The sequence below is a fragment of the Adiantum capillus-veneris genome, chromosome 27 (assembly GCF_014529385.1).
Source record: "Adiantum capillus-veneris isolate H3 chromosome 27, ASM1452938v2, whole genome shotgun sequence".
In the NCBI taxonomy this organism is placed as follows: Eukaryota; Viridiplantae; Streptophyta; class Polypodiopsida; order Polypodiales; family Pteridaceae; genus Adiantum; species Adiantum capillus-veneris.
The window spans coordinates 16562139-16706317 of NC_140957.1; the positions used below are offsets into that span (position 1 = coordinate 16562139).

At 43.9% G+C, this 144179-nt stretch overlaps 2 protein-coding genes across 4 annotated transcripts; both read left to right on the top strand.

The window, feature by feature from the left end:
- Positions 1 to 28127: 28127 nt before the first annotated feature.
- On the top strand, positions 28128 to 115812 carry LOC147421563 (putative phospholipid-transporting ATPase 4). 3 transcript variants are annotated; one of them, XM_086503792.1, is made up of 12 exons: positions 28128 to 29051; positions 47253 to 48604; positions 48777 to 48887; positions 68285 to 68561; positions 68641 to 68729; positions 68810 to 68918; positions 68995 to 69204; positions 114020 to 114145; positions 114366 to 114464; positions 114546 to 114737; positions 114891 to 115177; positions 115300 to 115547. In XM_086503792.1, the coding sequence occupies exons 1-12, from the start codon at positions 28665 to 28667 to the stop codon at positions 115400 to 115402; spliced, it is 3342 nt and encodes a 1113-aa protein (XP_086359918.1). In that variant the 5' UTR covers positions 28128 to 28664; the 3' UTR covers positions 115403 to 115547. The 3 variants fall into 3 exon arrangements, with proteins under 3 accessions (XP_086359918.1, XP_086359917.1, XP_086359916.1); XM_086503790.1 differs by having other exon boundaries at positions 28129 to 29051; positions 114891 to 115812; XM_086503791.1 differs by lacking the exon at positions 114366 to 114464 and having other exon boundaries at positions 114891 to 115812.
- On the top strand, positions 100238 to 100885 carry LOC147421564 (uncharacterized). Its single transcript, XM_086503826.1, has one exon. It carries the CDS (start codon positions 100239 to 100241, stop codon positions 100854 to 100856), a length of 618 nt encoding a protein of 205 aa, XP_086359952.1. The 5' UTR covers position 100238; the 3' UTR covers positions 100857 to 100885.
- Positions 115813 to 144179: the final 28367 nt, after the last annotated feature.

The window sequence follows — 144179 nt, forward strand, 5'->3', positions numbered from 1 at the left end:
TCTCTCTCTCTCTCTCTCTCTCTCTCTCTCTCTCTCTCTCTCTCTCTCTCTCTCTCTCTCTCTCTCTCTCTGTGCGCTACTTTGTCTGAGCCATAAGAGTTTGAATTTTTGAAACTCCCCAAAATATCTCCCACAAGAAGAGAGAGAAGAAGAAACAAGTAACTGGGCACGTCTCTCTTTCTCTCTCTCTCTCTCTCTCTCTCTCTCTCTCTCTCTCTCTCTCTCTCTCTCTCTCTCTCTCTCTCTCTCTCTCTCTCTCTATGCGCTACTCTGTCTGAGCCGTAAGAGTTGATATCTCCCACAAGAAGAGAGAGAAAATTTCTTAAAGATCAAGCCGATGAGGAGGGTTGAACTCAGTTCCTATTATTCAGGAGAGAGAGAGAGAGAGAGAGAGAGATTAATTACTTTACATTAAAAAAATCCCAAGATGTTAAATTTCTAGTCGACGAGGAGAGTTGCACTCAATACCTGTTATTTAGGTAGGAAGGAGAGAGAGAGAGAGAGAGAGAGAGAGAGAGAGAGAGAGAGAGAGAGAGAGAGAAAGAGAGAGATTAATTGCTCTACATTAAAAAAAACCCAAGATGTTAAAGATCTAGTCGACGAGGAGAGTTGCACTCAATACTTGTTATTTAGGTAGGAGGGGGAGAGAGAGAGAGAGAGAGAGAGAGAGAGAGAGAGAGAGAGAGAGAGAGAGAGAGAGAGAGAGAGAGAAAGAGAACTTAATTACTTTACTTTGCATTAAAACTATCCCAAGAGATCTTCAAGATCTAGCCGATAGAGAAGACCTTAATTACTTCACATTAAAAAACATCCCCTGTTGATTTGCTCCTGCATGTGCTGTTAGGTTGCCCTTTTCAAGAATAGTCCTTGTTCATTAAAAAGATTTGATCTCATTTTTTGTGTTGTAGCTTTCTTTGCAAGAAATAGGTCTGCGGAAATGAGTCCTCATATCACCATCTTCGGCCCTTCTCGAGGACAGAAGTTAGCTCTTGTCTTCGACAGTCGATATCAAACCATCACAGTACAATCCTTGAAAGATCATTTTGAAATGGGAGACTCTGATTTCTCTCTACGGCCATTGACGTTGCTTGGGGAATAGATTAAGCTTGAACGTGATTGCAATCAAGCAAACGAGTTGATCTACACGCTAGACCACAAGCTGTCACAGTTCTACAAGATTCAAGTAGATAGTCATCAAGCTTCTCCTTCCGCAGGTTCAAAGTTGTCACCAATCATTGTTGATGACAAAAATATACATGCAAGCCATTCAAGTATAAAAAGTGTGCTTGCTGTCAATCATCCACTTCCATTGCAAACTAATCTAAATGTTGCACTGTCATCTACACAAAAGGTTGAGAGTGTTTTGGAAATGCCAACATTATATGATGGCTACATTGCTTATGAACTCCCTCCACAAAAACAATTTTCAGCCATGTATGGAAAGGAGCAGAGATATGATGGGCATGCTTCGACAAAATATGTAACATGTAGTAGTGATTTGTTCAAGGGGATGGTTCGCTTTACTCGTTGTAGTGGCCATTTGCGATGCCCAAATGTGGATTGTCCTTATTTTCAGCATAGAAAGACATACAATGAGTCTCAATGGCGAGGGAGACTATCACGTGCTCCTAGTAAGGGTATTTTGGATGCAAATAATGGAAAATTAGTTTGTGTTCATTGTCGTCAAATGCCTGAGTGCATTGGAACTTGTCCGGCTGTAGTTTATTATTGCATTCCTGTTGAAAAGACAAGCATGTCTAGATGTGCTATATACCTTGGTTTTCATAAACATCCTATCGCTGAAGGGAAGAGTAGAAGTGCAGACCAAGCAATATCATATGCTCTATTGCATAGAGTAGCCTTTGAGCCCATGACAACTGCAAAACAACTAGAAAGAGCTACTGCTGAAGAAATTATTATGGATAATCTTACCTCGCAAACATGTGATGTTGATACTTCGATGGGTGATTAAGAGTTGTCTAGCTTTCTCGATTTTGTCACTCCTTTGTCAGATAAGCTTCGAGTACAAAGGAGCTTGGAGTCTACTAAAAGAGCAAAGGGAATTACATTTGTTGGCCTTGAGTCCATCTTGAGTCTAAAAGCAAAGTCAAGGTATCTTTTTATTCATAGTGTTCTCTTTCCATGACAGCTAGGACTGGGGCAACAACCACATGTATTTAAGATGTCTACTATGGGGCCAAGAAGTGGTGTTGACCTTGTGAACTACATGCGCCCGGGAGGAAACTTACAAGACATGTGGGTGCACTTCGATTATGTGCATCGTGTGGAGGGTTGGCCTACAATGTCAGCACATGTTTATGACCCATACATTAGAGAACTGTTGAATTTGGGAATTTGTGAGTTCACTGTGGAGAACAAACATGCTCAAATAGAGTTTTGGAACATTCTTAATAAAGTTGTGGTTGATAAAGGTTATGATAAGCCTGAATTTAGAGGGTTCATGGCAGATGAGGCCAATGCAAATTGGATTGCAATACGCATTGTTTACTTTGGTGAAGCTACAAAAAGGATGCCGGACAAGGAGAGATCTTGTGTTTTTCATTGGGAACAAAGCATGATTAGGCACACTGTGAAGTGTATACGTCCATCTTTTCAAGAAGATCATAAACTATTGCATCGAAAATGGCTACATGCTACATCTGAACACTCAGCAAAAGTATGTATGGAGGAGGTCAGACAGTTTTGGAGAGCAGGACATGCAATTGTAGGAGAGATTCCTGCTCTGGAAACTTGGCTATCATGGTGGGATGTTAGAGTTTCTCATTGGGGGACAAATTTATTGCACAAGACGAAACGGGAGCTTTCATTCCAAGAACAAATCTATCAAGAGGTGAAACATGCAAGTATCCGAGCTTCGATTGGTTACAAATCGAACATAGGTCTTTATGAAGCCACCTGTGCAGATTTTTCTTTGGTAGTTTTACAAAGTGTGCATTACAATGCTTACTTGAAGGGTGTACATACGTCTACAGACCAATCATGGCAGATCTTGCTGCAAGATTTATGAGCAATCAATCTGGGAGTGGCTCTAGTAGAAAACTAGTAGATGCAACATCATTGGCAGTTCTTGAAATGCAAATTCCAAGCCTGGAGATGAATAGAGATTCAATAAGGGAAAAGAGTGTGTGCAAAACTAGACCTATCTTTATTGACCCTGATGAAACTCTCGAGGAGGATAGCCATAGACCTGAGTTTGTTACAGTTACCACACCAGTCAATTGTAGAGCGCAATGCAAGTCGGTCAATTTTGCGACATCGAAGATGTGGCCAGAGCAAAAGCTATCAAGAACAGTTTGGGAAATTTGGCAAACAGATCTTGGCAGGAAAATGACAAGTTTCGGTGTTTTGCTTGGTGAGACAGCACATTGTGGTAGATTTATAAATGAGACTTCAAGCAACATTAAAACTAAAGTTCCAGCACCATGTTTTTGGGAAGGAGGAAATATCCTGCTCTGCAGGCCCTAAACTAGGAGGGGTTGTTGAGGGATTTGTCTGGTTTTGCAACAGTAGCGACAATCATGCTTGGAATATTGATGACATGATTATTGGACCTCCTAGACGTGCCCCTGGAACATGGACTGTGGATGAGGGAACTTTCCTTTTGCCTTCGGAGGTTGAGATGCTTCAAAGGAATGGATTTGTTTTGCAAGGTGGTAATGCATGCACACCTATGGGAAACCACCCTTCAATGTAGAATAGGCCGCAGCCTAGTTCTTTTCGTGCAAAATTTAGAGATGGAAAACAAGTGAGCTGGAGGTCAAAACTAACCAAGGAGTTCCATGACCGAATTGAATTGGGAAGAATCATGCAAGCAAAGTTGGTGCGGGAGCTCGAGGTAATATTGGTTCCAAATGCATCGCATGTTTTCCACATTAGCACTGATGGTTCAGCTCAAAAGGGTATGACGTATGCAGTGACCATTGGAGACTTTCCTCGATGTACTTGTGAGGAATTTCTAAAAAGATACAGCCAACGCCTCACGTATGTGCCATGCAAACACATGTATTTTGTGTTCTTTCGTGTCCTTGGCTTAGACTCTATAGCTCATGAGTTTATGCATCAAGCCGCACTAACAAAAAGAGAGCTATTTAGGGGCTAGGAGGGGCTAGAGTTTTAGCATAGTATTGTTCCCTTGAGAATCTAGTTGGTTCAATCCATGATGACTTGATATTTATTCCATTTTGCATATAGTGCTTGTTTCACTTAAAGAAATAACAAAATCTTCAGCCTGTGAGAGTTTTTTGCCACCAAGGTTGACTTCACTGCTAGCTTGAAAAAAGATAGCTGCATTTTGTCATCGATATATAGCTTGAGTAAATATGAATTTCTTTTCGAGTTTTTGAAAACTTTCGCTTGGAAAGATGCGTCGCTCGATTTTTCTTGCTCGGAGAACGGTTTGCCCCTATTATATTGACATCCAATGAGGTGTAGTGTAGTGGTAGTGTTGTTGAGTGTAGTTGTTGGATTCAATTTAATCAAATGGATCCACGTATTGTACTAAAAAGTGGACGATAGAATTGCTCTTCTAAGGGGGGAAAGGCCTGCTAATTTTTTTGTGGGTCTAGAGAAGTATAATTTCCTTTTGTGCCAATCAACAGCCTCCATGGTTAAGGCACATTCCTTTTGAATGTCTTTCATTGGCTCTAGTGAACCCAACCATAATCTCAAATGGTTTGTACATCAAAAAAAGATGCACTTAATTAATAAGGTGAAAGATGCACATTACACATTATTATTTGAAAACAAAATAAACTAAAAGTAAAAAAATACAAAAAAACACCTAAAAACGAAAATAAAAGAACATATTAACGTTATCATTAAAAAAGATAGATTTAATAAGCATAGAGAATAGTAAATCAATTTAATAATTTAATAAAATGAATTTTGGTGAAGTCTTTAAATAAAAGGACTCTTTACAAGTGAGAGTATAAATTTTTAAAAATTGAAATAATAATTCACATCATATATAAATCAAACTCCTATGGAGACTCTTTAATCCTTTGTTCTCTAGTCTTTTGCAGCATGCCAAAAAAATGAAAGCAGCTTTGGTAAATAGCATTTGAAGGGAAATGCTTTCTTTCTCTTCAATTTTCAAAGGGACACATGTCAAGCAAACAAATTTGAACAACCTTTACCCATCTGGATACTAAGGCCTTAGTAGGCCAAAAAGGCGAATGCAACTTTGAAAAATAGCATTTAAAAGACCATGATTTCTTTCTACTCACAAGACTTTTAAAACCCCTTGGGGACACTTGTCTAATAATGAAAATTGAACGACCTTTACCATATGGGCATGATTTCTTTCTACTCACAAGACATTCAAAGATGTTCACACCTTTCTACCTTCTCCTCTATGGCATGTTATTTTAGAGGTCATCTTTGTACGTATGCAGCCCCGCCTAAAACCAAGACTATCATGAAGATCTTACCATGAATGAAGTGTGTGTTTATGTTTAATGTAATTACCAAAAGGTTCCATAAGTATAATCCAACCCATGATACCTACCTATTGGCATGTTAAAACATGCCAAAAAGAGTTGAAACTTTTTTTTTCAAAACTCACAATTGTGAGTGATTGTATTATAAAGTCACCAATAGATTACAAATCAGCCTTAAGCTCAGACCGAGCCTTGAGGGACAGAGGGTTACAGTCAAGCTTAGTTACAAGTACCTAGTAGCTAACTATTGTGCAGGGCACGACCAGATGGCGAGGGTTGCCCTAAGCCAATCATCCAAGGTATACATTTTACTTACCACATACATTATCCCCTTTCTTTCTTGTAAAATCTATGAGAAGCTAGCCACAGGGGCCGTTATCAAAGACAAGACAGTTCTTGGCCTTCCAAATATTACTATAGAAGCAATATCTAACAATTTGAGTACAAATTAGAAGTGCAAAAGTTTAAAATTGTTTGCCACCAAGGCACAAATCCTTCTTGCAATACCCAATCTTCCATCCTTTCCATCCATTTTCACATATTACTGCAAGGCCTCTAATAGTTGAGCATTCCATAAAAAAGGTGGCAGAGGTCTTTGCTAGCTAATCTGCACCCTGAACATATGTCGGGTCCAATACCACGTGCTTGAATCTTGACGCATGTCGGCAAGGCCCCCCAAAGTACCTTCCACAAAAATATCTTCCTGAATTGAGGTTACTCAAGATTCCAGTTGTTCTTTGTGACCTCTACCCATTGAGTCTCTGACCATCGCTTCTTCCACTGCTTGTTTAAAGGGGTGAATCAATCAGCCTCATGGATTAACATTTGGTAAATGCCCTTGGTATGGGTTTTAGAGAATCAACTACTCATGGGCCATTCCAAGCTTTTCGCTCAAAAGTAGATTCACAGATCGGCATGAGAACATGGCCCATACCTTCTACAACTCTGTTGACAAGTAGCTGATGAGTGCCATTGAGTTGAAACTAGGAAACCACCTGGTCAGAGGATTTCTAGCACTTGCTATTACTATCCCAGAAGTGCCTCGGCCATTGAAGTCCTTTATTGTTCATCCTTCTTACAATTTCACTCCAATAAGAGTTCAAGATAACCCCAAAAGCTTTGGACAATCAGGGGGACCGATGCAAGATGGATTTTTGGAAGTATTAGGTAACTTCACCCCATTCCAATGTCCTTCTTTCTCTATTGCATGTTTGCACCAGTTGTCCCATGGCACAACTCAATCTTAAGCTAGCCCACCCAGGGGCTAAAAGTTCGTCGTGCAACTCAATCCCTTTTCACTGACCACCTTCAGAGCAAAGTTTTGCCTTGTCAATCATATCCTTGGTCATGGTAGCCCAACATTGGTCTTGATTTGTGATTGAGACCCAAAACTTGGCACGCAAGGCCTCAACACCAAAAACGGGGTTGAGAATTCAAGGCCACCTTGGACCACCAATCGAACGATACCTTCCCACTTCACCCATTGCCATGGCGCCGAGGTTTTATTGTTGTTCCTCCATAAGAATCTTCTAACTGGTTTTAAAAACTCTTTCAACACAGAGGTTTTAATGTTGTTCCTCCATAAGAATCTTCTAATTGGTTTTAAAAACTCTTTCCAAATACAATTGGCTATTTTGAGGAGCGGGCTGGTGAAGGCAATATAAGGAAGCATAAAAGAATTTATCACTTTGACCCGACTCTTGAAAGGGGAGAAATCCTTGCTTGATTGATCTTTTGGCTTCAAAGGAGCCCACATTTCTATCATTGAACAAGAGCTCCAAAAGTCTATTCACACCTAGAGTGTGTATAAGCTAACAGAGGTGCGGCACAAAACCCAATGATTTCATGACATCTTCAGTGAAGGACCACAAAATCCTATCATAAGCCTTGTCCAGATCTAGTTGTAGCGGAATGCACTCCTGCTCGTGAAGGCTGCGTACTTAATGCCAACCGTTGTTGTCAATATTTTGTCATAAATTTACCTTCCTTTGATAAACCCGTGTTGATGAGGGGAGATGACTTTGTCAAGAAAGGGTTCCATTCTAAGAGCGAATGCCTTGGCAATGATTTTATATGCAACCAACATCATAGTTATGGGATGCCAATGCTTAAGCTACAAGCATCAAACCCGTGCTGATGAGGGGAGATGACTTTGTCAAGAAAGGGTTCCATTCTAAGAGCGACTGCCTTGGCAATGATTTTATATGCAACCGACATCATAGTTATGGGATGCCAATGCTTAAGCTACAAGCATCAAACCCCTTTTGGGATAGGCTTGATAAGCCCTCTCTTCACATCAAGATCCAAGGACCCCTTGACCAGAGCCTGGTTAGCCATACACATGACCGATACCTTGAGGTCCTCCCATAACTCCCTGAAGAACTCCATGGTCAGACCATCCCAACCAGGGGATTTCTCCTTGCCAAGAGCTTGTAATGCAAGCGAGCATTCATCTTTAGAGAAGGCCATCTCAAGCCAATTGGATTCAGGTTGGGAAACTTTCCTATTAACACTCTCGAGCAAGGTCGCTCTGGCTTCAACCACCTCTTGAGAGCGGGTCTCTAGTTGGCCAATGATTTGGCTAAGATAATCAAGCATCAACCTAGCCATTTTGTCTTGGTCTTGTGTAGAATTCTCATTCTCATATGTGAGAAACTGAACGAAGCCGCGGCTTTTCTTGATTTTTAGGGCCGTAAAAAATGTGCTTAATTAGCGGCCTCTGGCTGGAGGAAGGTCTCTTGGGACATCAGTCTTGCCCTCTTGAATTCCTTGAGTTGCTGCTCAGCAAGGTTGGCTTTTGCTTCCATCCACCTTTTGTGTTCTTCTTTGGAGGCCAATCCATAAGCTTTTTTGGAAGTCAGATTAGCAACCTCCTATTCAAGATGCTTCCAGTGCTCTTCCTGAGCCTTTTCCATCCTAGGGCATGAGCTTTTGATAACTTTTGGATACTTTGAGCAAAGAGACCCCAAGCTTTAGGTTTTCCAAGATTAACATTTTTATTAAGTTTGCTCAAGTATTTCTTGGTAAGACTTCTAAATAGAGGGTCCTTGAACAGGTGTGCCTCTCTCTCTCTCTCTCTCTCTCTCTCTCTCTCTCTCTCTCTCTCTCTCTCTCTCTCTCTCTCTCTCTCTCTCTCTCTCTCTCTCTCTCTCTCTCTCTCTCTCTCTCTCTCTCTCTCTCTCTCTCTCTCTCTCTCTCTCTCTCTCTCTCTCTCTCTCTCTCTCTCTCTCTCTCTCTCTCTCTCTCTGGCTGTGGCACGCTTTATCCAGCTTGAATGCAGATTCCATTCCTTACACCTTCGAGGATTGCATACACATTGTCCCTACCTTGTAGTGGGCACGGCAAAAACTGGACGAGACACTCTATCACGTAGTAGGATATGGAATGGAGGGGGAGATAGAAGGGGAATGAGGAGTTAAAACTCTCTCTATTCTTTTCTATTGTCCTCCAGAGTACGTCCTACTTGTGGCATGCAATGAACTTTTTATCTTCCTCTGATGGACAAAAGAGCAACGATGGTGTTTGGAGGGGAGGTAAATGTGGTGGTGTGTGACTATGAGACAATAAGTGGTAGCCAAGGGGAGGGTATCGACAAGGAAGGGGGAAACAAGGTGATGGCTCACAATAACAGTAACAAGGGGAGGGCTCATGAGGAGGTGGTTGTCGTCCGAGCGTGACGAGATGCTAAGGGATATTGCCTAAGAGTGTGTGTGTGTACGTGTGTGTGTGTGTGTGTGTGTGTGTGTGTGTGTGTGTGTGTGTGTGTGTGTGTGTGTGTGTGTGTGTGTGTGTGTGTGTGTGTGTGTGTGTGCGTGCGTGTGTGTGTGTGTGTGGGTGGTGATTTTTGCAAGGAGGGAGGGTCCGAGTCAATGAATTGGAAGGTAGAGAGGTGTCAACAGACAAGAATGATAAGATGGAGAGCTCCTATGTTTGGGAATGGCAAAGAACAATGGAAGGCACATGCAGCAAAGGTCACAGCAGGTGGAGGTAGAGATAAACCCGCACAAAGCAAGGCAATGTTGCTAGAATAGGCCAAGGTGATAGCGATCTCTCTTGACTCAAGGAGGTCGCCTCAACGTAGGGCTATTAGAATCACAAGAAGATTGGAAATTTTCTCATGTAGGAAAATGGAGTCTTTTTCATTGTTTTTTGTATGATGCACAACATCATGAGCTTCTGTGAGGGAGGCACTGCATACCTAGCTAGGTATGCAGTGCCTCCCTCACATAAGCTCATGATGTTGAGGTAAGTCGCAATGTCGGAATTATTGTGCGAATTTGTCCAAAACTTATTGTGAATAGGCTGCTACACTGAGAGGGGGAGGGATGTCTGCGAAGGCCTAGGACTGCTTTGCTTAAGAAAGTGCAAAAAAGGGAATCTGAAAAGATTTCCATTAATAAAATTGGATTAGAGTGAGTAGGATTAGTGCAGATAGACTAGAGACTGATTTTCTTGCAAAGAGTAATTGTTTGCTATAATCATAATGCACCTCAATGTGTCTGATGTGAGTATGCAACACATGGTTCCTCACAATTGCCAATTTTCTTTTTCTATCACAATGATGATACAGTGGGAAATAATGATCTAGCACCCGCACCCAAATAAATCATAAAATATCTAATCAAACACACTAAAACCTAGCTTTGAAAGCTACCTTGCTCTCACTCTTACAACTCAAAGTGACCTTAGAAGGGTGGTTCTTTCTCAAGTCCATTATACATGAGTTACAAAGCATGAAGAAAAATGCACTTGTAAAGAGTATCAGAACAACCAACACAATCTAAGTTTGAAAAAGAATGTAAGTTTGGTGGCAATGATCCGTGCCTAGGATAAAACACCCCAAAAATATATAGCGCCACTCAAGTAGTGAAAGATCCACTTAATTGATTGTCAATGTTGAAAACATGGACTATGCATGAATTTTCTCATCTATGGGAATATATATTGAATGCTCGATCTTATAAAGCACACATAAATACGGCAAGCAATATCTTGGTGATAGAAAATGACACAAAATTAGTTTACATCATCAAGAAGGCTAAGTTGTAAACCTATATTTGTAGGAGAAACAATATGTTTGTGCCTTAAGATTTTTCATATATGCCAAGACTACACTTGTCTTTATGAAAACGACATATTTTGTAGTCTATACCATGGCCCTCTTCTAATAGAACATCACCTAAACAATCTTTGCATGCATCACAATGGATCTCAAAAGGTTTGGAGAGATCGAGGAGTATCAATAGAGGTTGAGAGAATAGCTTTTGCTTAAGAGTATAAAAAGATTATTGTTCTCTCTATCTCCATTGGTTTTAACCTTTTTCTTGGTTAAATTATGTATTGGCCCAAATAGTGCAAATAACTTCTATATGAATCTCCTGTAATAGGAGCATATACCAAGGAAACTTCAAAGCTCATGGGGATTTTTTAAATAGCCCAAGAGTATGCAATTCCTCTATGACCTTAAGTTTTTTTGGATCCATACGTATACCATCTTTGGAAATGATATGAACCAAATGTTGTATCTCTTGCAAGAAAAAATCACACTCATTGCAGTTGATGTAGAGCTTATGGTCATGCAATTTCTAAAAAATTGCCCACATCTATATGAAATCATTGAAGAAAACTCCTATGTAGGCTCAATGCTTAAGAAATAATCTATCCATCATCCAGCTAAATGTAGCCACTACATTAGTGAGTCCGAAAGGCATCACTATATTTTTATATAAATTTATATAAACCCAAAGTGGTTCTAAATTAAGTTTATGAATATCTTCTATCACTATTCAAATTTGGTGCGAACCACTTTTAAGGTCAATCTTATTGAAGTAGGAAGAGCTTTCTAGTTTATCAAATGAACCTATAATCCTTGGGACGAAAAAATGATTCTTCAAGGTAGTTTTAATTTAATGCACAATAATCTACACACATTTGGCATGAACCATCCTTATTTTACACCAAAAGTACTGGAGACAAAAAAAGTGATGAACTTGGTTTAATTATACCTTTTTTTTCAATAATTCATCAATGTCTATCACTATCTGTTCTTGTTGTGCATGAGAAATACAAAAGGGGGTTTGTTGGGGGGAGAAATTCTAGGCAAAAGCTCAATCGTATGGTCATCTTCACCTATAGAAGAATATAGTTCCCCAAAAATAGTGTTAATAAACGAGTAATAAAAAAAGAAGCATGCTCATCAAGCAATCCTTTCAAAGACAAATATTATTTAGATGATTTAGAGTTAGGAAAGAGTATCTTTTCATTAGTTATAGACTCTTCAACGTAATTATGTACGCAAAATAGTCTTCTTTATTGATTTATGAAAAACTTCTTGAGATACAACTAGAATTGTGCTACCTTTGGTCTTGGCCTAAATGACTACCTCTCTAACTCCATGCTGCAATTTAATGACTCTCTCAAGCAATTGTAAATTAGTTGACAAATGTATAAACCTCCTAACATAGCATCTCATGATTCAAAGGGAAAGTAGAAGTCCTTCAAACAAACATACCCCTAAATGCGAACTTGGAGTTAAACAATTAAACGAGTAACACGTGCTTCTGTCTTCCAAAGGCACCATCTACTTCTTCAGAGAGACCCAACTTGATAGCCACATTTTGATGGATGAAGTTATGGGTAGAACCAAGATCAAATAGGATGAAGGCATCTTGATCTCAAATCTTTCCCTATGCATAACATAATGGAGCTCCTTGTTGACTTGAGTCGTTCTTATACCATGAACTTGAGTAGCTTGTATATTATTATTTTTGGTTTTTTTTAAGCACGTTTATGGTAACTATGATCGTTTTCTTTGCATTGGAAGCATTTATGCTCTTTCTCATACCTTTCAAGCTCTTTGAGAGAGAATTTGTTATTTTCTTTGTAAACTCCCTTCTCCTTATTCTTATTGTTTTTGTTGTCATGGTTGTTGTGTGGTTTTGTCTTTGGAATTAGTGTTGATTTTTCTCCTCCTTAATGTTCCTCCCTTCTCATAAAACTTGTGAGAATTTTTCCCAAAAAGGGGAAGATTCTTGAGGCAACCATAGTGTCATAAATAACTTATGATATGGTCTTGTTCCTCTATGCAATAACAAATTCTTGCAAATCTTCAAGAAGTCTCGTACAAAACTGTCATGAATGTTTAGAGAAATCTATTCAGTTTTAAAGAGTGTCTTTGAAATGTAAGTCCCAAAACTTGTCTAAAAGATTTTACAAAGACTCGCCTCTTTCCAACTTGAGACTTCACTAAGCAATGAGGAAGTCAAGTCCTTTTGCTTACTTAGTGAAAAATTGTGCCATCGTAGCAACCCTACAGTTCTTCTAAGTCCTTGGTGCTTCCCCTTGAGCTTTGAGATTAGCCACCACTCCTTGCCAATATTTTGGAGATACATAGCTTTGATGGCTCCATGAAATTCTCTCCTCCAAAAGCATCCTCTAATTGTAGAATAAAATTCAATACTTTGTTAGTATTACCATAACTTCCATCCAAAAATTGGAAAGCAATGAAACCTTAATTAGCTCTAGCTTGCTTCATGCATAAACTCACCTTAGCATAGGCTATATTTTTTAATGCATAACCAATCATCATTTACACATTCATATTCAAACTAGCATGCTTATAACCAAAATTAAGGAGAAGATCATTAACATGAGATCAAACAAAATTGAGGGCCCAATGTCATAAGACTGAACCCCCTTCAAAAGGACTTTCCTTACTGATGCTTTTGGAGCTCTCTACAACAAAGAGAAGCTTGAGTATACTTAAGAACACGGATGCTAAGATCTTCATGACATCCAAGCAACTTAGCAGATTCTTTGATCATCATTTGTCATTATCCTCCTCTTCAAAGCATCAATGAATGCTCAATATAAATATATAGCACATAAAAGGTTGCATCATAAATTCATTGCCCAGTTGGTTGCTTCAATTCTCTCTCTCTCTCTCTCTCTCTCTCTCTCTCTCTCTCTCTCTCTCTCTCTCTCTCTCTCTCTCTCTCTCTCTCTCTCTCTCTCTCTCTCTCTACACTTATGCATTGTCAACTTTGACATGGTATCAAAGATTTCATTTGAGAACCAGCACACGTTGAAGAATAGGAGTGTGGATTAGCAATTGGGCAGCTATTGTATCCCTTGTGCTATCAGCATTTTGGGTGGCTCTTGGATCTCAAAGAATTTAAAAAGGCATGTGGAGATCAATGTCGTGCTTTAGTAGCACTCTCGAATAGAACTCCCTTTGGGTGGCTTCCTTTGGCAATGTTTTAAAATGTTGGACTCAGAGTCTCCTCACTGGCAACGCCTTTTCTTCTAGTCGTGTGTTTTGAGATGCGGGTGCTTGTGCTATCGGGTGACGACGACCGTGTCCAATTTTGAAGGAATTTTGAAACATCACTAGATCAAGGCTTTGATTGCTATAGAGGATTTTATTTACCAATGCTGTTTTGAAACATTGTGGCCATTGGTGGCTTGGGAGGTAGGGAGATTGGTGCCGAATTGTTTTTGGAAGCACAAGGAGAAACCTCTTTTGGAGAGGCTTGGTGAGGTGGAATCTTAGAGCCACATGTACTCGATTCATGAATCAGTTAATGCATGCATTGAAATTGAGTCCTCTTGCTTCTCTCTTACTTTGCATTGTAAGAACTAGTCTTTCTCTAATTTCTTGATTGCCTTGACTTTGGTGTTCTGTGCATGATTATAGTGTGTAGATTAGAATTTGTGCATATATCACTCCAATCATAACTGCGTGAGCATGGGTGAGCTTGTGTTTAGGATGTGCCTACAAGGATTAGTAGAGAATACAGTGAAAGTTATTGCATGACTAGCATAAGGGTTAACATGTGTGTGACCATTATCCCTTTCATTAGTTCTCTCTTCTTCCTATTCTAGGTAGCTTCACATGATTGCCACACACTTCCCTACTCATTTCTCTCACACAATCACCCATGTGTGATGCTTCCATGCCCTAGCATAGTTTGGTTGATTCATTAGCATTTGGCACTATTGTGGGAGACACACACACACACACACACACACACACACACACACACACACACACACACACTATTGAACCAACCAATCCGGCAATGAATTGATGATAATATAATGGGGCTAGGTGCACTTATATACTCCCTTGGCAAATTGCCTTGAAAAATAAGTAAAATAAATACCTAAAGCCAGATAAATTTTGGGACACATTGGGCCATTCACTATAGCTTTAACACCCTCTTTGCAACTCATAGTGGACATATTTCGGAAGACCAAATCGATGAAGAGATACCATGGACACCCCACGAGCAATTGTCTACTTGGATACACTTCATATTTGCTACTACCAACCTGTCACTTAAGAAGAATGCCATCTTGAGCACCGATGCCTCATAGACAATTCAATTGTATACCATATTACATCCAAGAATCCCCATTTGTGAACTATGAGCACATCATGTTCAAACATTCCTAGACAATGAATTTTTGGAACACATCCTATCCATAATATGGCCAACAACAATGGATTGGTGTGCACATCCATAATGTTTTGTATATGTTGTGTTGGTTCTTTGCCACATGCATGTGCCTTGAACTCCAATGCATGGGTCAACCATTGATAATCTGAACTCCAACACATGGGTACAAATCATTTGCAGGGAACATTTTTTTCCCCTCTTTATCGCTCACAAGCCTCTCTCTAGTTGAAGCAAGTGGTGGCAACAACCACCTAACTAGAAGGCTAGAGCCCTTGCTAATATATTCTCTACCACAATGACATACCCCCTTATGTCCTTCTTTGAGTCATTGTCACTGCTTTCCTCATCATGCTTGCCTTTGCATTTGTCATTTGTCAAGATTTTGCCTTTGCCTTTGGATATGCAATCTTGAGACAAATGACCACACTTTCCACAGTTGTGACAACGGCTATTGGACTTCTTATTAGAATCTAAAGTGGCAAGTGCTTCACCACCTTTGTTAGAAACTCAAAATTTTCCATGAGCGATTAACATGACTTCCTCCTCAATGAGAAAAGAGTTGAGATCATCAAATTTTAGCTTTTCCTTTGTGATTTGCAGGTGTAGTGTCCTAGACACCGTTTCATATAGCTAACTGAGTACTAGTCAATGCACTTTTCATAGCCAATAGTAGATCATGAATAACTTTTGCCTTCATTGGAAAAGACTGCATGGAACTTTCGGTTTCAAAATTGATGGAAAATAATTATCCAAGGAGGGTGATCACTCGCATCGTAGAATCTTGGCTCTCATGCATTCTCTCTCTTGGCTCTACGCTTCCACATCATTGACTTTGATAGTGAAGGCTCCCAAAATTTTAGACAGATTTTGAAATTCCTATCACATTAACTTTGTAATATCAAAATTAGCTCTCGGTTTCTTCTACAAATTTGTAAATCTTGAAAAGAACTAAGTTTTGATTTTTATTTTATTTTTTGTTTGTGAAATTCTACCTTTTATGAGGGAGTTATGCCCAATTTAGTGGACTACTTTTTCCCCTCCCTTTCCAAAATAATAACTTTGAATTTCTAAGAGGTGGAAGAGTCCAAAGCATGGAAGTATGAATGTGGAGGTTTAGCCTCTTTTGGTATCTTTGAAGGGGCATATTAACTTTCTTGGCCCTCATGCCCATCCACATGCCCTTTTACCCACTTTGCCTCCAATTCCCACCCACCTTAAGCCGTATTTTGTATTTTGAGTCTTGTAAATTCTTATGAGACCTTAGAAGAAATTTCCATGCATTTATTCATTGTTTCGTACTTGTTAAACCCAAAGTGGGTAGTTTTATATTTTGAGTTGAGTGTTTGTAGTTTTTTCAATAGATGGTCAATAATTATAATCTAAAAAGAGACAAACCTCTTCATATCAAAGAACATGGTTAATCCCTGATGGTTGTAACGTTTTGAACATGGTGAATGAAGCAAAAGGAGAGGATTGATGCCCTCTGTACAATGTCTAACGTGTTTGCTGAATAATTAGTTTTTAGTTTAGATTCAAAAATGTAGTCGCCTAACAGATTCCTGATTTTTGTGTATGTACGAAAAGCTCTTTGTTAAGGGATTTTGTGAATGTAATGGAAGTAAATGTTGTTCTTCTTCATTCTTATCTTCATGTTATGGTTCCCCATAACAAATGGCAAACCTGCCTTGGTTCGATCCTTTCAATGGAGTCTCCATGCATGAATTGATACCTTAAGAGGGATTTTGATGAAGTAGAATGTTGCGGACAAGGAGAGAGGAGGTTTTTGAGGCATTAGAGAGTATTGATGTATAGAAGTCGTATGCAATCTATGAAAAAGTGAAGGTTTTTTGGTGGTGATGTGTAACATTTAATGCACTAGTAACTTGTGTGTAGTGGAAATCGATAACATAGTGAGCATCTTATTAAGAACAAGTTCCTAATGAGCATAGAGAGAGTAATTAAATTAAGAAATCACCATAGCAATTTACACCTATCTAGTTTAGCATAGACAATACTTGAAAAGAGAGAGAGAGAAATAGAACAGTTGACAATAGTTGAGGACCCGGATTTACATGGAGCTGGTCCCCCCTCCAAAAAGGCTTTGTATTATATCTTCTCCCATCAAAGGAGACTTTTGTACAATACAATCTTTGTGTTCCTTGACAAAACTCGTTGGTGCAATGAAGATGGAAGCTACATGCACCAAATTATGCTTGAAAAACATACCTAGTGTCCCTAGTCTCAATCCCAAGACCTCACACACCTTCAAAAATGGTGAGAGCTAGCACAGAATGAGGAAAGATTGAGAGGAAGAAGATGTATCTTACGAGAAAGAATTATTCATCTCACATAATCACTCTACTAGCATAGCTTAGATTAGTAAGTAGCATGGTAGAGGAGATGAGCATGCCATTGAAGCTTGGCTCTTGGTTGGATTTTCATTCCATAGCCAAGAGTTGTTGGTGTAGGCCTCTACTTCTCAATGCTTGGAGAAGGAGATGGAGTTCTTGCTAAACTTCTCAATGCTTGGAGAAGGAGATGGAGTTCTTGCTCAACACATCAGTTTTGTGTGTGTGTGTGTGTGTGTGTGTGTGTAGCAAAGTGAGTTAAACTAAAAATGCCAACTCTCTCTCTACTTGGTCGACCCCTCTTGCTTTTTGCTCTTGTTGGCTTCCCATTGGTTCTTGTAGGACTTAGCCAATAACAAATAAGAAGCATATTTGATAGCCTTGTGACATGTGTCCCCTTTCCCCTTTTGTGAGAGCTTTAGATAATTAAATAATTTATTAAACTCTCATTGGACCTTTTAGTCTTCTGGCCAATAGGAATCAAGCAAGCCATTGGGCTGCTGGATGCTCATTGGACCCCTTGTTGGTAGACTGTCCAATAGTCTTCTAGGGAGCTTAATTTCTATTGGTTATTTTATCAAGCATTTTTTAATTGATTAGAATAATTTTACTCTAGCCTAATTCTCATTCGTCCACCTCTATGGCCATCCAATAGGATTTGAGGGGAGATTGGGGAAAACTAGGCTAGGAACCTGCCATGTGTCCATTCTTCCCTTTGGGGAGAGCTTGGGAGTGTGTGTGTGTGTGTGTGTGTGTGTGTGTGTGTGTGTGTGTGTTTCTCTCTCACCCCCTATCATTAGGGCTCGCCCCCTCCTTCCTATGGATGTGGGAAGACTTTTTAGTCTTCCCATAACCATCCAATTTTCCCCCACTTTGGCCATTGGACAATTGAATTAAATTTAGGAACTTTAGCCTATGGAAGTCTAAATGGAGCTGAACCTTAGGTCTTTTAAGCTCCATTTATGCACATTGCTCTTTTGCAGACTGTCCCCCCTTTGGATCCCTGTTGGGACCGGTCTGGCAGCCTTACAAATATTCTAGCTTTTACTCCCCTGGTACCTCCTCATATTAAATCATCAGTTTAACATGAGAAAATCATTTGGGAGAATTAGATATTAGTTTTTATGACATGATGATAAGCAAGGAAAGGTAGACAATTGATCTTGAGAGCCAATTGGGGGGTTTGGTTCAGAGGCTTGAAGAGTATAGATAGTGGCTACCCTGAGTGAAAGAAAAGGGGTGAAAAAAGGAATGGACTACTAAAGAACCAAGAAGGAAAATAGGGCAAACAGAATAAAAGGAATCAGCAAGAAGAGGAGAACAAAATTACTGAGAATAAATGTTTTTGCTATAGCTTGCAAGTGTTGAGAAGGAAGCAAGCAAGAAGAGGCACGAGCATTGGTGTCAATTGAGAAGGGCAAAGGGCTACAACAAGATTGAAGCACTAAAGAAGCACCCATGAGAAAAAAATAATTTGCGGGTTTTTGAAGAGAAGGGAATGCCATCAAGGGCAGCAACCATTTGCTGAAAAACAAGAGTTGGCGGCATGGAGGAGGAGGGGAACAAACTGAAAATAGAATTCACGATCCTAAAAACCAAATTTAGGATTGTACTTGAACTTTTAAACTTAAAATCAAATACGACATGGGAATTGGAGAGATTCTATTGAATTATTGAATCCTAAATCAGATGACCCTAAGGTTTTCAGCTTTAACTTGATTTCAAATCACTAAAGTACTGAAAAGCTAAATTTAAAATATCATACCAAAATTATTGAAGTGAGTAAAGTGGTGGATCCTGATATTTGAAGGTGAAGCTAAAGTTCAAACATGATCAACCTGAATTGCTTTTGTGAATATTCAAGGAGTCAAATTGATCCAAGTAAGCCATACTTTATTTTTTGCAAGCCAACTGTCCCCAAACCTCACATCAAAGACACTCACCTCTTTGCAAGAAGAGAAGGAAAGTTACACAAAAGAATAATTGGTGATCTAGAAGAAGGGAATCCAAGTGGGGGTGAGCCAGAGAAGCCATCAATATCCCATACAAATCCATATACCAGCATTGATCGTCATCTTGAAGAGGTTGAAATTCAGAGAGTTATCAAATTATAGTGTATTGAAGTGGAAGAGATGAAGATAGATGAAGAAATAATGTGTGTTGATGATGAGGAGTGATGAATCAAAATTTGATGTATGTTAATGAGGAGTATCCCACAAGTGACATTCCAAAAGGTGGTTGTGTTAATGGAGAAGTGTGTTTTGGAGCCTTGAAACCAATTTCCAAGAGTCAGTATGAGCTATTCAAGTTGTGAAGACAAGGATCTTGAAGTTTAGGTCCTTGAATTGCAAGTTTCCATACCGAAGGTCCCTAATTTATAGAGTTGGAGGATGAGAGGCATTTAAGTATGGTGCAATAAATGAAGCGGTTTCTAAGATCGATATGCTTCAAGAAGAGAAGACATCATTGATGTTGGAGTTTTCTCAGGTTCAAGCTGAAACTGATTTGCATATTTCTTATTGTTGTGAAGTTAATGATGCTCTTAAGCAAGTTAATTTTTATGCATTTTTAAGATAGGTAAAGCTTTGGGGTGGTCTTCAATTATCTTAAATGGAGACTTGCTTGTAGAAGTATGCTATGTTATTATATGCAAAGTCTACCAAAGATATTTTTCCCATTGATTACCTTGGTCCTTCTCACTAGCATAGTTTATGAGAAGATCAAGAATAATCAAAAATTTTATTTCACTTTGGCCATCCGTTTGAAGATGATATGCTAAAGAGAAATCAAGACGTGTGACCATGTTTTCAAATAGCCCCTCCAAAAGAGACTTGTCATATGTGAATTTCTATCAAAAACTATTGAACTTGGGATACAAAGGCATTTAGATTTTTTATAAATGAACAAAGTAGCTATCACATGTGATTTAATAGTATTTTTAACAAGAATAAAATGAGCCTATTTACTAAATTGATTGACCACTATGCAAATGCCCATATTTTCATGTATGGACTTAGGCAACAAGCCAAAGATAAAGTCAGTAGAATTACTCTCTCATGGAGCTTGTGGGATTGGCAAAGATTGCAACAATCCATGGCCAGAGGCCTTGTTCTTATCATACTTGAACTTTAGACATACTATGCATTGCTCTACATAGTCTTGAATGTCATGGCGCTTAATGGGCCAATAGAAATAAGTTTTCCTTGATTGGGTTATGGCTTAGACTTCCATAGTGCCTTGCATAATGAGGTGCATGTGATTTATACATAACCTTCTTATGTAGATTCTTTCTTATGCATAGTGGTGAATCATGCAATATAAATCCATCCTTTAGTGAAGGTTCATGGGTCTTGTCATTCTCTAGGTCAGCCATGATAGCTACATTGTCTTCATCTTTTTCATATTCACCAATCATGCTTGTAAAGTCATGAGCGTTAGGCCAATGTGAGAGTACATTTGCAACAACATTTTGCTTTCCTAGAATATGAGCTATGTGAAAATGAAGTTGTGAAAGAAAATTAACCCACCTCACTTGTTTATGAGAAAGCTTAGTTTGTGTAACAAAGTACTTGATACTTTGATGCTCTAGTTGTATGATGAAAGGTGTGCCTAAAATGTAGTGCTTTCATGAATTTAAAGCCAAGTACTTTTTTGTATATCCCAAGTACTTGCTCTTGTGGGTATAGTTGAAAACTTTCATAAGCAATGGGATGTCCTTCTTGGGAGAAGATTGTCCCAATGCTATCACCACATGCATCCCAATGGACATCAAAAGGCTTAGTAAAATTTGACAAGACCTAAATTGGATTTTTCAATCATAAGCTTTTGTTTGAGATCATTAAGAGCAAGATTCTCTCTAATAGTCCAATGATATTTAACCATTTTGTTAGTTAAATCATGGATGGCCCGACTACTATAGAGAATTTCTCTATGAATCGTTGTAGGAGCACATGATTATAAAGCTTCTTAGTTCATGTAATTTCTTTGGTTATGGCCAATTATTTAACACTCAAGTTTCCCAAGGCTCGATTGAGGTAAACAACGAGAAAAAATCTTAAGGGCCATCAAAAGTATTGTGCTAAAGTAGCAAAAAGATACTATGGTCCTTTTCAAATCTTAAAGCCAATCAATGAAATGGCTTATCAACTCAAATTTCCCAACCATTGGCTCATACACAATACTTTTCATGTGAGCCTTTTAAGCTCTACAAAGGAGAGCCACCAAGAGAACCAATTATTGAAGACCCACCAGAGATTGAAGACCAAGAAGAGGTGCTACAACCCAAAGCTATCCTTCGGCATGAGGACAAGGTACTATGACATGGTAATATTATATGATGATATCTTATTAAGTTCAGAAATTATCCTTTTGAAGATGTTAGATGGATGCAAGGAATACAACTTAAGGATAGTATGAACCTAATCAATGCTTACAATGCTACATTAGAGTAACAAAATGCAAATGTTTTTTTTTAAATGATCAATGTTTTTGTCTTATAAGACTAATTCTTTTTCTTGTGCACAAATTTAAGTAGTATGCATGCTTAGAATCATGTTTATGATGACTACGTCTCTTAAATACCAAGTAGAATTTGTCACTCTACTTTGGGAGAATGAAATGGACACAAGAGCAGACATGCTTGCGGTAGCTATAAGTCTCCCAAGCTCCAAATGGATTAGTCATCCATCTTGGAATGATGTCGTAGGGTAAAAAGGGATCCTCTACCGCTAGAAACATCGACTAATGACTAAGGCTTTATCTCTTCTAGCTCATAGTCGAGGACGACTATGATTTCAAGAGAGAGGTAATGTCATAAAATCTAACAACTAACCAACCCAAATGATTTTCTCATATTAAACTGATCATTAATGTGGGAGAATAAACAAGAACAAGGGTTAGAATACAAACGTGTGCTTATGGATCTATCTCAACACGAGGCCAAAGTCAAACGGTCCAAATGAGAGATGGTCTGTCAAAGCACAATGCTACCTAATGGAGCCTAAAGACCTTAGGGTTAGCTTCATTAAAGACCTCCAAAGGTTAGTATTAAAGTCCTTAGACCTTAGGCAAGCTAGGGATGTGCTTGAGGTAGGAACCCAGCCCAAGCTTGAGGTGCTTGTCATGCTTGCTGACTAAGGTGCTTGAGGTGCTTGTTGTGCTTGCTAACTAAGGTGGTTGAGGTGCTTAATGAATAAGGTGCTAAGGTGCTCCATGACTAAGGTGCTAGAGGGGATTAAAGTGTTTCAAAAAGTCAAAGAAAGGCCTACAAAGGAGGGGGCGAGCCATGAGAGTAGGGGATGGGCTTGAGTGTCCTCTCCCTCATCCAAAGGGCACCCCTTGCTCAAAGAGGCAAAAGGGACACATGTCAAGCCCCTAGCTAGGTTTCCCTCATGGTGTGCCTAAAGACTATTAGTTGGCCTCTAAAGAAGTCCAATGATAATTTAGCTAATTAAATTAATTGTTTAAGCATTTATCAAGTCCTCTCTCTCAAGGGGAAAGGAGGACACTTGTCCCCAAGGACTACCCCTATTGGTAGTTATGACCCACGCTTGTGATTGGCTAGGCTTGAGAGAGCCAATGAGATTCCAACAAGGCCAAAAAGAGGGGGTCAACCCAAGCAACTTGGGGGCTAGCTTGAGGGGTATACTCTATCTCCTTCTCCAAGATCGTTGAGAAGTTGAGAGCCTACACCAACACTCTTGGCTATGAAATGCAAATCCAACCAAGAGCTATGTTCCAATGCTAGCGGCTTGCCATCTTCTCCATCTTCATTACTATGCTATTATGATATGCTAAGCAAAAAGAGTGATGATAAGTGAGGAACTATTTCTTTCTCATAAGAATGCTTCTTCTTCCTCTTCCCTACCCTCATTCCCCGCTAGCTCTCTCCACCTTCGAAGGTGTTTGAGGCCCTAGGACTAAGGCTGGGGATGGTTAATGCTTTTTACAAAGGTTATGTTATGCTTGTGATGCATGAAGTTTTCCATCTTCATTGCATCACTTAAGGAACACAAAGATTGTATTGTATCAAGTCTCTCTTTATGGGAGAATCTATTATACAAAAGCCTATTGGAGGGGGATCGGCTCCACATAAATCCGGTCCTCAACTATTGTCAAGTTCTCTAATTCTCTCTCTTGCAAAAGTATTGGTCATGCCAAGTTAATTAAGTATAATGGTTATGTTGCTACTTCTAATTAAGTTCACCCTCTATGTTCTCAAAGTAGTCTCATAAAAATGCTCACTCTAATTTTCTTAATTCCACTATTCTCAAAGTTCATAGGCCATTTCCATTACAGTCTTTCTCTCTTCAATCATCATGTGAAATATCTAATTACACAGATTCCCTCTGCATAGAAACATCATCATTAAAATTCATTTGCAAAAACTTTGTATCAATTTATTGAAAATTAGACATTGTGAATTTCCTCATGTGAATAGAAGAAGTCTTGTCGCATCCAAGAGACATGGTTGCCATTGGACCGCCGTCCCTTCTTCAGCAAGAAAGGAAAACCAAACATGATATGATACCAATGTAACTAGATTGAAACTTGCAATTGGTTAATCATTTTTATCAATGGTAATGACATTCAAAACAAGAGAAAAATTAACATCGACACAACATAGAGTTTTGGATCTCATGAGGCCAAACCCCCTCAAAAGGACTTTCCATTATGACTAGAGAAATTACAACTTTATCCAAAGAGAACATTAATCAATCAAGATTTTTGTTAATATCGTGAAGGCTTAGAACTTCACAAAGCAGGGAGTTAGACGCTATATTTGACCAATTCTTCACGTCTAATATTGTCCTCCTTCTCAAAGGCATCTATTTACGTAAATCAATTAGCCTTGCAAAGAGGGAGAGAGACTAGAATCAAAAGTAAGTAACTGTGCTTACACGACTTAAACAAGAAGCTCCCTGAATTAAGAGAATCCCCCTTTTTCATCGTGTCATAACATATTACTTTATAAGTATTGATAAGAACACAATAGAAAAGAAGAAGGGACTCAAGAGGAGATTTCCAATGACCATAAGCACTCTCTATGACTCCAACCTGGCTCCACATATACGCACACACACCCCCCTCCCAAAAGAGAGAGATCGTGCCCTATAAAGGAGTGGCATCTACTATTTTTAGCAAATACCTTGCCCACCAAGTCTTTCTCCTTGCTTTTGGCCTTGTTCCCCTACTATTGGGTCAACCCCTCTTTCCTAGGCTCAGTATGAGTGATCTGCTAATCACAAGCAACTTGTGCACTTATCACAAGCCCCCTTTACATGTGGGCCTTTTGGTGCAATTCTCGTAGTGCTTCTAGAATACTAAAATCTAGATTCGGAGGTCATTTCAAGCCTAATTTGATCCCAAAAAATTATTCTAGGTTCCTTAACAAATTTTCCACATCATAATGGATATTCCTTGATCTTTTGACATATTTATGCCCATTCCCTTATTTTACCCTACAGGGGCTTCTTGGACAATAAAAATGCCGTCTTGGAATCATTCAAGGTTGTGTTCTTGAAAAAATATGTCGGAACCCTTTAACCAAATCTAAACGGTTGTGAATATTATAAGGCTTTAGCCTTGGACTTATCATTCCCACTTCCTCCATAACCCGTTTCAAAAGTGCACTATATGTACGACATGTTACTGTGTTTGAGAAAGCGTGGCTCAAATTTTTGGGGGATGTCAAAGCCTTGACCTTTTCCTATCAATGAGATGACCTACATTGTCCAATGATTGCTAAAAAATGTATGATAATATAATGTTATTGGCTTGCTATGGTGGATGGGAGGACTAGGCTGAAATCTTGTGGGGGCTCTAGTTTGGGTGCCCTCAAAAGGACAAACCTTTGAGCATGTCCACTCTTGCATTCACAAACAAGTACACATATAGATTGTCTTTTAAGGTGCTAGAGTTAGGAGATTGGTGGATTGTTTGGTTAGCTCTCCTACAGCCAAGAATGCAAATATTTTGCATCAAATTTTAATTTGTTTATATGTGCAAGGTGGAGCATTACAATAAGTGCCTATCTGTTGGGCATGGGAGAAGGGCCGTGATGTGTCCATGAAGAAGGGATGCTTGGGCATGAGTAGGCCACCACGTGAGTGGCAATTCTACCATTCCGATAATTTGATCCATTACTACTTTTTCATAGCAAGTATATAGGATCATAGAGAATGTTGAAATTGAAGCATGCTATAGATGTGAATAAATTAATTCCAACAAACATTGATGGTTGTCACCTTTGCTTTATTACCCATTGCACGGATCCTCAATTTTTACCATGTCGCAAAAATGGACATTGCTCAAGTCTGCGTCCGATTTCTAGAATGCAACGGTAACTCAAGAAGTTGTAAACACTCTTTGCTCCATTCTACCCTTGGTGACCCATTGCACGGATCCTCAATTGCACGGATCCTCAATATTACCCATTGCACGGATCCTCAATTTTTACCATGTCGCAAAAATGGACATTGCTCAAGTCTGCGTCCGATTTCTAGAATGCAACGGTAACTCAAGAAGTTGTAAACACTCTTTGCTCCATTCTACCCTTGGTGACCCATGCTGTCACCCTCAAATTGTTGGGACAATATTTGCTCTTGGACTCTACTTTTTAAAACGTTTGTCTCTTGTTGGCTTGCACAATAGCTAAACAAAAAGTGTTCACCATTTCCCCTTTGTAGTCAATAATCCTTTGCATAATTGTAGAGCAATTGGTGTACAACATGTCGCCCTCTTGAGGTCCCTAGCCTCTATGACATTGCACTCTTGCTGCTAGTCCTTTGTGGAGGTTTGGGGCTATGACTATGGTCGCTAAATGCATCACTAGTTATTTGCCAAGGTGCATGCATATTAGCCATTTCTCAACTCCTTTTGGGCCTAACCCCCTAGTTTTTGCCAATTTGATAAGCCAACCTTAGTCCATGGGCCTTAGTTGAGGGGAAAACCATGACACTAGCTAGACCTTTGATCGTTTGGGGGAAAAAGGGGGGTTTGGACGGGGTTTAGAACTTACGACTTTTCAATCTTGACGCGAATGCCTTACCACTATACTAGCACACACGATTTTTTTAGTAGGGGGTAACAGAGCACTATACCAATTAGTTTAGTTTTAGTATGTTTGTAACTCCTAGTTGACATCTAGCTCACACTATTGAAGTGTTTTGCACATAACTTGTGGAGCTCTCAACTAGTTCACATGCATGTTGAGTTGCTTCACATTTGTCGAGTTCACACTTAGGGTGCTTTCACAAGCATCCACACCTAGCTAAGCCACGACCCCCAACATGGGTAGCTTCTAAAGGCAAAAATTGGAAGATGGGCAATAGGCATTTCACAAACGCATGGGAGTTTGCAGACATATTCTCTAGTTATTTTTAAAGCATTCCATTGGTTGCCTTGGTTGTGTTATCTATTTGGCAGCAGAGGAAACATTCGATAATCTATCCTCAAGGGTGCACCTCTTGGGCAACATTCGACGATCTATCCTCAAGGGTGCATCTTTTGGGCACATGCCCATGACTTGAGCATTTCCAATGCGTTGAGATGGGCATGAGTGACCGATTTGGGAACGCAAGCCCATGAGTCAAAAACTTTGAATGTAATGGGCACATGCAACCCCTCATCCGATAGCCAGGTCTTGGGAATGAGAGCAATGATCGGGAGCTCCTACACACATTCACTGTGATCGGGTGGTCGATGAGTTGGCAGAACTTTAGTGCCATTAAGGTTGCAGAAGGTGCTTTGCCAGTGTCGCAGACTGCAAGAAATCCTCTAAAGAGCCAATTGAGCAGCTTGGCGCCACAATGATTGTGGATGAATAGGATTGGGGGGGGGGGGGGGGGGTCCATATCATTGTGGTCGATGCACGTGCATTCATCAAAAGACAAAATGGTAGCGGGACCCCTCTTATTTTTGATCAAATGGGGGGTGCCCACTACAAGGCCCCTATCACACACGTCCAAGACATGTGTGCAAATAAGGTGGCAAAACCTCATAGATTGACAATTTCGTCCATCAAAAGGTGGTGCTACCTGTCCTAACCCCCTCGCCCATCTACAACAAGCTGCAAACACACACAAAATTTGCGTGCAAAACGCACGAGAGTTGAGCTACGGGCATCTCACTCTATAGATGCACCTTTGAGAGCAGGCTACGGATCATTGGTGATTGTTGCAACAATTTTTTTTAAAACATATTTGCTTGTCAACATGTGTGTGACCTTACATGCGCCCAAACACTCTTTTTGAGCATGTACGATGCCTGTGTGTGACTATTAGTGGTATTATATTAAATTCACTATCTACTGGTCACATTGATTCCGTTCTATAGTAACCGTACTCTATAGACAACTTCTTGAAAGTAGATATACGTTAAATACCAAGCTTTTTTGTTCTACTAGAGAGAATTTAGGAGGGCTAACAAATTCACTATCTATTGGTCACATTGATTCTGTTCTATAGTAACCGTACTCAAGAGACAACTTCTTGAAAAGTAGAAAAATTCTAAATACAAAGCTCTTTCGTTGTATTAGATAGAATTTTGGACTGAGACCTCAAGTTAGAAAGATTGAGAGTTTCATTTCACTAATATTGTTGATCATGAGTGAGACCTTGCTCTAAGAGTCTTAGGGGCCAGCCACACGAGAAGGGGTAACTGTTTTGAAGTTACCCCCTCCACCCTTCACCAAGTGCATCCACCCTTCACCAAGTGCACTTTTTTGAGGTGCATTTGCATTTCCAAAAGTTACCTCCCTACCCCCGTTTTCATGTCGCGCGTGTGTGTGAATGAACTTCTACTTAAATGTTTTGTCCATCAAGTCTTACCTCTTCGTGAGGGCAGTACCTTGAGTGTGGCATGATGTTCCTTATGTCCGTCAGAGGTGAAAGTCAAAACAACAGCCTCCAATATTCCGCGGCAACGCTCGTCTCGCAACGTATACGGTGTATCATATGAGAGACCCACAGCTCCTTGAGTCCTTACGTGTTGAATGGACGACCCGGAATTACACACCTCAGTCTATGGCGTCTGCGGGCGGGGTGGAATTTTCCCGTTGTCACGTATCTTCAGCCCTCAGGCTATGGAAGTACAGTGTCTCTAGTGGCTAACTTCGACCCACCCACAAATTCGTTGCACGTGTTTATTGTCTGTAGCACGTTTCATCTCTCAGGCAAAAACTCTCCGCTCTGAACATTTTTCCCCAGCAGCGAGAATTTAGCCCTTCAGATCTACTCAAGAAGCTATTGTGCACTCCAAAGCAAGATTCACTTCCACCACACGGAAGCCTATATTCAAGAGGACGGGGAACATCTGAAAGTCAAAAGTGAAGCTTTACATAACAACAGTCAGTTTCTCATTTTGCAGGTTTGATTCTGCATTGGGTTTTTATCAACATGGCAGAATCAAGGAGAAGAAGAGTGAAATGGAGCCATGTGTATTCATTTTCGTGTCTCAAACATCATGCCCATGATGAACCCTCTTCTCACATGGGTTGCGAGGGATTTTCCAGAGTAGTCCTGATCAACAGACCCAATGAGCATCAAGTGGCATATCCTTCCAACTGGGTGTCTACAACAAAATACAACCTTTTGACCTTCTTCCCGAAGGCACTTTTTGAGCAGTTCCGGCGTGTCGCAAATATCTATTTTTTGTTTGCAGCAGCGCTCTCTTTGACACCTCTGTCCCCATTTTCTGCTTCAAGTTTGATTGCACCACTTGTTTTTGTCATTGGTGTGAGCATTGCAAAGGAGGGAGTTGAAGATTGGCAACGATTTTTGCAGGCAAGTGGAGATTATAGTGCATTCATGTCTTGGAAGTTTAAAGTGTTTTTACTTGTTAGCACACTTATGTTATCTTTGTGCGGCACAACAAGATGAGAAAGTGCGGATTTGTGTTGCTATTTATTGTAGCGGACTGAAAGCATACAGTGCATAACCTGCTTTTGATCTTCCACTCAGCAGTTAGAGCTTGGTGAAGCCTCTAGTTGGCGGCCAATGAGGTGACTGCAAGTTCACTGCCTATTTGCTGGTGCCAGAACATCAGCTGCTTCATGGGTATTTTGGTTCACCTAGCGTGAAAGGGGAGAGACCAGAAAAGGCAAGGAATGGCACAGTGCCTTTGAGCAGTCTGAATAAACCTAACTAAAGAGACGAGGAGGGACGTTGGTGGCATGTTTCTGTTTTGCACATTGACCTTGAGGATTATATCTGTGGATGCGGAGAAGATGAAGGTAGTTTCTAGCCAGGAAAAGAAAGTACAAGAGCACCAAAGAACATCCGTCCTGTCAAAAAAACACATCGACTGTAGCCACTATACACACCTCCAAAGAAAAAGAGTGCGTTAAAAGACAACGAGCGATTGGCAGCTCACAAAATAAGAGACTGACAACTTCTAAAGCAATAACATAACATGAATAAAGGAAGGCAACAAATAGCGTGGCATCAAAAAAGACATTCCACAATGCTGATCATCAAATTCCTGGGGAGCAAGTCATTTCATGCAAGAACTTTCTGAACCATTCCTACTAAATTATAAACCCTTCACCTCTGCTAGTTGCATAATGTCTGCAAAACTGGAGAGGAAAAGATCTCCTTAATGTGGGCCATAATCTCTTTTGCTCAAGGCCTTTACCCTCATTTGGCGCTGAAATGCACATGGAAGCCATGTATTGTGTGTATGAGGGCGAGAGGATGCATCGATGTTTGGTGGGTCTGGAAGTACTTTCCTTCGGTTCGGATGGGTAGTGATATGCCACCACAATGGCATGCCCCTGTGATTCTTTTCCTTGTGGGAGAGGTGTCTATGTGGACATTCTACTACGACTCGGAGCAAAACCCGACTAGAAAACACTAGGGGGAGGTGTATCGGCACCCTTGTGAATGTGTTTGCAAGAACTCATGTTCTGTACCCTTGCATAACCCTCTTTGAATAAATTATTGTAGAGGCCGCGGTGTAGTCGAGCAACCGGTGGTGTAGGCCATCTAAACTACTAGATGTTTATTCGTAGTTACATACCAGCCAGAACTGTAAAACATGATGTGTGCAAGCATGTGCATGATTTACGCAGTCCATCTTTGCAGGCATACTTGGTGCAGGTTTGATTATGATACTTGGAATTGTGAGTATGGCAAAAGGCAGTGGCAAAATTTCAAAATAGAAAGGAAGTGGATAATGTCAGCGATAGAAAGTCAGCCAAGAAGAGAAGTCTATGACTTAATGTCTAGGTATTAAAACCAGCATAAATTTAGCCTCATGGGTCATTTTCCACAAAATTCCATGGGTAGTAGTAGGAGAGGCCAGCAATTGGGGGCGCTTAACCCTCTGCTAGTGGTGTCTTGTAGCCCCATAGCATGTGTTTTTCAGCTGGAGATGCTTGTCGACCCAAATTGTATGAGGTACCTCATCATAGGAGCTGCTTGGAGGTATCGTCAGCATTGCATGAGCATCAATGTACGGTTCTCGTACACATCTTTTGTGCCATTCAAAAGCAAACACCACTCTGGTGACGAGTGAGGGACCGTTGAGCGAGTAGCAGGGAACGGGCGGAACACAGCCCAAACGTTCCAAAACGGCGTTCTGGACGAGCTCCATTCCCAAAACGGAGTCGGGAACGAAATGCCGTTCTAGAATGGGGTGTAACCGGAATGGTGTTTCGGAATGGGGGGAACGCGGGGCGGAACGGACAAAAGTAGGGGGGGCAAAAAAGTAGGCTTTTGGGGATAGATTTGGGACTGTTTGGGGTACATATCTGGTGCAGTTCGAGGGCAGTTTTGGAGTTGATTAGGAGTTTATTTGGAGCTACGATGAATGGAGGTAATTCAAGCCTTGCTTTAGTCGACCGTTCGGGCCCCGTTCCCGTTATGACTCCCTGTTCCCGTCCCGTTCCGGACCCTCTCGTTCCCGTTCCCCATTCCCGTTCCGGCTAACTATGAATATATATATCATTGTGCCGGACATTGGTATCAAAGGTTTCTTTCTCACTAGAGATTTTGCTTGGTTATTGCACCAACCATAATTATTAGTACATTGCTTTCTATGTTGGTTTGCGTGGATCCCCAAGAAAAGCCTCCTCCTAGACTCGGAATTGTAGGATGCGCCATTGTGCGTAGGACTATGCTCCTTGAGTGTAAGAAAAAGCAAATGAGTGTTCACTGGGTGTTGCAGTCATGGTGTGCCTGCGAGGGGTAACATAGCACCTTGGTGTGAAGATTGTTACCACCTCATTTACTCGTGTTTTCCCTCTCACGGTTGTGACCCATAGAGGCGTGGATACTTGTTACAAATTGCTGACGTGTTAAAACCCTTACGAATGGAGCCAACTTGCAGATCCTGGCCGAGGGGTTTAAACCCTAAGAAGAACAAGTAATAGAAGAAGAAGTCCTACCAACTTATGGGGACCCTGTCCGATGGGGCCCCAGTGACATAAAGGAATTAAAATAAAGTAGAACCCCCGGGCACACAACGCAACAAATGACGTGGCATTAGTACGGACGCTCCGAAAATTACGTTGACAATGCTGATGTGGCAGGCCGTACGGATTTTCGCGTTTTGTGCTGACATGCTGACATGGCAGGCTGTAAGGATTTTCGTAAATTACACAGGCAGCTTTTGAGCATTGCTTTTGGACCAGATGGCTTTTGAGTTTGAAGGCTTTTCGTGTAAAACTCCTTTTGGGGCCTAGGGCCTTTAAATATGAGGCCATGGGCTCATTCTTGGGCATGCTTTCTGGAGAAGAAGGTGCAGAGTCTGGAGTACCGGCTTGTACTGTGTTGATGCGATATAAGGAAATACTGAAATGGGCGCCAAGGTTTGGGGCCCATACTCTCTGAAGTGTTAAAAGTCTGTTCAGTTTGTTCTTTTCTATTGGCACGTAGTGCCCGTCTTGTGACAGTGGTATCAGAGCATCAGGCGTGTGCTTTTTTGAAAGCATATCTGTGCTACAAAAGAGCAGACAGAGCAAAGCAGAGACTACTGGAATTTTATTTGAACTATCTTCGGGTCCCGACCCCGGACTTATTAGCCACTCCCACCCTTCATACATCGCGCATCAGGCGTGCTCCCGTCTTCACCGCTCATGTCTTACAGGGCATAAGCCAAAAAGATCACTTGCAAAGAAGGATCCAAGATTTGTTTTGAGTCACTGTTTTTCTCAAAAGCAGTGCCATGCAGATGTTGATGTCTACAGCTACCAAGCCGCACACTCCAACGACTTGACAAGCTTTCAAGAAAACTTTTTGCCCGAAGCTATATGGTTTTTGACCTCTTCCTTCGGAGTGCGACTTCTGGCAGAGTGGGGTATCCTGAAATGCTTGCCATGGAAACTCTAGCAGATTATAAATTGAAATTTCTAGACATCTCTCAGTATATGTCTCTTCACGAGCAGACGACCTTGGAGGTCCAATGCGATTACTATCTTGGGACTACTATCGCCGCCAAAGAAACACTGTCTGTCCAAGAGCTGATGGACCATGCTGTGCTCGGCTACGACCTTATGAAATCAATCTAACCCTAATTTTTGGTGCAGGTTTCAGGATGGAAAGTCAGTCAACTTTTTGAGCTCGACTGATGTCGAGATTGCAACTCTGTTTGAGAACTTGTTTGGTGATCTTGTTTGAAATTTGTTTGAAATGGATGGTATCTGTTTTGAACCTGTTTTGGTGCCGATTTGAAATGTTTGACTTTGGTTTTAATACTGGTTCAATGATTGGTGATTTTACTCTTGGGTGGAGTAGTGAGAAATGTTGTTTTGGTATTGTTTGAATCTTCGAACGACGCAAACGGGATATCTGGGGAGCATTTTGGTTGTATGCTTAAAAAATATTTATTGTTGTTACTTCCGGCCCGGACCTGGATGGTTATGCGGGAGGAGTATTACTCTCAGCACCTCCAAACGACGCAGGCTTCGGTTTGGGGGGCGTTTGGTTGTAAAAGGCCTCTATATCTCCCGGCCCGGACCTCGTCTCTCATTTTCAGTTCAGTTGTTATTGAAGTGTTAAAAGTCTGTTCAGTCTGTTCTTTTCTATTGGCACGTGGTGCCCGTCCTGTGACAATACCTCCTGAGAGAGAGAACCCCTTCAAATCTCATAGACCAAGAAGACTTAGCAAGCAGTCTTACGTGCTCTCCTCCACCTCCACCTCCGCCCATTCCCATGGAAGTAATCATGATGATCATTGTAATCATTCTGGCGAGTGATCGGACGGAAAACACAATGGCGACTAGAATCTGCAAAAGTCTTCAATGCTTTACTACTTCAAAACAACTTGAATAACTGAACTGAAACAGAGAGTGAAGGGAGAGAGCGAGAAGATGTCGGAGCGCGATGCCCATGTATAGAATCAATGGCCCTGGATTGGCACTGTCAGTGCCCTTGTTAGGGTATTCCTTTATTTCTTGAACTCCTCTGGTGCAAAGTTTGGAGGGCTGAAGTTCTGGAGTTTTAATGCTCATGCAATCACGCGTTCACGATCTGCAACTTTTGTTTGGTGCAAGTGAGAAAGGGGGGGTGGCTTTTATAGCTCCGGGTGGCTCACACAAATAGGGAGGACGGGGGGCTGCCCAAAAGGATGCACTCCCCTCTTCTTTATTTTTACAAACCCACTCAAAAGCAAAAACTATTTAAAAAAAAAGGTTTGGGGTGAGCTTTGAATTTGGGTAAGTTTTTGGGGCGTTAGTTTTTAATTTACGAAGAGAGAGAAACTCAATTTTAGAAGGGAGAATCATGTCCTGTTCTAGAGAGAGAAAATTGCAGGTTCTAGAGAGGAAATCTATAGTAGAGAGAAAATCAGATTCAGGTTTAGAGAGAGAAAATCAGCAAATTCTAGAGAGAGAAAATTAGTGTGCAACATGGAGGATTCTAGCTCTAACAAAGAGATTGGCAGGGACCACCTTCCTGAGTTTGTGATTGGCCATCAATTGCGTCTATGACCTCGACGAAGAAACCCTAACCCTAAAACCCGTCACATACTGCTTGCTAAAATCAAAGAAATCGTCCTCGATTGTAGGATATAGTAGAAAAAGAAAGTAATAAAAGAATGTCCACGCTTTTAAACATGTAGACAGTGTTTTTCCAATTGAAATTTCGAGAGTGATCATTCAGTCATGCATACCTGTGCAGTGATGGCAGCGTGCATAAAAGGGATAAGCTAGTTGCAGATACCTCAAGTGCAACTAAAAAACTATCAAGTGTCCGTCATTCTAATGCATATACAAATGACATTGGATTTATTCCCAACCGATGTCTCTTTTTATGCGATCGTCCATCCAAAGTCCGTCGAGACTCGAGAGTCACAAAATTGAACATCTTCCTCATGATATGATGGACGATGCCATTGGCCATACCATGTCAAGTCCATATACACAAAAATCAAGTTAATCCAAAAGATTTTTCATACAAATGTATTAGATTATCATGATCTGTCAACGTCTCAGAGTTTATCAATTGGTCATCCATGGGTGGGTAGTTTTTAAATTTGATTGGAAATCTTCGTGTCGCTTTTCTCAAGTGGTGCGATCTTTGTGCGCATGAATCTTTTCAAGGATCAAAATTTTTTTAGTCTCTTCTACTTCGGTAGAGCGTCGCTCGAAGGTTCAATAGGTAGATCTCCTTTGAATCGTTGAAGAAGGCTGACATGGAAGGCATTGTGAATCTTCCAGCGTGAAAGCAATTCTAATTGACATTAATGCGATGAATGACTTTGAAGGGGCCATAATGGCGTTGACTGAGCTTGGGATATAACGGTTCTTTGTCTTTCTTCTTGCGTAGCTGTGCCTTCTTATAATGAAGTAAAACCCAGTCACCAACTTTGATGTCAAGCCATTTTTGATGCTTGCCATCAAAGTCACGAACTTTGATGTCAAGTTGTTTTCGATGTTTGTTGGCAGCGCGCTTTTGCTTGTCTTGACCTTTGTGTAGGGGATATCCAAATCTTGCACGAATTTGTCAGCTTTGAAAATCTTATCCTATGTGAGTAGAAGAGGGGGAACTTTGTGAGGTCTGTCAATGATCTTGAAAGGTGCTTTGCCAGGTTGAGGAATACGTGGTGTTTTTGTAGGCAAACTCAATGAGTGGTAAGTATTTCTCCCATAGGTTCTTATGATCGGCAACATAGGTCTTGAGTAGATCAAGTAATGTGGAGTTCACATTTTCGGACTGCCGGTCAGTGTGAGGGTGAAAGGAAGATGAGAACTTTAGCGTGGCAACCAAATGATGTATGGGCAAGTCGAAGAACAATCCATAACAATGCTTCTCATCTGATGGTCGTACTTCACTTTTTGACAGGTGATGCATTCAGAAACATACTTCTCGATATCCTTGGGGAGAGTAGGCCAATAGAAGAAAGTGTTAGTGGCAATTGTCACAAATTGATGACATGGCTGCCCGACTGCAAAAACCCAAATTTCTGCCAGAAACCCTAACCCTAACCCTAACCCTAAAGGCAGCAGGGGAAGATCCCGGAAAATGCGAGCAGATTGCTGACGTGGCAGTCCGTGATTCGTGCCGGAAATTGTGGGACTTGGCAGCTTTTGTTTTTTTTTAATGCTATGCAAAAGGTGGCTGTTTTCCCTTCGCAATTGGAGAGAAAGAAGACCCTTTTGCTTTATGTTTACAAGCAAGAGAGAGAGAAAGAGCCTTTGCTTTATTTTTAGGCTTTTGATTTTTCAGCTTTTGGGGCTCTGCTTTTGGCAACCCTTGTAACTCTTTATAAATGAAGTTGGTCTCTCACTTCTCAGAGCATCTGGACGTAGAGTCTGAGAGTGAGACCCAACCACTCTTGTACTTTGAACTCAGATTAATACAAAAAGAAATACTGTAAGGGGCGCCAGTCTTTGGGGCCAATATCTCTAGGCACGGAACTCTGCCAGGCCAATGTCGAATAAAATTGTGAACTGTAAACTGTTTTGAAGTGGTTATTTGGTGCTATCACAATAGATTCTTGACTTGGAGTGTCCAAGTCTGTTACAGCAATAGTTGTAGGGTGAATACCACGATGCCCTGCATATGGGGGAGCATGAGTTTCAAGCAAGATTTCAGGTTGAAGAGCACACGCAATATAAAGCTTTCCATGGTATATGTTGCTAAATTGGCTTTATCTGACAGAAAAATAATTCTAAATGAATTATTGGATTTATAAGTGAGAGGGTTTTCTCGCTTGGAACACCAAGAAACTAATTCTAAATGAATTATTGGAATTCTAAGTGAGAGGGTTTTTCTCACTGGAGACATCCGAGTACAGAGTATTCCTAGTGCGTCATTCAAAGTAATGACGGGAGCACTGTGAACGGGAATATCTGTAAGGCCACCAAGAACGGGTACTTTTGATGCGTCACATCGGATGGGTGACAGGGAGCATCGGGAAGAAGTATCCGACCATCCGGGAACGGACATCTCTGATGCGTCATAGGATGGGTGACATAGAGCATCGTGAAGGAAATTGTACCGTAAGTTCGATAGGAAAGGACTAGGTGATGGGTATTCCTGATGCGTCACAAGGTGGGTGACGGGTGCATCGGAAAGGGGATATCCATAGTCGAGAGGAAATCCGAATTGGAAAAGAGGAATACGCGTAAAGACGCAAGCACAAGAATAAAGATGGGTTCTGAGAAGCTTTTCTTAAAAAGCGGAAAATTTGAACGAGTTTTCCGAGAAGATCAAACTCTTTCCCGCGAGGAATCTATGTTTGCATTGCATTCGTGCATGTGGTTGCATCCAGGGACGCCTGGGAAGTGCTGTGAAAGCATTGTTTTTAACTTATAAGGTTTTATTGAGTTTTTGGGCAGGTTCAAACCAATTTTAAAAAATATGCCGGCCGTCCTCTTAATAAGTGGGCAGCCACTTAGAAAATAAAGCAACAAAACCAGCCAGCGAATTCTCTCTCCCTATTTCGGGTAGAACAGAAGGGGGGGAAAAAAAAAAAAAAACGAAAAAAAAAACCCGGCCACGATCTCTCCGCGAGCAGCTATTCGTGCTGTGGTGAAGGAGCTATAAAAGCACCACATGCCCTCACTGAAGGGAGGTTACCAACGCTAGCAAGAGAAGACTCTGCCGCCAGAAGACGCGAGAGATCGCGAGACTACGAAGCACGGAAGTCGCTTTTCCCGCGCAAGAGCGACGGGTATCTATTGTGGATTCGCCATACGAATTGTTGTCGTGTGTGTTTGCAGGTACTTCATCGCGAAGGAGAAGTGAGAAGGCTTCAGCCTACGCTTGGGAATTCCAGGAACAGAATTCGGAAATTGTCTGTGGAGTCTCGACTCCGAGTACAGACGGAAAAAGGATTGAGAGCTCGTCTCTCGGATTTCCCTTACGGGAAGGAACGACCATCGAGTGAGAAAATTAGAACGGAGGGGTTTTCTCCGGTTCTTGTGCTTGTAAAAAGATTCTCCCTAATAAAGAATTCTCTTTAAGGGGGGGGACCAGCCCATCTTCTGGTCTCCAGTACTGTGTCGATCTTCTCACTCTCTCGCTGTCTCTATTTATTTCTCTCTATATCCTTTGGCTTCAGTATTAAGTGAAAAATTCTATTTATCCGAGTATATTTTATATTGTTATGCGCTCCCGTTTGTGACAGTGGTATCAGAGCATGGTCTCCTCTCTTTCTCTGTAAAGGAGGACGACTCTGGGAAGATATGGGAAGAAGCCATGACAAGCCAAGAGAGAAGTAAGCAGACGGAAAGCTAAGTCCTGCAGGAAAAAAAGCTTGCAGAGTTGGAATTTTTTTTTTCTCTTTGCAAGAAGTCGACACAAGACTTGGGATTCTCTGACAAGGCGACGAGAGCATGATGCTCAAGATCCTAGAGAATCCAAGGAGCGGAATGCTCAAGATCCTTCGGAATCTAGAAAATATCCATGAACGTCAATCCAAAACCATAGCCAAGAAATCCCGCCATTTTGGGAAGGATATGAAGAAGGTCTTTAGACCTTAGAACACTCTGGTCAAGCTTGATACTTTTGACGGTTGGGAAGATGTCCCAAAAGCTACCGCTTTCATTCGACAGTTTGAAGTTGCCTTTGCAGGCGGCAATTTCTGAAAAGCGTTGAAGGTGAGACATGTGACCAAACACCTCAAGGGGATTGCAAGTACTTGGTGGTATACCAAAGCTCTGCAAGGAACTTACAACAAGACTTGGATTCAATTCAAGGCTGAAGTTTTCAACAAATTTTTTTCCTCTACACTTTGAGGAAGGCATCCAAGAAGATTGGGATGGGTTTGCCCAATAGGAACACGAGTGAGTCAAGCAAGTAGTGGTTCACTCTTGCCAAGGTAGCTCCACTCTCGATCCTCTCTGAGGAAGGAAAGATGAAGAAATTCAACAAAGGACTTTTGCCCGAATTTTGTAAACCCATGTGCAAGATACTTTGCAAGATACTTTGCAGCAGATGGTAGAGTCAGCAATAAAAGCTGAAAGTGTATACCTTAGTGTACATAGAATCCAATCCTCGTAGTGGGACGAGAATCATTGAACACAGAAAGTTTGGAGTAAGGGAATTCAATCTAACTCCTAAGTTTTTGAATAGAAGACCCTCAAACTTTAAGTGAGAGGGCAGGTCTTTGATCAAAGTTAAATCTTTGAGGAACTCATAAACTGCGTATTGCTTTTATGCACGAGATATGCATGTGTCTAACCAGGACAATAACTCTCGAGTGTTTATGAGAGTAGAATTGAATTGAAACATTGCTTTATGGAATGAATTGGTTTGCTCAACCATCCGGAAGGTCAACTATTGATTTCGTATCCGGTAGTTCACCAACAAATTACCTGCTATCGTGGGTAGGACGGCAGAAAGGAAGGAACCATTCCAAGACTTCAACCAAGAAAAGCTTTCACTAAGCTTGAGTACCTTATGAATCAACACCCCCTACTCGATAAGGGAAGATATGGTAGTGCTTTTCACACAAGTGAATGAACACTCTCTTTACGACGGAAGGAACAAGCAACGTCTACGGCCTGTGCTCGAGGAATCCAAGGATTGAAATCCTAGATTATTTGATGAGCGGGTTTTGCTCTAAGGTCGAGCCAAGGGACCGTCAAGTTGAGTGTCTTCGCTCTAAGGATCTTACGAAGGGAAGGTAATTTCCCAGGTTCATCGAAACTCTAACACAGCTTAAGAATTATGTACACTTTTGAGTACATGGATAACACACGAAGATGCAGACCTATGCCAGGAACTGGACGAGAGTTTGTTATACTCTCTTGAGCGCCTTTTTGCGCGCAAGGATATTCCGACATGAGAATCTCTATTGAGATGTGTTCGGTAGAAGGAATTTGAGTTTCTCTACGGAGAAGAGGTTTTCTGATGGTTGTTGATCATTGAGTATGCTATGTGCTTTTACCATTACAGTAGCAACTTTTGGTTGCGGTATATGTTTCTCCATGAGCAGGTCAAGTAGCATTTACACGCTGCTGGAATAAATTCGAACTATTATGTTCATAAGAATATAGTTCGCCAACCGTTTCAAAATGGTAAGAATTCCATATGGGAGAACATCCCTGAGAATCAAAGAGGGTTTGCTCTATTGTGAACCGGGTTTGAACGTACGTTTAGAAAATGCTATGGCTAGAATCCTATTTGCTTGAGATTTTGCAAGGCGTCATTGATGCTTGCAAGGAGGAAAAGATTGGAAGGAAGTGCGCCGTGCACAAGGAATCTTCGGATTGGAACCGTCCGCCTACGTTGAGCGATAGCCCGAAACAAGAACCTTCTTTAAGGTGATCACACACTTTGTTTGTGAAGGAAGACATCAAGATTAATACTCTTATGATTTGGGCATTCCCTATGTGGGAGGACACAAGAGGTTTAATATCCTCATGACTAATAGCGCAAGGTTATGCGCAAGGACATAGACTTAAATTAATTTTTAGGAGGATGATTCTTCTCGGGATTGAGAAGGTGGAATTGAGTTAACAGATTCTCGGAAAGACGCGAATGACGAGTTCTTACATGGCTCGTAAGTTTAATGAATGGTGAAGGATATCCTCGAGGTACTAGAGGAAGGACATGAACTGGTAAGGTAAGTATTGAATTATTGAATTTTTGTTTATTTTAATTTCTAAGTTCTCTTTTGAGAAAGGACTGGCTGAACTCACCATTGAGCAAGATTTGAACTTTTCCGGTTTCTCCCCGGCAGTTCAGTTGGACCTCTACAGTTGAGGACAACTGTTTATAAGTGAGAGGGATGTTGCTAAATTGGCTTTATCTAACAGAAAAATAATTCTAAATGAATTATTGGATTTATAAGTGAGAGGTTTTTTGCGCTTGGAACACCAAGAAACTAATTCTAAATGAATTATTGGAATTTTAAGTGAGAGGGTTTTTCTCACTGGAGACATCCGAGTACAGAGCATTCCTAGTGCGTCATTCAAAGTAATGACGGGAGCACTGTGAACGGGAATATTTGTAAGGCGACCAAGAACGGGTACTTCTGATGCGTCACATCGGATGGGTGACATGGAGCATCGGGAAGAAGTATCCGACCATCCGGGAACGGACATCTCTGATGCGTCATAAGATGGGTGACATAGAGCATCGTGAAGGGGATTGTACCGTAAGTTCGGTAGGAAAGGACTAGTAGATGGGTATTCTTGATGCGTCACAAGGTGGGTGACGGGTGCATCGGAAAGGGGATATCCATAGTCGAGAGGAAATCCGAACTGGAAAAGAGGAATACGCGTAAAGACGCAAGCACAAGAATAAAGATGGGTTCTGAGAAGCTTTTCTTAAAAAGCGGAAAATTTGAATGAGTTTTCCGGGAAGAGCAAACGCTTTTCCGCGAGGAATCTATGTTTGCATTGCATTCGTGCATGTGGTTGTATCCAGGGACGCTTGGGAAGTGCTGTGAAAGCATTGTTTTTAACTTATAAGGTTTTATTGAGTTTTTGGGCAGGTTCAGACCAATTTTAAAAAATATGCCGGCCGTCCACTTAATAAGTGGGCAGCCACTTAGAATATAAAGCAACAAAACCAGCCAGTGAATTCTCTCTCCCTATTTCGGGTAGAACAGAAGGAAAAAAAAAAAAAAAAAAACGAAAAAAAAAACTAGCCGCGATCTCTTCGCGAGTTGCTATTCGTGCTGTGGTGAAGGAGCTATAAAAGCACCACATGCCCTCACTGTTACCAACGCCTGCAAGAGAAGCCCGAAGACGCGAGAGATCGCGAGACTACGAAGCACGGAAGTCGCTTTTCCCGCGCAAGAGCGACAGGTATCTATTGTGGATTCGCCATACGAATTGTTGTCGTGTGTTTGCGTGTGTGTTTGCAAGTACTTCATCGCGAAGGAGAAGCGAGAAGGCTTCGGCCTACGCTTGGGAATTCCAGGAACGGAATTCAGAAATTGTCTGTGGAGTCTCGACTCCGAGTTCAGATGGAAAAAGGATTGAGAGCTCGTCTCTCGGATTTCCCTTACGGGAAGGAACGACCATCGAGTCAGAAAATTAGACGGAGGGGTTTTCTCCGGTTCTTGTGCTTGTAAAAAGATTCTCCCTAATAAAGAATTCTCTTTAAGGGGGGGGACCAACCCATCTTCTGGTCTCCAGTACTGTGTCGATCTTCTCACTCTCTCGCTCTCTCTATTTATTTCTCTCTATATCCTTTGGCTTCAGTATTAAGTAAGAATTCTATTTATCCGAGTATATTTTATATTGTTATGCGCTCCCGTTTGTGACAGTATAGAAGGTAATCATCCGTCATAGTGTAGCTCGGGACAGAGAACCCAGACATAAGTCGTTCAAAAACATCTGCAAAGAGGGGATCAATAGGTTATAAATCCTTCAAAGCATCATGTTCGGGGTGAATAGCAATAGTGACAGAAGTGGCATACCGTTGACGTGAAAGTGCATCCGCGACCTTGTTGTTTTTGCCTTTTATTAAATTGATTTGAAAGTGAAAAGAGGGATAAGAAATTGGCCCATTGTATTTGCTTCTCATAAATTTTGGTTTGATCCATAAAATAACGAAGCTCCGATGGTGAGTTTCAACAACAAACTTGGCTTCAATGAGGTAACGTTTCCAAGATACAAGAGCATGCATAGCAACAAGTAATTTCTTTTCACAGATGTTGCTAGACGGCTTCTTAGGTCGTAGGCAACGACTCTCATTAGCTACAACATGTCCATCCTGCTCAAGTATAGCTCCAAGCCACACGCATTGCTCTTGACTACAAAAGATTTCTGAAAATCCGGATGAACCAAGACAAGGTCAATAGAAAATTTCTGCTTCGAAGTGTCAAAAGCATTAATTTCTATAGAAGTCCATTTGAAGGGAGCTCCTTTTTTCGTCAAATCATGGAGTGGAGCAGCAATAGAAGCAAAGTGTGCAATAAATTGCCAGTAATAAGAAGCAAGACCGAGGAAACTACGGTCTTTCATGGACATATGTCAAATGAGGGCCACCCATGTATCGCTTTAACTTTGGCGGGATCTATGCGAACACCATCTGCCGAAATGATATGGCCGAGGTAATGTCGTTGATAACCAATTTGTGATTGCGAATTTTTTTAAAGCCAAAGCTAGCTGTCATCGTTGCTCGTCTTCATTGTCGGAGAATTATAATCAAGTCGTTGAAGAAAGTGCCAACAAAATCCGGATGTCTGTGAAAATTATGCTCCATCATACAATTGAAGCTGGAGGGGACATTGGTCAATCCAAAGAGCATGACCAAAAATTCATATAAGAAAAGTGTGTCTTTGGTACGTATGATTGCTTGAGGTGAATCTGATGGTATCCGCAACTGAAGCAAGAAGATCCTTGAAGTCGATTCAAAATATCATCGATACTCGGGATAGGGAAATAATTCTCAATGGTGATCTTGTAAAAGGCATGGTAAGCAATACACATGTGCCATGACCATCCTTCTTCTGTACGATGAGAATTGGGGAAGAGTAAGGAGATGAGCTCGGTTATATGTAACTCTTGTTCAATAATTTAGTGACTTCGCTGAAAATTTCATCTTGTTATACTTTACTGTGTTGATATTTTTCTCTATTGGGAGGTGAAGATCCGAGATGGGGGGATTTCATGATCTTCAGGGCAAACAGGGGGCAATAGACTAGAGGGGGGTTCTTTAAAACAATCCGAATACTGTTGTAAGAAGTGTAAGCGACTTTGATCAAGAGGGGAAAATGATTAGATTTGTAGAAAGAAGGAAAGTTTTCATAGATCATGTATGCAAAAAGAGGCTTTTTCATTAATTTCTTATTTGAACAAGCGGATACAATGGGAACAAATCCTCCCCAAAACTTCACGTGGTGCAAGTATGGGGGAGGGGGGCTTTTATAGCTTTGAATGGCTCACGCATATGGGGGGGTGTTGCTAGAAAGCATGCGTCCCCCCTCTTCTTTATTTTTACGAACCCACTTAAAAGCAAAAGCTAACGTTAAAAAAAAGTTTGGGGCCAGTTTTTAATTTGCATAAGGTTTTGGGGCGCAATTTTTTAAACTGCGAAGGTAGAGACTCAGTTTTAGAGAGGGAGAATCATGTCTTGTTCTAGAGAGAGAAAGTCTGCATTAGAGAGAAAATCAGAATTCAGGTTTGAGAAAATCAACAAATTCTAGAGAGAGAAAATTAGTGCATGGTGTGGACGATTCTGGCTTTGACAAAGAGATTGGCTTGGATCACCTTCCTAGAGAGAGAAAGTCCGTGACTAGCCAAACGAACGCAATGATTAATTGTGTCTCTGATCTCGACGCAAAATTTTTAACCCTAAACCCACACAATGATGATGGGCTTGATGATGCGGCAAGAGGAGTTGTGTGGCGGTGACAATGAAAGAACATTATTTAGCCTGTGAGGTTGTAAGGAAGCAAGGAGGCTTGCTTTGGAGCAAAGTTATCCGGAACGGGAATGGGAACAAGAGGGTGTGGAACGGGATGGAGGAGGAGGCCCGGGACGATCGACGAAAGAAACTATATATGCTATATGTAGTATAACCTCATTCTTAGTGGAAAACTATAAGCTAAGCTTTTGAATTCGACCACTCTAATTAGAACCATATTCAGGGATGTTTCATGATGACGGAGCTTGAGAGAGAGGGATGGAGTTTGACTCTAGAGAGAAAGAGAGAGAGGGGCATGGAGCTTGAGACACGAGAGGGAGGGATGGAGCTTGAGAAAGAGAGGTAGAACCACATTTGTTCTTTGAGGGTGTTGTGATTTTTGCAAAGAAAGAAGGTGTAGAAGCTAGAGGCTAGAGCTCCATGTCCAAGCTTAAAGCTTTATGTCAGGTGCAACGGAAGTGTTTAAGGTTTTAGCTCGGATCCAGTACTCTGCACAAACACAAGGTTACCTTACTTCACTTGAAAGTTGAAAGAGAGAAACTGGACTGAAGACAATGAAGGAGAGAGAGAGAAAAGAGAGACGACATGGCATGACGGGTCCCAACCACCCTCAAGGACCCCCTTGCTCTGTTGCCAGAGCAAGTACTTGCTTTATTTACTTGCACAATGTTGATATAATGATCCTAGATGCTGATGGGTCCTTGTTGTAGATTCTTGGTTCTGCGAGGCTAAAGACTAGATACTGAAACGCTAGGAAACTCTGCTTGGATGTGCAACTGGGGACCGATCCAAAGAGGGAATCCGGGAATCTGAAAACGCTAATAGATCGGGCTGAATTCTGCACCTTCTGGCAATGAAGCTGAAAACTGATGGCTGGAAAAGGCTGGAGTGATGAGGCTGAAATTACTTGGGATCTTGCTGCTGATGCTTGGATCTGCGAGGGGATCTGCAACAACGGATGGAGAGGCTATGGCTGAAATCTGCAATAGATGGGGATTAGGGCTGAATGTGGAAAATGCGGATGCTGTGAGGCTGAAATCTGCAACTGCTATGCTGTTGATGCAAAAATGCTTATGGGCTGAGTACTTGAGGGCTGAAAAATACTAGTGCTTGATGGTACTGCGATTGAAATGCTGGTTGGCTCGATGTAGAAAACACTAGAGGTTGCAAACGGCAGGCTTGCCGGAGTACTTAGGGCGTTTGACTGCCCATGGGATACTGAACTGACTTGCTGAAGTGGGGACTTAATTAGGGTAGGAGCCATTGGGTCGAGCAGTGCCAAATCCAGCCTCATATCCCCACGACTTCAATTAATGCGGCTAATATGTCACTTATTAGTAAGTTAATAAAGCACTAATAAGAGGTGCTATGTAGTAACTACCTTAGGCTTGGTATTAATGGTTCTGTATGGGAACACTCTCTTATGCCTACACCTAGCAGACATTGGCTGTGCTCATGGGCAATCAGAGGGTATGCAACTACTCTAAAAGTGCCTGGACATGCATGTCTTGCGTATAGGCTCACAAGGGTGCCAGAACACTTCCTAGACTGTCCTAAAACCTAGAAGTAGGAGTTAGCTTATCCACATGCACATGGGTTAGATGTGCACATGACATCCCTCAAGAGGCATTGTATGGAAGTCCTCGTGCCCTATGCAACCCTAACAATGCAAGCAAAGCTTGCCAATGGGAGGCATTACGGTGACTTAATGCCCTAGTGTTGCTAACACTGCATCCATCGATAGTCCCATCATCCATGTCCTCGAAATTCCAAGCCGAGATGCTATCTCTGTAGAAATGAAATTGGCCTTGGCTCCCATGTGAAGAAAGATTAAGGCCTCTTGAGCTTGTACTTTGTGCCACTTTGCAGAGCTGAGTACTCTCATCATTGTGGTCCTTGGGCATCTCCATAAAATTGGTAGTCCTGCTTCAGTGTTTCCCTTTTAGCAGCTTGCTCCCCAGCTGCTTTTGATGTTTCTGGTTGGTCTTCTGGCTTCTCCTCCTAAGAACACTTTGCCAAAATGTGTTTTACTCCGCCACAAAAGTCTTTGGTTAGCAATAGGGTTGACTACCACTGTAAAAAGCATTTCCTTTGAGAAAAAAAGATTCTTTTCTGACCATGGACGCTTCAGCTGATGGCCTCTCTCTAGAATCTGTTGATTTTCTCTTTCTAGAATTTTACAGTTAGGGTCCGAATCTTCTCCCTCCTAGCAGATTTTTTCTCTAGAATCTGCTGGATTTCTGCCGAGACTCCCGAGTCAGGGCCCTATGCTATTGTCTATATTTTTTAAATTGACCGTTTTAAAGTATTAATTTGTCTAATTTTCTTGTGTGTTCATAAATGGGTCTCAGAGGCAGCTCCTTAGGGCACTTAACAAGTATGCAGTCCTCTATGGCCGTCATGAGGTAGCCCTCTAGAGGGGTAATGGGACAGCCGTCTAGGGTGGTCGAGAAGAGCTCTTTAGAGTGTCCTCTTGTTATAAAAGGGGGGCATCCTCCACTTCTTTGAATTCTCTCCCTTGCTCCCGAGTCGTGAACCTACCTCTGTCGTGCAAGATCGTCTCCTCTAGTATTCTCTTTATGTTAAGAACAAAAGTAACTATGCCTGCTAATCCATCCAAGGAATTGTGAGCATTTCTCAAGAGAACCTCTACTCCTGAGCTTGTATTGCTTCATTTCTTCTATGAGTCAGAAATGGTACCAGATTCTGATGCTAGATTTTGGGCTTTAGAACAAAACAGGAGTGTGGATTTTGTGATAATACATTTTAGTTTACTACACATTCAAGTTTTTGCATTCCATCCTTTTCAATTGTGTTGTGCAAGTTTTCGTGAAGCTCCAAAAAGCATAATAACATGGGATGCCTCCCAAACGGCTGGGATGGGGTCCAAAACAAGGGGACGGCGCTGGGATGAGGGGGAGTGGGAGGATAGTGGGGATGGGAAGCCCAAAAATGGGCTTCCCATGCTACTATGCCAATATGATATGGATTAGGTGCATTGCAGTATGGCAGCTGGTTAACCTTGAAATAACAAGCTGTTAATGTCCAGGTTCTCCCATGAATCATCCTATGTTATTAGCATTATTTCATTGCTTATAATAGTGAACAGTTGTTTCGTACAGATTTTGGAATACTTGTCAAATCTATCTCAGTTGAGCTTTCTGCTTCTGAGTATGCTTCTTTGATGACGGGGTTTGCAAAACCTTTCCACAGGACAAGGAGGTCAATAACAGGAAGGTGCTTGTACATGACGGGGAGGGAAGGTTTGTCCTTGTAGAATGGAAAAAGTTGAGGGTGGGAGATGTTGTCAAAATTGAGAAGGACAGCTTCTTTCCATCTGACCTTTTACTACTATCTTCCAGCTTCGAGGATGGCATTTGTTATGTTGAAACGATGAACCTTGATGGTGAAACCAATTTGAAACTGAAGAGATCATTAGAGCGGACCACAGATTTTGAAGAGGATGACAAGATCAAATTGCTAGGGGGGGTCATTAGGTGCGAGGATCCCAATCCTCATCTCTATACCTTCATTGGTAATCTGGAAATGCCCGATGAGGATCCTCAAGCGCTGGGACTCCAGCAAATTCTTTTGAGAGATTCAAAGCTTCGAAACACAGATTACATCTATGGAGCTGTCATTTTCACGGGACATGATACAAAAGTAATGCAAAATGCCACTGCCCTCCCGTCAAAGAGAAGTCGCATTGAGAAAAGGATGGACCTAATCATCTACTTTCTTTTTAGTGTGCTCTTTCTTATCTCAGCAATTGGATCGGTAGTTTTTGGTGTTATCACTTCACAGCGGACACCTCATTGGTGGTATTTGAGGCCAGATGATTCCAATGCATTTTACAATCCAACAGAGCCAGTCATTGCAGCTCTTTTGCATCTTGTCACTGCACTTCTTTTATATGGCTATCTTATACCCATCTCTTTGTATGTGTCGATTGAAATAGTTAAGGTTGCACAAGCGATGTTCATCAATCAAGACCGCCAGATGTATGATGAAGAGACAGACACCCCTGCTCGTGCACGCACGTCTAATTTGAATGAGGAACTAGGTCAAATAGGCACCATTTTATCAGACAAGACCGGTACCTTGACATGCAACCAAATGGAGTTTTTGAAGTGTTCCATAGCTGGTATCTCTTATGGTCAAGGTGTGACAGAAGTTGAAATCGCTGCAGCTCAAAGGCATGGGGAGCATATTAGTCCACAGGAGACGAATACCCACTCAACTAACAATGACATGGACGAAAACCACAGTCCTGCAAAGGTCCATGTAAAAGGTTTCAATTTTCGGGATGAAAGGATAGAAAATAACAGTTGGGTGAATGCAGACTATGCAACAGAAATACAGCTGTTTTTCCGTATTCTAGCGACTTGCCACACAGCAATTCCGGAGGAAGATGAAAATGGAACCATCATCTATGAGGCAGAGTCACCAGACGAAGCAGCTTTTGTGGTGGCGGCCAGAGAGCTTGGCTTTGTGTTTAACAAGCGGTCTCAGTCAAGTGTATGGGTGAAGGACCTTGACCTTGCCTCTGGTCAGATCATGAATATGTAGGTAACTTTTGCCCTCTCAAACATTTACTGCACTGGCTTGTGCACCTTATTGCGAGTTTCCTGCAGTTGATTGGTCATGGCCTTGACAAGTTGACACTAAATCTTGTAATTTTGTGTGCCAGGATTTTTGAATTTATGCCAGCAATTTATTTTTCATCTTGGAATGCAGGGAGTACAAGATTCTGCAGCTTTTGGAGTTTAGTAGTGCAAGAAAAAGAATGTCTGTTGTGATCAAAGACGAAGAGGGGAATATATTTCTTTTCTGTAAGGGTGCTGACAGGTGATGCGTCAAATTCACCTTCAGTTTTGGTTAAAGCATTGCTTATTTTTCTTGAAGTTGTTCCTGATTTGAAATGAGTCTTGCAGTGGAGAGCAAAACTATGAAATCTTTAAGGAAGAGACATCAGTCTGATGGAGAAAGCCAGAATTGAAACCATTATGGAAGCTTTGTGTTGAAATATGGCTGGGAAAGAGAGAGATGTTTAATGTGATTATGTGAAAATCTTTTGAGAGACTTTTCTCTCAGATTTGAGATGTTACAGCCACGTGAGTCTAGTACATAATGGATTTTTGTAACTCCAATTGTTACAAATATCGAAAAACTTCGATTTACAAGTGTTTTCCATGCTCATTGTGCGAGTCTATAGTGCTTGGCACTTCTGCCATCGGCCTTGTAACTTGTCAATCTTTTGGATTTTTTGGTTCTTACAACTTGCAGTCGTTCAAGAAATTATTATTGATGTCAAGGATGTGCTTCCAAATGATTACTTCTTTGACTTGCAGCCTACAAGGGGAGTATGTCATGTTTTTGAAGTAGCAATCAGCTGTTTTAGTGAAATTGAGAAGGTGCGGTCTAGCGACAACTGACAGATCACCTTGATTGGGGTTGGGTGTGGCCTAGTAAGTCTTTATGGGAGCATCGGTGTTACTGTCTTGAAAGAAAGATAACTCAATGTGCTTTTGTGTTGAGTACAAAGGCCTAACCAAACTCACAATGAAGATCAAATACCTGCTTTCCCGTGTGGGCTATCTAATAGGCCAACACCATGGAATGACTCAATTTTTATAGATAGGTTCGAGTGCAGGTCTTTCATCAGATTCGGATAAATCTGGAGACCTTTCTATAATTGGTTTACTTATATGCTTGGGTCATCATGGATTTCCAGTCTCACCTTTTGGTTTGGCCAATGCTTTGCTAAGTTTCATGAACAATCTGCCAAGGCCCTTTTTTGAAGACTTTTTTGTTACATTTGCTAACCTCAGGCCCCCTGCAGATCATTGCCGAGGGGCCTAAGACCTAACAGAAGAAGAAGAAGACCTACCAACTGTCACGGATGTGAGCTCTTAGAAGAGTTCTAGAATCTTGAAGAAGAATCTAGAAGGTCCTAGAAAGTTCTAGAAGATTGAGGAGGAACCTAGAAGGGTCTTAACCTCCTTAAGCTTGACGAAGAAGCTAGAAGATCTTTAACCTCTTTAAACTTGAGGAAGAACCTAGAAGGTTCTTAACCTCCTTAAGCTTGAGAAAGAACCTAGAAGGTTCTTAACCTCCTTAAGCTTGAGAAAGAACCTAGAAGGTTCTTAACCTCCTTAAGTTTTAGTATAAATAGAGGTCTTGGGCTACAAGCCCCTTAGTCTTGCCAACACCAATTGTGAGGCTCCTACTGGTAAGTCCTCTTCTAGTTCTTGTCTTGTAATCAAGTCTCGTCTTGTAGGTCAAGCTTTGTAATCCAAGTTTTGTAATCAAGTTCTCTTAATCAAGTATTAAGTCTTGTAATCAAGATTAAAGTCTTCATTAAGCTTCAAGCTCTTATATACTGTGAGCACCCTCTTTCGCTCTCTTCTAGCTCGAGAAGCGCTCATAACAGTTTGGCAAGACTTCACTTCTTGATTTTTCCTAGCTATGTAGTCTGTTTTGGAAGGTGTTATGTCAAGCTTGCAAACGTTGGAGCAAGAAATTCAGGAGCACTATGGAAAATAGAGCAACCACACTTGCCAAGTCCGGTGGTGCAAGATCTTCAATGCCGAGTCTAAGAACTACACGAAGCCAATATGGGCCAAAAATCCACCCATGATTTCAACTAGTCTAGTGGGGCAAGTAGAGCAACCGCACTTGCTAGGTCCAGTGATGCAAGAGCTTGAACCTCGAGTCCAAGAACTACGTGCAAAAATCCACCCGTGGTTTCAGCTAGTCCACCACAACAAAGAAGGGGGGCCCAAGGTCAACCCACATGAAAAGTATGATGGGACAAGATCAAAGTTTAGAGGCTTCTTTCAAAAAGTGGAGGTGTCCATATGCATGCAACCAAAGCTTTACCCAGATGGTGCTTCTCAAGTTAGTCTCATTGGCGCATTGGAGAAGTAGTTGTCGAAACCAAGCTTCGCAAGCTACGACAAGGCTATCACCCTTCTTCATTCATTGGGGAAGGAATGGAAAAGCTTTTTTTTGAGAATATCTATCACTATTATGGACTTTTAGATGACATTGTCTCAGGTCGAGGGCCACAATTCACATCAAGGTTTTGGAGAGGATTGTTCAAGCTTCTAACCTCTCTTCAGCCAACCATCCATAGCATGATGGACAAACAAAGAGGGTTTCTAGTACAATATCTGGGATGCACAATTTACTACCATCAAGACAATTGGGTAGAATTGCTAGCTCTGGCCGAGTTTGCCTACAACAACACTATTCATGCTTCCACTCGACATGCCCCCCTCTTTGCTAATTATGGTCAACACCCAAGGATGGACGTCCACATGAATCATCGAGTGAAAAATCCGGCTGCCATAGATTTAGCCACACATCTACAAAGCATCCATAAAGAATCGACGATGAATATTAGAAGAGTTCAATAGAGCCAGCACGGACGAACACCGAATCCAACATCCACCATAGGAGATTGAGGATCCAGTGTGGCTGCTCCGCGACGATCTACATTCATCTCGCCCTTAGCAAAATCTGGACTATGAAAGACTTACCATTCAAGATAATTGGCCAAGTGAATCCAGTCACATATGGTCTCCAGTCACCACATTCTATGAAGATTCATCCCAGTCTTTCATGTTTCACTGTTGGAGGCTTTTCATCAATGCCAAATTCTTGGAAGATGCTCACAGCCACCACCGCCCTTAGAGATTGATAGTCATGAAGAATATGAAATCGAGTAAATCCTTCACTCAAGAATCTCTCGTGGAAGACTTTAGTACCTTGTACATTGGAAGGGTTATGATGCAAGCAAACGAATGGGAGCCTTCATCTAATAACCTCCACCGCGCATCGGTCAAAGTTCGTGAGTTTCAACAACAATATCCATTGAAGTCTACCCCTATATCAAGAAGGACAACCGCTCCTCGTTGAACTTGTCGCAAGAGGAGGGGGGTACTGTCACGGATGCGAGCTCGTAGGAGAGTTCTAGGAATCTCGAAGGTTCTAGAAAGTTCTATACTCTTGATGAAGAATCTAGAAGGTCCTAGAAAGTTCTAGAAGATTGAGGAGGAACCTAGAAGGGTCTTAACCTCCTTAAGCTTGAGGAAGAAGCTAGAAGATTCTTAACCTCCTTAAACTTGAGGAAGAACCTAGAAGGTTCTTAACCTCCTTAAGCTTTACTATAAATAGAGGTCTTGGGCTGCAAGCCCTCAGTCTTGCCAACACCAATTGTGAGGCTCCTATTAGGTAAGTACTCTTCTAGTTCTTGTTTTGTTATCAAGTCTTGTCTTGTAAGTCAAGCTTTGTAATCCAACTTTTGTAATCAAGTTCTCTTAATCAAGTATTAAGCCTTGTAGTCAAGATTAAAGTCATGTTCAAGTTCCAAGCTCTTGTATATTGTGAGCGTCTCCTCTCTTCTAGCTCGAGATGTGCTCATAACACCAACTTAATGAAGTCGCCCGAGTGGCCTAAAAGAGAAAAGAGATCCTAACCCAACCAACTTAGAGATCACCGGCCGAGGGGGCACAAATTGCGTGGGGATGATGATGTGGCTGAACTGTATGGATCAAGCCGCCAAATTGTGAAGGCTGAGGTTGACATGTGAGCGCTACCCATAGGGCGCTTTTGGACCCAGAGCTTTTAGAAACTGCTTTTGATGTAATTGTTTATGGGTGAGGCCAAGGGCCTCCAAATAAGTCATGTGGGCTCTCTCTCGAGCATTCTACCGTGTGGAGAAGCAGAGCAGAGCCCTAGAACTGTACCTTGTGGAAGCAACATAAAGAAATACCGAAAGGGGCGCCACAGATTGGGGCCATTGCAGTCTTGAAGTGGGACTCCGCCACTCCTTGTCTTGTGTGGATTCTCTCTCTTTCTATTCAGTAGTGCTAAACGTGTTTTTTTGTTTCCGTTTGTTTTTTCAGTTGACACGTGGTACCTTCCCTTTACGATATGTATGGATTCTCAAGCATCAGCCATTAGAGCAGCGAAATCCACTGCAAGGTCGGACACTCCACAAATAAGTTATGGGAGTATTGTGCTTGCAAACTCAGGCCTCTAGAACTATGGCATGGGGGTATTGTGCTTGCAAACTTAGGACTCATCGTCCGACACTCTATAACTAAGGTATGGGAGTATTGTGCTCGCAAACTTAGGCCCAATCAATGAGGTTGGCCATACCTTCAATGTACCGTGGCACCTGAAATCTTGGTACAAGGAATTGGTCATAACTGTCAATGTAAAGCATCTTCTCTCGTCTTCACATGAGCCTTACGCAAATCTCAACGAAGTTATTGAGAACAACATTGAGGAAGCTCTTTTAGCTCATCGATGCTAGAGTTAATGAAAGATACTCCAAGATCTTCCTCAATAAGTCATTATCTTCCACAAAGGATGACTTTATGTTATCTTTAAAAAACAAATATCCTTTGCCTTAGAATTGAAGCTCTTAGCTTTGTTTCCAGAAAGTGGTACTCTGCTTGGATTTTGTATCCAAAACGAGATGTATTTTTGGTGCATCTATTCTCTCTATTTGTAGAGTGGTCTCCTTTGTTTTCCAATGTCCATGGTGCACTCTAAGAGGGATTTCTATTTTGGGGGGGGGGGGGGGGGGGGGAGGGGGGGGGGGTTTGCATCTGCCTCATGGCCTTTGAGTTGAGTGCAAGAGCCATTCAAGATTTTGGGAGCCTCTGATCATGTGCGCAAGGCCTATGAGCCATGCTGCCTTTTGATCAGCCTTTGAGCCATGCACTTACTCCTCTAAATCATGCCTAGCTACTGGACTCTTAGTTCATCAGTACATGATGCCATGTTCTAACATCGAACACCCTACTCCTTCCCTATGCTCTCCTAATGTTGTATGGGACTAGACATTGCCTGCTTGCTAGGTAAGGCCTTCCCTTCTTGCATTTTTATCTCTTGCATGTTTTGTTCTATAGGTTTAGGCAAGGAGGAGAATCCGTCAAAGGTGTAGTTGAAAAGGGTGAATTGGGCGATGAACTTGTCTGCAACTGAGAGCAAACCTCCTCTCTGTACCGGGCAGCCAATACATCTCGGATCTATCGTGATGGATCTCCTCGTCGTCAAGCTCCCAGCACGTGTACCGCCCATCGAACGGGCACGGGAATTCACCATAGGCAATGCCACACCGAAAAGGGTGTGCCTACGGTTAGAAGAGGGAGCGCTAGCAAAAGAGAGGGTGATCACAAGTGAAAAACGCTAGGGAGAGAGATTGATGGTGGAGAGAGAAAACACTAGAGAGAGAGTGGTGCCTCACACACTGAAACGCGAGAGAAAAATGCTAGAGAGAGGGTGTAGCCCAAAACGTTGGATCTTTGCACTGCACAACATGCCAAAAGTACAAGGGGAGGGGTTGCATATATAGGAAAATCCCAGATTTTCCTACCTGCCGCAAAACTCCACGATCCTGATAAACGGCTAATAAATGCTAATAAATATGTGAACTCATTGAAAGTGACCTAACACACATATTTAGTAGCAGAATTGCAGAAGACTCAAACATCTGACCCCGGGAAACCCTAGGTACATAGGTCTCGCCTGATGCCAGCCTACCGGTGAGAAACACCGTGGAGTGCATCGCCGAGAACAGGTACATCTACATCAGATACGGCTTGGCACAACCACAAAATAGCCCTCACTCCCTAATTTGCTCCTGGGAGATACTGAAGCTACCACCGGACAGGAAACTGAACTCTAACACCCCCTCTCAGCTCCTGGACGGGAAACGAGTCCAAAGGAGTTGGTATGAGAGGATAATGTTGCCTGTGGAAGATGTTTGGTGAAGATGTTAGCGGGGTTATTGGAAGTCGGGATGCACTCTAGTCGGATAGAGCCATCCTTGGTCTTTTCAGAAACAAAATGGTAGTGTTTCTTTATATGCTTGGTCCGGGCATGGAATACCGGGTTCCTCGCGATGGCTATGCAATCTTGGTTGTCAGAGTACATGATTGTTGTTTGCTGTGGAAATCCCATCTTCAAAAGTAACCTCTGTATGCACACTGACTCACGTGTAGCACTGCAAACACCTCGACACTCTGCCTCCATGGAAGATAGCCTCCATGGAAGATAGCCTCCATGGAAGATAAGGCAACTGCAGGCTTTTTCTTGCTACTCCATGAAACTGCTTCTAAGCCAAAAAAAAAGGTATATTCTGTAGTCAATTGTCGTCCATCTGGATCTCTACCCCAATCCGAATCACTTCATCTTCGTAGAATGATCTGGGAGTCTGTACCTCTAGCCGCATAGTGAACGCCGCATGACTTGGTTCGCCTTTAAATACGGTAGAGTCCGAAGAGCCTGCTCCAAATGTGACTTGGCGGGTTTTCGCATGAAAGAATTGAGAAGTCCCACCAAGAAACTGACATCAAATCGGGCGTTGAGAACCCAAATAAGAGAACCATCCAGTTTCCGATACATTGTAGCCTATTCTACATCTGGGGAATCATACTATGACAACTTCTGATTGGGATCCATAGGGGTTGAGATAGGTTTGCACTCGGTCATACCCAATGCTTCCAACAATTCTTGGATATAGGAGAAAGATGTCCCCCTGTGTCTGCCATATCTCCAATCCAAGAAAGTGATGAAGCAAGCCAAGATGTGTCATCTCAAACTCCTTAGCCAAGGTCTCCATAGTATTGCGAATGTGCTCAACGTGGCTACCTATAATCACAAGATCCTCCACATAGAGGACAACAAGTATCACCAATCCTCCCTCACGGTAAATGTATAAATCTGGGTCTGCAGAAGATCGTCGAAAGGAGTGTCGTAGGAAGAAAGAGTCTATCTTCTAGTACCACGCTCAAGGGGATTGCTTTAGGCCATAGAGAGCCTTTAGCAATCTACAAACCATGTCTGCGAAGTCTGGGTCCTCGAATCCTGGAGGTTGCTCCACATACACCTCCTCCTTTAAATCACCATTGAGAAACGTTGAAACAACATCCATCTGAAAAACCAGCCACCCAAAAAAGGCAGCAAGGGCAAAAACTATCTGAATGGTCACCATCCTTGCAGTCGGTGCAAAGGTCTTGTCATAGTCCACACCAGATTTTTGAGAGAAGCCCTTGGCAACTAGTTGTGCCTTGTGCTTGTCCAAAGAACCATCGGATTTGTACTTGGTCGTGCAGACCCATTTGACACCAATCACTTTCCGCTTGGCAGGCCAAGAACCAACTCCCAAGTGTTGTTGTTCTTGATGGAATCAAGTTCTTTCTGCATGGCCAACTTCCACTTCGGTTGTGAAAGTGCCTCTCAACTGTAAGCGGATCTTGTCCTTGCTCACTGTAGACATCAAAGCATTATTCACTTGTAATAAAGTCTCATCTACCTGAGCAACACAAAGTTGTTGAGATTGTCATGTAGTACCGGCTTCACGCCAATCGGGTAGAAAATCTGAAGCTGCTGAATCTCGCAAAGTCTCCAATAGCCACTTTGGCAACTTGTCTGTCTTGCTCCCCCGGGGAGGAGCTACAACTCTGCACTATGATGAGAACCACTGTCATGTGCATCATTGGGAATGAGTGCATTCTCCTTTGAAGCCTGAGGAACAGGGGTAGGAGAAGAGGGCTCATCAAGAAGCAAAACAAAATCTGGGTTTCCAAGTATTGGCAAATCAGGAGTTGTCGTGGAAGACTTGGGAGCGGAACCCCCCTGTGAAGGTAAAGACTCGTCGTAGACAACATCACGACCGAGTACAACATCCTTCTTCTCTTGATCATGAAGTTGATATTCCTCGGAAAGAGAGTTGTAGTCGACAAAAATCATTCTCCTGGACTTGGGGTCAAACTTCCCCCTTTGCTTCTTTGGTACATGGACATAGAAAGTGGGAGACGTCGGGCTTCTTACCAAAATAGGCTTCAAGTGGGGTCTTCTTAGGAACTGAAGAGGTTGGAGATGGGTTTATGGTGCGAACTGCCGTCGCAACTGCCTCTGTCCATAAAAACTTTGGCAAGTCTCGGTGCTCAAGCATGGTCCGTGCCATTTCTACCACTGTCCTATTCTTCCTCTCCACAACACCATTCTTTGAAGATGATTTGGTATTCGCAAGCTCTCGCTTGATGCCATGGTCCGCGCAAAATTGAACGAAAGCATTGGAGGTGAACTCCCCACCTTTGTCCCATCGAATAGTCTTCAGTACTTGATTGCTTTCCTTCTCCATTAGAGAACGCCAATTCTTGTAGAGGCCAAATGCCACATATTTGTACTATAGAAAGTATACCCAAGTAAAGTGACTGAAATCAAGACCAACCAGAATCTCGAAGCATGATGGGTGCAGCTTAAGACGTACTAGTCGCGCGCTGATATCCTGTAGCTTCCATCGCCATCCCCACCTGCTCCCTCGCCTCCCCCCTCCCTTGGCCCTCCCTATCTAATCGCCTACCCTGCCTGCTGCCCTCGCCATACCCCCCCCCCCCCCCCCCCCCCCCCCCCAGCTCGCCTCCCATCCCTGCCTCGTCCATCCCTATCTGCTCGCCTCCTTACCCTTGCCCTCCCCTCCTAGTCGCCTATCCCCTCCCCCCCCCCCCCCCCCCCCCCCCCCCCCCCAGCTACAAAAGGATTGATATGGAGAGCTATGTCGGGAAGGAGATGGATGCTGCAGGGGCGGACGTTCCTCTTCGAGGAACCTTTTCAGGAGACCCTTATGAGGCCCTCCGACCCCCCCCCCCTTCCGCTTCTGCAATAGGTATTCATTTTTCTTCTGACACCTTGCGCGCCATTCACGAATCTACCGTAAGCTTGGAGTCCTGTTCTTTGGCCTGTAAAGTGGTGGGAAGTCTTTGCTCAGCAAGGCTATTGAAGGACTATTTGCAAGCTTCACTTCTTCACGTCAATTTTAAGATTGTGAATGTCTCCCCTCTCGGGAGAGGCTTCTTCAGGGGGCAGTTCGAGTCTGAAAGTCAAGCCATGGAGGTCTTAGCACAGGGCCCTGTGGACTTTCATTTTGCCATAGGCTTTCTTGCCAAATGGACACAGGGAATGGATCTAAATGGACTCGTAGGTGGAACTGCAGTTACAGCTAGATTCCCAGGACTTCTTCCAGAATTTGCTCCGCATGTTAATGAAATTGGGAGATGTATTGGTTTTGTGGTTGGAGATGCTGCGATTCCTGATGATGAGGATCGCACAATCTCCATAAGGATGGTGCTCTTCCCATCCTTGGCAAAGAACCCTCCGCAATTTATTTCGCTCCCGACCATTCATGGGGGAGAAATTTTACAGAGGGTTTTCTTCATTGGTCTTCCTGGTCACTGCTTTGTTTGTGGCAGAAAAGGCCATGTTGCTGCAGATTGTACTCGACGTAGGATTTCTCCTGATCAAAGGCAGCAAGCTTCAAAACAAGAGGCACTTCATGCGAATGGGGGATTGGAAGATCACTTGGTAAGGAGAAGAAGTGAAACAGAGAAAGCTAGGAGGAAGGAAGGGAAGAAAAGAAGACGACGAGCTAGGAGAACAGAGGCTCCAAAGCTTGTGTATAGAAGAAGAGAAAATGTTTCTCCTCTCTCCTCGGATACTACTTCTTCACCAGCTTTTCACGATCCGCCAGTTGATCCTCAGGGCAGTGATTTGGATATCAGCAGTAGTTCCGAAGGCATAAATTCAGCTTATGAGCGGCATTTTCCTTCTTTGGTAGAAAGTGCTAAGAAGTCTACCGAGTCTTTGAAGACGCCTAGGAGGTCTTCAAGACTTAACCCCCATATCTAGCCTTGATTTGAGGCAATCTTGTATCTTAGATTGCCCTAGGTTTTTATTTTTTGGTGATACCATTTATGGTGTTCTTTCTGTATTATTCTGATGTAATTCTACCTTGGGGTCTGTGCCCTTGAGGTGATTTTAATAGAAAGATTTTCTCTTTTGAAAAAAAAAAAGTGACTGAAATCATTCACCAATAACATGAAATAAAGAGTGCCGAGAAAAGGGATGGAGCTGATGGTTATATCGTCTTGTGGGTGACTACCATGGGTCTATACCTTGCACTTTCCTTCAAGGGTGAATCTGGGCTTATCCTGGATTCATCTAGGTATATTTTTTAGTCATATAGCGGACATGCAGACTTCACATTGTGAAGTTTTCGTCCGAGTTATGACCAGTTGATATTGTGCTAATTCTTTCTATCTTTTGTCTAGGTATATTTTTTAGTCATATAGCGGACATGCAGACTTCACATTGTGAAGTTTTCGTCCGAGTTACGACCAGTTGATATTGTGCTAATTCTTTCTATCTTTTGTGGTGCGTATGCCCTATCAACTACCTCATTTGTGCTAATTTTTTCGATTTCATGCTTCTTTTAGTGCTAGGCTTCATTATGGCTGAGTCTGCCCTTGATCTCCGGAGTCATGACAGAAACTCAGTACGCTGAACTTTGTGTTGATGTATGCTCATGTGTGTGTCGTGTTGGGGAGCATATGTTAGTACCTAGTTCTACACCCTCTATTGGGCACTGACGACGTTAGTGGGGATGTTGTGGTATTTAGTCAATACTATGCATGATGGAGCTGATGGTTATATCGTCTTGTGGGTGACTACCATGGGTCTATACCTTGCACTTTCCTTCAAGGGTGAATCTGGGCTTATCCTGGATTCATCTAGGTATATGTTACTTCCCACGAATGCAAGAAATGCATTTTCCATGCTTACTCCCAACATCTGGTAAGCCTGTAAGCATCTACTCAAGCCTCACGAAAAGCAAGCCAAAGAGCATCATTGTTCAAATGACCAAATCTGTAATGCCAAAGATCACCTGTGGGTATCCGAGTTGCTGAAGAAAGAGCATGGAGCATGAGCCCCTTCTGACCTCCTTGCCAGATTGCCTATCCGGAATAGATATCTCATCCTTTGTAAAGATCACCTCCATGCCAAGCTTGCACACCTCGTGCACAGACGTAAGATGAAATCCCAGCTTTGGAGCATAAAGTACCTTGGAGGTATGCATAACTCCTTTGTTGTTGGGAATGAGCTCCATATATCCCTCGCTATGAATAGGAATTTCAGATTTGTTGCCAATCAAGATAGTACCACATGTCGTCGCATGGACAAAAGATCCTTCGAAGGTGTCATGTGCCGTGAGGCACCACTATCTAGAATCCAATCACGAACATCTCGACCTGCAAGAGTCAACTCAACCTCCGATATCCCTGGAGAGTCCTTTGAGAATGAACAAAGGCGGGTGACTGTATCACTGCCGTCAGAGAAGTCAAAGCATCATCTCCAACTCGCTTTGGACACTTCCTCCAATAATGTCCCGCAATTGTTTTGCAATGCCGTTTCGCCTTCAAGGCTTCCCGCTCGACATCGCTCTTCTTGTCTTTGGTGGTGTTGCTTTTCTTCAAACCCTTCTACTTCTTGTTGTTGGAAGAACCGGTTAAGGCTTCAGAGCCTGACTTCTTCCCCCCATTGAACGGCTCCTGGTCCAATACCATTGGAACAATCTTGTCCCGAGAGATAGTATTCAGTCGGCCACTCGTAATCAATGAAGATTAAAAGTTGGTGTACCGAGGAGGAAATTGGGCCAAAATCTGGATGGCCATGTCCTCTGAAAATTGATAAGCTTTCCCATATGAAGGATCTCTTGTTGAAGCTCCTACATCTTGTTGATGTGATCCCGCATGAAAGAGTTCTTCGCATCCAAGGTCCTCAACTGCACCTCGAGGGCTATCCGTTTCATTGGAGAAACTCGATCATAAAATGAAGAAAGCAGATCCCAAATCAACTTTGCATCTTTCATCAATCGTATGTGGCTAATAATTGATGGTGTACTGTTGAGGATAATGAAAAACCGGATTCGAGCATTGACACGCTCCCATAACTTTGCTCTCGTAGGCTCCTTTGGCTTTTGAAAGTTGCTTGAGATAAAACCACTAAGCTCATAAGAGTCGACGCCATCATGGTAGCTGTCCAAATGGCATAGTTGTCTCCATTCAATTGCCGATACGAGGGAAAAGTAGGGAGGATAGGTATCTTGATTGGTTGATCGGATCGCCTCGTCGTCAAGCTCCTAGCGCGTACCGCCCACCGAACGGGCACAATAACTCACCACAGGCGATGCCATACCAAAAAGGGTGTGCACACGCCTTGAAGAGGGAGCGCTAGCAAGAGAGAGGGTGATCGCAAGTGAAAAACGCCAGGGAGATAGAGATCGATTGTGGAGAGAGAATGCTAGAGAGAGAGAGTGTTGTCGCACACATCGGAATGCTAGAGAGAGAAAAATGCTAGAGAGAGAGGGTGTAGCCCAAAACGCTGAGCTCTGCTCAACATGCCAAAAGTACAAGGGGAAGGGTTGCACATATAGGCAAATCCCAGATTTTGCCATACCTATTGCAAAACCCCACGATCCTGATAAATGGCAAATAAATGCTAATAAATATGTAGACTCACTGAAAGTGACGTGACACACATATTTAGTAGCAGAACTGTGGAAGACTTGAGACTCTGACACTGGGAAACCCTAGGAATGGGGGTCCCGCATCATGCCAGCCTACCGGGTGAGCAACACCATGGAGTGTGTCGCGGAGAATAGGTACGTCTACCTCAGATATGGCCGGGCACAGCCACAAAACAACCCTCACTCCCTAATCTGTTCCTGGGAGATATTGGAGCTACTACCGAACAGGAAACTGAACTCTAATAAGTACCACTCGCCGGGATACTGTAGATGAGCTAACGGTGGAGCTTCAAAAGCCCCTAATTGTCAATCCCCACTGAATGTCTTCTGGATCCAACAACCAATGGCCTCCATGTGAGGCAAGTACTCTTATTTTCTGAAAAGTGCACTTCGAGACCACAATTGCCTCACATTGGACGGGAGAAAGCCAACCCTCCTTGTGCACCTTGAAGAAAAAGCACTCTTCCTCCTCAATGAAGGCTCTGAGTACAATCAAAATCTCCAGCTGTGTTAAAGCACCCATCCAAACTGGGTTCTGCAACTCAAAAGCCACATGCCAGTCAGCCTAAAAGCGTTTACGGATAATCTGTTAATGAGACTCAATTGATCTGACTGCACATCCTTAGGCTTTCTATAAAATTGCATCCACCATGGGCCCTCGAGCTACGTGTGATGGAGTACTCAGCATATGCGCATGCTCGAGGCAAAGTAGGGGCTCAAGCTTGAAGGCTGTTGAAGCCGCTTCTCCAAGCAAGCTGGTCTACTTTGACTCAGGCATGTATGCAATATCCCCAAGGCCCCGGGTAGACTCAAGGTGAATCTATCCTCCTAGTGATGACTCGGTCCAAACTCTTGTGCACGTCTGTGAAGATTCGACGAGTCTGTGGGCGCCGGCCACTTGCTAAGGAAACTTGAGCCTGAATCATGGTGAGAAGGAGCTCCTTCCAAGGCTCTAGGCCAGGCAGGAGCCTACAAATAATGAGCTTCTCAGTAGGGCTCTAATCTATGAGGCTGGGTCAATGAGCCCAAGTCCACCCTTAGGGGTAGATAGAGTGATGACCTACATTCGGTCTATGCACGAATTCGAGAAGATCCAGTAGGAGGTAATGTACGACACCAAAAATTAAGGTAGACGATCCGACCACTTCGCACAAGCTTTCACAAAGCTGTCCAAACCTGGCGAGGGCTGAAAACGCAGGTTTAAAACCTGATTTTGGCAGCATAACGGTGCAAAAACCCCTGTAGGTCAAAAGCACCTGTCTAGGACGGATTCCCTCGCTATCTGGAAGCTTTCTGGTGAGCTGTCACAGAATTTCAGCGGGCTGTAATTCCCTGTTTTTCACTGCCGGGTGCCCAAAAGCCTGTACACGCATCCCAAGGCTCTCACGAGGCTCCCCCGGTGTTCCCTTGCAGTTTAGGTGCAAAACCCTAAACCTGCAGAAAAACACAGCAGGCTGTAATTCGCTGTTTCGGATCGTTTTTAGCGGAGCGAACACGCCTACGCGTGTCTCAAGGGCTGCCGCACGCAATGGGACAGTTCCCCTGTGAATTGGACGAGTTTTCACGCGAGAAAACTCTCCGAACTCGCAATCTTTCGCGATGGAACTGTGCGTACCTGTGGGGGATTAGCAATTAGCTAATCCGGTTCCTGTTCAGAAGGCTCTTGCCTTGGCAAACGCGCATAAACCGCCAGAACTGTACATGTTCATCTGAGTAGCCCAACTAGTGGGGCATCACCATATGTGCCAAAGGGGAGAGAGATGCACGAGAGCAAGTCATCGCGCTACATGAGACAGAGGAGAAGGCAAGCTTTCCATTAAAGCTGTAGACCTACACCCACTACTCACACACACACTGTAGCTCACTTATGATAAAAAATCAGCCTCCTCTCTCAAATTGGGCGCCCCCTCTTCAGCTGGAAGTAGCAAACTCCCCAGAAGCTACCTTGTCTCCAGTTTGCCCCTTTTGAGTTAATTCTCTAGTTCCCACTGACTTATAAAGTTGTAAGTGACTTTCCGAGTGGCCCAGATTTCACTTGGCGCGCACAGGCTTCCATACTCATCAGAATTCAATGCTAACTGGCCTGACCAGTCCCAAACTGACCGACCCAGACTCCCGCTGTGAGAAACCTATTCGGCCGCAGCAGTTTCACACTAGCCATGCAATGTCCACTTGCACCTTTTCAAGGGTTCCGGGGAAAACAAGTAAAAATAAAAATAAATAAAAATATCTAGTACTTATTTAGGAAGGCAACAGGAAAAATACACCTCCTGGTGACACACCCCACCCTTGAAATACTGCAAGCGACCTCGCTTGCATGCCAATAATACATGCGGTATCTATTGATATCACACATATTCTATGATGGGAATCCAAGATATACATGCTTCCGGAAATGTAGCGTTGGACGATTAAACAATCCCACCAACCTGGCTACGACACATATATCAAGCATAGAAGCCTTCTAGTGTACTCTGAAGCACAAACTTCTCTAGCTAAATTCTGTATGGAAAGAGTAGATATAATTGCTTAACTACTCTCTTGAGCATCATGAACCATGCTCTTGCCTTGCTCCAAAAAGTCTACATCAAGTCACTGTGGGTTCCATTTGAAAGGCTTCAAGATACAATTGCAATAGCTGAGGTGAATGAAGCAATTCAGACTCTTCCATCCATTTGGCATCCAACGATGGATAGTTCTTGAACTTCACCAAATAGCGTCTTGCAACCTTTCCTCTAACCTTTCTTTCTTTATGTGCCAATATTTGTTCAGGAACAAGGATTTCATCCAATTCTTCCACTTCGGGTTGCTCCTCATCAAGCATATTCTCTGGCACATCACCAACAAAGGGTCTTAGAAGGCTGACATGAAAAGCATTATGTATTTTCCAGCCTTCTGGTAGCTTTAACCTGTAAGCTACATCGCTGATCTTTTCTGAAATCCAAAAAGGACCATAATATCGCATACTGAGCTTAGGAAACAAGCGTTCCTTGCCTTTCCTTTTCCTTAACCTGGCCTTTTCAAAGCGCAAAAGCACCCAATCACCAAGTGAAAATACAAGTTCACAACGGTGACGATCAGCAGCTTTCTTTTGCTTAGCCTGAGTCTTCTCAAGAGCAATCTTTATCTTCCTGTATGTTTCATCCATATCTTGCACATACTTGTCTGCCTCAAAAATCTTGTCCTTAGTCTGCAAAATGGGCGGGACTTTCTTCCCTCCTTCCACTATCTCAAATGGTGCCTTACCTGTTGACGTATGCATAGTGTTATTGTAAGCATATTCAACCAATGGAAGATGGTGTTCCCAAGTTGCCTTGTGCTCTGACACATAACATTTGAGCAGGTCCAGAACAGTAGAATTTGCCTCTTCTGACTGCCCATCAGTTTGCGGATGAAATGAAGAAGAGAACTTTAGCGTAGTGCCAATGTTCTCAGACAATGCCTTCCAGAAAAGACTCGTCATACGTGGATCCCTATCACTGACAATTGACTGAGGCATGCCATGATATTTAAAGATATTGCTCATGAATATCTTGACCATGTGTTCTGGCTTTATCTTCTTCCTAACAGGAATGAAATGGGCCTGCTTACTGAACCTACAAATGATAGTCCAAATCCCATCATTGCTTGTTTGCGTTTTTGGAAGATCAAAGATAAAGTCCATTGCTATGCTTTCCCATGGCCTATCTGGGATCGGCAATGGCTGCAACAATCTTGGTTGCTTTTGTCTGTCAAATTTGACTTTTTGGCATACTAAGCATGATCTTACAAATGTGTCAACATCTTGACGCAAAGCTGGCCAATAGAAGAATGCCTCAACCCCTTTCACTGTCGCATCAATTCCACGATGCCCAGCATAAGGTGGAGCATGACTTTCCATTAAAATCTTTGGCCGTAACTGTTTGGTAACGCATAACTTTCCATGCATCATGAGAAAGTCATTCTTAAGCATATAGTGCTCATGATGTTGCCCATCAACAAGCTGGTCATAGATCCTTGCAAAATCTGAATCTTCAGCATATTGTGTCTTCATTTCGTCTAGTTCACAATGGTACGGAATTGACAGTGCTGAAATTTGGGGCTTTCGTGACAATGCATCAGCCACCACGTTCTTTTTCCCTTGCACATGCACAATCTGAAAATGGAACATTGACAAGATGTTTGCCCGTCGCATGTGCTTCTCAGACAACTTCGTCTGTGTAAGAAAGTATCGCAAGGTTTGATGATCCGTTTGGACAACAAAATCAGCCCCTAGCAGATGGTGTTTCCAACTAGTGAGAGCATGAATTACTGCCAGCAATTCTTTCTCATAGACTTGCAAGTTTCTTTCAGTCTTCAAAAGGATTCTGCTCTCATATGCGACTACTCGGCCATTCTGCATTAGAACTGCACCAAGACTATGGCCACATGCATCACACTGAACCACAAAAGGTTTTGAAAGATCTGGCAAAATGATTACCGGATCTGAAGTCAGGTTCTCTTTCAAGTGTTTGAACGCTAAAATTTCCTAGGCTGTCCACTTGAAAGTAACTCCTTTTCCTTGTAGTGCATGGAGTGGAGAAGCAATCTTAGCAAAATTTCGGATGAACCTCGTGTAGTAGGAACATAAGCCTAGAAAGCTTCGAATGTCATGTACGGACTTCAAGTTTGGCCATGACCTAATTGCTTCCACTTTAGCGGGATCCATGCGTACCCCATCCTTTGAAACAATGTGCCCAAGGAAGTGAATTTCTTGCAAAAAGAATTCACTCTTCTTCGCATTAATGAGTAGCCTGTTCTTACGTAACTCATTGAAAACTGCAGTCAAGTGATCCCTATGCTCCTCTTCAGACTTCGAATAGACAATCATGTCGTCAAAGAAGGTACCCACGAAGTTTCTATGTGGTCTACAAATTATGTCCATCATTCTATTAAACGTGGCAGGAGCATTTGTGAGACCAAATGGCATAACAAGAAACTCATAGAGACCAAATGTAGTCCTGAACGCAGTCTTATGGACCTTGGTTAAACAATGTGGTCCACCATTGAAGCCCATTCCCTTTCAAGAAAGTGGCAGCCTTGCGTATCTTTGAAGATTCCGTGAAGTTTCCTCCAGCATAAGCTGCATCGAACTGCTGTATGAAGGTCAAAGCCTTCAATTGGTCCTTAGTTCCTCTGAAAGTTTCAAACTTCACTCCCTGCCCACCTTCCTTGTAATCCTTAAGCTGACTCAAAGGAGCCACATTATCATAAACAGGTTCCTGTAACAGTGGTGCTCCATGAGTGTTCATTCCAGCACTCGCGCCAGCTGTTTTCCCTGTCATATCTGCATTTTGTACGTATGGCTGCAAAAAACCAGCCATACCAAATTGTGTTCCAGGCACTCGAAACTGGCCATAGGCACCCTGAAAACCTGGTTGGACACCCATGTTCGCGTACATAGGGTTACCCATGCTTGTTTGCATTGTCCCGAACACATTCCCTGGCATGTAACCTGTGGAAGGTCCAGCCATAGCTTGAAACACTGAACCACCTCCAAAATAACCAGGATAAGTATTAGGTAATGGAAGGGTCTGACGCATAGCGTGTTCATTACTCCCTTGACCATTCACAAACGGTTCCTGTCCAGCTAAAGCAAGTTGCTTTGGATCATTGGACACCGCTAGTTGCTCAACCACATGGGCTTTCCCTCGAACATCATGAGTCCTCTGCGCATTGGAAATCTCCTTTTCCTGCAACGGCTCAGTCGTGCCCTGCGTAGGAGGCTGAAAACCCTGTGTCGGAGCCTATAAGAACTCCTGCATCCTTGGGTTGTTAGCCAACTGTTGAAACATGTCCATGTAGCAACGCAGTTGAGTTCTAAACAGCCTGTCCTCTTCTTGAAGAGTTGAAGGAACTTTCTCCGTGCCATGTGAGGAAGATCCCTCTTCAGGTACTTGGTCTCTCTTCTCTGCCATAACGACAAGCTCTGTGTTGCTTTCACCCACAACAATCCACGCTGCACTTTTTGAAGAAAAAGTGACTATCCCGTCGATGGAACCATATAACCTGCCTGTACAACGTAGAGGGCGGTACTATTTCAATTACCTGTTAACTTTACACAGAGCACTGAGAAGGAAAGAGAACACAGTTGCGTCCAGCGACTAGAATGTCACTGCGCACACGAGACCAACACCCTGGAGGCCCCAAAGACTGGCGCCCCTTTCGGTATTTCTTTATTCAAATTAAGGTAGATGATCCGACCACTTCGCACAAGCTTTCACAAAGCTGTCCAAACCTGGCGAGGGCTGAAAACGCAGGTTTTCGACCTGATTTTGGCAGCATAACGGCGCAAAAACCCCTGTAGGTCAAAAGCACAGTAAAAAGCAAGTTCTCTTTTTCTCTTTCTTTCTCCCAAATCAAAGAGAAAAGCTGAGATTAGCGTCGCTCAAAATTTTTTTATTCTTTAAAAAAAAAAGAAAAAAAATTCTGCCTCCGCGATTTCCGGAAATTAGGGTTTTTGGCAGAAATTAGGGTTTGCAGGAATTTTAGGGTTTCTGCTATCTGCCACGTCATCACTTTGTGACAATTTGAGCGATGGTTGTATGAGATCTGCCTGTTTCTCCATGGCACCTGCCTATGGATGCTGGTCACTCACTCAGCTTTGTCCAAAGGCTTATCAGTTAATCGCCTAGGGCATATGGACACTATGCTGAAGGTTACTACCACTATGGTGTGGTTATCAAAGTTTTAGGAGACTTAATATTTAAATCGGGGTTTTCTGTTTTTATTATCAAGTTGTTGTTCACAAGCTGTCTGGGTTCTGCACAAGTCATTTCTGTCCTTCTTGGATCTTAAATGGACGCAAAAATCCATTTTATGTTTTTCATCTGCATGGCAGTATAATATTTGAAAGACTAGGCAAAGAAGGAAGGAAATATGAAGAAGCTACAAGGGAACACCTTTCTTATTATGCTGATGCTGGACTGAGAACCCTGGCTATTGCATACAAAAGACTTGATGAGTCACAGTATGAGGAGTGGAATGCAGAGTTTACAAAAGCAAAGACGTACGTAGGCTCAGACAGAGATACAAAGCTAGATGAAGCATCTGAGCTGATAGAAAAGGACCTAGTACTTCTTGGGGCCACTGCCGTGGAGGATAAACTGCAGAAAGGGGTATGTGATTACGTCAAATTGAGGGCATGGTTACGATGGCTGTGGCATGACTGGAGTTTTTTTTTTTTTTTTGAAACAGGTGCCACAGTGTATAGACAAGCTTGCTCAAGCAGGTATCAAAATTTGGGTCTTGACGGGAGACAAACTGGAAACAGCTATTAATATAGGGTTCGTATTCATTTCTCAAGGTTCAAAAAGGTTGCATCCGTTATCTACTTAATGCTGATTAGCTACATTTGGATTCACAGCTTTGCATGCAGCCTACTGCGGCAAGATATGATCCAGATGATAATTTCTTTGGACAATGATGAGGTGAAAAAAGCCGAGGCTTCTGGAAACAAGGATCTAATTAGCAAGGTAGCATGTTTTCTGAAGCCTCTGTCTGTCTTTGGGGTGGAGATTCTCTTTGACTCTGTTGTTTGTGCTTGTGAAGATATCTCTTGAAAACACAAACCAACAAATCAGTGCATGCAAGCAACAGCTTGAGAATGAAGATGATAGTGAAGCATCATTTGCATTGATTATTGATGGGAAAGCTTTGAATTATGCTTTGGGCAAGGCTATGGAAGGGGATTTAATGGAATTAGCTGTCAAATGTGCCTCAGTCATTTGCTGCCGCGTTTCTCCCAAACAAAAGGCAGTGGTAAGAAGTTGTTATTTCTCATTTCTCTGTTGTCATGTTTAGCGGGCAAGATGGTTTAGCTTGGCGAGCTAAATTTTTTCTAACGGCCAAGCTCTCTTTCATTCCTTGATATATATAGGCTCATTGTGCTCACTCTTCCCTGACATTGACCACTTTGACAGCTGTCTGGACTGAGCTGTTGCATATCCTTCGCCAGTGGGATACTTCAACGGGCTTGTCCGGGGCAGCAGAGAAGCATAGATACTCTTTCCTCAGGACATGGGCGAGATCTTCAGTTCGTTTCTGTCTGGACCATGGACACATCACATGGCACTATGCACCTCCCCAGTGGCTCATTTATTCTTCATACATGCTATCTTGATGTACACACCACACTCACTTTGTACTCTCCGTCTTGTACATCCTCTTGGGTGATAGGCCTCTAAGCATCCCCTTCGGTCTTTTTGCACACAGTTCCAGCCACTTATTGTGCCAAAAAGAAAAACAAAAGAAAAGAAAAGAGAGAACCGTAGTGGATGTGACCTGCATTGTTTGCTGCCTCTGCGCGTGCTACCCCCACCCTGCTGTTTCTTTGCACTCCTCCTGTGCCATCGTGGCATTGATAGCCTGCGGAGCCTGCGGCTGCCATCGTGTCTGCTGTGCCCGTACTGTCTCAGTTTTGTGCTACCATCGGGCCTGCTCTGCTTCACCTGCATGCAATTCAGTACCTGCAGGCTGCGAGTGCATCACCCCTGCAGTATACACATTGAGCACCCCCCATAGTTTACACACTGAACTGCATTGACACTAACACATCAGCTTGCTGCTGTGCTATAGGCATCAACTTCTGTTGCCCGCCTGCTTTGTTTGTTGCAAGCAGGGCTTCTAACTCTCCGATAGTTTCCCTTTGTTTCCCTTTTGGAGATTGTCAAGTTCCCTTGCACGCGTGCCAGAGAGAGAGAGAGAAATGAAATGAAATGAAATGCTATATTAACGTCTTCAAAAGGCCAAAATGACCTATGAGACTAGAGCGTTACAATGTGGTGAATCTGATACAAAGTCAGAGTAACAAAATGAAATGACAAAATGATGAAATAATAAAATAAAAGTACTATGGGATCCTAAACTGGTAGGCTTGAACTAAACAGCTAGCTGGGGGTAGCTAAATCAAAAGTCACAAGAGATCCAACATCGGTTGCTGGCGGATCTCATCAATCTCCTCCATGGACAACAGTCTGACCGGGCGTCATGCATGTCGGGCCAAAGTGATCCGAATCCTCTGAAGTAGCCTCCGTCGATGCTGTGTAGTCCTCCACAGTCGTCGGCGTCTCGATCTCCCTAGCTCAGTCGCTCGATCGATTAGTGTACCTCTGGTGTGAGGTGACAAGCTGCTGTGGTAGTAGCTCCTCTGGGTGTCCAGTGTCTGCTATAAAGAAGTCTGTGATGTGTCTCTGAGACTGGCTAGCCTCTCCTCTCATCAGGCTCTCTCTGTCTGTCACTAGTGTGTGACTACTATCTATCATTTTTGTTGATTTCTTTCTTATTATTTATTTACTTTCACTTTTTGGAAACACCCCTCGGGAAATCTAACTGCCCTGCATTGCATAGCTAGTGTGGAACTGTTCAGAGGGAGTCCAGGCCTGAGGGCAAGAGAGCACTAAGGTTGGACAAGGACTATGGTTAGCCAAAGTGGGGTCATTGACTAGTCAAAGTGGAATCCTTTGCTACAGAGGCTACATTTCAGTTCCGGGTGTAGCTGCAGTGTACATAGGGGGTCAGATGACCTAGAAAGATACAATGGCAGCATCTCCTAAAATTTAGGGAACTGCTATTTTGGGACCTGAAAATGTATTCGCCTCATTACCTCGGGTATGACTAGGGGAACATTTTACAACTCTGCCGCGAAGTCAACTGGGCAACCTGTCAGGAGATTTTTAGGCGGCAACCCCGAAACGGAAAATGGCTTGTAAATGTGCCAAGTGGCACATTCCTCTGCAGTTTCCTCATGCAAGAGAAGTGGACGCTGATTTTAGAGAGAAGGCTCATTTTCATGCTGTCACAGGTTGAGAGCTTCAATGGAGTGCTTCCTTTCCCTCTTATGTACAGTGCGGTGCCAGGAGTGATGCCCTGCACGCTACGCACTGCTCTCTCTCTCCCCTATGGCAGTATGTTACGCCCCACTAGTGGGCTTTTCATTTGACCAATGTACAGTTACGTGGGTTCATGCGCGATTTGCCGAGGCAAGAGCCTCTTGCACAGGTACTGGATTAGCTAGTGGCTAATCCCCCGCAGGTAAAGGTGAATTCGGAGAGGTTTCACGTCAGAAATCTCGTCCGATTCAAAGGGTAAGTAGCCCTATAGGTGCGGGAGCTTGAGGGCTTGCTACGGATGCGACCGGCACGCAAAACGGAGCCCGAAACAGTGAATTACAGCTTGCTGTGTATTTTTTCAGGTTTAGGGTTTTGGCCCTAAACGGACCCTAATACCCCAAGGAGGTTCGGGGACGCGAGGGGACCGCTGTACAGGTGATCTGGCGCATTTTCGGGGCTGAAAACAAAGAATTCAGCCTGCTGCAGATTCTCGCCAGGTTTTGCAAAGTGCCCGTATGCGTCGGGAAAGTCATTCAATGCGTGGGAATATTGACTATGCAGGGTCCTAGTACAGTTATGTTGCCGAAAGCGGGCCGGAACAATTGAAATTCAGCCAAGCTTGTGCGGGGCAGCTTGTAGGGAACCACAATGTTTATTCCCTCTTTTAAACAATAAAGAAAAGGGGCGCCTAAGTTAGGGGCCAATCTGGTGTCGGTCTTCTCATACAGGTGCATTCTAACAGCCTGTATTCCTTTCCCCTTTGTTGTGTCTTGAAAGTACAGGTAAAGTGGGTGACAAATTAAATGGGTGAAAGCAAATAAGGTTGAAGTCTAAGGTCTACCGCCCTTATTGAAAGTAGAGGCCGGTTTCATGGTTCCATCGCCGGGATTAAATCACTTTTTCCCATAGAAGTGAGTCTTGGTCAGGTTGGGCTTGAAGACACAGGGGATCATAGACCTGACATAGGGAATTGCAATTATAGCTGTGACACCAGATGATGTGACTGAAGAGGTTTCCTCTTCACAAGGTCAACAGACACATGAAGTGGGTGAGTCTTCAAAACCACCATGGACGGATGATGATATATTCAGGACCCAGTTGGCTACTGTTGTGGCTATGTTCACACAAGTAATGCAGAACCCGAGGTATTTAGCCTTTCTGCAACCTTCACTTCCGTCTCAACAAGTTGGGTCACTGGATCATATTCAAAAGCCCGTTAAGGCTCGAGCATAAGTGATTCATACTGCAGAGTCAATGGAAACACCTGTACACTTGACGGAGAACATGTAGTCTCCACAACCTGTGCCTAAGGTGCAAGAACAGGTGGCTGAGATGCCAGTCTTTCAAGCTGTCCAGTTCAGCCAGCCACTTTTCAGCAGCCTATAGCTGGTTCTAATGGACAGGGAAGCAACCTACAGGCTATGCAACAAGTCTTCCCACCACCTTCAGTACACCCTGGCTATTTTGGAGGTGGATCTGTATTCCAGAGCATGGCTGGTCATGCACCTGGAAATCAATTTTACACGCCAAGAACAGTATTCGGGGGTGCTCAAACAATGATGCCTAACCCCATGTATGGTGTCACGAGTATGCTACCAGGGTTTCAAAGCACTCGGGGCCAATTTGGGATGCCACAGACAAATTTTGGTATGGCTGGAATTACAAATCAACAGCCAAATATGGTATTTCCAGGTCAACTTAATTGCGGTCAGGGAACACAGATGAACCCTAACAGTGTTCCCATGTTTCAGTCACTTCCATATGACAACTTAACGCCGCTGGATAGGCCAACTCCGTACAAAGAAGGTGGCAAAGGTGTGACATTCACGACCTTTACAGGGTTTGATGACAAGAAGAAGGCTCTCTCATTTCTCCAGCAATTTGACAAGGCCTATGCAGGGGGAAACTTTACAGAGGCTTCAAAGGTCCGCAAGGTAGCCACTTTCTTGACAGGGAATGCGGGACAATGGTGGACAACTTATTGCTTCAAGGGCAAGTTCCGTCCACATGGATTTACTTCAAGCAGATTTTTGCAGCACCATGGTTATCCGATGACTTTGAAGCAGATGTCATGACAGAATGGCACCAGCTTTATGCTGCTACTTGCAAGAATCTGGATGACTACAATCGGAAGTTTTGGAAAGCTCTACTTCCAGTAACTTCCTATAGGTTTGTGCCATTGACAGAACAGATTGAAAAATATTGTTGTGGCCTACCCAAAGGATTGAGAAAGTACTGCACAAAGACCAAAGTCACTACTTTGACGCAGCTCATCGAGGTAGCAAACACTGGCAATGGTTTGCTTAAGGGAGAAGATTGTGAATTTAATACTGGCGTCAAGGAAGGACCAGCCAAGAAAAATTCAGCGAAGAAGCACGTTCCCAATGAGGTTCCTAAAGGGACTCAGGAGCCAGCCAACGCAGGGAAAGGCAAAGCTACGGCTGAATCAGAAAAGGGACCAGCAAAGAAATGGAAAAGACGTTTTCCTCGCAAGTCGGAAGAGCAAAAGGTCCTGAGGTCAGAGAACAAATGCTTTATTTGTGAGCAGCCTGGCCACATTGCTTACAATTGTCCTCAAAAGAAAAGGCCAGCTGATTCTGAAGACAAGGAAGACAAGAAAGGAAAGAAGTCCATGGCTGGTCTAGTGCCAGATATGGTGGGCGACAAGCCAAATTCAGATGCAAGTGAGCTTTGCAGAGCATGGGGAAAGGTCAGGGATCAAACAATCCTTATCTTCTTTGATCCAGGTGCCAAAGCCAACTTCATTTCCCCAGAATTGGCTTCAAAGTTGGGAATCAGACCAGAAGAGATGGGGTATATAGCAGAGGCAGGTTTGGCATGTCCTAGCCATACAGAGGGTGTGACACCCATCATCGGAAAGTTGCGCCTACATATCCAGTCCTCTGTAGATGCTGAAGAATTTTACATCATGCCACTGGACGGATGTGATGTGTTGTTAGGTATTCCTTGGTTATTTCGTGTACAGGGAATCATGGATGCCTACAACAAAAAGATCACTGTACAGAGCAGGGGAAAGACTCACATTCTGGATGTAAAGCTTAAAGGGGAGTCTATTCCCACTGTATTAGCTTCTGCTATTACTTCTGTAATGAAAAAGCGTCTTTCTGCGTACTTGGTTTTTGCACATGAAGTGTCAAATTGTGATGAATCAAATTTATCTGTGCTAGATAAAGAAAGGTCAATGTTTTTACAACAGTATAGTGACTGTTTTTCCGATTCAATACTGTCTCAATTATCGCCAGAGAGACCCGAGGACCATGCGATAGATTTGGTGCCAGGCAGTAGCCCACCAAATAAGCCTCCGTACAGGGTTAGTGCGGCTCAGCAGAAAGAGATAATGAGCTAAGTACAGGAGCTGTTAGAAAAGGGGCTGATTTAGCCCAGTTCATCCCCATTCTGTTCTCCAGTGTTGTTGGTGCAGAAAAAGGATAGCTCATGGCGTATGTGCATCGACTACCGTGCACTGAACAAGAATACCATCAAGAATAGGTTCCTTATACCTAGAATTGATGATATTTTGGACAAATTAGAAAGAGCAGCTAAGTTTAGCAGGATAGATCTAAATAGTGGGTACCATCAGATCCGCATTAGATCAGAGGATGTGCACAAGACTGCTTTTAGAACGACGTTTGGCCTTTACGAATTTTTAGTGATGCCCTTTGGTCTCACAAATGCTCCTGCTACGTTCAATAGGATGATGGACATAATTTTCCGTCCACACCAGCAGTTTGTTGGTACATTCTTTGATGACATGATAGTCTACTCAAAGAATGAAGAGGAGCATAGGCATCACTTGGCCATTGTGTTCAAAGAGCTACGTAGTCATAAGTTGCTCATCAATGCAAAGAAAAGTGAATTTTTTCTGGAAGAGATTCACTTTCTGGGACACATTGTCTCAAAGGATGGTGTCAGAATGGATCCTGCAAAAGTTGAAGCGATCAAGTCATGGCCAGATTTGAAGACGGTGCACGATGTCCGAAGTTTCTTGGGACTATGCTCCTATTTCAGAAGGTTTATCCAAAATTTCGCTGAGATTGCTTCACCTTTACATACTCTTCAAAAGAAGGCAGTCACCTTTGGATGGACACAGAAAGAGATTTCAGCTTTTAATCTCTTAAAGGAAAAGATGACTTCAGATCCAGTCATTGTGTTGCCAGATCTTAGGAAGTCATTTGTGGTCCAGTGCGACGCCTACGGTAGTAGCATTGGTGCAGTGCTAATGCAAGATGGCAGGGTAGTAGCCTATGAGAGTAGAATCTTGCAAGGGCCAGAAAAGACCATGCAAGTCTATGAAAAAGAACTGCAGGCCGTGATTCATGGGCTATTAAGTTGGAAACACTACCTGCTAGGTGCAGACTTTGTTGTCCAAACGGACCATCAGATCTTGCGATACTTCTTGACACAGGCAAAGTTATCTGAGAAGCATATGCGATGGGCAGATATCTTGTCTATGTTCCACTTTCAGATTGTGCATGTGGAAGGCAAGAAGAATGTTGTGGCTGATGCCTTGTCAAGGAAGCCACAAATTTCAGCTGTGTCAATTCCTTATCATCATGAACTTGATCATATAAGGGAACAGTATGCAAATGATGAAGATTTTGCAAGGGTCTTCGAGCAGCTAATGGATGGACAACGTCATGAACACTATCTTCTCAAAGATGGGTTCATGATGATGCATGGCAGATTGTGTCACAAAGGCATTGCGACGCAAAGTTATGGAAGAGAGTCATGTCCCACCGTATGCAGGGCATCGTGGTATCGATGCTACAGTTAAAGTGGTTGAGACATTCTTCTACTTGCCTACATTGAGAAGAGATGTGGATGCCTTTGTGCGAGAATGCCTAATTTGCCAGAAGGTCAAGTTTGACAGGCAAAAGGCACCATGGTTATTGCAACCACTACCTATTCCAGATAAACCATGGGAAAGTATTGCTATGGATTTTATCTTTGATCTTTCGAGAACGTAGACAGGAAACGATGGTATTTGGACCATCATTTGCAGATTCAGCAAGCAGGCTCATTTTATTCCTGTCAGGAAGAAGATAAAGCCAGATCAGATGGCACGCTTGTTTATGAGCAATATTTTCAAGTATCATGGCATGCCACAGTCGATTGTTAGCGACCGTGATCCACGCATGACAAGTTTGTTCTGGAGAGGCTTGTTTGAGAATATGGGCACCACGCTCAAATTCTCTTTGTCATTTCATTCTCAAACAGATGGGCAGTCAGAAGAGGCAAATTCTACTGTCCTAGATCTGCTAAAGTGCTACGTGTCAGAGCATAAAGGGAAGTGGGAGCAGTATTTGCCATTGGTGGAGTATGCATACAATAATACAATGCATTCATCAACAGGCAAGGCACCTTTTGAGATAGTTGAAGGTGGCAAGAAAGTTCCTCCCATACTGCATACAAAGGACAAGATATTTGAAGCAGATAAGTATGTTCAGGACATGGATGAAATGTACAAGAAGGTCAAAGTGGCCTTGGAAAAGACTCATGCAAAGCAAAAGAAAGCGGTTGATCGTCATCGTCGTGAAGTGGTATTTTCACTTGGTGATTGGGTGCTTCTACGCTTAGAAAAGGCAAGGTTAAAGAAGATGAAGGGCAAGGAAAGACTGTTTCCAAAGCTCAGCATGCGTTACTATGGGCCTTTTCAAGTATGCGACATAATCAATGATGTTGTATATAGGCTGAAATTGCCTGAGAGTTGGAAGATTCACAATGCGTTTCATGTGAGTCTTCTCAGACCCTATGTGGGTGATGTGCCAGAGGATATGCCAGCTGAAGATCAGCCGGAAGTCGAGGAACTTGACGAGATCTTGGTCCCGGAACAGATTTTGGCACATAAAGAAAGAAAAGTGAAAGGCAAGGTTGCTAGGCGTTACTTGGTGAAGTTCAGAAACTATCCACCAATGGATGCTAAGTGGATGGAAGAAGGTGAACTTGCAGAGTCACCAAGTGTGTTATCACGTTACCTTGAAGCCTTCGATTTGCAACCTACCTTGACCCCTTGATTGTTAGTGTGACAATGGCTTCTGAAACAAATGATGTACATGGTATTTAAAGTGAGCTCAAATCAAATACATGTTACATGAATGTTAGAGCTGTACATATTGTCAATTTGGCAATTGCTCTTATGGAAAGTCCAAAACTTTGGTTAGTGCTATAGAAGTGAGTATTTCTTGTCAGTTTGTCAAGGATACAATAATTGCTTCTATTAAAGGATACATGTGTAACTGCATTTTAAACTGTCGGTTTGCGTATGCTCGAAAGTGTTACTGGATCCAACGTGTACTAAAATACAGTGGAAAAATGTGAAGCTACCATTTTGTCATTGGAAAGTTAATGACTCAAAGCAATGGCACAGTGCGAAGCTACCACTATGTCATTGGGACAGGATTTACACGCAGGCAATACATGTGTCGACAAGGTGTTGAATACACCAGGGTTGACAATGAGCATGTATGTGTCGTACATGTGTCGACAGGTGTTGAATACATCAGTGTTGATTGTGAGCATGTACGACATAGATGCAAACGAGGACGTTTGAGATTTCAAGAGGGGGCTATGTCACCAGCGTGTGACTACTATCTATCCTTTTTGTTGATTTCTTTCTCATTATTTATTTACTTTCACTTTTTGGAAACACCCCTCGGGAAATCTAACTGCCCTGCATTGCATAGCTAGTGTGGAACTGTTCAGAGGGAGTCCAGGCCTGAGGGCAAGAGAGCACTATGGTTGGACAAGGACTATGGTTAGCCAAAGTGGAGTCATTGACTAGCCAAAGTGGAATCCTTTGCTACAGAGGCTACATTTCAGTTTTGGGTGTGGCTGCAGTGTACAAAGGGGGTCAGATGACCTAGAAAGATACAATGGCAGCATCTCCTAAAATTTAGGGAACTGCTATTTTGGGACCTGAAAATGTATTCGCGTCATTACCTCTGGTATGACTAGGGGAACATTTTACAACTCTGCCGCGAAGTCAACTGGGCAACCGGTCAGGAGATTTTTAGGCGGCAACCCCGAAACGGGAAATGGCTTGTAAATGTGCCAAGTGGCACATTTCACTGCAGTTTCCTCATGCAAGAGAAGGGGGTGCTGATTTTAGGGAGGAGAAGGCTCATTTTCATGCTGTCACAGGTTGAGAGCTTCAATGGAGTGCTTCCTTTCCCTCTTATGTACAGTGCGGTGCCAAGAGTGATGCCCTGCACGCTACGCACTGCTCTCTCTCTCCCCTATGGCACTATGTTATGCCCCACTAGTGGGCTTTTCATTTGACCAATGTACAGTTATGTGGGTTCATGCGCGATTTGCTGAGGCAAGAGCCTCTTGCACAGGTACTGGATTAGCTAGGGGCTAATCCCCCGCAGGTACAGGTGAATTCGGAGAGGTTTCACGTCACAAATCTCATATGATTCAAAGGGCAAGTAGCCCTACAGGTGCGGGAGCTTGAGGGCTTGCTACGGATACGACCGGCACGCAAAACGGAGCCCGAAACAGTGAATCACAGCCTGCTGTGTATTTTTGCAGGTTTAGGGTTTTGGCCCTAAACGGACCCTAATAGCCCCAGGAGGTTTGGGGACGTGAGGGGACCGTTGTACAGGTGATTTGGCGCATTTTCGGGGCTGAAAATAGAGAATTCAGCGTGCTGCAGATTCTCGCCAAGTTTTGCAAAGTGCCCGTATGCGTCGGGAAAGTCATTCAATGCGTGGGAATACTGACTGTGAAGGGTCCTAGTACAGTTATGCTGCCGAAATCGGGCCGGAATAGTTGAAATTCAGCCAAGCTTGTGCGGGGCAGCTTGTAGGGAACCACAACGTTTATTCCCTCTTTTAAACAATAAAGAAATACCGAAAGGGGCGCCTAAGTTAGGGGCCAATCTGGTGTCGGTCTTCTCATACAGGTGCATTCTAGTAGCGTGTATCCCTTTCCCCTTTGTTGTGTCTTGAAAGTACAGGTAAAGTGGGCGACAAATTAAATGGGTGAAAGCAAATAAGGTTTAAGTCTAAGGTCTACTGCCCTTTTTGAAAGTAGAGACCGGTTTCACTGTGTCTGCGCAACTCGAGCAGAAACAAAGTCAAGCATCTCTAATCCTCATACCTCATGACTCTGGAAAGTGGTCCAAAGCCCTCTCCGAACAAGTTGTGGAAGCGGCCTCGTATCTCGTAGTAGACGGGGCAGTGGCATGTGTAGTGTAACTCTGTCTCAAGCTCCATGTCACACAGGGTGCATGTCCTGGCTTTTGCTGGCACTCCGCTGTATCTCCTAGTCTCTATCCGCAGCTGGTGTGAAGATGTGCGTATCTGGCCAAATAGCACAACGTATCCCATGAGATAAGTGGGTGTCCATGTATCTGGGCCTTGTCACAAAACCGTCTGCCGTAAGCCGGAGAAGATGCTCTCTGTAGAAAGCCATCTTCGTGCCCAGCTCTTGTGCTGGCTGTACCCATGTCCTCCTGGTGTCTAGTTGAATCAGGTCCTAGCAGATGAGCCTGGTGGTCTCGGACTGTGTAAGAGTCAGAGAGGGTGCATCCAGTGAGTACTGGAAGGGGGGCAATCTGTCGATACTGAATTCATGTGCCTGGAACCATGACGTCATCTCCCCATACCAACATGCTCAGTCTCCTTGCCTGGCTAATTGTTGAGAGGACTTAAGTGCAAGGTGGGCGTATCTGTCTCTGGGAAGTTCCCACAAGTGGTGTATGAAGGAAACAGATCTGGTGAGCGCCTCAACTACTAGTGGGGGGGCAGCTAGATCTGCTCGGATAATGGCACGTGGTACTGAAGCCTTGGCTCTAATGAGCCGTGAGATCATGGAGATCAGAGGCTTCTCCATGTCCCCCCATCCATCAGTACGACCTGTTCGCCCGTGATGATCCAATGAAGGCCCCCATATCTCAGCTCCATAGAGCAATACAGAAGCCATCAAAGTGTCAAAGAGCTAGAGCTTCATCCGAGGCTCCTGAAACTGAACTTGTGAACACATCCTCTCTAGTCTCCCCAATGCCGAATGGGCTCTGGTCAATCTAGTCTGTGCTGCTCTCCTCAAAGAAAATGGTGGTCCACTAGAAACCACTCCAAGGTAAGTGTAAGCATCTGTATATTCCACTGTCTCCTGGCCATATGTGAATGGGGGCGCCGACCTCATGATCCACTGTGGGGTGGTATTAAATACCATGACCTTGGTTTTACCAAGGTTGAGAGACAAGCCACTCTCATGGGCAAACCTATGCAAAGCATTCAAGTGACGTTGCATCCCCTCTAGAGAGTCGGAGATCAATACAATATCATCAGCATATAACAATAGCGGAATCCATGTCCCTGCCAGCGGTGCACCTCTATCACCATCTCTCTCAATGTAGTCAGAAACCTCATCCACATACATACCAAATAGAGTAGGAGAGAGCGGGCATCCCTGCTTCACCCCAATAGTGGAGTGAACCGGTGTAGATAGACCCTCTGAGGTGCGTACATGCCCTACTACTGATCTGTACAGTGCCATGATCCCCCAAATGAGCTCTGTGGGTACTCCCATCTCCTGTAATCTGCGCATCAATCTAGCTCTGGGTAATGTGTCAAATGCTTTGCGGAAGTCCACAAAGCTACAATAGATCCGTCTCTCATGGGATCTGCCCTCCTCGATGATGGCCCTGAGTGTCAAGATATGGTCAAGAGTAGAAAAACCTCTCTTGAACCCTGCCTGCCCAACAACACGCATTCCCTCCCTCTTTGCCCATCTACTCAGCTACTGCTCAAGAATGGATGCGTACAACCGTGCCAATGTGTGTCCAATCATGATAGTGCGATAATTTCCAGGCTCCATAGGGTCTCCTGACTTGAAGATAGGTACGATCGTAGCTAGGCTCCAAGTATCAGTCAAGCCCTCACACATGGCACGGTTAAACATAACTGCTAGAAGCTCTGCTAGTAGATCTCTGGCATGCATGAAATGCTCAGCCACTAAGCCATCATGATCATATGCTCTCCCAGTCCTCATCCTGTCAATGGCCTTCTTCACCATCTCAGCGGTGAAAAAAGCACATGTTTGTGGGCATGGGTCGGGGGGGTCGGGAAGGGGCTGCTGCACCAGAAACTGTGTACAAGGATGATGCATACTGACCCAGGTCTCTGTAGAGGTAATGGCCCGGGCGGGGGGGGGGGGTGCTTATGAAAGAGCCTCCATGCCTCACGTGAGTCGTGACTCAAGAAGAGTTGGTATAGATCCTGCTCTAGTCGAGCCAAAAATTCCCTCTTCTTTTGCCGCACTAGGCGTTAGAAGTCAATCTGTGACTGTCTGTGTGTGATGTCCCCCAAAAGCATTTCCCTCTGAAGTCTAGCTCTAGTCTGATTGCATTCCTCATCATACCAGCTGTTTTGAGGCATGCTCCTAGACGACGTCTCTGCTCAGGTTGTGTGTGGGTATGCCTTTGCTGTTGCATCATGTAATGTGTGTGTCAGTATAGTAGTAAGCTCCTCCAGAGGTCGTCCTGGCTCCTCAGTGGATAGGCGTGTGTAAATCCCGTCTATGTATACAGAATCCGTCTCTCGTGTGAAGGTGTAGCGAGTAGGGGCTGCTACTCGTGGAATGTGTGCTACACTGAACTGGAAAGAGATGGTCAGCGACACAATAGCATGATCCACTGCCACCCCAACAAGTCTGGGCCCAACTATGAGATATAGAGATGAGGGTCGGCTGTGCCATGACATAATCTACCGTGCTGGCTCCATGTTTGTGTGGAAAGCATGTGAAGCCTCCCGCAGCGGGAAATCTCTGTAGGCCATTCAAGATGGCCAATCCATGTGCAGTCCCCATGTCTATCAAGTGCCGTCCATACTCAGTATGTTCTCCATCTTGTGATATCCTGGATAGGCCAGTCTCTGCAACATCCAGCTCTCTTATCATCTCCTTTGAAGTATCATAACATACCGTCTAATGATGGGCAGTCCTAGCATTGAAGTCCCCTAGAATGATAATGTCACCATCTCTAGAGAATTCCCATATATCATCATCCAAAATAGCGAAGGGAGACTGTTCTCTGGGTGGTGCATATACTGGCGCGTTGGGGGAAAGTAGCAAATGGCAATGTAAAGATATCTGCCAGTCTCTGCTCTCAATCTCACCCACATGTACCTAGCTTGTTCATCCCTACGAGCTGTATGTATCAATGGCTGCAACTCCTCCCTCAATAACACTACCACTCCTCTTGAGCCCCGCCCTCTGTGCTCTGATCATGTCTCCTGCCTACAAACTGTCTCCCATCTGTATCCACTAATGTGAGGCATAGACTGCCCAGGGGCCTGATGTGTCTCAGAGTAGAAGATGATGTCTCTCCCGGTAAAACTCTCCTCAAAAGCACCCACATCAAGACGCATAGATCCATTACAATTCCAGGTAGCAACTTTGAGTGTGGTCCCATAGGCCTCACACTGTCATGTGGAGCGTGGCTCCAATATCACCACTCTTCCATCTTGGTAGAAAGCAATCTTACCTTTTTTCCTTGCCGCTCTAATCTTTGGCATTACTTCCTGCATATGGGCGACCTGTGAGAGGGTAAGGTCATCCCCGAGAAAGATGCCCGTCTTCTTAAGAGTTGGTCTCTTCTTCAAAAAGTCCTCCTTCGCTTCCATGGAGGGAAAATGAAGGATGAGTGCCCTTTCTTTCAAGGTTTCCCCCTTGCTCCCATTTTTCTTGTTACCCACTCTCCAAGCTCTTGAGTGCATTGGCTCATGAATCCCCATCAAAGCCATGAGTTCTTTTACCTCTTCATCTACATTATCTTTGTCTTTAAGGCGGCAAATTCTCACATGTAGAGAGCGTACACGTCTTCTTTGCTCCTCTTCTAATGTCAGGTTGATAAGGCTGGGTGTGGATTTTGTTTCCTTGCTTTTCCCTTTCTTGGCAACCTCAATCCATTTCTCAGCCTCATATGCTTTCTGTTGAGTCTTTGTAATAACGTCCACCCAAGAAGTCGTCATTTCTTTATGCTGCTCTTTCCTCTCTTTGATGGCTCGCACTTGCTCTTTGATTGTGTTTAGTTCTTCTATCACAGAGGGTTGCAATTCTCTCTCTTCAGGCGTGTTTCGTGAGCGTGCCTTAGCGAGCTCTTTCTTGAGTGACACGATCTTTTCGTCTTGGGCCGTCATCCGATCTCCCATTGCCATGATCTTGCTTTCTTGGGCCAAAACGGGATCCTCAAGCATTTTTATTGTTCCTAATAGGTGGCGGTTGATCTTGTTAATGGTTTCGACCATTTCCTCTTTGCACTTTTGAACTACATCTGCTAAGGGGTCGGCCTTATCATTTTGCTTCCTCATGTTTGATCAATGTCAAAAATGAGAGAGAATTGACCTACAGACACAAGTGCTTCCACATTATGCATACATGTTTCACACTAAGCATACATGGCGTGCGTTCCTTGCAATTCTGCAAAATACGATCAAAACGGCAAAAAATCCCCTTTATGCAATATTTGCAATTCTCTGCCAGTTCTGAAAATCAGCAATTTCTGCAGTTTCTGAATTCTGTAATTTCTTGTAAATCTTTCTGTAAATTTTGCAATTGAAAAACTGATTTTCTGTGAAATTCTGATTTGCTGGAGAGAGAGAGAGAGAGAGAGAGAGAGAGAGAGAGAGAGAGAGAGAGAGAGATGAAATGAAATGAAATGTTATATTAACGTCTTCAAAAGGCCAGAATGACCTATGAGACCAAATTGATACAAAAGTGGTGAATCTGTTACAATGTCTGGGTACCTTAGTACTAAAGTACTAAGTGTGAAAATAAATGTGAAAAACTAAATACAAAGTATTAAATAAAGTTCTTAGGAGCATTCTGGGTGTCTGGCTTCTAATCCTTTGTTGTAGTCTCCTCCGGTGAAGTGTGCTTCTGCAGCTCGATCGTGGTCGTCTCGATTTCCTAAGCTCAATCGCCCTGTCAATTAGGGTGCCTTTGGTATGAATGTGGGTACTCCTTTGTGCTGGCTGCTGGCCTCTTGCTTCTCCTTCCACTCCTGCTTCTCTCGATCCGAAGAAATTTGTGATCTGCCTTTGAGGCTGTAGTGCTCTTTGTCTTCTCATTAGATTATCCCTGTGCCGATGTAGTTCCAGTAGGTACAAGCCTAAGCATCTTTGATCTTGGTATTGCATGACTCTATCTAGAGGTCCAAAGCCTTCTTTAAATAGGCAATGGAAACGCCCACGTATCTCATAGTATACGGTGCAATGGCATATGTAGTGTAATTCTGTCTCTGGCTCCATTCCGCATAACTTGCAAATTCTGCTCTCAAGTGGGATTCCCCTAAATCTGCCAAATTCAATTTCCAACTGGTGTGAGGATGTACGAATCTGACCAATAGCACATCTCAAACCATGAGACAGGTGGGTATCCATGTAGCTCGGGCGAATCACAAATCCATCTTCAGATAGCTGTAGGAAGTTTTCTTTGTAGTCGGCCATCTTCGTGCCCAATTCTTGTGTAGGGTCTACCCATGTCCTCCTAGTAGCCAACTGTATAAGATCCTGTCGGATGATTTTATTAATCTCCGTTCGTGTAATTGCCAGTGATGGAGCCTCAAGGGAGTATTGGAAGGGGGGTAATCTTTCCATACTGAACCCGTGTCTCTGAAACCACGAGGACAGTTGCGCATACCAGCATGATGTATCTCCTTTCATTGCTAATTGGCGAGAGAGAGAGATGAAATGAAATGAAATGTTATATTAACGTCTTCAAAAGGGCAAAATGACCTATGAGACCAGAGCGTTACAATGTAGTGAATCTGATACAAAGTTAGAGTAACAAAATGAAATGACAAAATGATAAAATGATAAAATAAAAGTACTATGGGATCCTAAACTGGTGGCATGAACTAAGCAACTAGCTGAGGTAGCTAAATCTGTCATGTGACACATCCAACCCTATGTGTCTGTGGACAAGCTACAGCATGACAAGGGTTCAGTCACTCCAGTAAGTCTAGCTTAGGAAGTGTTCTGGCACTTTTGTGAGTCTGTTCGTAGACCGTGCATGCCCAGGCACTTAGAGTAGATGCATATCCTCTAGTTGCACACAGCATGATCATCAGAATCCAACAGAATCCATCAGGAGCATTTTCCAGTGCATTAGACCTATTTTCCCTATTTTTGACATTTTTCACTTATTATTTTAAGTGACTTTGTTGGGAACTGAGTAGAGCAATTTGGGTAAGATAATATATAAGCAAACCTAAGCTAGCACTATTTGGCAAAAGAGCAAGGAGAACACTGGCCAAGTGCAGCAGGTTCCCCCTCTCTCTCTCTCAGCAAGACTCCCCCCCTTGTTGCTGGCATTTTGTCCACCAAAATTCAGCTTGCCTTGGCAGCGTTTTCAGCCAGGGACTGCAGCAACAAAAGACTTCAGCAGTTAGCGCTTGGATCCCCCTGTTGCCTAGCGTTTTTCAGCCAGCTATTCAGCGTTTTGGCCACCTACACCAGCGTTTCTGGGCTGCCATTTCTAGCGTTTTGAAGCAGCCGATTTCAGCCACTCATAGCATTCTTGGACCGCAGCACCATAGCAGTTTTCAGCAGCATTAAAAGGACCTGCAGATTGCGTTTTTGCATCATCAGATTTCAGCGTTCTTCGCGTTTTTGGACAGTAGAGCAAGCAGCATTTCAACGACCATTTAGCAAGCCAAACAGTAGCAGATCAGACCGACAACTTCGACCCCTTGTAGACTCATCAAGCATTCAGTTTTCAGCCATTAGACTTGCATCAGATATCTTCCACATACACTTATACAGATTGTGCAATCAATAGTAGACCACTCTCGCCATCGAGAGTGGGGCCTTCGGAGGAGGGCTTTACAACGTCTCTGGTGTCGTATTCTCTTCTCGCTCTATCTCTCAGTCTCATGCACCTTCACGCATAGTGTCTATTCACTTTGTTTGTGTCCATTTAAGAACGGAAGGCTCTCCCTTCCCTAAGTAAAAGGAACCTTCAGCACAGTTCGGAGCACTCATCTTGAGCAAAGTTCATCATTCATTCCGCTGCACCTTACATTGGTATCAGAGCTTTGGCAGTGTTCTGTATCACTCAAGGAAAGAACCACAAGAATTGTTTAAGCTTGTTGCGGTCACACGTAACCCAAGACCTCTTGGGCGTGTCGATTCCTAATTGTGTTTTTGAAGAGTGACAGGAAACCCAAGAAAGAAGGGCTTGTCCAGCCTCCCCTTGTGCCTCTTTTCACTCATTGAGAGCGGACCGTGCACTTAGCGGCTGGCCAATCGACGTGAGGTGGGAAAAAACAACCTTGGTGTGAGCGCAAGGCCGCCAAGGGGTGCGCCTGCGGAAAAGAGCAAAACTCGGGTGAAGAGAAGATCCTTCTCTAACACAGATTGCAAGCGAAAGAAGAACCTCAAGACCCTCAAAAACCCAAGAACCCAAGACCCACAAGAACCCAAGTTCCTCGTGAACTTAAGAACCGAAGCTCACAGTGCATGGTCATCACCCGAAGCGGAATGGATACTTCGTGTCACCAGGAGGTGTATTTTTCCTGTTGCCTTCCGTAAATAAGTATTAGATATATTTATTTTATTTTTACTTGTTTGTCCCAAAACCCTTGAAAAGGTGCAAGTAGACATTGCATGGCCAGTGTGAAACGGCTACAGCCAAATGGGTTTCTCACATTGGGGATCTAGGTTGGTCAGACAGGGACTGCCCGGGCTAGTTAGCACTGAATTGTGATGAGTATGGAAGCTCGTGTGTGCCAAACTGGAATTTGGGCCACTCGTCAAGTCACTGCAACTTTATAAGTTGAAAGGGGCCATTAAATTAACCCACATTGTAGATGTTGGTCAAATGGTAGTCTTCAATGATGGTCAGGAGACCGATAGGGACGCCATGGAAGCATCTCCTAAAATTTAGGGAAGTGCTATTTTTGACCGGAAAATGTGTTCGCGTCATTAGCTTTAGAATGACAAGGGGAACATTTTATTGCTCTGCTGCCAAGTCAACTGACGCACCAGTTGAGATATTTTTAGCAGGGAAAGCCCAAACTCGGAAACTGGGCGACGTGTCAGCCTGTGAGCGATTCTGCCACTCTGGGAGGCAAAAACGAGCTGCATATCAACAAAGGGGGCGCCATTTTCAGCCTCAGGTGGATTGTAGCAGGTACAGAAGCTATGGAATGCTTACCTTGCCCTCTATGCACAGTATGGTGACGGGAGTGATGCCCCGCACGCTACATACTGCTCTCTTTCTCCCCTACGTACAGTATGTTATGCCCCACTAGTGGGCTTCTCATTTGACCTATGTACAGTTCTGGGGGTTTATGCACGTTTGCCAAGGCAAGAGCCTTCTGAATAGGAACCGGATTAGCTAATTGCTAATCCCCCACAGGTACGCACAATTCCATCATGAAAGATTGCGAGTTTGGAGAGTTTTCTCAAGTGAAAACTCGTCCAATTCATAGGGGAACTGTCCCATTGCGTGCGGGAGCCCTTGGGACACGCGTAGGCGTGTTCGCTCCGCTAAAAACGATCCGAAACAGGGAATTACAGCCTGCTGTGTTTTTCTGCAGGTTTAGGGTTTCGCACCTAAACTGCAAGGGAACATCGGGGGAGCCTCGTGAGAGCCTTGGGATGCGTGTATAGGCTTTTGGGCTCCCGGCAGTGAAAAACAGAGAATTACAGCCCGCTGAATTTCTGTGACAGCTCATTAGAAAGCTTCAAGATATCGAGAGAATCCGTCCTAGACAGGTGTTTTTGACCTACAGGGGTTTTTGCGCCGTTATGTTGTCGAAATCCGGTCGAAAACCTGCGTTTTCAGCCCTCGCCAGGTTTGGACAGCTTTGTGAAAGCTTGTGCTAAGTGGTCGGATCGTCTACCTTAATTTGAATAAAGAAATACCGAAAGGGGCGCCAGTCTTTGGGGCCTACAGGGTGTCGTTCTCGTGTGCGCAGTGACATTCTAGTCGTTGGACGCAACTGTGTTCTCTTCCCTTCTGAGTGCTCTGTGTAAAGTTAACAGGTAATTGAAATAGTACCGCCCTCTACGTTGTATAGGCCGGTTAAATGGTTCCATCGACGGGATAGTCACTTTTTCTTCAAAAAGTGCAGCGTGGATTGTTGTGGGTGAAAGCAACACAGAGCTTGTCGTTATGGCGGAGAAGAGAGACCAAGTACCTGAAGAGGGATCTTCCTCACATGGCACAGAGAAAATTCCTTCAACTCTTCAAGAAGAGGACAGGTTGTTTAGAACTCAACTGCGTTGTTGCATGGACATGTTTCAGCAGTTGGCTAACAACCCAAGGATGCAGGAATTCTTACAGGCTCCGACACAGGGTTTTCAGCCTCCTACATAGGGCATAACTGAGCCGTTGCAGGAAAAGGAGATTTCCAATGCGCAGAGGACTCATGATGCTCGAGGGAAAGCCCATGTGGTTGAGCAACTAGCGGTGTCCAATGATCCAAAGCAACTTGCTTTAGCTGGACAGGAATCGTTTGTGAATGGTCAAGGGAGCAATCAACAGGCTATGCGTCAAACCCTTCCATTACCTAATACTTATCCTAGTTATTTTGGAGGTGGTTCAGTGTTTCAAGCTATGGCTGGACCTTCCACAGGTTATATGCCAGGGAATGTGTTCGGGACAATGCAAACAGGCATGGGTAACCCTATGTATGCGAACATGGGTGTCCAACCAAGTTTTGAGGGTACCTATGGCCAGTTTCGAGTGCTTGGAACACAATTTGGTATGGCTGGTTTTTCGCAGCCATACGTACAAAATGCAGATATGACAGGTAAAACAATTGATGCGAGAGTTGGAATGAACACTCATGGAGCACGACTGTTACAGGCACCTGTTTATGATAATGTGGCTCCTTTGAGTCAGCCTAAAGATTACAAGGAAGGTGGGCAGGGAGTGAAGTTTGAAACTTTCAGAGGAACTGAGGACCAATTAAAGGCTTTGACCTTCATACATCAGTTCGATGCAGCTTATGCTGGAGGCAACTTCACGGAATCTTCAAAGATACGCAAGGCTGCCGCTTTCTTGAAAGGAAATGCGCTTCAATGGTGGACCGCATTGTTGAACCAAGGTCAAGCCCCAACAACGTGGGTCCAATTCAAACAACTTTTTGTGCCTGCATGGTTGACAAACACTTTTGAAGTGGATGTGATGACGGAATGGCACGAGTTGAATGCTAAACAATGTGCGAATCTAGAAGAGTACAATAAACGGTTTTGGGCCGCACTGTTGCCATTCACCTCTTACAGGTTTGTGCCTTTGTCAGAACAAATTGAGAAGTACTGTTGCGGATTGACCAAGAAAATCAGGGACTACTGCACAAAGACTACTGTCATGAATATGTTTCAGTTGATAGAGAATGCAAGAGTGGCCAGCAATCTGTCGAAGGGAGATTCCGATGGATTTAATAGCCCCAAGAAAGGGTCCCAGGGCAAACAGTTTTCAGCCAAGGGCAATATTGCAGCAAAGCCTTCTGAGTCTCCTGCAAAGAAGCCCTCCACTCAAGAAGCTGATACGTCCAAGAAGCAGTCTAAATCTTCTTCGGAACGAGGACAAGGACAAAAAAGGCATTTTTCTGGCAAAACTTTTCAAGAAAGGAAAGCTCTTAGGGAGGCCAAGAAATGCTACATTTGTGAACAGGAAGGACACTTTGCAAATGAGTGCCCACAGAAGAAGTCACAGGATAAGGATGACAAGTCAGACCATAAAGGGAAGAAGCCAAAGCCGAGTGCAGGACTTGTTCCAGATTTGGTTGGAGATCAGCCAAGCACAGATGCCACGGAATTGTGCAGAGCTTGGGGCAAAGTTAGACACCAGACAATGCTGGTTTTCTTTGATCCAGGAGCCCGTGCAAATTTCATATCACCAGAATTGGCATCAAAGTTGGGCATTCGTACAGAGGAGATGGGTATGACAGGCGAAGCAGGTTTGGCATGCCCAGGACATTCAGAGCCTGTTACTCCCATTTTGGGAAAGCTTCGTCTGCACATTCAGAGCTATGTGGATGCGGAAGAATTTCATATTATGCCGCTTGAGGGCTGTGATGTGTTATTGGGTATCCCATGGTGTTACAGGTTGCATGCTATGGTGGATACTTACAACAAAAAGATTACCCTTGTACATAGAGGAAAGACTCATGTCCTTGATGTAAAGCTTAAAGGCGAGTCTGTTCCAGTTGTTTCTGCTTCTGCTATTTCATCTGTAATAAAGAATCATCTTTCTGCGTACTTGATCTTTGCAAAAGAAGTACCTCAAGTTGTATCTAATTTGTCTACCTTAGATAAAGACAGGTCAACTTTTTTGAGTGGTTTTAGTGATTGTTTTTCGGACTCTTTGCCAGGGGAGTTACCTCCTGAGAGACCTGAGGATCATACTATAGATCTTGTGCCAGGTTCTAGTCCACCGAATAGACCACCATACAGGGTTAGTGCAGCCCAGCAGAAAGAGATTATGGGTCAGGTCAACGAGCTTTTAGAGAAGGGGCTGATTCAGCCCAGTTCATCCCCTTTTTGTTCGCCTGTACTCTTAGTGCAGAAGAAGGATGGTTCATGGCGCATGTGCATTGACTATCGCGCCTTGAATAAGAATACCATCAAGAACAGGTTCCCCATACCGAGGATAGATGACATTCTTGATCGGCTTGAGGGAGCGTCATTGTTTACAAGAATAGACCTAAAGAGCGGGTATCATCAGATATGCATTAGACCAGAAGATGTCCATAAGACTGCGTTCAGGACAACATTTGGTCTCTATGAGTTTCTTGTCATGCCATTTGGTCTCACAATTGCTCCTGCCACATTTAATAGAATGATGGACAGAATTTTTAGACCACAGAAACTTCGTGGGTACCTTCTTTGATGACATGATTGTCTACTCAAAGTCTGAAGAGGAGCATAGGGATCACTTGATCGCAGTTTTCAATGAGCTATGCAAGAATAGGCTACTCATCAATGCGAAGAAAAGTGAGTTCTTTTTGCAAGAAATTCACTTCCTTGGGCACATTGTTTCAAAGGATGGGGTACGCATGGATCCCGCTAAAGTGGAAGCAATTAGGTCATGGCCAGACTTGAAGTCCGTACATGACATTCGAAGCTTTCTAGGCTTATGTTCCTATTACAGGAGGTTCATCCGAAATTTTGCTGAGATTGCTTCTCCACTCCATGCACTGCAAGGAAAAGGAGTTACTTTCAAGTGGACAGCCAAGGAAATTTTAGCGTTCAAACACTTGAAAGAGAAGCTGACTTCAGATCCAGTAATTATTTTGCCAGATCTTTCTAAACTTTTTGTGGTTCAATGTGATGCGTGTGGCCATAGTCTTGGTGCAGTTTTAATGCAGAATGGCCGAGTAGTCGCATATGAGGGCAGAATTCTTTTGAAGACTGAAAGGAACTTGCAAGTCTATGAGAAAGAATTGCTGGCAGTAATTCATGCTCTCACTAGTTGGAAACACCATCTGCTAGGGGCTGATTTTGTTGTCCAAACGGATCATCAAACCTTGCGATATTTTCTTACACCGACGAAGTTGTCTGAGAAGCACATGCGATGGGCAAACATCTTGTCAATGTTCCATTTTCAGATTGTGCATGTGCAAGGGAAAAAGAACGTGGTGGCTGATGCGTTGTCACGAAAGCCCCAAATTTCAGCACTGTCAATTCCGTACCATGGTGAACTAGACGAAATGAAGACACAATATGCTGAAGATTCAGATTTTGCAAGGATCTATGACCAGCTTGTTGATGGGCAACATCATGAGCACTATATGCTTAAGAATGACTTTCTCATGATGCATGGAAAGTTGTGCGTTACCAAACAGTTACGGCCAAAGATTTTAATGGAAAGTCATGCTCCACCTTATGCTGGGCATCGTGGAATTGATGCGACAGTGAAAGGGGTTGAGGCATTCTTCTATTGGCCAGCTTTGCGTCAAGATGTTGACACATTTGTAAGATCATGCTTAGTATGCCAAAAAGTCAAATTTGACAGACAAAAGCAACCAAGATTGTTGCAGCCATTGCCGATCCCAGATAGGCCATGGGAAAGCATAGCAATGGACTTTATCTTTGATCTTCCAAAAACGCAAACAGGCAATGATGGGATTTGGACTATCATTTGTAGGTTCAGTAAGCAGGCCCATTTCATTCCTGTTAGGAAGAAGATAAAGCCAGAACACATGGTCAAGATATTCATGAGCAATATCTTTAAATATCATGGCATGCCTCAGTCAATTGTCAGTGATAGGGATCCACGTATGACGAGTCTTTTCTGGAAGGCATTGTCTGAGAACATTGGCACTACGCTAAAGTTCTCTTCTTCATTTCATCCGCAAACTGATGGGCAGTCAGAAGAGGCAAATTCTACTGTTCTGGACCTGCTCAAATGTTATGTGTCAGAGCACAAGGCAACTTGGGAACACCATCTTCCATTGGTTGAATATGCTTACAATAACACTATGCATACGTCAACAGGTAAGGCACCATTTGAGATAGTGGAAGGAGGGAAGAAAGTCCCGCCCATTTTGCAGACTAAGGACAAGATATTTGAGGCAGACAAGTATGTGCAAGATATGGATGAAACATACAGGAAGATAAAGATTGCTCTTAAGAAGACTCAAACTAAGCAAAAGAAAGCTGCTGATCGTCACCGTTGTGAACTTGTATTTTCACTTGGTGATTGGGTGCTTTTGCGCTTTGAAAAGGCCAGGTTAAGGAAAAGGAAAGGCAAGGAACGCTTGTTTCCTAAGCTCAGTATGCGATATTATGGTCCTTTTCGGATTTCAGAAAAGATCAGCGATGTAGCTTACAGGTTAAAGCTACCAGAAGGCTGGAAAATACATAATGCTTTTCATGTCAGCCTTCTAAGACCCTTTGTTGGTGATGTGCCAGAGAATATGCTTGATGAGGAGCAACCCGAAGTGGAAGAATTGGATGAAATCCTTGTTCCTGAACAAATATTGGCACATAAAGAAAGAAAGGTTGCAAGACGCTATTTGGTGAAGTTCAAGTACTATCCATCATTAGATGCCAAATGGATGGAAGAGTCTGAATTGCTTGATTCACCTCAGCTATTGCAATTGTATCTTGAAGCCTTTCAAATGGAACCCACAATGACTTGATGCAGCCTTTTTGGAGCAAGGCAAGAGCATGGTTCATGATGCTCAAGAGAGTCGTTAAGCAATTGTATCTACCGTTTCCATACAGAATTTAGCTAGAGAAGTTTGTGCTCAAGAGTACACTAGAAGACTTCTATGCTTGATATATGTGTCGTAGCCAGGTTGGTGGGATTGTTTAATCGTCCAACGCTACATTTCCGGAAGCATGTATATCTTGGATTCCCATCATAGAATATATGTGATATCAGGAGATACCGCATGTATTATTGGCATGCAAGCGAGGTCGCTTGCAGTATTTCAAGGGTGGGGTGTGTCACCAGGAGGTGTATTTTTCCTGTTGCCTTCCGTAAATAAGTATTAGATATATTTATTTTATTTTTACTTGTTTGTCCCAAAACCCTTGAAAAGGTGCAAGTAGACGTTGCATGGCCAGTGTGAAACGGCTACAGCCAAATGGGTTTCTCACATCGGGGACCTAGGTCGGTCAGACAGGGACTGCCCGGGCCAGTTAGCACTGAATTGTGATGAGTATGGAAGCTCGTGTGTGCCAAACTGGAATTTGGGCCACTCGTCAAGTCACTGCAACTTTATAAGTTGAAAGGGGCCAGTAAATTAACCCACATTGTAGATGTTGGTCAAATGGTAGTCTTCAATGATAGTCAGGAGACCGATAGGGACGCCATGGAAGCATCTCCTAAAATTTAGGGAAGTGCTATTTTTGACCGGAAAATGTGTTCGCGTCATTAGCTCTAGAATGACAAGGGGAACATTTTATTGCTCTGCTGCCAAGTCAACTGACGCACCAGTTGAGATATTTTTAGCAGGGAAAGCCCAAACTCGGAAACTGGGCGACGTGTCAGCCTGTGAGCGATTCTGCCACTCTGGGAGGCAAAAACGAGCTGCATATCAACAAAGGGGGCGCCATTTTCAGCCTCAGGTGGATTGTAGCAGGTACAGAAGCTATGGAATGCTTACCTTGCCCTCTATGCACAGTATGGTGACGGGAGTGATGCCCCTCACGCTACATGCTGCTCTCTTTCTCCCCTACGTACAGTATGTTATGCCCCACTAGTGGGCTTCTCATTTGACCTATGTACAGTTCTGGGGGTTTATGCACGTTTGCCAAGGCAAGAGCCTTCTGAATAGGAACCGGATTAGCTAATTGCTAATCCCCCACAGGTACGCACAGTATGGTGACGGGAGTGATGCCCCTCACGCTACATGCTGCTCTCTTTCTCCCCTACGTACAGTATGTTATGCCCCACTAGTGGGCTTCTCATTTGACCTATGTACAGTTCTGGGGGTTTATGCACGTTTGCCAAGGCAAGAGCCTTCTGAATAGGAACCGGATTAGCTAATTGCTAATCCCCCACAGGTACGCACAGTTCCATCATGAAAGATTGCGAGTTTGGAGAGTTTTCTCAAGTGAAAACTCGTCCAATTCATAGGGGAACTGTCCCATTGCGTGCGGGAGCCCTTGGGACACGCGTAGGCGTGTTCGCTCCGCTAAAAACGATCCGAAACAGGGAATTACAGCCTGCTGTGTTTTTCTGCAGGTTTAGGGTTTCGCACCTAAACTGCAAGGGAACATTGGGGGAGCCTCGTGAGAGCCTTGGGATGCGTGTATAGGATTTTGGGCTCCCGGCAGTGAAAAACAGAGAATTACAGCCCGCTGAATTTCTGTGACAGCTCACCAGAAAGCTTCCAGATATCGAGGGAATCCGTCCTAGACAGGTGTTTTTGACCTACAGGGGTTTTTGCGCCGTTATGTTGTCGAAATCCGGTCGAAAACCTGCGTTTTCAGCCCTCGCCAGGTTTGGACAGCTTTGTGAAAGCTTGTGCTAAGTGGTCGGATCGTCTACCTTAATTTGAATAAAGAAATACCGAAAGGGGCGCCAGTCTTTGGGGCCTACAGGCTGTCGGTCTGGTGTGCGCAGTGACATTCTAGTCGCTGGACGCAACTGTGTTCTCTTCCCTTCTCAGTGCTCTGTGTAAAGTTAACAGGTAATTGAAATAGTACCGCCCTCTACGTTGTATAGGCCGGTTATACTTCGCATGGAGGTTATGGGCATGAAAGTAGTGAAGAAGAATTTCCTCACCATGGAGGTTTTCCTGACCCTTCCCCTTCGCCATCTACGCCCGGGATTGCACCAAATCCTATGGAGGCCTTGGTAAAATCAATGATGGACATGATGGCACGACAAGAAGTGACTGGCATTGACAGGGAACGTGAGTGTGATGAACGCAAAGAAAGAAAAGTAGACAGAAAAGCGGCTATTGAGTGTGAGCGTGAGCAAATGCGCTTGGAAGCCGAAGCAAGATGAGCGGCCTTCGAGGCCGATCGAGAGGTTCAAAGGGACCTCCGCTCTCAAGGATTGGTTCGATAGGTTCTTGCCTCGAAGTCCGAACAAGCCAAAGATGTTGGTAGTTCCTCAAGTGGCGCAAGCCGAGATTCGAACTCCAGCAACCCAATCACAGAGAAGTTGACTTTCAGTAAGTATGATGGTAAGATGGATGCTACGGTTATTCGTTCTTGGTTGCATCAATTTAATGCTTATTTTTGCGACAACTAAGAAGACAGGAAATAGCAAGGTTTTGACGGCAGCTATGTACCTTGCTGGTGATGCCATAAATTGGTACCACGCATGTTCACACCCCTTTTCTTCAATTGGGCTGATTTCCAAGACAAGCTCAAGGCGCGGTTTATGCCACCTCTGTACCTCGCACGTTTGAAGGACGATTGGCGTACTCTCAAGCAAAATGGTATGCCAGTTATGTCTTTCTCTAATCGTGTTTTGTAGCTCGGCACTCAATTACGCAAATCGGATGCGGAGCGCAAGGAGGCATTCCTTTATGGATTGGACGAGTATATCAAGTTTGATGTGGAGGTGCTTGATCCAATCGATCTCAACAAGGCGGTAGCGATTGCTCTCGCACAGGAGATGAAACACAATAAGGAAAAGCCTAAGGAGAACAAGACTTCTCAAGGAACCTCTCAGAATTCTTAGATCACGCAGAATGGTAAGAACTGTAAGAATGGTAAGAATGGTAACTCTTCTAGCCCGTCTTCCTCTAACTCTTTGGAAAAGAACTCTTAACAATGAATCTAAGGGTAAAGCTAAAGCACCTACAAAACCTAAGATAACCTCGGATGAAAAAGCTACACAAGGAATTATAGGAGGATACATCACGGCTGAAGAACAAGTGATTTATGCTAAGGAAGGTAGATATTATCAATGTCACGTTAAGGGTCACATTAAGAAGGCTTGTCCTATGACAGCCCCACCTAAAGAACGAAAGGCACCCACAGCAACCACAAGCACTTTAATGAACCAAGCTGAATCTTCTCATGTCTCTGAAACACACATTGATGAGTCTCTCATGAAGTGTCATGGTCATGTAAAGGGTCAGCGTTTTATCATATTGTTTGATCCAGGCAGTATGCATGATGTGATTAGTGCCTCTCTTGTTGAGAGAGCCCGCCTAGAGGTTAGTCAGAAATCTACTCGAGGTTTCTGGCTTTGCTCCTGGTATGGACTCTCTCATCACGAAAGAGTGCCTTGATGTGTTGTTTACAATTCAACAAGCTGCTTTCCGTCGGAAATTTCTCGTGTCTCCTCTTTCAGGACGTGATATGCTTTTGGGCATTAGATGGTTTCGGGAGCATAACCCTCTCATTGATTGGGAGGCTAACACTCACATTAAATACCAAGACTGACTCCCCCCTCATCATTCGTGCTAAGGAGGGTTTGCATTCTTTGCCTCTCATCTCTTATGTGCAGGTAAAGCGTGAATTACGACGAGGAGCACAAGCGGCATTTATCTATGCCGCTCCAGTTTCTCAGAGCATTCAGACTCCAGCTAAGTATTCAGATTTGTTTACCAAGCTTAAGAATCTCTTTTTGCAGGATGATCTTCCACCCCGTCTTCCACCCGAGCGGCCGGAGGACCATCGCATCGAGCTTATGGAGGGGGCACAGTCAGTAAGGCTCGCTACCGTTTAAACAAGACACAAGAGGAAGAGTTAGAGTGACAACTCACGGAGTTGGTGGCTAGAGGATTCATACGTCCTAGTGTAAGTCCTTTTGCTGCTCCTATTTTGTTTGTTCGCAAGAAGGATGGTTCGTCTCGTTTGTGTGTTGATTACAGGGCTTTGAACAAGATGACCGTCAAGAACAAGTTTCCGATGCCTCGCATTGAGTATATCCTTGATAGGCTCAATGGGGCAAAGGTTTTCAGCAAGGTCGATCTCAAGAGTGGATACCATCAGGTATGGGTATTCAAAGGCGACATCTTCAAGACCGCTTTTCGCATCGAGCGAGGGCAATGGGAGTATATTGTTATGCCTTTTGGATTGACAGGTTCCGTGGGTACATTTAATCGTCTCATGGTAGGCCGTTTCGGCGATATGGTTGGTGTATGTGTGTTCATCTTTCTTGATGATATTCTCATTTTTTCTGCATCGTGGGAACAACATGAAAGGGATGTCGAAAGGGTACTAAACTGTTTGGATGAGTGTCAGTTGTACATTGCAGCTAATAAGTCTGAATTTTTTCTTACTGAAGTCACTTATCTGGGTTATATCTTTTCTGCAGAAGGTGTCAAGCTAGATCCCGCGAAGGTGGAACAGTTTCATAATTGGGATTTGCCCAAAACTGCATATGCTGTGCGTTCTTTTCTTGGTTTATGTCAAGCATATAGTTCGCACATAGAGAATTTTACACGCATTGCCGCACCTATGACTGATGTTTTGAAAGGGGTCAAGACTCGCCGTCAGCGCGTTGACTTGTCCGAAGCAGCCATTGAGGCTTTTGAAGCTCTCAAGATTGCGGTGACAGAAGCACCGTGTCTTATCCTTGGCTCTTGGGATGATCCCTTTGAGGTATGGACGGATGCGAGCAATGTCGCCATCATAGTTTTTTCCAGGCGCGTCCGATTGCCCAATCGGGCTTCCTCACGCGTGCGCGCATGGTTGCCACATGGTTCAGCTTTTCGGACGCGAGCAAGGCATTTTTGACGCGCTGGCAAAAAAGCCCCCGATTTGTCAAATGTGGCCCAAAACGCCTCTGCGCGAATTGTTAAAAACCTGCAGCCATCCCGTTTCTGCACAGACAGCCCCAATCAAAGCTTGAGAGCCGAGAGGACTCGAGACCGCGAGCCAGGAGCCCTACCTAGTGCCCACACACTCTCTCGCGCGCGGCTGATTCTTCACCTACGCTGTTTGTTACTCGTGAGGCCTCCACTTTGTCAAGGTTTGCAACTTTGCAGTGTGCACCTTGGAAGTTTGCAGAATCCATATGGGCCGAGTGAAGCGTCCTGAATGGCAGTATGTAGAACAATTGAAGCCTCAAAAGAAAGGGCAATTTACATGTAAATGCAAGTATTGTGGGCATACTTGGGACGGCGGTCCCTCCCGTATTCGTGCACATTTATTGTCCCTCTCTGGCTATGGTGTAGGCCCATGTTGACTGGTGCCAGAGGACGTCAAAGAGGTGGTCACAAGATTGCATGTAGATGTACAGAATGATGGGAAGGACCCAAATGCATTTGTAGATGCCTTGGTGGATGATTTGAGAGCTAATGCCTCTGCCTCAGGCTCAATGAGTACACATGCATCAGGGAGTGCTCATATAAGTGCCACTGGGACTTCGGCTTCCAAATCAAATGTGGGGTCCTCGAGCAAGAAGAGGAATGTTGCACAAGGGCCCTTGGCAAGTGCATTTAGCTTGCAAGCACGCAAGCAAGCAGATCAAGCCTTGCGCAGGTTTTTTTATGCAGAGGACATTCTTGAATGGAAAGTGCGGAGTCCTTTCTTTTTGGAAATGGTCAAGGCAATTGGACAAGTTGGTCCATCGTATGTGCCTCCCACATACAATGCTTTGCGCACCACAGAGTTAAATGATGAGGTCAAATGCATTGGTCATGAGATCATGGGTGTGCGCGAGAAATGGAAAAAACATGGATGCACAATTGTATGTGATGGATGGTCTGACAATAGACGCAGGTCTATCATTAACTTTCTTGCATGCTCTATACATGGTTCTGTGTTTTTGAAATCTGTGGACACATATGGGGAGACAAAGACATCAGAATTTATTTTCAAGCAGCTTAAGGATGTGATTATTGGGGTAGGACCCTCCAATGTTGTGCAGGTATGCATGGACAATGCAATTAATTGTGTTGGGGCCGGGCAAATGGTGGAAGAGAAATGGAAACACATTTTTTTCACGAGGTGTGCATGCCATTGCTTGGACCTCTTGTTTGAGGATATTGGGAAGCTCCCTTGGATTGCAAAAATTCTTGAAGATGCAACAAAGGTTGTCACAAGGAAGTCCACTGTCTTGGCATTGTTTCGAATGCTTAGCAAGAAGGAATTGTTGAAGCCATCGGCCACTCGATTTGCCTACTACTTCATCATGTTGGCTAGTCTTGTGGATGAGAGATGTATGCAAGGTGTACGTAGGCTTATGATTGATGCAAAATTTGTGAAAATGAAGGCATCCAAGACTGCAAAGGCCATAGTGGTCTCGGACATTGTGTTTAATGTATCCTTTTGGCAAGAGGCCAAGTTGATTTTGAAGATTTGTGCTCCCATCTTGAAGATACTTCGTTTGGCTGATAGGGAAGGAGCCACCATGGGGCTTGTGTATGAGCTTACGGATCGCATGGTTGAGCAAATTCAAAACATGCAAGGTATTGATGCGGCAAGGATGCAAGAGATCAAGGACCTATGCGTTGATAGATGGAATATGATGCACACACCATTGCATGTTGTGGGATACTTGTTGCATCCTATATGGCGAGGAAGAGGGCAATTCAATGATAGTGAGGTTCATGACGGGTGGATGACATTTTTGGACAGGTATACCAAGGGTGATTTGACCATGCAGGGTACCCTCATTGATGAGTTGGACACTTTCCTCACTGAAAGAAAGTCATTTGCTCATCCTATTGCAAAGGATCCAAAGAGAATGCAAGAGGGTGTAAAATGGTGGGAGACTTTTGGGGCTTGCACGTCCACATTGCAGACTCTTGCACTTAAGGTGCTTTCTCAAGGGACATGTGCCTCTCCATGTGAGAGAAATTGGAGCACCTTCTCTCTCATTCACACCAAGAGAAGAAATAGGTTACTTCCTGCTCATACCGAGAAGCTTGTCTACATACACACCAACTTGAGGCTCTTATGCAAGATCAAAGAGCGCCGCTATGAGAGAATGGAGGTGACATTGGAGATGCTTAACAAAGAGAAGGATGAGGAGCGCTTGCTTGAGTTGCAGGAGATTCAGGAGGCTATTGCACAGAGCACTGCTGATGTTATGGAGTCTCTTCCGATTAGCATGCCCAGTGATATTGGGACTTCATGCTCCGTTGCTGAGGATGAGGCTTGGGATGAGGATGAGGATGAGGATGATGAGGGTGATGATGAGGATGATGATGAGGAGGTGGCCTTTGATGAGAGTTAGAGCTCATTGCATTTTGCTCTAGCCTCGGTCCTGACTCCTCTTAGCTCTACAGTCTACTTATGTTTTGGATTCACTATTTAGCATCGAGCGGCTGGACTCCACCCTCTAAGCTCTATTTTTGTTTTGTCATTTGAATTTTGGAGTACTCAATACACAATCTTGTTGGTTTTGGAGGCTCCATATTTTGCCATCTAGTATGATCATGATTCATTGATCATTTGATGTATCTATTGATCAGAGATCTTGATCTGTTTCTCGGCTCCCGACTCCTTGATTTAGCTAGATTCTACATTTTCAAGTTTCTATGATGTTTTAATGCATTATGTGGCTTTGGGCTACTCTCCAGAGTCTAGTGTTTTAATTTTAATTGCTATTTGTTATGAGATATATATATATATACACTAATATTTTAGTGCCGTATGGCATTCCACGTATGGAATCTTCGGGGAGTCTGAATCGGGCTTATATCAGGCTTCCATACCCGCCCGAGTGAGACGCATGGTTGCCGCATGAAAAAACTATAGTCGCCATAGGCGTTGTGCTTCAGCAGCATGGCCGTCCTGTAACTTTCCTTAGCCGGAAGCTCAATAGCGCGGAAAAGAATTATTCAGTTTATGATAAAGAACTTTTGTCTGTCATTCACTCTCTTAAGCATTGGAAGCATTTTCTTTATGGTAGAGAGTTTACAGTTTGCACAGATCATCAAGCCCTCAAGTGGCTCCAGTCTATGCCTAGTGTACATTGGAGTGATCGCCAGGCACGGTGGTCACAATTTTTTGAGCAATTTGGAGGTTTGATTGAGTATATGCTTGGAAAAGCTAACCCTGTTGCAGATACGTTGAGTTGCAAAGGATAGATTTTGGCTCTTGAGTCAAGGTCCACATTTTCTATTCAGGGTGTGTCTTTCAACAGCATGAAGAATCAGTATGCGGATTCCGAGTTTGGTAAGCATTGGTTGCAGGCTCTTGCTTCCCAAGGGCCAAACAACTATTTCATTCGTGATGGTTTGTTGTACTTTTGTGAACGTCTATGTGTGTTGTCCTCTCTCAGGCCAACCATATTGCACAATGCACATGATTCTCTCACGGGTCGGCATAGGGGAATGAACACCACTTTGGAAAAAATAGAAAGATTCTTTTATTGGCCTAAAATACGAAAGGATGTGTTTCGTTATATCACATAGTGCACTATATGTCAAAAGGTAAAAGCTCCTTGGCGTAAGCAGCAAGGCCTCTTTCTTCCGTTGCCTATTTCCGATGGATCTTTTCAAGATATTTCCATGGATTTTGTGACTAACCTTCCACCAAGTTTGTATTCAAGGAACACTCAATGTTTGACAATTGTCGATCCTTTCAGCAAGTTTTGCATGTTGATTCCTTGTAAAGCCACAGTAACTGCACAGGATGTAGCACGCCCTCTGTGGTTTGCCAAATCAATTGTTTCAGATAGGGATGTTAAGTTCATGTTCAATTTTTGGCGCGCACTCTTTGAAAATTTTGGCACTAAGTTGAATTTTTCATCGGCTTTTTATCCACAATTAGATGGTCAGACAGAGATTTACAATCAATTGGCTTTTGATGTTTTAAAGTCATATGTACATGATCAGCAATCTCAGTGGGAGCTCTATCTCCCATTGGTTCAGGCTATTTTGAATGACTCTTTTTCCTTTGCCATTGGTCGAACTCCGTATGAGGTAGCTTTTGGCCGTCCGTTCCAGTCACTTTTGACTCAATCGGTCAGTCAAATGCCTGATGCCAATGCTGAAAGTCAGTCATTGGATGAAATTTCTGAGAGTGTGAAGCTTCGGCTAAGCAAGGCTGAGAAATATTATTCACGGCAGGCTAATAAGCATCGCCAGGATGTTTCAATCAAGGAAGGGGATTGGGTGTATTTAAGAATCATGAAGCAACGTCTTAAGCAAGTTGAAAAGAAGTGTCCAAAGTTGTTTTTTCGAATGTATGGTCCATTTCCAGTCATTAAAAAGATAAATGAGGTTTCAATGACAATACAGTTGCGTAACTCATGGTCAATGCATAACGTTTTCCATGTTTCTTCGTTGAAAGTGTTTCAGGGAACGCCTCCAAAGGACATTTCGGAAGAAGAAGAACCGGAGATCATTGATGAAGTTGAAGTCATGGAGCCGGAGCAAGTGTTGTTGCATCGGTTTCGACATGGTTCGAAGAAGCAAGTGAGACAATACTTTTTGAAGTTCAAGGATCGAGGAATCCACGAAGCAGTGTGGGTCGAGGAAGAGTTTTTTAAGGATTATCCAGAGTTGTTGGCAGACTACAAGGAAGCCATGCAGCTCGGTACCAGTACCTCACTTTAAAAAGGAGGAGATGTCACGTGACACATCCAACCCTATGTGTCCGTGGACAAGCTACAACATGACAAGGGTTCAGTCAGTCTAGGCAGTCTAGCTTAGGAAGTGTTCTGGCACTTTTGTGAGTCTGTTCGCAGACCGTGCATGCCCAGTCACTTAGAGTAGATGCATATCCTCTGGTCGCACACAGCATGATCATCAACATTACCATCAGAATCCAACAGAATCAATCAGGAGCATTTTCCAGTGCATTAGACCTATTTTCCCTATTTTTAACATTTTTCACTTATTATTTAAGTGACTTTTGTTGGGAACTGAGTAGGGCAATTTGGGTAAGATAATATATAAGCAAACCTAGGCTAGCACTATTTGGCAGAAGAGCAAGGAGAACACATGCCAAGTGCAGCAGGTTTCCCCTCTCTCTCTCAGCAAGACTCCCCCCCCCCCCCCCCCCGTTGTTTGCTGGCGTTTTGTCCACCAATCTTCCTCAGCAAATTCAGCTTGCCTTGGCGATTTCCATCAGCATTTTCAGCCAAGGACTGCAACAACAAAAGACTTCAGCAGTTAGCGCTTGGATCCCCCCTGCTGCCCAGCGTTTTTCAGCCATCTATTCAGCCTTTTGGCCACCTAAACCAGCGTTTTTGGGCTGCCGTTTCCAGCATTTTGAAGCAGGCGATTTCAGCCACTCATAGCATTCTTGGACCGCAGCACCACAGCAGTTTTCAGCAGCATTAAAAGGACCTGCAGATTGCGTTTTTGCATCAGCAAATTTCAGCATTCTTAGTGTTTTTGGACAGCAAAGCAAGAAGCATTTTCAGCGACCACTTAGCAAGCCAAACAGTAGCAGATCAGTCCGACAACTTCGACCCCTTGTAGATTCATCAAGCATTCAGTTTTCAGCCCTTGGACTTGCATCAGATAGCTTCCACATACACTTGTACAGATTGTGCAATCAATAGTAGACCACTCTCGCCATCGAGAGTGGGGCCTTCGGAGGAGGGTTTTACAACGCCTCTGGTGTCGTATTCTCTTCTCTCTCTATCTCTCAGTCTCATGCACCTTCACGCACAGTGTCCATTCACTTTGTTTGTGTCTATTAAAGAACAAAAGGCTCTACCTTCCCTAAGTAAAAGAAACCTTCAGCACAGTCCAGAGCACTCATCTTGAGCAAAGTTCATCATTCATTCCACTGCACCTTACAAAATCACAAGTCACAAGAGATCCAGCATCGGTCGCTGGCGGATCTCATCGATCTCCTCCATGGAAGCAGTCTGACGGGGCGTTGTGCATGTTGGGCCAAACTGATCCGAAACCTCTGATGTAGCCTCCGTCAATGCTGTGTAGTCCTCCGCAGTTGTGGGTGTCTCGATCTCCCCAGCTCAGTTGCTCGATCGATCAGTGTGCCTCTGGTGTGAGGCGACAAGATTTGCTGTGGTTGTAGCTCCTCAAGGTGTCCAGTGTTTGCTCTAAAGAAGTCTGTGATGTGTCTTTGAGATTGGCTAGCCTCTCCTCTCATCTGGCTCTCTTTGTGTCTACGTAGCTCGAGCAGAAACAAACCCAGGCATCTCTGATCCTTGTACCTCATGACTCTGGAGAGTGGTTCAAAGCCCCCTCTGAGCAAGCAGTGGAAGTGGCCTCGAATCTCGTAGTAGACGGGGCAGTGGTATGTGTAGTGTAACTCTATCTCAGGCTCCATGTCACACAGGGTGCATGTCTTGGCCTCTGCTGGCACTCTGCTTTATCTCCCTGTCTCGATCCGTAGCTAGTGTGAAGATGATCGTATCTGGCTAATAGCACACTATATCCCATGAGACAAGTGGGTGTCCATGTATCCGGGCCTCGTCACAAAACTGTCTGCCGTAAGCTGGAGAAGATGCTCTCTGTAGAAAGCCATCTTCGTGCCCAGCTCCTGTGCTGGTTGTACCCATGTCCTCCTGGTGTCTAGCTGAATAAGGTCCTAGCGGATGAGCCTGGTGGTCTCGGACTGTGTAAGAGTCAGAGAGGGTGCATCCAGTGAGTACTGGAAGGGGGGCAATCTGTCTATACTGAATTCATGTGCGTGGAACCATGACGTCATCTCCCCATACCAACATGCTCTGTCTCCTTGCCTGGCTAATTGTTGAGAGGACTCAAGTGCAAGGTGGGCGTATCTGTCTCTGGGAAGTTCCCACAAGCGGTGTATGAAGGAAATAGATCTGGTGAGCACCTCAACTACTAGTGGGGGGGCAGCTAGATCTACTCGGATAATGGCACGTGGTACTGAAGCCTTGGCTCTAATGAGCCGCGAGACCATGGAGATCAGAGGCTTCTCCATGTCCCCCCATCCATCAGTACGACATGTTCGCCCGTGATGATCCAATGAAGGCCCCATATCTCAGCTCCATAGAGCAATGCAGAAGCCACCAAAGTGTCAAAGAGCCAGAGCTTCGTCCGAGGCTCCTGAAACTGAACCTGTGAACACATCCTCCCTAGTCTCACCAATGCCGAATGGGCTCTAGTCAATCTACTCTGTGCTGCTCTCCTCAAAGAAAATGGTGGTCCACTAAAAACCACTCCAAGGTAAGTGTAAGCATCTGTATATTCCACTGTCTCCTGGCCATATGTGAATGCGAGCGCTGACCTCACGATCCACTGTGGGGTGGTATTAAATACCATGACCTTGGTTTTACTCTCATGGGCAAACCTATGCAAAGCGTCCAAGTGACGTTGCATCCCCTCCGGAGAGTCGGAGATCAACACAATATCATCAGCATATAATAATAGCGAAATCCATGTCCCTGCCAACGGTGCACCTCTATTACCATCTCTCTCAATGTAGTCAGAAACCTCATCCACATACATATCAAATAGAGTAGGAGAGAGCGGGCATCCCTGCTTCACCCCAATAGTGGAGTGAACCGGTGTAGATAGACCCTCTGGGGTGCGTACATGCCCTACTACTAATCTGTACACTGCCATGATCCCCCAAATGAGCTCTGTGGGTATTCCCATCTCTTGTAATCTGCGCATCAATCTAGGACTGGGTACTGTGTCAAATGCTTTGCGGAAGTCCACAAAGCTCCAATAGATCAGCCTCCCATGGGATTTGCCCTCCTCGATGATGGCCCTAAGTGTCAAGATATGGTAAAGAGTAGAAAAACCTCTCTTGAACCCTGCATGCACAACAACACGCATTCCCTCCCTCTCTGCCCATCTACTCAGCTGCTGCTCAAGAATGGATGCGTACAACTGTGCCAATGTGTGTCCAATTATGATAGTGCGATAATTTCGAGTCTCCATAGGGTCTCTTGACTTGAAGATAGGTACGATCGTAGATAGGCTCCAAGTATCAGGCAAGCCCTCATGGCACGGTTAAACATAATTGCTAGAAGCTCCGCTAGTAGATCTATGGCATGCATGAAATGCTCAGCCACTAAGCCATCATGATCATATGCTCTCCCAGTCCTCATCCTGTCAATGGCCTTCACCATCTGAGCAATGAAAAAAGCACATGTGTGTGGGCATGGATCGGGGGGGTCGAGAAGGGGCTGCTGTCCACAACTCGGTGATGTGGCTGCCCAGTACACACACACTCTCTGGCAAGGACCCCCCTAGCAGAAATGATGAAGTGGCTGTCCGAATTGGGGACCATGCTGAACTGCTGACGTGGCATAGCAGACCCGCAAAGTTCGGAAAAGTCCGTACTGCTGCTGACATGGCATCCCGTAAAATCTGGCGCAGATCATGGGGGTTCGTACTGCAGATGTGGCAGCGTTTTACGGCAGCTTTTTAGCTACGCAAATCAGCCTGCTTTTTTTGGCTATGCAAATTGAGAGAGAGAAAGAGAGAGAAGCTCTTTTGCTCTATGTTTTTAAAGCTTTTGATGTTGAAGCTTTTTGGCTCTGCTTTTGGCATCCCTTGTAAACTCTTTAAATACGTGGGTAGGCCTCCCACTCTGCAGAGCATCTGGACATAGAGTCTAAGAGTGAGAGCCTCCCATTCGTTTGTACTTTGCAACAGATTAATACAAAAAGAAATACCGAAAGGGGCGCCAGTCTTTGGGGCCAACATATCTAGGCACGAAACTCTGCCGGGCCAGTGTCGAATCAATTGTGAACTGTGAATTGTTTTGAAGTGATTTATTGTGGTGTCGCGGTAGATTCTCGACCTGGAGTGTCCAAGTCTGTTACAGTGATATCAGAGCACGGCCAATTTCTCTTTTACGGGAAATCCGATCCTTTTTACGCGGCACTTATGGCTTCAGGTAGAGATCAATCGACTTCCTCTGCATCCGGCGATGCGGGAAGAGATCACAACGAAGATTCACGCGAGGAGTACGGCCCTCCTCGGCCTACTCAGGCGGAGCTCGAAGAGATGGAGCGTCGACGATTGACCAGTGATGCTTAATTTTGCAAAGTTTTGGAGAGCAATATGGGAGAATATAGGGACAAGCCTTGACTACGCGTCCTTGTTTCATCCTCAAACAGATTGATGATCGAAGGTAGTTAACTTGGTGGTTTTGGACTTGTTGAAGGCTTATATCTCTAATGATAAAACTTAGTGGGAGAAGTACTTGCTTCTAGTGGAATTTGCATACAATAACATAATTCACCCGTCTACAAGAAAGGTGCCATTTGAGGTCGTCAAGGGTGTCAGAAAGTCTCCACCGATTCTAAGCACCAAGGACAAGATGTTTGAAGCAGATCAGTTGAAACCGGCCCGTAGGGCGGTAGGCATTGGCTTTCACCCGAAATTCTTTACTTTAGACACACACACAGAGCACTTTGCAAAGAGAACCTGCGACGAGAATTAACACTTAATCACACACACGGCTCGGAAGCTAGAATGCTCCGAGTAGACGCCGACAACCTGTAGGCCCCAAAATTGGCGCCCCTTTCGGTATTTCTTTATTCTTTAGGAGGGTAAAGTACAAAGAAGAGTCCTGGGAATCCTTTGACTGTATCCCACTAGATACCGCCTGTTTTGGCCAAATTTCGGCAGCATAACAGCCCCAAAACTTGCGCGAAACCAATTCCCCTGCTAGAACTCGCTTCTACTGGCATATACCCTCTGATTCCTGTCCAAAAACAGTAAATTCAGCACACTATATTTACTGGTTTTTGCCCTGTTTTCAGCCCCAAACAGTCCCCTAACTGTCCTCTGCCAGTGGGGCACGGTTCCCAATGGTCCTGGCGTCCATATGGCTGAAAAACAGTGAATTTACAGCGCATACACAGCGCTGATTTTGCACCTGTACGGTGAGGTTATGACCCTCACCAGTGCCTGCTTTGGAGCAGCAGTTAGCTACCCCTGTTCCTGCTCAAGGAGGCTCTTGCCTCAGCACAAAAGCATGAACCCACACAACTGTACATCAGTCAAATGAGTAGCCCTCTTGTGGGGCATCACATAACTGCACGTAGGGGAGAGAGAGAGCAGTGTGTAGTGTGCAGGGCATCACTCCTAGCACCACACTGTACATGAGAGGGAAAGGAAGCACTCCATAGCTCTTAACCTGTGACAAATGCTGAAAGAAGGCCTCTCCCAGCTTAAAAATCAGCGCCCATTTTTCTGCAAGAGGAAAGTTCACGAAAATGTGACACTTGGCGCATTTTCAAGCATTTTCCCGTTTCGGGTTTGCCGCTTAAAAATATCTTGACCGGTTGCCCAGATGACTTCGCGGCAGAGTTATAAAATGTTCCCCTAGTCATACCGGAGGTAATGACGCGAACACATTTCACGGCCCAAAATAGCAGTTCCCTAAATTTTAGGAGATGCTTCCGTTGGGCTCCCACTGGTCTTCTGACCATCTATCCTCATTGGAGCCGTATCCAAAAGTGCAATGTGGCCCAACTGTCGGATACTTTTTGTTGGTAGTCCCACCTTGACTTTACGCCTTAATTGAGTTCACTTCCTAGTATCCACCAACTTGCTAAGTGCGACGGGGGGACCTATATGATCTTGCTCTGAGCCTAGACATCCTCTTACCATACGAATTCCAGTGCCGACCACTTCCCGTCTGCAGGTGAATCTACCGTTCACATTGGCCATACAATGTCCGACCGTTTGCTACTTCAAAAAGAGGGTCTCAAAACAAATAAAATAAACCCCATTGGAAAGAAACCAACAACCAAGGTTAGCAGTTGCCACATCTCTGTGACATGGTTAATAACTGCCACGTCCTCGTGACATCAGTATACACATGATCTGGACACTACTTTTGCCACCAAGTAGGATGATCAACGTGAGTCGCAGGTGAAGGAAAAAGATTGAGTGCTACTTTGGTTTGAGAAAGCACGTCTACGAAAGCGGAAGTGTAAGGAGAGGCTTTTTCCAAAGCTTAGTATGCGATACCATGGGCCCTTCTAGGTACAAGAAAAGATAAATGATGCATCCTTCTAATTGATGTTACCAGATATTTGGAAGATTCATGATGCATTCCATGTGAGTCTCTCGAGACCTTTCAAAGGTGAAGTGACAGGGAGCAAGACGAGCATCTAGAAGTGGAAGAGACAGAAGATGTAAGCAGAGATAGGGCCTCTCTTTCCGGCAGATTAGCTCGGGAGCAATTGTAGAGAGAGGACGCTTGGGCATTGTATTGTTGAGAAGCAATAATACAGAAATACCGGAAGGGACGTAATTTTACGTATTTGGGGCTAGTGCATCTGGAAGCGGAACTCCAATGCTTGGTGTTGACTCTCTCTCTCTCTCTCTCTCTCTCTCTCTCTCTATTCAAGTTCAATTCAGTCGTTTGTAGTTTTCTCATGTTGTTGTGCGCATTTTGGACACCCTGTTTCTTTGTAAATGTGTACATATGGACATGACGTCGTGTGTCAAAAGGGTGTATGGGCTTTCTTTTTGTGGAATTTTTATCTTGCTTTAGCAAGCACATGTACATGCAGCGCAAGCCGTTAGTGTAGTGCAAGTTGTCAGGACACTGTAAGTGCTGTTAGTGAGTTTTTTGAAGTATCACTTGTATAAATCTAAAACTCTTGTACAAACATAAAAAAGTTCAGCCAAATATCAGATTTTTGCACGTCTTGGGTCGTTGTGGCTTCTTCATGCTTTTTGATGCATTTTTTTGCCCTCAACTAGCCTTCTCTATGTAGTTGTGGCATGGCAGCCTGCTTTTCGCTGCAATTTTGCATGTAGTAGTGCATGGATTCAAAATTCGATGTCTTCAGAACTTCTGTTTTAGAAATTGCAGAGGCTTCCCTTTTGGAGCCCACCAACAATTTGGTGTAGAAAGTAAGTTGTGAATGCTTACATGTTTTGTGGCAATTAGACATTGTGAAATTGTGGTTTTGAAGAATTGATTGGTGAAGGGGGAAGCTCTTTTCCTGAAGTGCTAGGGCATGTGCTTCCTAGTTCTTACCTTTGAATTGTGGTGTTGTGGTAGTTCTTTTGATACGGGTTGTGGCACTGAATTTGTTTCTTGAGCGCTATTGGGAGACATTGCTATACAGGTGCCCCTTGCTCTTGTTTTTCCAACAACGTGTTGCTGTAGATCTTCGACTTGGAGTGTCCAAGTTTATTTCAGTTGCCAAGGAGTCCTTTTGGTGGGTTTCTTTCCGTTAGCATCTTTGTCAAAGTTAATTGGGACTTTTCACCATCCTGGATCTTGGGTGCTTCTGTTCGTTCTTTGTCATAGGTTGTCCTCAGTCTCGACATCCTTGTCATGGAGACTTCTTCGCCTGTTTTGAGTGTCACTTCGGTTGCCCCCTCACCATCAATCTGGCGCGTTTCTGTTATCCCTGAGGATTTGGCTTTAATGGCGGACATCGTTCGCTCTCTCCAGGGGTGCACCGTCATTGGCTGAATGATTGGATAGTCCCCTCCTCACTCCACCATCCAGAGAACTTTTCTAGTGCACGCTTTTGGTTGTATCCGGCCGGATTTTGGAGCTGTCTTCTGGGAAGAGGCTACTTCATGGTTCATTTGTCTGATACCCGGAGGATGGAGACATTACGACAGCGCTCTGCATTAGTCTTGGGCGCTCGTATGGTGGTCCTCACTCCATGGTATCTAGGTCTCAGTACTCCGTCTCGTTGGGCGTCCTATGTTATCTTTCTACCTTTTATGGGGGCGAAGTCTTGGACAAGTGTCTTTGTTCGATAGCATACTCATGACGCCGTTCGCTCCTTGCTCGGTTGTCCCAGAGGACCTTTCCTGCACTTTTTCTTGACTGCATAGGTGTTATCAATTGGTTAGATGAGTTGGAGTGCGTTTGCTCAGCGGGGAGTCGCTGGCTCTTAGCGGTGTGTGGTCATGGTTTATTGGTCCCTAGTCGTGCTATGTGGTTTCTTTGCTTGGGAGCATGGTTGTATTTGCTCCTACAGATGCCCGTGCATGTCTCGTATTTTGGTAGCAGTTAGTAGATGTATTGCCTGTTGTGGGATACATGGATTGTTAGGGGAGACTTCAACAATATTGAGTCACATGCAGACTTTCAGGCAGTTACATCTCTTCTTACTGGCATTTCCCGAGAAGAGCATGATGCAGGGGATAGATTTCTTTGCGATCTCGGCAGTGGATGCTTGGCATATGCATATGCCTTCATTTAACCCCCCCCCCCCCCCCCCCCCCCCCCCCCCCCCCCCCCCAAACCAGATTCTTTGCATTTCTCTTGGATTTTAGAGACCAGAGTGGGCGTCGTTTGGAGAGATTGAATAGGTTTATGTTGGCATACTTGGCAGCGATGCGAGGAGGTGAGCTTGCCATTTTAGCAGGGACAATTGTTTTAAAATTATGCCTCTATTTCACTGTGCATTACTATACAGACTTTCTCGGCTCCTCACCGTGGCTCTTGTATCCCTGATAGTGCTCTCTGTTGACCTAGAGCTGTAAGAGCACCTACTCTCCCTATGGAGTGCTCCTTGGGAGCTTACATGCAGTCGTGTTGACCACATGGATTCTTGCATTAATTTGTCCACTATAGCAATGTAGGGCAGCTATCCGTTTGTGCAGGGATCATTTGCAAAGACAAGAGCATGGGTATCACATCGCTTTGGCTTCTATCCGTTGCATGTTCGAGGAGTTCTTGTCGGCGGATGTTTTTTCAATAAGAGAACAGCAGGCCATACAAGAACTTTTGCATATACAATAGATAAGATCCAAGTTTGTCCATCGTGCCTCATTTTCTACATGGATTGCTAAGGCAGATGGGGCAAACAAGGATTCTTTCCTTTATATCAGGAGAGAGCTCTTTGTTACAGAGTTCTACTCACAGTTGGTCACTGCTCGCCATAGCGGACATGCTTGGTGCCAGAGAGGAGATTCACTATGCCTTGAGTCACTTCACAGATGAGCAGTTCGTTGTTGGCCCCTTTTATAGTCGGAGAGAGGCATGATGCTCTTTTAGGTATTGTTGCTGCTGTCTGGGGTGATGGCCTCACTAGGCAGTTTTTCCTTGACTATTGGGATGTCTTGCACTTGCCTCTTCTTCAGGGTTTCCAGCCTTCCTCACATACCTTGGGACTCATTATGCTCATACCGAGGGAGGAGATCACACACTGCTTTGTCAGTGGCGTCCCATTACCCTCCCTCTCTTCTATGTATAAGATTTTCTCTCGTATCTCAAGTGATCGATTCCAGCATTTCTTGCCAGATTTGATAGTGAGCCCATTAGGGTTCCTGGGGATTCTACTGTACCTTCATGTAGTTCTGACAAAGACGATGTTCCTTCTGTTGTGCCTATGACACAGTATGAGGAGAGTTTTCCCCCGCTTGGATCATAGAAGAATGTATATGTTACAAGATCTCAGAGATTTGAAACCAAAAATGGCCTTGGTCAATCATTGTCTATTTTATGGACAGTTTTGGGATCACACCTCTTTAGTGATCGGCTTTGTTCGTTTGTCTTGTGGCTGTGTCCTTGTGGCTGCGATGCTCTCTTAGAGCCCTATAAGAATTTCTCATGGGGAAAAAAAGAGGGGGGAAATACTTCCGCCAAACTCTTCTAGGGCTCTGAGGGCATCGCAGAGCTTTTATCAGGCAGTAGGCTCGCACTTCAATCTTCTTCAGTATGGATCCGGGGCACATTACGTGGCCCTATGCACCTCTCCCATGGTTCATTTTACATCCTGTACATTCCACTGTGATGTACAGATAGCTCTTGCACATTGGATTTTCTCACAGAGTGTACTTCCTCTGCGTGATGCGGGCTCACACAATCATCCTTAGAAATCTACTTGTACTCCACAGCTCCTCTTTCCCTCAGAAAAAAGAGAGGAGAACACCCCTTCACCTCACTTCATAAGATGTTGTGGGCATGCGTGAGAGAAGCGGGTGAATGTGCATACATGTGTGTCAGGTGGATATGTCTGTGTGAAGCCCAATCAAGGTCCCTGGTTTCTCCCACAAGCAGGCCCCCTGATTCTTGCCACAAGCAGACCCTGCCAGCTGCATGAGGAACAGAGCAGTGATACAGAAGGGTGAGTGTGAGCGAGCGTAGGAGCAGCAGCAGCGAACTTGCTATTCTCCCGATAGTGTAATACTCTTCAAAGACTTCATGTGGGTTTGACTTTCTTTAGTTGAATTGATTTGAAGAGTGTATACTATTAGATAGGCATCAAGCCAAGAGAAATGCCTAGCACAACAATTAAGACATCTTTTGGTTTTCGTGTTTCTTTCATGCCCAATTGAATGAAAATGAGGACTATGGGGAGTATTTGAGTTTCTCTTTGAGGCATGTTGGGGGGATAACTTACTGTCTACAAAATGATACACAATTGAAATAAGTAGTGCATGGTTTCGTTAGTCTCTTGTGGTTGTGATTCTCTAAAATCTGTGTGAGAGAGACCAAGCCTTGATATAGTTGTCAGCCGAGACATGAGAACAGCTCTTTAATTGGATCTTGTGACAGGTGACCAAGCTTGTCAAGAACAAGACGGGTGACATCACACTTGGTATTGGGGATGGTGCAAATGATGTGGGTATGATACAAGAAGCCCATGTTGGTGTTGGAATCAGCGGAGTGGAGGGTATGCAGGTAAGCTTTATAAACCTACATACTTCAGACATCTGTACTTGGATGGATTGTCAGAATGGTCCAGAGCTGTTACATCTGGGATGATATTTGTCTACAGGATTTACTGCTAGGGTCTTTTCCAGTAGTCTCTTCCTAGGTTCCCCTTTTGGTGTTGGTTTCTTGATTTCTGCTCCTGTGTTGTTGATTTTTTCCTCTCTGAAACATGATCTGTTTAAATCAGGCAACGATGGCAAGTGATTTTTCTATAGCGCAGTTTCGGTTTTTGGAGCGTTTACTGCTTGTACATGGCAGTTGGTGTTACAAACGGATTGCTCATATGGTACCTGGCAGTTGTGTGCTATATGGGAACCAGTTATCTGATATAGTAGTAATTTAAAACTGTGTATTGGCTGTTTTGCAGATCTGCTATTTCTTCTACAAAAACATACACTTTGGCTTTACCTTATTCTATTTTGAGGCCCATGCAGCCTTTTCAGGACAAGCAGCTTACAATGACTGGTACATGGCCCTTTTCAACGTGTTCTTCACCTCTCTTCCGGTGATATCATTGGGTGTGCTTGACCAGGATATCTCTTCCCGTCTCAAGCTACAGGTGAGAGTGCGAAGCTCTTAAAATGATTGTGGAGCTATTACTGTTGATATGTGGCTAGTTGGTGTATGTGCTTAATGCTTAATATGCGTGCAAAGTGTGTCTTGCGTACGGCGTGCGGCCACAAGTGAGCTAACCTTTGTGGTACATTTGCAGTTCCCACATCTGTATCAACAGGGAATAAAGAACCTACATTTTGGTTGGGGGCAGATTCTGGGATGGTTGGCAAATGGAGTGGCTAGTTCTTTAGTGGTCTTTTTCTTCACGCTAAACATTCTGAAGCGACAGGCCTTTCGGAAAGGGGGCCAAGTATCTGGCCTGGAGGTCTTAGGAGCAACATTATACTCGTGCATTGTGTGGACAGTCAATTGTCAGCTTGCGCTTGTGACCAAGTATTTCACATGGATTCAACACGCCTGTATATGGGGAAGCATCCTACTTTGGTATGTGTTTTTGGTGGTATATGGCTACATTACTCCTACGATCTCTACGACTGCATACCAAGTTTTCATAGAGGCATGTGGCCCGGCACCATTGTATTGGCTGACTGTGCTCTTAGTCACAGGGGCAGCCCTTGTACCGTCTTTCGTGTACATATCGTTCCAGAACACTTTCTGCCCTATAGACGATCAGATAATACAGGAATTCTCCAAAATGCAGAAGGATAAGGACCAGTCTTGGCTTGAAAAGGCCATGCAAAACAAGACATTCAGAGTGACAGTCGGAATAACGGCCAGACTTAGGCATCTTGGGCGAGGTAAGAAGGTGCGCCAAAGGAGACAAAATCCGTATGCAGGCTCCCGAGACGAATTTGGTCCAATGAGGGAAAATAAGCTGGACCCATGAAATTAAAATTTAGCTAACAGAGCATTGTACTCTGATGTATCATATTGCAGTCCCTAGCCTTTGGCAGTGTAAATTAATTTTTGCCTGTGAGTATCCAAGCATGGAATTAGCATGTTCATGTAAGGCATGTTCATGTAAGTTTTGGGACACACAGGCTGTCCTTGGTCATTCATTTGTAAGATGATATTTTGGGTATTGTGATCCATGATTTAAATGATTGATTTGGAGCCAATTTTCCAGACTTCTAAGTTTCAGAATTAATGGTGCGATCGGGTTTAAATTTTTCCCTTTACCTTTGACGTTGATCAGCGCTGAGCCATTGTGAGCTTGCAGGTCTTTTTTTGAAACGATCTCTAGTCAGTGTGTTAGTGGCACTTTTTGAGTCCAAGGGTAGTGATGCATGGCACATGCTGTTCATGGGCTTGTTGTAGAGTGAGATGAGAAAGACATCAAGCTCCTTCGCAATTGCCCTTCTGCATGTGCTCATAGATCTCTCTCTCTCTCTCTCTCTCTCTCTCTCTCTCTCATATGTGCGAGACCTATGGGAACACACTAAAGATGGCAGCATGGAATTGTAATGGGTCACTTCGTCTTGATGTAGGGGCATTTGAGGACAGCTTTACGGGGAGAGGCATCGTCTTTTACTCAAAGACACATGAGACACCGGGACAACTTATGCCACATGTGACTGGGTATAGGTGGGACGAATAAAGACGAGATGAAAGGGTAGAGGACTCGGAGGAGTTGGAGTTCTTTTCAGGGAGAAGTTTGTAGTAGGGCTACAGTGTCACTTTCACAGGACAGACAGTTGGTACAGTTGTTCTGGTCTGGTTCACACCGGATGGACTCTCTAGGCTGGACAGTGACACGTGGCAGGATACGGACGGTGGTCTAGTGGACATCGTGGCCAGGTTACCACCATTCAGTTTCGGGATAGACTTAGTTGGCTGACATTTATGAGCCGTTGGTGGCTCTTTATGGTTGTACATATGAGTAGTGGTTTGGGATTATTAGGGGATTATCTTTTGCACACAGGGCACTTCTTCACTCTCCCTGCACATCTAAGCTTCGACACCCCCATTGTACCTGAGAGTCCTGGGTTGGTGTGCTGCCACGCCAGAGTCTATATCAGTCCTTTGAGATAGTCGAGTCATTTGTGTGGTCTACTGTTGCTGTTGCTGTTGTGTCTGTGAGCGTTGTTGTCTATTGTTTCCTGTTTCTAGCTTGTTTTGAGTGAGATTGTCACGCACATTGCACTGAGGAGCACCCACTATAGAGAGCACGACTCACTATCTGCGCTACAGGTGCTCTCATTTTGGCGATCACGGTGGGACCTCAACTGAAGTCTCACTCTCTGTGAAGTGCAACTCTTGAAGCTAGTTGGGTTTATCTAGATTCGCCTACTTTGCCTGGCACTGTGTAACCTGGTGATGAATTCCTCTCTCGCCTTGGTCCATTTCGGCTGGTCCTATCTCGCCCTGGTCCTATCTCGCACTGGTCCAATTGGTCTGGTCTCTCTAGCCGGGTCCAATCAGTCCGCGTCCCTGGTCTAGTCCCTCGTCCTTGGTCCAATCTGAGTCTAGACCTGTCTTTAACCGGTACAGGTTTTCTTGCCCAAAGTTAGGTTGGATTGGTGGTCACTGCATGACACATACAAGGCGGTCAGTCGAGCGTCAAAGCGCACTACTGAGCCCTCTAAAGTACTACAACAGAAGACGACCCTTGGTACCTAGTAGAAGTCCACCAACCTCATCACCCATACCTCCACATACGACATCACCCATTTCTCCATCCGGTTCCACCTCTTCCAGATCACCTTCTCCAATAAAGCTCTTTCCTATTCTGCTACAGCAGGCTATTGAGCAACAGGCTTAGCAAGGGGCCATGGAGCCGTTAGCTAGCGTTTTGGCCAAGGTAAACATCAAGTTCCCTACATTCAAAGGACTCTCTTCAGAAGATGCTGATGACCATGCAAGGAAGTTTGTATCTCTCTGTAGGGGTCGTGGTCCTAACAGGGAAGATGCTTATTTGGTACTCTTTCCATCCACCTTGGATGGCTTAGCAGACAAATGGTACAGCTAGTTTGCAGAGAATCATTTTGCAACTTGGGCAGCCTTAAGACAACAGTTTTGTGCAGCTTTCAGGCCAGGTGACTACCAGGAGAAGGTGTTGGATGAGTTGGCCAACATTGTGCTCCAGCCAAAGGAGACTTTTGCAGAGCTTATGACCAAGACCAAGTCTCTGGTTGCCAAGCTTCCCCAGCAACCCGGTGAATTCATGGTTAAGAAGTGGGTGGAGAAGGCGCTTCAAAACATCGTAGCAAAAACTCCGAGAGAGTCTCCGACCCGGTGCCACTTTGGAGGAGTTCATCGCAGCTGCTACTAGGATAGAGGGGGCTAGGAAGCTGTTCAACAACTCCTCTCACATAGAGACCCCCTCTGTGTTCTCGGAAAGTCTTGCTAATCCATTGACTTCTTTGCGTAGAGAACTTGAAGCCCTAAAACTACGACGCGCTCTTCAAGAGGAGAAAAATATCTCTCTTCGCCAGGAGAAACCCCCACATCTAGAGGCTTTGGATCAAATCAAGAGAGAGCTAGAAGAGCTTCGGTCTCAACAGGAGACTAAAGCTATGGTATGGTGTAGCTCGTGTCGCTCTCCAGGACATCCTCCACAAGATTGTCCCCTTCGAGCTTATTGCCACTTCTACGAGAAGTCTGGGCATGAAGACAAGGATTGTTATTATATCAAGGGATTACGGCAGATACAACAAAGTCTAGGTCCGTCTCTCCAACAAGGGCTAACACCTGCATCAAACATGGTGTCACCATATAGCCATCAAAACCCGATGCCATCTCTGCTGACAACACCTCCTATGCAGGGTATGCACAACAACTTTATATCCCCCAGCTTTTATCATGCAGGTACTCCTTCAGTTCCCCAAAGCTTCTACACATCAGCATCCGGTCCCATGCAGCAAAGGCCGAGACCACCTCGTCCCTCAAATAGGCCAATTTTGTGCTACAGGTGCGGGGAGTATGGACACTATCAGAGCAAATGTCCCTTACCAGAAGGGTCCCCTCCTTGCCGACATTGCCCTGAAGCTAAGGATCACTATAGTAAGGATTTCCCAAAACAACGAGCGTCCACATCTGCAAGCACAAGCCAGAACCAACAGGAGTTTACATTCCCAAAGCTTAACCTCATCACAATAAACTCCATTCCACAGGCTTCGCCTTCCATGCTTGTAGTTGCCTCTCGAGATGGGTTGAAGCAAGTGGAAGAGCCGGCTGGTGTGCTCACACGGGCACATAGAGGTGCTCTTGGCCTCAGCTTCCCTGGCGGTCCAATCTTTCCATCTCCTGCCACACAAATGAGTCAAACTCCAGTAGTAGCTGACAAACCAGCAGGTAGTGTCAAGAGCCAACCTACCTCGCTTCTATCAGATATTGATGGTGCTTTCATGGAAGCAGTAGAGGACTTGCAGAAGGTCAAGATACCAGAGCAAGATCTCATCAAAGGAAACAAGCCCACAACAGAGTCTATCTTAAAAAACACTTTTCAGCAAGTGTCACTGTACGACATGCTTCGACTTGATGCAAATTTTAGAAGTGACACCCTTTCCATCATCCAGTCTCTGTACCTGGGTGCAGGGCCTAGTGGCGGGCACCTACCTGTGCAGCCCTTGGAGTCCTTTATGATTTCATATCCAACTGCTCCCCTCACCGACTACAAAAGTCCTTGTCTCACTGTGTCTATTCTTGGGCATCAATTCTCAGGCGTCATAGTGGATGGTGGATCTGGGATCAATATGATGCGAGAATTTACTATGTTGGCCTTAGGCCTGCAGCCTACCCGCCCTGCTCCATTCACTGTTACATTGGCAGACCAGAGGACAGTCTATCCGGTGGGCATAGTAGAGAAGGTGCTGCTGATGGTACAAGGCTTCACATTTAGCTTAGATTTTGTGGTGGTCAGTCTTCCTCAGGTGGAGGGAGGATTTCCGTTGCTAATTGGTAGACCATGGTTGCGGCATACTAAGGCACTGCATGATTGGGAAAACGACGCCATGTGGATACATACTCCTGGCTCCCCCATGCAACCAATTCGGCTCAAAGGAGGTATGATCCAGCAGTTCATCATAGCTCATTGTCAATATAGTCCAACCCCGACCCTGAGTAGCCCATCCCACCTGACGGGTCTGATGAAGACCTGCTGCAGTGGTTGGAAGCTACCGCCTTGATGCCATGCTATGTTGTTTCTATTCAAAACTCACATGTGCCGGTAACACTCTCTCTCCCAACTCCTCTGGCGGCCATAAATGTCCCAAGCCCTACAGCAGACAGTGGACCAGACAAACAAGTAAGTGTGTCAGCCCCAAATTCTCATGATTTAGATGATCCTCCTATGGAAGCCCTCGGCCTCGGGGAACCTATAACACATCACCGAAGGGGGAAAAATCTCCTCTGCATGAACTCGCCAATGATTTCTCCCTCCCTCTAACATCTCCCAGGTCGGACGCCCCGCCCCCTCAAAAGCACTCGGTTATGCCTGTGTCTGAAGATTTACCCTTCGAGGAGCTTCCACTAGGATGGTTACAAGAAGAGTATGCGGAGTTTCCAATCGATCAAACACCAGCACATGAAGTCTCGAGGCTCCAAGAGGCAGCTCAATTCTCAACTTCTAAAGTACCCTCCACTGTTACACCCCTTGACCCTGTCAAAAAAGTCAACGTGGGTGACCCTGATGACCCTCAGTACGTCCTCTTAGCAGCTTGGTTATGGGAGCATCCCGCATTACTTGATCAGGTAGTTTATTTTATTCACTCTTTTAAGGATGTTTTTGCTTGGTCCTGCAAGGATTTGGAAGGGATCCCACCAGAATTGGGTCTCCACACTATCCCTCTGGTTGAAGGGGCTAAGCCTGTCAGAGGCCGAGCTTATAAGCTCACCCCAAAGTATGCAGAGGCTGTCAAGTTAGAGCTCGAAAAAATGCAAGAGGTAGGGATCATTGTACCTGTGGAGCACTGTGAGTGGTTATCACCCATGGTGATAGCGCCTAAGAAGCAGTCAAATAAAATTCGTGTGTGCGTAGATTACCGCGCGCTGAATAAGGTCACTATCCCATATGGTTTCCCCACACCTTTCACTGAACGTGTGCTCGAGGATGTAGCAGGGCATGTTTTGTACAGTTTCATGGATGGGTTTAGTGGATACAATCAGTTGGGCATCCATCCAGGTGATCAGCTTAAAACAGCCTTTGTGACTCCCTGTGGTATTTTTATCTACACTAGGATGTCTTTTGAGTTGAAAAACGCTTAACCTTCTTTCAATCGGGCGGTATATCTCATCTTTTGTCCTCTGCTTACAGATCATCTTCACATCTTCATGGACGATTTTTCGATCTTCTCAGGTGCTTAATGTTCAACCCTAGTGGAAAATCTAGAGGAACACCTCACTCAGCTCTCTGTTGTCTTCCTCAGGTGCAGAGAGGCACGCCTAAAGCTAAATCCTAACAAATGTCATTTTTTGGTCACTGAGAGCACACTGCTAGGCCATGTGGTGTCTGCTGAAGGTTTAGCACCTGACCCAGAGAAGATTGTGGCAATCTTGAAGTTACCACCTCCCATCAACCCAAAAGGGGTGCAGAGCTTTGTAGGTCACACAGGCTATCATCGCAAGTTTATACGCATGTATGCGTAGGTGGCTCAGCCCCTAACACGCCTAACCAGTGCTATTGTTCCCTTTCAATGGTCAAATCCAGAGGCTAAAGCTTTTGCATATTTCAAAAAACACCTAACTGAAGCGCCTATCCTAGTAGCTCCCGATTAGTTTCCCCCTTATCATGTGCATACTGATGCCAGTCAATTGGCTGTGGGGATTGTGCTGACTCAGCCTAGTAAGGAGTACAACTTGGATTGCACTGTTCACTATGCAAGTCACCTACTCACCAAGGCAAAACGCAACTATAGCACCACAGAAAGGGAAGGTTTAGCTATTTTGTATGCTTTGCAAAAATTTCGGCATTATTTATTAGGGGTCCACTTCACAGTTATTACTGATCACCATGCCCTGCGCCATCTGCTCAACAAGCCGCAAGTTGCAGGTCGAGTATGGCGATGGCTACTCCTATTTCAAGAATATGATTTTGAAGTGGTACTCAGGCCCGACAAACAGCATGTCCTTGCCGACCACCTCTCTCGCATTCACATGGGTGAAGAAGCAACAGGGATTGCAGACGACTTTCCAGATAGCAGCCTCTTTAAGGTGGATACCACTCCGGAATGGTACGGCGATGTTTTGCATCTACTTTCTACTGGCGTGTACCCAGAGAACGCTTCTCCACTGCAGAAACGACGACTATTGTTGAAGGCAAGGCCATTCACACTAATTGGGGGCCAGCTATACAAGTCAGGACAGGATGGTGTTCTGAGGCGGTGTGTCTTCCCTCATGAAGTGGAGTTTATTTTGGAGGATGCCCACAATTGTCCCATTGGTGGCCATTACCCCGGTCATATTACTGCTCAGAAGATTCTCTAGTGTGGCTTATGGTGGCCCTATATTTTTCGAGATGCAATTGCCTATGTCAAAGTATGTGATGTATGTCAGTGCTATGGCCCCAAACCAAGCAAGCAGTCAAACCATCCTCTGCAGGTCTCTATGGCATGGCAGCCCTTTGAGAGATGGGGCATTGATTTTGTGGGTCCAATTACTCCCTCAGCCCAACCAGGCAATCGGAAGTATCTACTAGTGGCTATAGATTATGCAATAAAGTGGGCAGAGGTACTGGCAACAACGGATTGCACTGGCACTACTGTAGCCAAGTTTCTCTACGAAAATATTTTGTGCAGGTTTGGGTGTCCCTTGGAAATCACCAGTGATAGGGGTAGTCACTTTGTGAATAAAACAATTTCAACCTTGTTGGCCAACTACAAGATTTTTCACCGAAAATCTTGTTCCTATTACCCTAGAGCAAATGGGCAGGCAGAGAGCACTAATAAAGTTCTGATAGCACTTCTGCGGAAAGCATGTCATCTCCATCCTACGACTTGGGCTCAAGCTATCCTCGGCACCCTTTGGGCATACCGAAATTCTTTCAAAGCCACAACCAATCACACCCCATTTCAATTAGCTTTCGGTTTGGAAGCGATAGCACCCTTCGAGTTCAATTCAGGATCTCCGCGAGTGGGTAGTCTGTGTGCCAATGGAGATTTGGGGTCGGCATCTGTCTCTCGTCTTTACCTTCTGGAGGAAAGCCGAAGTTTGGCTTCCCGGGCTCTAGAAGCAAAGCATCTTCGTCGCAAAGCATGGCATGATCGCCATCTCCGAAATCCGCAAATAACGCAAGGAGCATTGGTGCTACTTTATCAAGCTAAGTATCTCAAAAAGGCTACAAAACTGGTTCCAGCCTGGCAAGGGCCATTCAGGGTGCAGGAAATTTTGCCACAAGGAGCAATCCAGTTAGTAACTTTGGATGGTGTTCCATTGCCTCTGGTAAATGGCTCCATAATCAAGTGCTATTACTCTCAGTAAGCAGTCTGCAGCGATTTCGCCTTCTGTAGGTTCTAATATCCCATCTCTCTCCTCCCAACTACCTTTCCAATAGAACGGGAGTTCTGTTATGTCTCAATCTCTGCTAGGTTTGTCGAAGTTTCCATCTTTTGGCCTAAAGTATCATTTCTCCACTCAGTCTCGGTAATTGGGTATTGTCATCAACTTCTTACAATCCAATTACTATTTCTGTAATTGTTCAATCATCAGTGCTATTTGATATTAGCACTAAGGGATTTCCAGTTAAGCTCCTAGTCTCTTTTGTGATAATTTCTTTACGTTACACGCTTCTCTCTGTAGCATAGAGTTGGTCTCTATGGTCAACCCTTACCACCTCTACTCTTAAACGCCCTAATCGGGTGCTTGGTATTGGTGATTTCCAAGCACATCCTCTGCTGTCTTTGAGACAAGCTTAGGCAGATACTTACTTCAAGGAGCTATGGTTGCAGTCTCATCCCAACCGACTAACATGACTAACAGAGTCCTACAATCCAGAAGAACAACCCCGCCTGCATGTCAGTCACCCATTCTACCTCTACTGTGGTCACAATGGGAAAAAATTCAAGGACATGTTTGGACCATCAAGCGAGGGTAAGCTCTTTGGTGTATGCCTCTCTGCAAATATATGGTATCCTCACTGGCGGGGCACAGCCTCAGAATTTTGTCTTCAGAATTGACTGCAAATCACCCCATTTCTCCAATTCGTCTCCCTCCCCTTAGTCCCAATTAGTCCCCCCTCCCCTTGGTCCCAATTCGTCCCCCTACCCTCTCTCCCAAATTCGCCACCTCTGCCCCCAACTCGTCCCTCCCAATTAGTTCCCCCTCCCCTCCCAATTCGTCCCCCTCCCTTGTCTCTTAAATTCGCCCTCTCCCAATTCACCCTCTCCCAATTTGCACGTGCTGCTGCATTCGTCCCTTTCGACCCCCTACCCCCCAAATTCGACCCCCTCCACTATTTTCCAAATTCGCCCCTCTGCCCTCCAAAGTCGTACCCCCCCAATTAGTAACATCCCCTCTCAATTCGTCACATCCACTTTCTCCAATTCGCTACAATTAGCCCCTTTGCTGAATTCCCCATGCCTTGGCCAAATTCCCCTGTCCGAATTCACCCTTGCTGCCCAATTCGCTCCTTTCCCATTCCAATTCGTCCCTTCTCCTGCCAATTTCTCCCCCCCTCAAATTCATCCCTGACAATTGGGCACTCTCCTCCCTTCCAATTCGTCCCCTACCCTCCCCTACCAATTCGTCCCCCTCCCTTTCTCTTACATTCGCCCATCTTCCCCTTACTAATTCGTCCCCCTCCTTTTTTCTAAAATTGGCCCCATCTCCCTTCCAATTCGTCCACCTTCTCCTCCCAATTTCGCCCTCCCTCCCAATCCCTCCCTCCCTACCAATACACCCTACGTTCTTCAATCTCGTCCCCCTTCTCCTGTCCTTTTTCGCCCCTCCCTCCTTATTCGCCCTCTGCACAATTCACCCCTACTCATATTCGTCCCTCCCTCCCTATTCGCCTTGCCCTCTCCCAATTTGCCCTTTCCCCATCGGGGCTCCCCTCATATCCACCTAATTAGAACGTGCTTCCCTTATTTTAAAGTTCGCCCACCGTTCCCAATTCGGAAGCTTCCAAATTCGCCCACCTCCAAACTCGAAACCACGTCGCCATGACCATCTCTGATCCCATCTCGGGTTCAACCAAATCAAAGATGGTTATGTGACAGTCTAGATATGTAAGCAGTTGCTCTGTATTGGATAAATTTCAGTCTCTTTGCACGAGGGTGCACATCAGTAAGTTCAACAAGCATTGCAAGTATCATGGCGGGTACCAACAAACCCTCAAGAAAAGAAGTCAAGAAACCACCACCTCCGCAGCTGAGTTCTGTTGAAGAGGAGGAGGATTCGGAAACGAACAGCCAAGATGTGGATGACTTCACTTCAAGTGATGCCAGCGAGATGAAAGCTATAAAGCATCCCCAACTTCGGAGTCCGAGTCAGAAGCTGTCTTTGAATCGGATTCATCAAAAGAAACAAACTAGAAGACAGCAGGAAAAAATAAACGCAATCAGGAAATAATCCATCAAGAAATTGCGAGGCCGGCTACATCTAAAAGTAGCACACCATTCTCCTTGGCTGTTTATCTACAACCACCTCGACCATCTCTCAGCCAAATCCTCTCGAAGGACCAACTACAGATTATGGGTCTCACATCATTGGCCGAAGATCTCCCAACCATTGTCCCTATAGAGATGATTCATGATCTTCTTAAGAACTTTCCCAAAGTCAGGGGTCATAAACTCACCGCTACAAGGCTAGGCCATGCTATGGGTATGAAAACCTTTCCAGCTGTGAAGCCTGCCACTAGAACCTTCTCTCAGATTTCTGAGGAGGCCACAATTCAATCATGCGAGGAAATGCTCAGTACAAATCATCCGAACTATGAAAGAAATAAACAGATCTTGGCAATCTTTAGATACTACTTTCTAGCTAGAGATGCCAAAGAAGATAAAGGGAAATGTGAACTGCCCACTACAGTATCTCATCGGGACGGTCTTTACTGTTTGCTCCATGCCCAACCCTGTGGATTTCACCAGATCCTTTTTTCATCTTTACAGTCTCGGACAAAAAGATTTCGGACACAGGGGAGATCTGTACAGCTCAGCTTTAAATGCTTTGCAGCCCCTCTCTTGGCCTGGGTTGTCAGTATTCTTGTTACACCAGACGAAGTAGATGATGATACGCGAAGTGTGCAAGGAAAAAGGAAATCACTTAACATTCATGCTGATCCTGCAATCCACAAGAAAAAGAAGATAAAAGCAAAGGTTGCCATAGATACAACAGAGTCTCTAATCTCCTTGCCAATATGCGAGAGCCAACAGACTAGAGTAACACATCTTCCGCGGCGGTCTCTGTCTACCACCCCTCTCTCGCCACCAGTGTCGACTCCCGAATTTCACAAAAAATCAGCGGCTTCTCCCTCGGAGATTCCTCTACCTTCTTCCCCTATCTTCACCCATACACATCTGAATCCACCGGCAACTACCATCTCAGATCTCGTCTCAGCTCCTACTTCAGCTCCTTCTCGACCAGTAGTGCCTCCTCATAGTGACCCACTTGTGCCACTTGGGACATCATCAGGGGTGGCCGACTCTACTTCTCTGGTACATCTTTCGGAGAAAGTATTACAAGACTCCAGGAATGCTATCGCCACCATAGAGCTTGGAGCAGAACAGTTAGCTGCTACCCACCAGCGCCACTCTGCCATATATACAACTATGGTGGGATCTTTGAAGGTGGCCGAGAGTGCCATCTCGGATCGGGATGCTATGATATTCGCGCTACAGCAAGCTTTGAAGATAAAGTCAGACATCATTGAAGACCTTCGAGCATAGGTACAAATGTTTAGGGAAATGATTCTACAAGGAGATCGGCAGGCCCAGGTTGAGGCTGAGGCTGAGGCTGAGGCTGAGGCTGAGGCTAAGGCTGCGGCTGAGGCTGAGGCTCAGTTTGGATGGACTGGATCCGGGCCACCATTACAGACCGCAGGTCCTTCTTAGCACTTCATGGGACTATACACACAGCCTCAGCCTCCAGTTCAGTACTACAATCCACAGTACCCTCACGGGTTTTAGTCTTCATCGTCTCACATGCATAGTGTTCCTTGCTGCGACGGTGCCGCTGGGGCTCACCGCCATGGCTGTGTCACTCGTCGTCCTCAGTTCACTTCTGGACAGGTGTTATCCTCTGCTATGCAACAGCTGGCGGCTCCTTTCACAGGGGGCCAGGTTATGGACAGAGCCCAACAGCCTCTACCAGCTCAGCAGTCCCTACAACGAAGTTCCACCATTGATTTGATGGCTCCACCTCCGGAGACCGATCCTTCGAGTGCAGCTATAACGACTACTCTTTCTCTGGGATGATGAGTGACAGTCTTTTCACCATGACAGTACATTAGTCATTTATTATTTTAGTTCAATGTTTTAGCAGTTTCAGCGGTTCTCTCACCGAGATGGTGAGTGGTTTCGTGGTGGGAAACCTGTAGCAGGGCTACAGTGTCACTTTCACAGGACAGACAATTGGTACAATTGTTCTAGTCTGGTTCACACAGGATGGACTCTATGGGCTGGACAGTTACATGTGGCAAGATACAGATAGTGGTCTAGTGGACATCGTGGCCAGGTCACCACCATTCAGTTTCGAGATAGACTTAGTTGGCTGACATTTATGAGCCGTTGGTGCTTTTTATGATTGCACATATGAGTAGTGGTTTGGGATTATTAGGGGATTATCTTCTGCACATAGGGCACTTCTTCACTCTCCTTGCACATCTGAGCTTCGACACCCCCATTGTACCTGAGAGTCCTAAGCTAGAGCTGAGTGTGTTGTCACGCCAGAGTCTGTATCAGTCCTTTGAGATAGTCGAGTCATTTGTGTCGTCTATTGTTGTTGTTGCTGTTGTGTCTGTGAGCGTTGTTGTCTATTGTTTCGTGTTTCCAACCTGTTTTGAGTGAGATTGTCACACACATTGCACTGAGGAGCACCCACTGTAGAGAGCACGACACACTATCTGCGCTACAAAGTTGCAGTCGCTTGTCGGAGAGATGATCAAGCAAGATACTTGTGGGTGAGATTGAGGGATGACACGGGTAGATTCTTGTACATTGCTATGCATTACTTTGCCCCTAGCACATTAGTGTATGCCACACCTAGAGGACATTCCCCTTTCTCGATATTAGACGAGGACATTTCCAAAGATCGTGACATCATTCTTTTGGGGGACTTAAATGCCCACATGAGAAACCATCAGACAATTGCTTGGGTAGATTCTTGTACATTGCTATACATTACTTTGTCCCTAGCACATTAGTGTATGCCACACCTAGAGGACATTCCCCTTTCTCGGTATTAGTCGAGGACATATGGGAGTTTTCCAAAGATGGTGACATCATTCTTTTGGGGGACTTTAATGCCCACATGATATTTCAGATGAGATACTGAGAGAGCTAGATACCAGTGATATGGGGCTTGACAGACGCTCACAAGATCAGTTCACAAAGTACGAGAAATATCTGATGGAAATAGGGGCCTCACATGGATTGGCCATACTTAATGGCCTACATCTATTTTGTGCATCAGATGGGTTTACATGCTTCCCGGATAGGCATGGGGCCACCACAATGGACAACCATTGCACAATTGAGCTTCATCCCCTACATTCAGGATCTCACATTAGGACCCAGACCAATGGGTATAGCAGTGGATCATGCTCTCTTGACATTTTCAGTCTCCTTTCACTATAGTACGACTCAGGTGTCGGGAGGACACATACCCGCTGAACATTTACACGAGAGACTGACTCATAGGAGATCTATGATCATCTATGTATAGTAGCCAAGCCAAGCCAATTCTCTCGATGGAGGAGATCACCACTCTAGTGATGGAGACATTGTATGATGCAGCAACAGAGGCATATCCACACACTCAGCCTCACCAGAGATGACGTTCTGGGAGCATGCCTCAAAATAGTTGGTATGACAAGGAGTGTAGAGGGATGAGAATACAGCTTCAGAGAGACCTTCTCCTAGGGGTCATCAATCACAAATAGTCTCAGATAGCCTTCTGGTGCCTTGTGCGACGGCATTAGGGAGCGTACCTAGCTCAAATGGAGCGAGACTTCTACTAGCTGTTCTTGAGTTCTTGAGTAGAGACTCAGGAGAGGCATAATGTCTCTTCCATGAGCACTCCCCTCCCCCAATGATTAATTCCCATGATGTGTGGGGTGAGTATGCAACATCCTTATATACAGTCCCTGGACAGACACCCCTTCCACATCCTCCTGAGCTATGCCCACCTATGAGTACCTTCTTTACCACTGAGATGGTAAAGATGACCATTGACATGATGAGAACCAGGAGGGCATCTAATCACGTTGGTGTAATGGCAAAGCACTTCATACATGATAGAGATATGATGGCAGAGGTTCTTGCAGTTCTGTTCAATCATGTCATGTGGGGTCTACCTGTGACTTGGAGACTGTCTACTATTGTGCCTATCTTCAAGACAGGTGATCCTATGGAGCCTGGAAGCTACCGCACTATTATGCTTGGACACACATTGGCATGGTTGTATGCATCTATCCTTGAGCAGCAGTTGAGCAGATGGGTAGAGAGTGAGGGCATATGGGCAACGGGACAGACCGCGGTTTCAAGGGAGGCTTCTCCACTCTTGACCATATTCAGACACTTGAGCCATCATTGAGGAGGGTAGGGCACATGGGAGACGGATTTATTATAGTTTTGTGGATTTCCACAAAGCATTTGACATGGTGCCTAGAGCCAGATTGACGCGTAGACTATAGGAGATGGGAGTGCCCAATGAGTTGATTTGGGGGATCATGGCTCTATACAAATATATACGTAGTCCATAGGGGATATTTGATTTAGTTCACTCCACTATTTGTGGAAATCCATTCTCCTATTCTATTTGGTATGTATATAGATGAGGTTCCTGATTACATTGACAGAGAGGGTGACAAAGGTGCACAACTGGTAAGGACATGGTTTCCATTGTTGTTATATGGTATTTATTGTATTAATCTTTGACTCACCGAAAAGTATGCAACGACATCTGGATGCACTATGTAGCTTTGCGGAGAATTGTGGATTGTTTGTGAACCTTGGTAAAACCAAGGTCATGGTGTTTAACACCACACCGCAGTGGAGCATGAGATCACTTATGGCTAGGAGACTGTGGAGTACACATATGTATACACTTACCATGTCGGCTTGTCGGCTTGCTAAGTGTTAGTGGGAACCATGTCCAAAAGCTTGAGGTGCTTCTCACATGCTTAAATGACTAAGGTTCTTGAAGCGTTCAATTTGAAGATAAACTCTCAAGAGGCATCAACGTTTCCATGCTTTCTTGAAGTATTCAATTTAAACCAAATGACTTAATAAGCATAAAAGGCCAATGTTCAAATGATCTTTTACATGTGGTCCTCATGATGTGCTTGAATGCTATTGGATAGGTTTTAAAGGGATCCAATGAGAATTTAGATACATAAAAATAAATAATTAACTTCTTTCTCTCAAAGAGGAAAAAGAAGATACATGTCCAAATGAAATAATCAAATAATATGAGAGAGAGAGAGAGAGAGAGAGAGAGAGAGAGAGAGAGAGGTGTGGACCAAGCATGAGAGGGGGGTATACTCTCCCACAAACACACACACATTCTCTTATTGTGTGGAGTGCAAAGTGCAAGAGCTCCATCTCCTTCTCTAAGCTTGTTGAGAAGTGGAGAGCTTACACCAACACTCTTGGCTATGGAGTGTAAAGTATAAGTGCTCCATCTCCTTCTCTAAGCTTGTTGAGAAGTGGAGAGCCTACACCAACTCTCTTGGCTATGGAATGCAAATCCAACCAAGAGCCATGCTTCAATGCTTAAGCTTGCCATCTTCTTCATCTTCACTACTATGCTATTATGCTATGTTAAGCAAGAGGAGTGATGATAAGTAAGGAACTATTTCTTTCTCTTATGGATGATTCTTATTCCTCTTCCCCACCTTCATTCCCCGCTAGCTCTCTCCACCTTCAAAGGTGTTTGAGGACTTGGGACTGAGGCTTGAGATAGTTAATGCTTTTTTTAAATTTTATGTTATGCTCGTGATGCATGAAGCTTTCCATCTTCATAGCATCGCCAGCGTCACAAGGAACACAAAAATTGTATTGTAACAAGTCTCTCTCTTGATGGAAGAATCTTTAATACAAACGTCTTTTGGAGGGGGGACTGGCTCCAAGTAAATCCGGTCCTTAACTATTGTCATGTTCTCTAATACTTTCTCTCTTGCAAAATTATTGTTCATGTCAAGTTAATTAAGTACTATGTTCATGTTGCTACCATCAATTAAGTTCACCCTCTATGTTCTCAAAGTAATCTCACAAAAATACTCACTCTAATTCTCTTAATTCCGCTATTCTCAAAGTTCATAGGCCATTTGCATTACATTGGTATCAGAGCATTTGGTTTCTCTTTTCTTGCTTAAAAAGAGAGTTCCTTAAGTAAATTATCAATGGTTGATTTTGTTAATTATATTAGGGTAAGTGGGATTGGGATCTATTATCGATTTTGTTGAGCCCGCTATGTGGGATATGGTGCTCACCTCGGGAGCTTTGGTTTTAATAATGGTGTCTTTTTAGACTTGCCTACGGCTTTACCATTATTGAGCCATAAGAAGTTCAAAAAAAGGTATCCCTCATCAATTCTGCTATGTTAGACCCATCCCACTACTCTCTATAATTAACCAATTCGAGCCGTGGGTGTAGATACTTAAGTGCTTATTTTCAAAGGCTAAGAGGAGTAGCAACTAAGGTTTTGAATTGCCAAAGAATACACTATGTAAACACATAAGTATAATTAGTATGGCTGACAATAACCAAGAGAGTAGAATGAACATTGATAACTTTGATTTTGAACATGAAGGTGCTAATGATGATGTCCCCATGTTTATCAAATATCTTGTTACTAGGTTGCATCAAGCTATGGGCAACCCTACTTTGCAAGCCAAAGTTACTCAACAACTTCGTGCTCATGGGATTTCCCTTCCTCTCCAAGAGGGGAGAGAGCTTATGAGGCCTCTTGATGAGACCCCCAAAAGAAGACTCTCTCCCATACGAAAGGAGGAATCCAAAGAACAAGAAAGTAATGAATCCCTAAGTTCCTCTGAAGGTGTGGCTCCACAAAGACGGCAGTCTAGACAATCGCCAACTCTTCCCATGAGAAAACAGTCAACACACAGTCCTTCTTCTCGTCACTCCGAAAGGGAAGAGAAGAAACAAAGGAAGAAAATGTCAAGAAAGAGGTCACACTCTTCTCCGTCTTCTTCACCTTCCTCCTCTCCCGACGAAAGCTATGGCTATTCTCCTAGAGAATACAAGCGGGGAGGACATCGCAAATCATACCCTGCATGGCGAAGATCACAAAAGCTCAAGAAGTTCAAAGAGGGAGGAAAGATTATCTCTTTTCTCACCTATGATGGCACCTTTGGTGCCACCGACAAAGTATTGGCCTTCATCTTGCAATTTGATGCGGCCTTTGGAGACGAGGGCTTCACGGAGTTCTCCAAGCTACGCCATGTAGCTATGCACTTCCAAAAATCCACTCTTCAATGGTGGGCTAGCCATCATGGCAACGGCGAAGCCCCCAAGACATGGAAAACTCTATGTGTTTCCATCTACAAGTTTCCATCATGAAGCAATTCCTTGCAAGCGATGCAAAGGACAAAGTACTTACTGAATGGCGCAGTTTGAAGCTTCTCTCACATGAGTCTATTCACAAATATGTGGACAAGTTTTGGGATTTACATCTCAAGGCTATTGTCTTCCAAAAACTAGACTTTGCCAAGCAAAAGCAACAATTTGTTGCGGGATTACCTGAAGAAATGGCCGAGTATGTCAACTCCCAATGGCTTGGTTCTATCACCGAAGTAATCCACTATACCATGGTTTCTTCCCGCATCAATTTCCAACAAGGGGCTAGACGGAATGTCAAACCCATGGAAAACAAAGACAAAAATGATGCAAAGGGGAAAACCAATGCCCAAAATGCTTTCCAAGGCACTTCCTACAACAACAACTACAACAACAATAGGTCCAAGGAGAAGGGAGTTTACAAAGGTAAAAACAAACTCTCTCATGAAGAGCTTGAAGCTTTTTGCAAGGACCATAAGTGTTTTAAGTGTGGGGAGCAAGGACAGGGCTATCATTCTTGCCCCAAGAAAAATGCTCGGAATGAGACTCCTAGGGCTTCCACTATCGAAGCTCCAAAAGAGGATGCTCATTGCAAAGGATCATCTCTCTTCTATGCTTGGGGAAAGGTAAGGGATCATGATGCCTTCATCTTGTTTGACCTTGGCTCTACTCACAACTTCATACAACGGAGTTGGCCACCAAGTTGGCCATTCAAGATTTCGAGATGGGAGATATTGTAACGGCTGACACAACTTTCAAGGGACAACAAGCCTCCGTTACTCCCTTGATTGGGAAGTTGAGGCTTCATGTCCAAAGCTATGTCAACAAAGAAGACTTTTTTATCTCTCCTCTCTAACCCGAGGATGCTATCCTAGGGGCGCCATGGTTTGATTGCATGGCTGCCAACATGAAGTTCCCTGAAAGGAGAACCTAATTCACCTACAGGGGAAATAACATGTATATACATGCTAATGAGTCTGGTCGTATTATACAACTTGTAAATTCACCAGCTTTTGATAAGTCAATGAAAAGGTCGATTTCTGCGTACATGATTTTTGTCAAAGAATCCACTAATGCCGCTAATGTTTATCAAATGAAAATGGTAGGAATCAAGAAGAGATAGACTTGTCTACTTTTCTAAATGGATTCCAAGATGTTTTCATGATGATATCCCTATGGACTTACCTTAAAACGAGGGGATGATGACCATCGAATTGAGCTCCTACCAAGAAGCTCACTGCCTAACAAGCCTCCTTATCGAGTTTCCTAAGCTCAACAAGAGGAGATCATGAGGCAAAATACAAGAATTGGTAGACAAAGGGATGGTGAGGCCTAGCTCCTCTCCCTTTTGTTCTCCAGTCCTTTTAGTGCAAAAGAAAGATGGCACATACCGTATGTGTGTGGACTATCAAGCACTAAACTATATCACTATCAAAAATAGATTTCTTGTGCCTCGAGTAGAAGATCTGTTTGATAAGCTACAAGGCTCTACCTACTTCAGTAGGATTGACTTAAAAAGTGGCTATCATAAAATAAGGATAGTGGATGAAGATATCCTAAAGATCGCGTTTTGTACAACGTTTGATGTTTATGAATATCTAGTTATGCCTTTTAGCTTGACCAATGCACCAGCCACATTCAATCGTTTGATGGAGAAAATATTAGACCCTATCGCAAGTTCACTGGGAGTGTTCTTTGATGATATCATCATCTACTCCAAGTCCTTGTAGGAACACAAGCAACATTTCCAAGTGATTTTTTAGCATTGAGGGAGAACAAGCTTTTTCTCAACCAAAAGAAAAGCGAATTTTTCGTTCAAGAGATTCAATACTTAGGTCATATTATCTCTCAAGATGGTATCCGTTTGGATCCGTCGAAGTTAGAGGTAATAAAAGCATGGCCTAATCCAAGGAATCTACATGAGCTAAGAAGGTTTATTGGTATGTGTGCATACTATAGATGCTTCATAGCAAAATTTTCTCAAATAGTAGGACCATTACATGACTCAACAAAGAAGAATGTTAAGTATTCATGGACTGCTAAGGAGCAAAAAGCTTTTCACAAGCTCAAAGAGAAGCTTACCTCTCAACAAGTCCTCATGCTTCCGGATCTCTCAAAGCCATTTGAGGTCCAATGTGGTGCTTGTGGTGATTGCCTTGGAGCAGTCTTACTTCAAGAAGGGCATGCCATAGCCGAAGGCTCAATACGGATGAACAGGTCTTGGCATTTATGAGAAAGAGATTTTAGCTGTTCTACATGTCCTAGACACATGGAAGCACTATTTATGAGAAAGAGATTTTAGCTGTTCTACATGTCCTAGACACATGGAAGCACTATTTATTGGAGACTCCATTCATTCTACGAACATACCACCAAAGTCTCAAGTACTTCATGACGCAAACTAAGCTTTCCGACAAACAAATGAGGTGGGAAAATTTTCTTTCGCAATTTTATTTTTATATTGCTCACATTGATGGTAAGCACAATCAAGTGGCCAATACACTTCCATGACGACCAAAAGTCAATGCGGTGTCTATAGCAACTCAGAATGATCTGTCTTCTATGATAGATGAGTATGCTACTGACCCTAACTTTAAAGATGTAATGTCAGTTCTTACTTTGGGGAAGAAAGAGGAACCATTCACCTTGCATGATGGTTATCTTATCCATGGAAATAGGCTATATGTTACCCACTCCCTTCGTGAGAAAGTCATGTATGAATCCCATGCTCCTCCCTATGTGGGGCATATAGGCATTCAACCTACTCTTTGAGGAGTAAAGACGTACTTCTATTGTCCTATCATGAAAGTGGACATACAAGAGTATGTTTCAAAATGTGTGGTATGCCAAAGACTAAGTATGATAGAGGGAAGAAACCTGGATTACTCCATCCATTTCCCATCCCTAATTCACCATGGGAGAGTATATCCATGGTTTTTATCTTTGGATTACCAAAGTCTATAAATGGGAATATGAGAATACGGACAATAGTCACAGGTTTAGCAAGCAAGCATTCTTTATTCCTGTCAAAAAGACTATTAAGGCACACCAAATGGAAACCATTTTCATATCTCAGATTTTCAAACACCATGTATTACCAACATCCATCGTGTCAGATAGAGATCCTAGAATGTTCAGTAATTTTTGGAAAGGTCTCTTTGAAAATCTAGGTACAAGATTGAATTTCTCTTCGGCCTACAACCCACAAACAAATGGCCAAAGTGAGATAGCCAATCTTACAATACTCGATCTACTAAAGACTTATGTTACAAAAGTAGATCAATGATCACAATGGGAGAAGTACTTACCCCTTGTAGAGTATGCGTACAATAATACTGTCCATACTACTATAGGAAAAGCACCTTTTGAGATCATAGAGGGAAGACCTAAAAGTCCCTTGCAACATGGAAAGATCTTCGCTGCGGATGAGTATAGCCGTGACCTACAAGAATCTTTTCAAAAGGTTAAGGAGGCTATATCCATCTCTCAAAAAAGGCAAAAAGGTACTGCTAACAAGCACAAAAGGGCCTTAACATTCAAAGAAAATTATTGGGTCTTACTTAGTTTTCCAAGGCTTCATTGAGGCAAACGACGGTAAAAAATCCTATGGGCCATCAAGGTATTATGCTAAATTAACAAAAGGATACTATGGTCCTTTTCAAATCTTGAAGCCAATCAATGACATGGATTATCAACTCAAGTTGCCCAACCATTGGCTCATACACAAGCTTTTCATGTGAGCCTACTTAATCCCTACAAAGGAGAGCCACCAATAGAACCAATTATTAAAGACCCTCCAAAAATCGAAGACCAAGAAGAGGTGCTACAACTCGAAGCTATCCTTCGGCATAAAGACAAGGTACTACGGCATGGTAAGATTATCTGACGGTATCTTATTAAGTTCAAAAACTATCCATTTGAATATGCTAGATGGATGCAAGGAATACAACTTAAGGATAATGTGAACCTTGTCAATGCTTACAATGCTGCACTAGAGTAAGCAAACATAAATGCTTTCTAAATGAACAATGTTTTTGTCTTATAAGATTCATCCTTTTTTGTACACAAATTTGAATAGTATGCATGCTTAGAATCATGATTGTGATGATGACATCACTCAAACACCAAGAAGAATTTGTCACTCTACTTTGGGAGTATGATATGGACTAAAGAGCAGACATGCTTGTGGAAGCTACGTCTCCCAAGCACCAAATGGACTAGTCATCCATTCTGGAATGATGCCGCAGGGTGAAAAGTGATCCTCTACCCCCTAAGAAACGTAGACTAATGACTAAGAATTTATCTCTTCTACCTCATAGTCGAGGACGAATATGATTTCAAGCGAGAGGTAATGTCATAAAATCTTATATCTAACCAACCAAAATGATTTTCTCATATTAAATTGATCATTTAATGTGGGAGAATAAACGGGAACAAGGATTAGAATATAAACATGTGCTTATGGATCTGTCTCAACACGGGGCCAAGGTTAAAGGGGTCCAAATGAGAGATGTGAAGGAGTACGAGCGGAAGTGCGACGCGAGAGAGAGTGCGAGAAGAAGAGCACGACGATATGGTGAACTCGCTCTACTGTAATGTGTAGATCATAGTGAGTTCTTATTAGGTTTTTACAAAAGAATATGTGTACATACCTGGCGGCCCGCCCACTTACCTGGGCGACCACATTGGGATTTATACCCCAACAACCTCCCACTTAAAGTCCAATGTGGTACTTTAAGTGTGAGAGAAGCTACTATGCAAGCTAATATACAAGAGATGTAGAGAAGTGATGTACTACCCTACACCTATCTGCTTGCGAAAATGCGCAAAGCTCTCTGAGGGAAGTCCTTTTGTAAGTAGATCAGCAGGATTTTCTGTGGTGTGAACTTTGACAAGCTGAAGTTGCTTATCCTCAAGCATTTCCCTGATGAAATGATACTTCACATCCACATGCTTTGTCTTTGAGTGATAAACTGGATTGCGAGCCGATTGTATAGCACTTTGACTATCACAATATAACACAGGCATCTCTTCTTTGATTTCCAAATCTGTTACTAGTCGATTAAGCCAAATTTATTCTTTGCATGCCTCTGATGCTGCAACATATTCAGCCTCTGTAGTAGACTGAGTAACACAATCTTGTAATCTAGAACGCCATGATACTGCTCCACCAGCCAATGTAAAGACATACCCTGATGTAGACCTTCAGTTTTCTAAGTCACCTGCATAATCTGAGTTTGTAAAACCCTTTACACTTAGCTCCTGACTCCCATAGCATATACGCATACTCTTTGTAGCTTTCAGGTATCTCAATATTCCTTTTACTGCCTCCCAATGTTTCTTGCCTGGGTTTGACATGTATCTACTTACTACTCCCACTGCAAATGCAATGTCTGGGTGAGTAGCAATCATTGCATACATCAAACTACCCACTGCAGACGCATATGGAATCTTATCCATTTCAGCCTGTTCTTCCTCAGACACAGGACAATCTTGTTTGCTAAGTTTCACATATGGTGGCAATGGAACACTCAGTGCCTTTCCCTTCTCCATATTGAAACGTTGCAAAACCTTGTCAATATACTCTGTTTGAGATAACCAAATCAACTTCTTTGATCTGTCTCTCTCAATGCGCATACCAAGTATATGACTTGCCTCACCCATGTCTTTCATGTCAAACGATTTTGCCATCTTTGACTTCAAAGCTGAAATTTCTTCCAAGTGCTTGCCAGCAATCAACATGTCATCCACATACAAAATAAGGATCAGCCAACTGCCATCCTTAGCCTTCTTTGTATATAGACAGTGATCGAACTCACTACGTTTGTAGCCCTGAGAAAGCATAAACTTGTGGAATTTATGGTACCATGCCCTCGGTGATTGTTTTAAGCCATAAAGACTCTTTAACAACTGGCATACCCAATCTTCCTTGCCTTTCTCAACAAACCCTTCTAGCTGCTGCATGTAAATTTCCACATCTAAATCACCATGCAAGAACGCTGTCTTGACATCCATTTGGTGCAACACCAAATCTAATATGGCAACCAATGCAAGAAAGCATCTCAATGTAGTCATCTTGATTACCGGAGAGAAGACTTCCTCAAAGTCAATGCCTTGTTCTTGCTTAAAGCCCTTGGCAACAAGCCTTGCTTTGTACTTTGGCTGACTATCATGAGCGGTGATCTTATACCTGTAAACCCATTTACAGGGTAGAGCCTTTTGGCCCCGTGGTAATTTAACCAACTTCCATGTCTGGTTTTTATGCAGAGCTGTCATCTCTGACTACATGGCCAATTGCCAATTCCTGGAGTCCTTCATTTGCACTGCTTCCTTGTAACATGAAGGCTCATTGCAATCAGTCAACATGACATAGTTCATAGATGGAACAAACCTATCAGGAGGTCGCGTGACACATCCAGATCTACGCACAATAGGTGGCTCAGGCTCAGCCACAACCTGTGGTTCCACTCTATCCTGTCCTTGCTCCTCTTGAGTCCTGACATTTTGTCTTGCACGTGCAGGTCCATCTTCTTGGAAGACAACTCTTCTAATCTCCTCAACCCTCTCTGGTTTAGAATGATATTTGGATTCATTAAAGTGAACATCATTGCTGCGGACAACCTTTCTGGATTCGGGATCCCAAAGTTTGTACCCCATCTCACCAGAATTACCATAGCCTAGAAAGATGCACTTTCTACTCTTTGGCTCAAGTTTGTTCCTAAATTCCTTTGGAACGTGAGTATATGCCTCACAGCCAAAGACTCTGAGATGCTTGTATGAGGGCATTTTGCCTGACCATACCATCTCTGGCATTGAATCCTTCTGCAAAACCTTGCTAGGAGATCTATTTACAAGATGAACAGCTGTTGATACAGCTTCAGCCCAAAACCCATTTGGCAGTTGTGCATTAGACAACATACTTCTGACCTTCTCTTGTATGGTCCTATTCATCCTCTCAGCAACACCATTTTGAGGAGGATTGTAAGGAGTAGTAAGTTCACGTTTTATACCTTTTGACTCTCCACCATTGTCAGTGCTTAAGCATTTAAGCTTCTTGCCACTCTGATTCTCCACAAGTGTCACAAACGTTTTGAAAACACTAAACGCTTCATCCTTGTGCTTGAGAAAGTAAACCCATACTTTCCTCGAGTAATCATCTATAAATGTCATAAAGTAAGAAGCTCCCCCTAGAGATAGGTTAGGCATAGGTCCACACAAATCACTATGAACAAGTGCCAACTGTGTATCTCTTCTACTGCTTCTATGCTTATGTGGCTGCTGTGTTTGCTTACCATATAGACAATGTTCACAGAATTCAAAATCATTAAATGAAAAGCGAGGCAAATAACCAGAACGAGACAAGATTTCCATTCCCTTCTTGGACATATGTCCTAACCGGCTATGCCACAAAGAAACGTTCGGCTGCTCGGTTACATTGATTACATTTTTAGAGACATTTGATACATAAATCATGTAAAGTCCTCCAGACTTTACTCCATGTGCTACTGTCATAGAACCCTTGGATATCTTCCACATGTTCTGTCAAAAAGTGGTGACGTAGCCAGCATCATCAAGTAAACTTGTGCTAATCAAGCTCTTTGTAATTGCGGGAACATGTCTCACATTCTTCAGCGTGAAAGAAGAGCCATTCTGAAACTTCAATTGAACATCTCCAACACCTAAGATCTCACATGTCTGCCCATTGCCTAGCCGAACATGATCTTTAGTGGTCACATAAGAGGTAAACCACTCCTTGTTTGGAGACACATGAAGTGATGCCCCTGAGTCTATTATCCAGTCACTCAGTGTATTTCGATCAGATGCTGTAAGAAGAGCTGAGTCCATTGTATTCTTCAAGAAGTAGATGTCTCCTGACACTAGACTGTCATCCTCTGCAACAATGTTTGTCACATTTATTTCTTGAATCTTCACTGAGGACTTGTTCTTATCACCATGGTCTTCAGCTTTCTCTTTGACTTTTTCTGCTTTCCATTCTCTGCAGTCTCTTTTCATGTGACCCTTCTTGCCACAATGGTAGCATTCTATGTCACTCTTGCCTTTAGCACTGCGGGACTTGCTACGAGACTGATTCCTCTTTCCACCTTTGTACTTTTCTTTGGTCCTTCCCCTGACAACTAAGGCTGTTCCTTTGCCTTTGTCCATTGTCTTTCTATTGGTTTCTTCAGTAAGCACACTTCCTTCTACACCTACTATGTTCAAACCATCTGGAGGTGCAGAATTACTCAAAGCTGTGCGAAAAGTATCCCAACTTTCTGGCAATGTGATCAACAGGAACATAGCTCTAACAGGTTCATCAAACTTGACACCTTGAACTGACAACTGACTATAGATTGTGTTGAATTCATTCAGATGATTGGACATAGGTGTCCCTTCTTTCATCTTCAAGTCAACAAGCTTTTTAAGCCAGTATACCTGTGAAGCTGCACTCTGCTTCTCATAAAGATCACTCAGCTTTAACCATGCTTGATAAGCCGACATCTCGTCTGCTACATTGAAGTAAACGCTTTCTGCCAAAGTCAGCATAATGGTAGAAAGTGCCAATTCATCCATTTCGCTCCATTCATCTTTGTCCATATCTTCTGGTTTTATCCCCTTGAGCTTTATAGGTTTTATCTGCTTCTTTTGTACCAACACGTGACAAATCTGCTGCTTCCACAATGGAAAATTGGTTCCATCCAGCTTCTTGATATTGTAAAGAGCAGTGTCCTGTGATCCAGCCATAGCTACGCTTCACAGTAGTTTACTTTCCTGGGAAAAATTCGGCAGAGTTTCCCCTGTAAACTGACCTCTGAACCAATATCAACCTGTGAAATGAACCAAGAAAGCTTCAGATTCTGCATAAATTTTGGCAGAGTCTCCTTTGTAAAATGGCTCTGGTGTACTAAAAAACAGACCAAAAAACAGCTCAAAAAACACTGTCTCTCTGACACTGTAAGCTGTGGGTAAACCTGTCCTGCACATGTACTGTCTCTGACTGTCCTGCCACTGTCCTGTAAGCATAGACTACAACAACGCCTCAACGACAGTAAAGCAAAGATGCAATCCCAACTGTCTAACTCACAATCAATACATCCTAGCTGCCTATCTAAGGGTGCTCGAGGGATCGCTCCAAGACCTGTATCACCGAAAGGATCTCAACATTCGAGAATCCCCTAGCTCAATAAAACCTCACTCGACCCTCAACAAAGGCTGCAGTAAATCTGACAGTACATAGACTTCCCACAAAGTCATACATCCACAAATTTCCCACTGTATGCTGTAACCGCTGCGACGGTTGTTTGCTGCATGACTCACAGCCAGCAAACCCTCAACAAACATACATCATCTCTGACAATACATCCCATGTGGAAGTACCTGCAATATCAGGATGAAATCTGGAATATCAAGCAGCAAACACAAGCTACCTAATGAACTAGTGGATGTCGCCTACAGTCTGTGTGTAGATGCGCCCGTGTCGTATGTGACACGCCTCCAAGAACTGTGAGCCGTCCTTCGATGTGTAGACAGCCACAAATCAACACTTTGGGAGTGTCGATATCCTCAGCACCTGCAGTCGTAGGCCGAAAATCCCAAATTTGCAGAGTCGGATCTGCACCCGCCGAGACCACATAGTCGAAAATGGCCTGCGCAGACCTTTGTCGAAGCCGAACGGCGGCTGAGATGACCTCAGAATGAAATTCTGACAACACCAAGCCCTTTGGGCTTGCCCACGAGATTTGGGGCCGTGTCTTCGCCTATCGAATTTCACTCCAATCTGAGTTGGTGACTCTAGCCTCCTGTAGTGCTGCCCCAAGCCTCGATCTGAGCTCTGATACCAGTTGAAGGAGTACGAGCGGAAGTGCGACGCGAGAGAGAGTGCGAGAAGAAGAGCACGACGATATGGTGAACTCGCTCTACTGTAATGTGTAGAGCATAGTGAGTTCTTATTAGGTTTTTACAAAAGAATATGTGTACATACCTGGCGGCCCGCCCACTTACCTGGGCGACCACATTGGGCTTTATACCCCAACAAGATGGTCTATTAAAGAGCAATGCTACCTAATGGAGCTTAAAGACCTTAGGGTTATCTTCATTAAAGACCTCCAAAAGTAGTGTTAAAAAGTCCTTTGATCTTAGGCAAGCTAGGGTTGACTTTGAGGTGAGAATCCTACCCAAGCATTAGGTGCTTGTCAGCTTGCTAACTGTTAGTGAAAACCTTGCCCAAAATCTTGAGGTGCTTCTCACATGCTTAAATGACTAAGGTTCTTGAAGCGTTCAATTGGCATCAACATTTCCATGCTTGATTGACTAAGTGCTTGAAGTATTCAATTCAAACCAAATGACTTAATAAGCATAAAAGGCAGATGTTCAAATGATCCTCCACATGTGGCCCTCATGATGTGCTTGAATGCTATTGGATAGGTTTTAAAGGGATTACGGCTGAGAGAGGGAGAGAGAGCTTTTCTTTGGGCGAGTTCCCGTCCATTTGCTTTAACTGAGCTTCTTACACCTTTTTCAATCTCCTTCTTGCTTTGGTTGTCCAAGATTTCCCTTGCTTAGTGCTTCACCGACTTCAAGCCTCGAGCCTGCTCTCCACAGTAGAGAGAGAGAGAGAGAGAGAGAGAGAGAGAGAGAGAGAGAGAGAGAGAGAGAGAGAGAGAGAGAGAGAGAGAGAGAGGTAGCCTTAAAGTCCTCACTATCGAGCTCCTCCATGCCAAGAAAGAGAGCCAGAGAGAGAGATCAAGTGAGAGCGCCATAATTGCTGCTTCTTTGCTTGAGCTTCTTGCCCTCCTGCCCTCTTTCCTTTCTTCCTCCGCCACGCCATAATTCCTCTCTTCTCTCAGCTCCTTCGTTGATAGACCTAAGAAAAAACACTCCCTAAAAAAATTACCCCACCACGCAGTCATAAAAATAAATAATTAAGTTCTTTCTCTCAAAGACGAAAAAGAGGACACATGTCCAAATGAAATAATTAAATAATACGAGAGAGAGAGAGAGAGAGAGAGAGAGAGAGAGAGAGAGAGAGAGAGAGAGAGAGAGAGAGAGAGAGAGGTGTGGACCAAGTATGAGGGTATACTCTCCCACACACACACATACATTCTTTCATTGTGTGGAGTGCAAAGTGAAAGAGCTCCATCTCCTTCTCTAAGCTTGTTGAGAAGTGGAGAGCCTACACCAACACTCTTGGCTATGGAGTGCAAAGTGCAAGAGCTCTATCTCTTTCTCTAAGCTTGTTGAGAAGTGGAGAGCCTACACTAACACTCTTGGCTATGGAATGCAAATCCAACCAAGAGCCATGCTTCAATGCTTAAGCTTGCCATCTTCTTCATCTTCACTACTATGCTATTATGCTATGTTAAGCAAGAGGAGTGATGATAAGTAAGGAACTATTTCTTTCTCTTATGGATGATTCTTCTTCCTCTTCCCTACCCTCATTCCCCACTAGCTCCCTCCACCTTCGAAGGTGTTTGAGGCCTTGCGACTGAGGCTTGGGATAGTTAATGCTTTTTGCAAAGTTTATGTTATGCTCGTGATGCGTGAAGCTTTCCATCTTCATAGCATCACCAAGGTCACAAGGAACACAAAGATTGTATTGTAACAAGTCTCTCTCTTGATGGGAGAATCTATAATACAAATGCCTTTTGGAGGGGGGACCGGCTCCAAGTAAATCCGGTCCTCAACTATTGTCATGTTCTCTCTCTTGCAAAAGTATTGTTCATGCCAAGTTAATTAAGTACTATGTTCATGTTGCTACCACCAATTAAGCTCACCCTCTATGTTCTCAAAGTAATCTCACAAAAATTCTCACTCTA

Excerpts from the sequence above, each read along its gene's own strand:
- LOC147421563 (XM_086503790.1), top strand. The coding sequence starts at position 28,665 with ATGGCAGAATCAAGGAGAAGAAGAGTGAAATGGAGCCATGTGTATTCA. Across the intron at positions 48,888-68,284 it reads TTCTGTAAGGGTGCTGACAG|TATAATATTTGAAAGACTAG; the intron begins GTGATGCGTCAA and ends TCTGCATGGCAG. Across the intron at positions 114,146-114,365 it reads GCGGAGTGGAGGGTATGCAG|GCAACGATGGCAAGTGATTT; the intron begins GTAAGCTTTATA and ends TGTTTAAATCAG.
- LOC147421564 (XM_086503826.1), top strand. The coding sequence starts at position 100,239 with ATGACATTTTTGGACAGGTATACCAAGGGTGATTTGACCATGCAGGGT.